Here is a 121,896-nt window from a genome sequence, read left to right as displayed (position 1 = left end):
ACTTTTTTCAAGACAGGGTTGGTTTAGTACACTACAAGGATTTCAAGGATTAATGGGAGCAAGGAATACACGGCCAAGTTTATCACCTCTACACTCGGAGGTAGAAGCCTTAATTTGGGCAATGGAATGCATGAGGAATCTACGTCAATATCAAGTCACTTTTGCAACAGATTGTTCTCAGCTGGTGAAGATGGTTTCAGCACCAAGGGAATGGCCGGCGTTCGCAAGTTATTTAGAAGATATCAAGATATTGAGAGAAAGTTTCACAAGCTCGGAGATCATTCATGTACCGAAGACGGAGAATACAAGAATGAATAGTCTTGCACGCGGTGCTAGTCAGCAAAACTCTTTCATCGTCCACATGGATGCAGAGCTACCACTTTGGTATACAGAGTCTGGATGAGTCTGTGTCTTTGATGTCAAAAAAAAAAGATTTGTTTATATAATATCCAATAAATATTGGTCATATTATTTAGTGTAGAACGCAAAAAATATTCGATGTAATTAAGCACATTGTTATTTTAAATATATTATATTAGTACACATATTACAAACCATGTATAATATTTAATATAAACAAAGAAAAAAATGAAAATTGATACCCGCTCGGTTGAGCGAGTCAAAATCTAGTAACTACGTTATGTAAGAGGCCAAAAGAAAACAAAAGGAACAGAAGAAAGGCAACTACGTAAACAAAAAAAATAGGACAGGTGGATGAAAAAATTAGAAAAAAACTCATAATTAAAAAAAAAAGTATGCCAAAAGGGTCAGATGGTGCTTCCAACAGAAGACCAGTGGGGGCAAACTAAAGGTTTTAACCACCTGACCAGCAGGATCGCTATTCATTACTGTATGCACAAATTTATCTGTACTTTTTTATGGGGCAGCTGCCCCCTCATTAGACACTGTAGATTCGTCCATGATCTTATTTACTTTTAATCTGCATATAAAATGAAAGAATATGATTGGTTGGTGAAATAACTCATATATATATATATATATATATATATATATATATATATTTTTGACATCAGTTTCTCTGAATCATATATTTGGAGAATTTAACACAATAAGAAGCAATAATAGGTTTCGATCAAAAATAAAGCAATAATAGGAAAGCGCGTCTTTGTGGCTAAGCAGACCTTATGGGCCATTAACATTTCTTAATCAATTATAAAAGCCCGTTTGCACAAAAAAAAGGAAAGCGCGTAACGTAAGTGCTAACGAGAGGAGCGTGGATAGTTTTGAGAGATTCCCTAAAGACAAGAATCTTTTCTTTTTTTTTAGAGAAAGTAAAAACAAGGATCTTGAGACGATTAAAGCTTGGATCTTACATTTAGTTGAAGATTATGCCTCACCACTCAAATGTTAGAGCCCACGAGTTAGGGAAAAGCCTGGTCACGCATTTTCAATTTAAACACACTTGTCTTTTTCCTTGAGAATTCATAGAAAAATTGGGGATTTTCTCCAAAAGTTAATTCATGAACAATAAATAAATAAATAAAATTCGAAGAGAGCTTTTATAAACAAACAGAGAGAGGGTCGAAAATATCAGAATTATTATTGGCACTCCCCCGCACCCCAAAAAAAAAGAATTATTAACTTTTTTTTTTGCTTGGTTTGGATTCACACAATAACTCGCTCTTCCAAAAGATTCTAAAAATTATATTCCCTGTTTCCTAGTAAAAAAGATTCAGTGAATGAATCTAATTTACGACCTTCCCATACAAGCCCTCTCTCTCAAAAGACTTTTATTTTCAAAATATATCTTTCCTAATTCAATATATATCTTTCCTATTTTCAATATATATCTTTCATATTTGACAAATATTCAAAATTCTGTTAAATATGTGATTGTATTACACGAGAACCACGGTTGGTGAGATACTTTATATGGTAACGTTACCGGGACATCAGGTGAAAGGTCAATAATTTTTGTTTTTCTTAAAAGATACTGTATGAATAGAATCTTATATAACCTCGTAATCAACTAGAATCTCCGGATTATTTGCATTTCTAATAATAGTCCGATATTTTCGTATTCTCCGGTTTTACCCAAATTATTTTGTTTTCCTTAACATAGTCAAGCACACACCAACCCCCTCTCCTCCTATATATATACACTTGCAGGAATCTAGTGTTATACAAAAAAAAAACTTAAGTATTCTTTTCAGATTCCTAGAAAAATGTCGGCTCTTGCAGATTTAATCAATCTCGATCTCTCTGACTCCACTGAGAAGATCATTGCCGAGTACATATGGTCCGTACAATTCTTCATCTATATCTGTTAAATATTTTATTATTTGCTTATGTGCTTGAGTAGGTGTTTCTGTGTATAGCTCTCATACTTGAGGTTTCTTATGACGAAACTTTAAAACTTTGCTTGGTATACTAAAAGTTGAAAGGTATTGGATTGGGATTGGTTTAAACGTTGTGATGAATATTTTTTGTGATTTTATGAATAGGATTGGTGGATCAGGCTTGGATATGAGAAGCAAAGCAAGGGTAATTAGTTTATATTGATTTTTTTCTTCTGTAGTTAACTTTAATCGTTAAAACAATATCAAGAATTTAAGAAACGATTATTAAAATTATTTCTGCAGACTTTGCCAGGACCAGTGAAGGATCCATCGGAGTTACCAAAATGGAACTATGACGGTTCAAGCACCGGCCAAGCTCCCGGCGATGACAGTGAAGTCATCATATAGTACGTTCCAAAATATACTCACTATAAGTTAATTAAATTTATAATTCGTGGATTAATGATATTGATGGTTTTCTATGTTTTTTTCAGCCCTCAAGCTATCTTCAAAGACCCCTTCAGAAGAGGCAACAACATCCTTGTAATAACTCAAACAAACAACTAGAACAATACTCTTGAAATTTGTTACATATTCATTTATACTGTTTCTGTGATTGATCTGGAATTAGGTGATGTGTGACGCATATACACCGGCTGGCGAACCGATCCCAACAAACAAAAGGCATGCGGCGGCCAAGATCTTTAGCGACCCAGCCGTTGCCGCCGAAGAAACTTGGTATAACATCTTCAGAATGATTTTTTTTGTTAAAGTTGACTTCAATTTTTGTTTGAAAACTTTAGGTTTGCATAGTTTTTAACTTTTTTTTTGTCAACATCAACATGCGTGTTTAATTGCGGATGGTAACGCAAGGAGACGTAACACTACCTAGTCAATTTTGTTGATATATAATTTTTTATAACGTAAAAGTATAATAAAGTAATTTGACCATAACACACATTTGTTATTCTAAATTTTCCGGCTACTAGCACGCCAGATTTACATTTCTCTAACTCTAAATTAATTACATACTTTCAAAAATATTAAAATTCAGGTATGGAATTGAGCAAGAGTATACTTTGCTACAAAAGGATATTAAGTGGCCGGTTGGTTGGCCCGTCGGTGGCTTCCCAGGTCCTCAGGTAAAGATTTTCCCCAGGCGAATCTTTTTCATTTTGTGGACTCAATCCAAACTCCAGTCTGTGCCAAATAAGTAAGAAATATTTATTAATAAAAACAGGGGCCATACTACTGTGGAGTTGGAGCAGACAAAGCCTTTGGAAGAGACATCGTAGATGCTCATTACAAAGCATGTCTTTACGCTGGAATCAATGTCAGTGGCACTAACGGAGAAGTCATGCCGGGACAGGTTTGATATGTTGCCTCCATTTCTTTTTTTTATTCCTCTGATTAAAATCGTATCGATGGATGGTCAGAACATTAATTAAACTGATATTGTGTGGGTTTTTAGTGGGAATTCCAAGTCGGTCCAACCGTTGGAATAGCGGCCGCTGATCAGGTCTGGGTCGCTCGTTTTATCCTCGAGGTAATATATAAACAATCTCATGAAAAAAATATATATACACCATGTGATATGTCTCTTCATTAACTCTGTTTCTTGGGTATGCTAAAAACAGAGGATTACAGAATTGGCTGGAGTTGTTTTGTCTCTTGACCCTAAACCAATTCCGGTTAGTTTTACCATAACTTTCAATTATTTGACAAAAATATAAACCTTCGATTCTTTCATATTCACTGAATTATTTTGTCTTCTATTCTAGGGAGATTGGAATGGTGCAGGAGCACACACAAACTACAGGTTTTTTTTTTTTGTTGAAGATTTGCTCTGTTTCCGTTGATATGGTTTTTGCTCTGAACTGTGGGTTTCTTGTTTTCTGCAGTACCAAGTCGATGAGAGAAGATGGAGGGTACGAGGTGATAAAGAAAGCGATAGAGAAGCTTGGGTTGCGTCACAAGGAACACATCGCTGCTTATGGTGAAGGCAACGAGCGTCGTCTCACTGGAAAACACGAGACTGCTGATATCAACACTTTCTTATGGGTAAGAAGAATTTTTCTTTAAATTGTATACATTTATCACGAATATTACTCCACGTTTACGTGTTACATAATGCCACAGTTTATTAGTATATCGCATGAGCATAAAGCATGATCTGACCTAACCGGTTTGTACAGGGTGTTGCCAACCGTGGGGCATCGATTAGGGTTGGTCGTGACACTGAGAAAGATGGAAAAGGATACTTTGAAGATCGTAGGCCAGCGTCTAACATGGATCCTTACACTGTGACTTCCATGGTTGCTGAAACCACAATCCTCTGGAAACCATGATTGAAGAAACCTCTTATATCATCAGTTCATGTTCATTTCTTCTACTTTCTCTTTCTCGTTATGAAAGAGTTCTCATGTTTTCTTTGTTTAAGAATGTTTGATTTAAACTCTTTCCAAGAAATAATGATAGTTCTTTTCTCCAGCTTTTACTTTGTTCTATTTCGGAATCTTTATTGTTATTACAAGATTTAAAGTCTCGGTTTAGTCAAGTTTTTGACATGAGCCGAAGTACAAAAAAATTTTTCCGTTACTAGCGGCCCAAACTAGACTCGACTCGACGGTAACCGAAGATGGATAGATAAAGGAAGGCCTCATAACATCTCTATTGAGCCCGTTTCAGCTTTACGGACTTTTATTAACTTTCTTTTATTAACTTAAAAAACAAAATATCAGTATGTTGATTAAAAAACTATTAATAAATCGAACTACACTAGTCTTGAAACCCTTTTATCAAAATGTATATATATACACACACACACATTAGTCTTATGATATTTTATACCTGGAAACATTTTCCTGAATCTTTTCATATATGGCTTTGAAGTATTATTATCGTCTTATTAATTTTATTTGTCACCAAACTTTTTGTTGTCAGATTAGATTTATTTCTTAATCAGTTTCATTTTGTACATTTGATTTGAGATGTACATTCCTAGTTCATTTAGAGTTTTAAAGCAGAATTAGACCAAACAATTTTTTTAAACTTTAAAGTATCCCAGATCCATGCAGAGATCTAGACTATTCTCTTAATGAGTGATGCAGTTCACGGATGAACCCTCATTTTGGATATTCAAATGGACCGTAAAATAAGTATATATCCGTGTAGCCACAAAGTGCAGTGGGGTGTCTTCGAACCCATGTTGTTTAACAATCCTAAAATTCGCCTACCACTAGACCACCACATTTTGGTTCTTAGACCAAACTTAATTTAACAGTTTAAAACTATTTTACAATGCGTTTATTCAACGAAACTTTTATGTTAAAAAATTAGTGGTTGAGAATTCGCATTGTTTCAAATGCATTGTTGGTCTATCTTTTAAATTGGAAATTATGCATTGTTGTTCTATCTTTTAAATCGGAAATTGGTTCTAGATATTGATTTGGAGTTTAACCAGATAAGTTAAAAACAAAAATCTACATTATAAGATTGACATGCATGGCATACATGTTCATGTGTAAAATAATATATGTACACACATCTACTTTGGAATTTAAAGAAGCATCACATAGTTTGGGAGAAGGTTTGTGAAGTGACAATAAAAGAAAAGGTTTGTGAAGTGAATATAAAGCCGAATAAATGCTTGAAGGTTGAAATAAGCGAGTCAGCAGAAGTTAGTAAAAAGTTACTTTGGTGTGTGCATATAGAGTAATAGGACAATGCAATGCAATGCATGCATGCATTCGATTATTATTTAGTCATTATACCTTCATTCTTGCAGCTTTTTTGTAACTTTTGCTTTTTCATCTCATGACTTTATCTTTTATATCTATTTTTATTTGTCAGCAATAAATAATACATTTATTTAAGTGAGAACACAGAGGGGAAAAAGCACTTTGTTTATTGAATACTCCCTCCGTTTCAAATTATATGTCGTTTTGGAGCAATATTTTCGTTTCAAAATAAGTGTCGTTTTATGATTTCAATGCAAAATTTATTGATTTTTTATTTTAATCTATTTTTCTATTGGATTAGGTGTATTGGTAATGATGTTTTTATCTAGTAAATATACAAAATTAAATGTTTTATTAATCTGTGTGTCAAAGTATAGAACGACAAATGAAATGAAACGGAGGGAGTATATACTTTTCTCTTCTACTTTTATCAGCTTTATAGAAAAAACATATTCCAACCCAGTGAAAACTTTTTCACTTGTTAATAAATGCTCTCTCTATAATTTAAGATGAAAAAAAAAATGAAAGAGCAATCATAAAGCAATCGATTACAAAATGATTTCATCACCTCTCACATCAGGCTATTTTTTCTGCAATGGCCACAAAAGTCTTGTGCCCTCCTGTCTCTCATTTATTACTCTTTTCATTTCTTTCTCTCTCCACCTTAAACTTACATCAATTAATTAAGCTTTTTGATCCGTTTATCAATTAAGCTGACTTTGCATATTCGAATTTGAGATTTTTTTTTTTGACTAAAGGCTTCGAATTTGAGATATTCCTACACTTATCTCAAAATTTTATTTAGTTCCCACTTTATGACATCTTGCGAGAAAAGCTCATATAGGTTTCACACCTACTCCTTCCGTTTCATTTTATTTGTCGTTCTAGACTTCGACATACAAATTAATAAAATATTTAAGTTTGTATATTTACTAGATAAAAATATCATTATCAATACCTCTAACAAGATTTCAACCAATAGAAAAATAATTTAGAATAAAAAATCAATTAATTTTGCATTAAAATCATAAAACGATATTTATTTTAAAACAAAAGTTTTGTTCTAAAATGACATCTAATTCGAAACGGAAGGAGTACTTATTAGAAAATCCATATCAATGTACCCATAAAAGTGACGGAGTTTATAGATAAGTTTGTTATAAAAGTTCTCATAAATACGATGTCTTTACATATATATACTGTGTTTTTTGTTGTTGTTGTTGTTGTTATCGCTATTAATCATTCACTAGATCATGATCCGCTCGACCGAGCGGAAATCAATTTTTTTATCTTTGTTTGTACTAAATGTTATACATGATTGCAAGTGTATTAATATAAAATTTTGATAAATAACAATGTGTACTAATGTGTTTAAATAAGCAATGTGTTTAATTACTAAATTTGATTTTTAAATTTTATGATAATGTAAAGTAGATTTTTTATATTATTTTAAATATATAGTCTATATATTTTGTATTTTCAATATTTATCATACAAAACCTATATTGGAGTATTATTTATATGAAAATATGTGTAACATAATATATTTATATATTATATAAACATATCTACGATTTTCGCAAAGGCCATGCGCACCCGCACGGGCTTTATTTTTAAAATGTATTTTATATTGTTTAGTTTTATGTAGTATCGAGTTTGTATAATTCAATTTTGTGTTTAAAGAACAATACCAAAACTGTCTTTCATATGTAAAAATAACACTTTGTAAGCGCGAGTTGTGTCTTTTTATTATAACACAAAATTTGATATAAAACTTATGTTTTTTGTACATTACAAAGTTTAATTTTTTAAAATAATTATTACATAATTTGAAAGTAAATTTTATCTCTGAGGTCTAATATATTTTTTGTGTAATGGTTCAAAGCATTTTTGATATATATTATATTTCAGTTTGGTTTGTTTTTAGTATTATTGTATAAGTATAATACTATACAATATTACTATATTCTATACAATATATAAAGCTATGTTATTTGTTTTAAAAAGTAGATTAGGCCCAACGTAGTTAAAAAATAGTAAAATCTTTATGTATGTATCTATGAGTTATCTACCTAATGTTATTCGTACTAATAAAATCAATATGGTCAATGAAAGTATACTGATCAATTTAAAATGAATTGTATAGGGTAATTCCAGTAAGATTAATATTTTTAGTATTATTAGTATTTATCTTATTTAAATTGACATGTAATAAATGTGAAAACCATATATGGAATATGGACAAAAAGAGAAATTGTATTTAAGGAAATACATCAATGCAAAGTTAGACTATGGTACATATTATATATAAAGAATGAGACATTTAATTTAAATATATGAGGTTCATCTTTAAAATTCACCTATAAAAAGTTGTAATGTTTCTGATTTAATAAGATAGATTCGCAAAACATGATTCAGTTTCACGATCGAATATTAGACGTATGATGAAAATCGCTCATCAAATTGATCAATATTTGTAACCAGTGATTAAAACAAAAAAGTTATTAATTTATTATCATGACTTAGCTTTGTCATTTTAATGAAATCAAGAACCTGGTAGAAACAATTGTTGATTAATAACTACTAAGCTGTTATTTGTCAGAAAAAGGCTATCAGTCGATGCCTAACGAGGAAATATTGTTCAAACCTAATAAATAAAAATCTGAGAAGAGGTTGCAACTTGCAAGAAAAATCAAAGAGACAAGAAGAAATGTTCAACCCGGTATGGATTGAAACCTTGTCGCTGTGGTAAGTACATATATGTATTATAGTTACGCGATGTTGGTGGGTGTCACAGTACATTCTTTGGTTTTGTGTGCTCTTTCACCCTCATAATATTCTAACTATTTATTAATCATAATAACAATATATAGACATAGAGAATTGACGTTACATGATATATTCACCCAAATTAAATATAACGACATGGACCCCCTCATGAACAATATACATCACATATCTCTCTATGACTGTTGTTGGTTAATGAGACAACTACAACACCTTCATGCCACATCTCATTCTTCCCAATTTTTGCTCTTGTCCATTGCATTTGAACTAGCCCATTGTACAATTTGCCCCCATCCTTCCTATACGTAGAAGGGAAAACAGTTGGTATAAAATAGCCAATTTTACGCGATACAAACACGTATTTCTATTCTTTTAGTATTGACGTTAGTTACGACCCTAAAACGTTGATCAAAGTCTTGTTTCAAATTCTTTTATAACAGAACCAGCACTAGTGATCAGGGGCGGATCTACTAGTATAGAAGGTGGGGCACGTGCCCCATACTAACTTTTAATTTTCTTTTGTTTGACATAATGTTTTTTTTTAACACAATTTTGAATATATTAATCTGGAATATTAAGTTAAATTAGGTCAGTGGTGCCACATACTCCAACGTTTGACCATATTTATCTTTTCGTTATTTAAATGGTCAAAATCAACCTATATAATTACTCTTTGTTCTCATATTTTATTTGTGTCATTTCTTGTTCCTTTAAACTTTATTGAATTAGTTATATTTGTCTAATTTTTCAGTTTTGTTGAGTAAATATCAATCTTGAAGATAAATATTTTATGTTTTAATATGTATTAGTTAAACTATATTAAGTCTGATAATAAATATATTATTTCATGTGGTTAACTAATAGTAATTCAGTAAACGGAATTATTATTTTAAGATTTTAACTAGATTATGACATGTCCTTCAAAACATATTTTTTAAATTTTTTTTTTTTTAATTTAATTTTCATATTTGTGTTTTTAGTCATATTTATGTTTTTAGTCATATTTGTGTTTTTTTGTAATCATATTGTGTAAATAATTAGTAAGAAGCTTTAATAATTGTATTAAAATAGCTGGACTAAACTTATATCAATATTTCATTGTTTCTAGTTTATTTGAATAGATTTGTGATTATCAGCTCATACAAAATGTATTGAAAATATAATATATGTTTTTAAAAAATTAAAACGATATTTTCAGAAATAGAAAGAATATTTATTTAGTTAAAAGATTTATCGTAATCATATAGTATTAATAATAATATAATAAAAACTTTTAAAAGTATATTTTATATATTCTTTATATAAAAAATTGTTTTATCCCATATATAATATTTTTCTGAATCCGCCCCTGTTAGTGATCAGGGACAGACCCATGTGAGGAGAGGCTGGTGTGGCACAGACCCCACAGTCATTTTCATTTTTCTTTAATAATTAACGCAAAATTATTTATATACCCCTAACTTATATATAAATTATACTATATGCCCTATACTAATTTATGTTTTCTGTCCCCCCTGCTAGTGATCTAGAAGTTTTACGAATATATCATTGAGTGATTAATATGTTATATATATACATGTGACTTTTAGTGATATTTGATAAATTATTTGTTGGAGTGTAGTCTAATGTTTTTTTTCTTTAGCTTTTTTCTATTTTTATTTTGTTTTATATTTATAACAAAATTGAAAGTAAAAACATACTTTTACTAAAATTAATTGATTACTAGCTAACGATCAAAAATTTATGCGCTAATAAATTTCGTCAAACTTTGATAGATACATTACAAAATGTTATGTCGTATTGGTGGTAGATTGATTATCTGATAGTGATCAAACTTTCTATTCTCCAATGAATTGTGAATAGTTTTTACTGTAGGGAAATTAGGTCTAATATACAAGAAAAAAATATAAACTCACTAACTAACCAAAATCACCCTCTCTCTCCTTATTTCTCTTCCTATCTCTCTCTACCTTCTTACTAAAAATCTAATTTCCCATTATTTTTTTGTTATTTCACAAATAACCCTGTAAATTATTTTGTAAGTACTTAAGTATTCTTATGTATTTCCGAAATAGTACAACTAGCTTCTTTTTAAGAAAAACTTTATAATATGAATTGCATTATATTTAAAAAGTCAACCACTTAACCGTACAACTTCATAATGTGATAGTAAATATAATATGCTATATCTTTACAAAATATAAAAGGGGATAATAATGTCAAACTTTTGTTTCATTATTGCTTTTGAGATAGGAAGAGAATGAAATAATGTAGTTCACAACTCTAAAAATTTTGCTATTAGCATATCATAAAGCGATGGGTCCACTGTAACCCTAAGATTATATTTCAAAACACGTAAAGCATAATCATATTTTTTGGTGTTAATCGGTGGTGGTGGCCTAGTGACGCTTGAGAGAATTGAGAAATCCAATAAGGCAAACCCGGGTTCAGACCCCACCGGCCACACGGATATGAGTTATTGTTTCGACTCATTTGAATGTCCAGGAGAGGGTCTATCCGTGGGCTGTACCTCTATCCGAGGGTTAGGCTTGTTTCATCGTTGATCCGGGTTTAATCCCACCGACCACACATATATGAGTTATTTTTTGGTGTTTTTTCTTTTTGGTGTAAATTTGGGTGTTTCTTTAAACAAAAATATGGAAGACTTTAAGCATTCCCTTTATTCTCTAACTAGAATGACACTTGAGACTCGCATGAGAAGGATAATTTTGCACGGTGAAAGTGAAAGGAATGGAAAAATGAAAATAAAGTGAGAAAGCATATAATATACATTGTTTATGAGATAATGATGAACGAATCCTATTGGGCTATTCGCATGCAAATACGAAAAACTAGTTAATGCCCAAGTTTGAATGATTTTTGTTGTTGCTGTAGGAGCTTGCCACATAAGACCAGAAAGCTATCACCATGTTCATCAAATTAGTGTAGTTACTAATTAATAGTTAAAATATTTGACCCATAAAAGAAACGAAAATTTATATACTCCATTCCATACATTGTCTAGGAGGTAACAACATTCTTCGCATTTCCCCTTTATATTCTTGTTTTTACGCATACATTGTTTGTAAGAAATACATTGTTTTAAGAATTTACTATATTCTAATCCATCTTTTCAAAGAACGGATATAATTTTTATATTCAATTTTTATAATAGTATTTTGTATTTAATATTTTATAGAATAATATTTTAAGTAAATGAAATACATAGCTGTTATATTTATCAATAAGTTATGTTATTGTTTTACTAAAATTTTGAGATGATACACAAGAGAACACAAAGGTGCGAAATTTATTTCTTTTATATTCCTTAATTGACCAACTTTATTTTTTCTCGTCTCGATAAGAAAGGTGTGCGAAATTTCTGGTGATTCATTAATATATATTTCTATGCCAGAAAATTTGGATTTTTAATATCTTTTTTTTTTTGAAAAGAGATTTTTAATATCTTTCTATGTGTTTCAATTCTATGTTGTTATTTAGTTTTATTTTCTTTTTATCAGTTACTAGTTTTCTATGTAATATCTGTCAAAAATTAAAACTGGCATAAAATTTAATATTTACTCCTAAAAATAGAGCTATCGCACGTAGATTTACGTAGTGTATTTTCAAAATGATACAGTAGATGTGAATCTTATGAAGTAAAATTAATGAATGTAAAACTATTTTACGTAATAATTTCTAATTTGTGAAAGCAAAAGTCGTGTATCACAATTTTTCCATAATGATGCCATAACGTACCCAAGAAACATTCACTTTTTTAGCAAAAAAAAAAAAAAAAAACATTCACTAGAAAAATTAAGTCAAAACTCCTTATTATTCAACATACATATAGACAAATCAAGACGTATTTTCTGCAAACAAACTTATTTATGTATTTACAAAAACAAAAACCTACATAAAAGTTAATTAATCCTACATGTACTATAGTAATACTTATTTGCAGACTAAAATAGATAAGAGAGTATGATTTAAGACAAGATACTGTTTTCTTTTAGAAAGACAAAATGAAGATTTATATGCACAACGTAGAAAGTTAAAAAAAAATACTTATAACTAAGTAAAAAGATTAAAAAAAAACAAATATGTGACAACTGACAAAGAGATATGAACGTCAACGAATTGGTAGAATCAACGGAGTCTTTCATTCTCCGATATATTCCAGAGAGATGTAGATTAATAATCTAGACAATACTATATAACTTCATGTTCTGTTGGATCCATTTAATGCGTGCAGTAATAATTTAATTTTAATAAACAAATACAAAAATACTCCTATACGTTGTGTCCATGCATTAATATTATTATACGTACATACCCATCTACGGAACGGTTTATATATTTTCTTATTATTATTATTGTTATTATTATTATTATTATTATTATTTATTATTATTATTATTAATATTAATAAGAGGTATCCCAGTCTATAGAAAAATTCAGATTAATCTTCCAATGTGTTAAAAAAATATTCCAATGTAATTCACAGATAAATCATTTTTTCAAAAATATTTAAATGAAGCCAAGACCATATAATTTGATTGGCAGAACATTAACATACACATTATATCCGTTATTATCCAATCAACATTAATATGTAGCATTTAGAAAAATATTTACAATATATTAATGTTCTCCAAATAATTTTTGCTCAATGTTTTTATACGAAGCTCTTGGTAGAGCATTTACAGTTTAAATATATAAAAATTTAAAATAATTATATATCCCTACATTTGGAAGGCAAAACACAAAGTATATAACATTAAAAAAAACAAAACATAAAGTATATATCATAAATCAAGTGGGAGAAATAATAATATTTCTTAGGCATAAACAATACAGAGTTTTTCTTTTTCAGATCAGACAACTATTTTATTATTCAGAAAGGAAAGTAGAACGAAACAGAACAACCAATATAATTTAAATCTCTATAATTTTTTTTTATTTTTGCGAATAAATTAGATGATACATTCTTAGAATGAAAAATAAAACCTATAGAAAACTCTATAAATATGTTCTTCAATTTCATTAACTCCTTCAGAACAAGACGAAGTTTATAATATAAAATAATCAAACAGTCTAAAGATTCGTAATATAAATCTGCTATATAAATATATCTAAAATTACGGTTTACTTTTAAGTGACAAATCAGATTGATTTGTCCTAATAGACTTCACAAATTGGTCAAGCAAGACAGGTTCGACATATCTAGGAACTAAAATGTCTATACGATATATTCATAAACTCAAGAAGGTACTGATATTTAATGCATAGTTAGTTATCTCTTTAGGTATAGTTGAACAATATACGGTCAGAACCATGAATTTGTTTGATCCCAAAATCTTTATAAAAGAAACTAAATAAATAAATATAACAAAAACGTAAATAGAGAGAGTGAAGTGAGAAGCGAAGAGAGTGGGGGGGGGGAGAAAATGGAAAAAGCAGGGAGAGAGGGGAGAGTTCTTTCTCTCTCTAAATGTATGTATCCCGTCGTCTCCGGGGTATCAAAATCAAAGCACACGATTTTTATTATTTATTTTAAAGTCACATTTTAAAGTTTTGCGTTTTTTTTTTTGGCTTTTGCTTTGATTATAGATTAGATAGGACAGACGAGAGCGATCCTTTATTCTCTCTCTTCTTGAACTACTCTCCAACGTTTTAAATTAATATTCATCATAATCTGTGAACATGTAATATTTTAAAGTTTTCCGTAAGGTTTTGAATTTCTTTTTTGGTAACTGAAGGTTTTGATTTATTACTCAGATTTTTAGGTTTAAACTAAGGTCAATTTGAAAGTTGTTCTATATGAATAGATTGATCTGTATATATATTTACAACCGTTTTAGATTATACATTTTTATACAGCAAAACTCTAGTTGTTCATATTAAAATAATATCTAAATCTGCATAATTCATATTGCTAAGTATACATTATTTTCAAAACTATGTTTTATCTATCAAAATGATCGGTATAACTCATTAATTTACATTCCAAAGTTTCATCTATTAAATCAAAAATATTGTTTGTTAATATATGTATCAGATATTTTAGCTGTAAACCTAAAATATCAAGTCAATAATAAAAAAAAAGTAGTTAAGTTAGTTCCTTGCTAATTACTGTAGCGATATCAATGACTGTAGCAGCAAAACATTTTGTATTGCTGCATGGGTTCCTTTGCGTGGTGTCTTTTTTTTTGGCTTGTCTTTTCCTTTAACAAAAGAAAACTTTGCGTGGTGCAAGAAATGCGAAAATGACAAATTTGAAATGTCATCCCAAAATAAATAAAAAGCTTATACTATCTGGAATATGCCGAGTTACGATTTTGCCCTTTCTCAACTATGGCTTTCCAAGATATACTACGAAGGAACAACATCTCATCATGCATACGCACATACATGATATACAGACATACGCACACATCTCTCTCTTAATTTTCCTGGATTTAGTTTTATTCCTTTTCAAAAAACGTTTTATTTTTTTTTCTCTCTTAGATCTGCCTTTGCTTCACAACACACATACCTATCTCTCTCTTTTCTCCTTCTTTCTCTCTCTGTGCGTCTTACTTTGAGCATGTTTGTTTCTTCAAGAAGATTATTATTACTCATATTTTATATATTCTCTTCCTTCTTATTTCTCATCAAAGCTGCTCTTTAGCTTCATCCCCTCACTTTCTCCTCTCTTTTTGAGATATAGAGAGAGAAACAGAGAAAAAAGAATCAAATCTTTCAGACACCCTTTTGACTTCTTTGCTGAAAGAATCTCTCTTTTATTTTACCCTTAGAGAAATCATTTAAAATTCCTAAGCAAACCCTCACGAGAAAGAAACAAAAGCAAAGTCATCATCACCACCATCAGGAGCAGCAGCTATATCAAGAGAGGTTTCTAAAAGGTTGTTTAATTATGTCCATGGAAGGAGTTTTTCTAGAGAAACCAAACACAACTACCACTCTACCTGATCTATCTCTCAACATCAGTCTCCCAGATAGTCATCATCATCTTCATCGCAATGAACTTTCAAGAAGATCATCCCAAACCGACAATAGATCATCAAACTTCGAAGTCTCCTTGTCTCATCACAATAACCCTAGTTCGAATCCAAGCACAAGAATCCTCCACTGTCCTGATCGAAGAAACCTTAATCTTTCTCATCATCAGCATTACAATAACAACCCTATTCTTAATGGTGGAAGTCTTCATCATAGGGTAGATGAATCCGAGATTAATAATACCCACCGTCCGATTAGAGGCATCCCGGTCTATCACAACCGTTCATTCCCATTTCATCAACAAACGTCTCATTCTTCTTCTCTTGGAGGAGGAGACTTGGATCAAAGCTCAATCTTAAACTCATCTTCCGGTTATAACAACGCTTACCGATCATTACAATCTTCCCCGAGGCTAAAAGGTGTTCCTGTGCATCATCATCATAATCACTATGGAGTCGTTAGATCTTCAGATTCTTCTTCTCCTCATCATCACCATCATGGGATGATCAGATCAAGATTCTTGCCTAAGATGCCGACAAAGCGGAGCATGAGAGCTCCGAGGATGCGTTGGACGAGTAGCCTCCACGCGCGGTTTGTTCACGCCGTTGAGCTACTAGGCGGCCATGAAAGTACGCACACATTTTGCATCGTAGTCTCATTCTTAAGATCTCTCGTTGTTTTATTCTAAGAGTTTGAATCTTTTCTTGTTCTTGTTGTTGTTGTGAAAATATATATAGGAGCAACTCCAAAGTCCGTTCTTGAGCTCATGGATGTAAAGGACTTAACTCTAGCTCATGTGAAGAGCCATCTGCAGGTGAATCTATAGTCCATTAGGAATTAAATTAAACAAAATAAAAGATGTTTTCCTGCACATAAAAGAGTAACATTGTGTACTAATTTTGTTTTTTTCTCTCATCTTCTTATTGGTTCCTTTCCTCTATTATGAGTCTAGTCAAGTTAGTTCTTTGCCAATTAAGACTATCTAATTAGGGATATTTCGTAGGTCTCATCACCATCATCTCTTTTTCTCTCTCTCGCTCTGCACAAGAAATTAGATCTTTGTATATATATATATATATATATATATATATCTTCAACGAATAGTGTTAAGAGTCTTCAAAGCTTGTCCTCCAACTCTAATGTCTTATTTTTATTTCTTGTTGTCTTTGCAAAGTGTACTCATTTTCTTGGAGAGATGGCACAGTTTGCAAGAAATTGAAGCAGTTGAAGAATTTATAGAGAATACCTATAGGTTTTTTTGGGTCAAAGAGTACCTATAGCTTAAAGAGACTGAAACCTTTCAGAGAATTGCTAAGCAAACTGAGAACTGAGATGATAGAATTTCTTTATTTTAAAACAAATTAGGAAGAGGGGACAAAAGTAGTCATCATTACTCCATGATAATAAGTACGATCATTCAATTACTCATCAGACATCTACCTCGTGGTTGTATAATTATAATTAAAGAATTAAATGTACAGCACTAGTTCCAAGACAACCCAGAAAACCACACATTTGTATTATTTTAATTATATAAAGCTCATACGTATCTGCATACATGTCTCCGGTTTCGTCGGCTGCTTTTTTTTTTCGTCGGCTGTTTCATATATTGAAAATAATCTATAGTTGTTTATCAGGATCACCTGTTCATTTATTTGTTTTGTATCCTTAATTAGATTTTATTGATTTATTCTTTTGTTTCTTTTTTTGCAAACTTTATTCTTTTGTTGTCGATATCTAATTATGCATTTTCCTCTTTTTTTTTACTTGCAGATGTACCGAACTGTTAAGACCACTAACAAGCCTGTTGCTTCATCAGGTACGTATTATTCCAAACAATTCTACCCGACTTTACCCACACACATATTTATATGCATGTTCACATTTCTTTATTATAGCCTTTTTCAGCTTTATATATGCTAAAGAGATGCATGTCACATGGTTTATAACAAACAAAAAACATACAATGAAGCTTATGATTAGCCACCAAAGCTTTATCTGATTTTTAGGTTCACTATATAATCACTATAAATATTTATTGCTTATAATAATAATAATCAATAAATTCAAGTTAGAATTTGAATATTTGATTTTTTTTGTATATATATATATATATATAATTTACTTTGACGTATACGCATTACCATTATTTTAACTCTTCGATTCTACAGTACTATTTAGTTCCATATACTATTCTATTTCCCCCGAAATAATTGAAAAACAAACCCTAAGAACTGGCGAAGCTCAAGGGTTTTATGTTTCTTTCTATTGAAACCCTAAGTCAAGTGGTCATATTTAACGCAAACCAAATGAGCATTCATCTCTGTTCTTCGACCAATACTATCAAATGACTACACACTATAAATACTCTCTCTTTTTAGAAATTGTCACTTTGACATTTTTTTCACATAGATTCAGAAAGCGATAAAAATATATGTAAATTGTTATTAATTATATTTCTCTAAACAATAATATTTAAGATAAATAAAATTAATTATAAAATCAATACAGTTTACAATATTTTCAGCTTAAGGTAAATATAATTTACATTGAAATTGTAAAATGATATTTTTGTGTAAGAAAAAAATGTTATGATGACACTTATTATGAAACAGAGAGATAAAATATTTTCCATAAAAGCCCCAAATCAAATCTGGATAAGTTATTCGTACACAGAAATGAAGATCAATTATTTTATATCCATATGGATTTTGTATTTTTGGTATACGCAAAAATTTCATTTTTACCTTGATATATTGCACAATTTCCAAGTTTTTGAAATCACTTTTAGGAGGTATTCCCTCCATTTCTAAATAAGTGTTAGTTTGATATTTTTCAGATATATTAAGAAAATGAATGAAATGTAATTAAGTTTTTATTAATTAAATGTGTTTGACCAATTGTATATGAGATAAATATAATTATCTTTAAGATTAATGCATTTTATAATTAATTTTAAGTCAAAAGTAATTAAAATTTGCATTAGAATTATAAAGTAACACTTTTAATTTTTATGGAACAATAAAAAAATTTTAGAATGACAATTAATATGAAACATATGGAATATATATTAGATTTTAGTCAAGCCAAAAGCTGGAAAATTATTTAAAGAAAAGCAATTTCGTAAACGCATTATCTTTTACCAAACAGTATATATTTTCTTTAATATTAAACAAGACCCTTAAAGGGTTAAAACAATTGAGATGAAACTTTGTTTATAACTTTAAAATTAATTTTCAGATGGGTCAGAAGAAGAAGAAATGGGCATAAATGAAAATGAAGCTCATCATCAATCATCGACAAATCAAAGGGCAAAATCTGATGATACTTCTCATCAAGAAATTGACTTTCCTTCCACAAAACCTCGTTGGGGCAACTCTTCACGGTGCGTTTATACATCTTATAATCTTGTTATACATATCCAGACATGTATCACACACACACACGATATGTATACATATATAAACATGAATTTCTACTAGTTTAAGTGAGATTGACGAATTAAATAATAGGGTTAGAGTTCTCGCACCTAATTGGTCCTACTTCCTACCAAATTCATATAACAATTATTTGGTTTATCCCAAAATCCATATCTTCATCTAATAATATAAATAGATCTTGGATACTATTTCTTTTTTTTTATTTAACCTTTAATTGGATTAATTGTTAATTAAAATGGTGGTTTTTGGTTACACCGAGATGAAATTGTTAGGGATTTTAAAATGATGTGATTTAGGTCATTATGGATCATATAAAATAAATAGACCTTTCGTCATATGTATGACATGGATTGTGGGATCAATCGTAACATGCAATATACGTTATGAATACCATTTTCTAGTAAAAATCAACAAGTATTGAGTCAAGCTGTTTACCATTATTTAACTGGTTAAAAACTTATCCATGCATTGATGGATAGAGAGACATGGCCATCAAGTAATAGTTGCTCAGGCGACATAGATACAATGGTCAGAACTTCATCAACATCAATGTTCTCTCACCATCAAAGATCCATCCTTCTAAATCAGGTTCTAATAACAATTCGTATGTAAATATAGTTCTCTCAGGTCATCATAAAAAGTATAATTGACGTTAACTCGCAGGAGCAAAGGTCGAACGATCAAGTAAAGAGGTGTGGAGATCTTAGTTGTAACAACCCAAGTTTGGAGTTCACGTTAGGAAGACCCGATTGGCACAATAAATGATTTCTTGATTTGAATATACATATATACACTACTTGGAACATGCATGTATGCAGTTATATAGACGATGAGTTTGAAAAGTTGAAGAACACGTAGAGAGAGAGAGAGAGAGAGAGAGAGAGAGAGAGAGAGAGAGCCAAAGAAGTGAATCACTACAAAGTGAGAAAATTTGGAGGTTCTTTCTCTCAAGTTCCATTGATGATTTGACTACAAAGTGGCTTATCAATATATGAGTTTTTTGTTTTGGTTTCTCGAGGATGATCTGGTGAGATCATATAACTCGAGGATCACCAAAAACTAGAGAACGTTTGGAATTCATTTTTTTGTTTGGAAAGAAAGCCTCTTGGTTGGTTAGAGGGTTTCTTTCTAGTTTATATTTGAATATCTACCGCTGAAATGCAGAGAAAGAGAGATCTGAGTTGAGTTTTCATAATGCATATTCATCATTCTTAAGTACATTAAAGACAAATGTATGCATACACAGATCCAAAGTCATAATCCAAACGTAGACATTGATTAAAAAAAAAACGACTCTCTTATGGTTCTCTGCTACTTCGCAACAAAGAAACGTTTGTATATAAAAATTCCACAAACAACACGCTCGACCAATCATCCTATCCTCAGCTGGATGATTCGATGCTAACCTCTCGACCTTTGTGTTGGTGATGACGACTGAAAGTGTTACCTCCCATCACTGAAAGCGATTGCTTCGCCAAGCGCAGGCTTCCTCTTGCTCCCAACCACACAGCATAGAAAAACCCTATCCAACCTGTTTATCCGTACCAAATCCGTTACCAATTCATCAAAATACATAACTAAAGGAAACAACTCGAGAGATTTCATTTTCAAGAATCCAAAAAAAAACAAAAAAAAACAGAGTATAAACCTGAAGCAATTAAAACGCAAACAACCGCTGATACTGTAACGGTGGAGATGACGAAAGCGGCAACGGATAAAGCTCCGATGTAAATACCAGCCAAGGAGAGAAAGAAGAGCGCCAAGAAGCCACCAGCAGCAGCGAGCGAAACCAAAAGAGAGATTATGATCGCATTGAATGTCGCAGCTACGAAGAAGAGCGTGAAGACAACCAAAGCCATCGTCGTAACGAGAACTATTGTTCCAATCTGCAACAAAGCAGAGATTTCGACTCAATCGGATTCAATAAAGTACCAAACTTTTTCATCAATGGCAAGAAGAGTTACAGAACTTGCTGAATCAAATTTAAAAAAAAAAAGAAAAACACTTACAGTGATGACAAGCAGTGCACGAAGCGGGCTGCCTCGACGAGTCCACTGGAGAACCTCGCGTGAAGTTTTGCGAGAAGCTTCTCGAAGCTTCGGTCCATTCTCGGCGAATGAGTTTCTTATTCGTTGAAGCAAAGACGAGGAGGAGGCATACCCGGTTTTGGAATCGGGAAACAGAATCGAACCGATCGTGATGCAGAGCAAGGAGTAGAGACTCTCCGAATCATCATCCTCCACAACCTCCACGTAGTCCGTTTTGAGGCGACCGTCCATCGTCTCTCCGTTGACGGTTTCTCCGGCATCATCGCCATCGCCACCGGCAACGTCTGCGTAGGATTTCTTCTCTGTTTCGTCGTGATCTTGCGACATTTTCTCCGACTGAGTTAGAAACTGATTGATTAGTTGTTTCGATCTGATTTTGGATTTGGAGTAATGTTTAAAAAAAAAAAAAACTTTGAACAGATAATGACGGACAAAAGATGGGAACAGCTAAGTTTTTTTTTTTGTCAGAAGAAGTTGGACATGTGTAATACCGACCGACATGGCATTTAACCCGTAATAACCGTACGAGATAGTATATCCTATTAAGCGCGTCTCCTCAACGCGCTGTAAATGCAAGTGGGCCCATTCTCTTTGCTTTATCTAGGCTTGTAAGGTTTCAGTTAAAAGGCCCTATGATTTGTAACCGGATAAACTCTTTTTTTTTTCTGGCATAATGAAAGATTTATATACTAGTTTTGAGCTTGATCTCTAACTGATTTAGCTATTTAGTTAACATTTGCAGGTTGCAGCCTAGGTCCTTTGTTGAAAAGTAAAACTACAACTTTCGGACATGGCTTGAATGTCTTGTATCGTAGAGTAAGCTTTTGTGCTACAAATCATTTTGATTGTTTCTTCAGCATTTAGCTGACATAATTCATCAATACGTCGCTTATAGTTACTGAAAAAGCAACATACTCATCCTCAAGTTCCTTATTTGTTGCACTGCCATTAGCATTGCCAGTGCTTCAGCTTCAAACCACATAAACTAAAGTAATAAAAACAAGTTTAGACTGTAGAAATGATTGTCCATATCTAGTTGAAGTTTCGGTTAAGGCTCATTTAGCTAAATTAATGGCCGTTACATCTCTGTGAACATGCCAAATTGCGAGTAGTAGCAAATTTGGTGTATTCTAAATTTTGAAGTGATTTTAATTTTAGATACTTTATATAAATTAAAATATTTCATATGATTTTTGTTAAACTATTTTAGATTCATGCAATTTAGATCTTATTTTTTTAACAAAGAAATTTTACTTAAACATTCTAGTGAATAGTAGTGAAATTGTCATTTTAACATATTCAAAATCTTAGTTAAATACTTCTTAAAGGAAAATCTTAGTTAAATACACCCTCTATGTTTATAATTCTACAAGACTGAAACCGCATAATCAGTCAAGAACCCGAAGAAAAAGATAAGCAATAGATATCATTGTCATCGAAGTTAACAAGATGGGTTTCACTTCTTCAGTCAAGGTTTAAATTATTGAAATCTCATAAAAACATGCTTATAACTAGATTTTTTTTTTTTTTAAAAGAGGGAAAATAAAGATGATGATAAATCCCTGAGATAACACTCATTGGGAAGATAACACGCATTGGTTTAAAGATGATGCTTATAAACGAACCTAACCTCGGGAAGATAACACTCATTGGTTCAACTTCTAACCGCTCGAATTAACCGAACTCCAGAGCTGGACCCACTTAACCATAGCATCAGCAGCCTGCGTGAAGGCATGATCATCTGAACCCAACTGCTCTCTCACCGCTTTAGCAAGCTCAACCACACAATCCTCAACGGTAACCGCACTCTCAGGCAACTTCAAAGACTCAAAAAACGGAACACTCTTCTCCATCAGCTTCATCCCTTCCCACTTCTTCTTCAAACTCTCCACCGCATCACCTCTCTCGTTCCTCCACACATAAGGCAGTCCAGTTTTCACACCATACCCCAAATGATCTACGATATGTTTCAGACACATCCCACACCAAACATCCTCAAGCGTCTCCCATCTCACTCTCCCTTCTCCAGCTATCCTAAGCGCAGGCACCAAAGCCGGACCCACCAACTCACGGTTAAAAGCGATGTTGATCCCGCTTATAGGCAGCATAGCCTTTAAAGGTACAGTCATAACCGCATCGACGTACGAAGTGTTCCTCTGCTCTGTCTTGAGAGCTTGCGTCGGAGCATCGAGATCAGCCAAGTTAAGCCAAAGCCCACAAGACGCAGCACAAGGGACACCGCTCCTAAGACTGAAAGGGTACCCACGCACGAAATCAGCTCCCTCGCGATAAGGATCGTACAGCGTATTAAAGAAGAGAGGCGTGGCGGGTCTCTCGAGGTTGTCCACGTGCTGAGACACAGCATCCACCAGGAACCCTTTGGGGTCTTTAGCCGGGACGCAATCGTCATCTATGGAGACGATGTACTTCTTTTTAGACACGAGGTAGCCGAAGTATCTGCAGGAATAGCCAGAGAACATGGCGGTGGTATCGGATGATCCCACGACTTTTTCCATGTCGGTCTTCGAATAGACGTCGACGTCGAAGCCTTGCGGGATGTTGAGTTCTTCTTCCTTGAGCTCGGGGTCTTTGACGATGATGAGATGGAAACCGGTGAAGAAGGGTCTCCAGGTGTCCAAGAAGGGTGTGAGGTCAGCGTTTGTAAGCTCAAGAAAAAGAGCTTGATCGTGTGAGGAACGGCACGAGGTGTTACGCATGAAGATTCGTGTGTGACACACTGTGACGAGTTTGTTATTGAGTAATGACGTGGCAGATACTCATTAACTCTAGGATATTGCTTGAAGATCAAGTAAAGAAGAATTGGAAAGATTTGGATTCATCGAGATATTAGGAAAGAGAATATTCGGTGGGGACTACTTAACTAGATTGCGTATGGGCAAGTTTAGGTTAAGCACGTCATTGTAAAAGCTAGAGCAAGAGAGTTGTTCTTGTCGGCTACAGAAATCAAGCAATAGGTTTTGGCGTTGAGTTTCTGTAACTTAGAGCTTAGGAACTGGTCCGTCGCTAGTCGTGTGTGACTGAGCTTAAATCGGATTAAACAGATCTAGGAAGATTGTTTAAAAGGTTTCTATAATACAAGAAGTGTTCTTGAAAGCTCTGTGTACGGTTCTTATTTACGTGTCTCTGAACTTTCATTTGGTATCAGAGCAGGAAACCTCTGTGGTATCAAATACTACTAACAGGTTGAGGTCTTGCGGATTTCATGGACACCATGAAAGAACTGTTACACATTCACAAGCCTATTATGCTTGACAGTACCAACTTCGGGCACTGGAAGGTTAGGATGCAACACATCATCAGAGGAGTTGATGAAGATGCTTGGACGTCTGTAGAAGATGGTTGGGTTGCGCCTACTGTCATCATGGAGGATAAGTCTGTTGGTCCAAAACCTAAAAATCAGTGGACTGATGGTGAGAAGAAAGCTTCGAAATTCAACTCCAAGGCTCTGACTGTCATATTCTCGTCGGTGGATGTTGAGCAATTCAAGATCATACAAGGATGTGAATCTGCAAAGCAAGCTTGGGATACACTCATCAACCACTTTGAGGGGAACACAAGTGTGAGAAGAACTCGTCTTGATCATCTTGCCTCCAAGTTTGAAAATCTGAGGATGAGTGATGATGAGCCGATTGAGGGGTTCATATGCAAGATCAGCGAGCTGGCAAGTGAAGCATCAGTCCTTGGTAAGAAGTATGAAGAAAAGGACTTGGTAAAAAAATTGTTGAGATGCTTACCGCCACGATTCGAGGCATACAAAGCAGTCCTTACACTTGCTGTAGACACAGATGAGATGAAGTTTGATCAACTCTCCGGAATCCTGAAGGTACATGACCTTGAGAAGAATGATAGGCAAGCTACAAATCAGAAGAGCATCGCCTTCAAAGCTGAGTCTCATGATAGCCGTGTCACCAAGATTGAAGAGAATCTCAGCTTAATAGCTCGAAACTTTAACAAGTACATCAAGCGCATGGAAAAGGGTAATGGAAGATCGAGTGGTCGGTATCAACGGAATGACAGTGAAAGAAGCAGTTCTCAGAGCTCAAGACAGGAGTCTAGCAAAAACACCAAGAAGTGTCATGAGTGTGATGGTTTCGGTCACTTTAGAAGCGAGTGTCCTCTAGCTAAGAGAAAGGAGCAAAAATGCATTGAATGCAAAGGCATTGGTCATAATCGCAGTGAGTGTCCTAGTATCCTTAAGAAGGAGAAGTCTCTTTTGAGTTTTAGTGATACTGAATCCGACAGCGACACTGAAGAAGGAGAGCTGCATCTAAATTTCATGGCATTGATTGGTGAAGAAACTGGAAAAGCAACTGATATTGACAGTGAGGATGATGAGGATTTCGAGCACGATCTTGAAGCTGAGTACAAGGATCTCTTTAACAAGTTCTCTGATCTTAGTCATGAGAATCTTTCGTTGCTCAAAGAAACTGCAATGTTAAAGGCTCAGATTAACATACTGGAACTTGATCAGCCCTCTGTCAAAACAAAGGAGTACTCTATTGACAGGGAATCTGACCAAGAAGTACTTGCACTTAAGAGAGCTATGACAGAGAAAGAACGAGTCTGCAAGGAAGCTGAAGCTCACGTGCAAAGGCTAAGTGATCTCTTGACTATGGAGACCGATCGAAGCAGATTACTTGAGAGTCAACTCACTGAGAATCACAAGAAAATTCGGATGTTATCAACGGGTACCGCATCTCTTGATCACATACTGACTTTGGGACAGTGTCCAAGTCACAGCACTGGACTGGGATACAAGGGATCTACCTCCACAACGACAGAAACAAAATTTGTGAAGGAAGCTCCTAGGGAAGAAAGGAAACCTGAAGGAAAGCCTACTCATGCTGAAAGGAACAATCCTGTTATTCCTATACCAAGAAGACGTGGAAACGGGTGTCACTTCTGTGGAAAACGAGGACACAATGTCAGGTTTTGTTACTTTCGAAGAAGTCAGTATGAGAGAGCTTGGAGGTTGAACTTGTGCTTCACAGAACCAACAGCCTATGGGTATGTGTGGATAGCTAAACGAGACTTATACCCAAACTACAAGGATCGCACTCCCTCAGTGTCACTCACCATCCGTGCTGAGTCACACACTGAAGTCAACCATGATCTTGTCTGTAACTTCGTGAGGATACAAGAAGAAACTGAAATTGTGAGTCATGTTGCGTACACCTCAGCTGAAGAAGCATCACAGACACAACTTCCTTGGTACTTTGACAGTGGTTGCTCGAAGCATATGACTGGAAACGAAGATTATCTTGAGAAACTTGAACTTATCAGAGGTGGAAAGGTTACGTTTGGAGATGGTGGACAAGGTAAGATTCGTGCTATTGGGATTACCTCCAGATCGGATGTACCTAAACTCTCAAACGTCTACTTTGTTGAGGGACTCAAGGCGAATCTCATCAGTGTAAGTCAATTGTGTGATGAAGGATTGGAAGTAATCTTCAACAGCAAGGAATGTCGTGCCATTGATGCAAGAAACAATGTTGTGTTGAGAGGCATTCGCTCAGGGAACAACTGCTATCTTTGGAGACCTTCAAACGTGTGTTTTGCAGCTTCGGAGTCTAAACTTGATCTATGGCACAAGAAGTTGGGACATATGAATACCAATGGGCTCAGCAGACTTGTAAGTGCTGAAGTGGTAAGAGGCGTTCCTGACTTGGAGAAACAAACGGATACTGTATGCGGAGGATGCTGTCAAGGAAAGCAAGTCAAAGTGCAACACAAACAAATTTCAGAGATCAGATCTACACGAATATTGGAGCTGGTTCATATGGATCTTATGGGTCCGATCACCCCTGCAAGCATTGCTGGTAAGCGATATATCTTTGTGATGGTTGATGATTTCTCCAGGTACACCTGGGTTGATTTCTTACGCCACAAGTCTGACGCCCTTGAGAGTTTTAAAATTATGGCTCTTCAACTCAAGCAAGACAAGGGTGGAATCATTCAGATTAAGAGCGATCATGGTGGTGAGTTTCAAAACGAAGAGTTTGATAAGTTCTGTCACAGTCAAGGTATTCGTCATCAGTATGCTGCACCTAGAACTCCTCAGCAGAATGGAGTTGTGGAAAGAAAGAATAGAACACTGCAAGAAATGGCGAGAGCTATGTTGTGTGGAAATAGTGTTCCATCAGGCTTCTGGGCAGAAGCAATTAGCACTGCATGCTATGTGATAAATCGAGTCTATGTCAAGCCTAAGACCAAGACTACGCCATATGAGATCTTCAAGGGCAAAACCCCAAATCTGAGTCACTTGCATGTATTTGGATGCTTATGCTACATTCTGAATGACAAAGGACATCTTGGAAAATTCGAGGCAAGAAGCGACATAGGTATGTTTTTGGGATACTCAGTAAACAGCTCTGCCTACCGTGTGTTCAACCAACGCACCAAGTTCATTGGTGACAATGTTAATGTTGTCTTTGATGACAATATTGGATTCTATGAGGCTCGGGTAACACAAACTATTGAGGGTGTCACACAAAGTCCGTCAAAAGAAGCTGAAAGCGAAGGGCAAGATGAGCCTGAAGACAATGATGACCCTGAGATGACTAAAGTCGATCTAGACCAGAGCAAAGTGCATAAGAATCATTCCTCAGCTGATGTCATTGGAGGACTATTTGATGAAAGGGTTACACGAAAGAAGCAAATTAACTTCAAAGAGATGGTTAAGATAGCATCCTTCATGGCCAAGATTAATACCTTGGAGTGTTTCGTCTCTCAGATAGAACCAAAGAATCTTCAAGAAGCCCTGGATGATGAATACTGGACAGATTCCATGCATCAGGAGCTTGAACAGTTTGAACGGTTAGATGTGTGGGCGCTAGTTCCTAGGCCAGATGGAGTAAACGTCATTGGAACTAAGTGGATTCACAAGAATAAGATAGATGAAGAAGGTAATGTGTTTCGCAACAAGTCAAGACTGGTTGGTCAGGGATACACTCAAATTGAGGGAGTGGACTTCGATGAAACTTTTGCTCCTGTAGCTCGTCTTGAATCAATCCGGCTGCTCTTTGGAATGGCTTGCAGCTTCAGGATCAAACTCTATCAGATGGATGTCAAGAGTGCGTTTCTGAATGGTATCTTAAAAGAAGAAGTTTATGTGACACAGCCTAAAGGATTTGAGGATCCACACTTCCCTGATCATGTCTACAAACTCAAGAAAGCCCTTTATGGACTGAAACAAGCTCCACGAGCTTGGTATGAAAGACTAACCAACTTCCTTATCAAAGCCGGTTTTCAGAGAGGAGGAGTTGATAAGACTCTGTTCATAGGGGAGAATGGAAAGGATGTCATTATTATTCAAGTGTATGTGGACGACATTATCTTTGGAAGTACGTCACAAGCTATGGTGGATGACTTCGTTCAAACTATGACAAAGGAGTTTGAGATGAGCATGGTTGGGGAGCTCAGTTACTTTCTCGGACTGCAAATCAAACAAATGGCGGATGGGATCACCGTATCACAGAGCACGTATGCAAAAAATCTCATCAAGAGGTTTGGGATGCAAACTAGCAAAGTGGCCAATACTCCAATGAGTACTACTACCAAGCTGTCTCGAGATGATGATGGTAAGCCAGTGGATGAGAAACTCTATAGAGCAATGATCGGCAGTCTTCTATACCTCACAGCTAGTCGACCTGATCTGTGTCTGAGTGTTGGAATTTGCGCTCGCTATCAAGCACGACCAAAGGAATCACACATGAAGGCTGTCAAGCGTATCATCAAATACGTGAAAGGAACTCTGAACTTTGGTCTTCATTATACCTTTGAAACTAATGAGAATCTTGCAGGTTTTTGTGATGCAGATTGGGCAGGGTGCTTAGATGACAGACATAGCACATCTGGAGGTTGTTTCTTCCTTGGGAACAACATGGTGGCGTGGCACAGCAAGAAGCAAAACTGTGTCTCCCTTTCCACTGCTGAGGCTGAATACATTGCATTGGGAAGCTGTTGCACACAATTGCTCTGGATGCGACAAATGCTTGTTGATTATGGTATCATATCTGATCCCATGCCTGTCTATTGTGATAATATGAGTGCAATAAATTTGTCTAAGAATCCAGTTCAGCATTCGCGTACCAAGCATGTGGACATACGACATCACTTTGTGAGAGAGCTAGTTGAGGTGAGAATTGTGATTCTGGAGCATGTATCAACAGAGAAACAACTTGCTGATCTCTTTACAAAACCATTGGACCACAATACCTTCCTAGGTCTTCGTAAGGCCTTAGGAATCGTTGATCTCTGAATAGGTCCTGTCAGAAGAGGAGAGTCACGAAACATACATTGTACAGGCTAAGTTATACTGCTGCACCATCAAAACCTTGAGTCATCAAGTTCACTCTCGAGAATCATCTTCCATGAGTTCAACACCCACACTCTTAGGTTCACTAAAGAAAGACACTCATCTTGGATCAGGATGCTATCACATTTTCGTTCTGAGTACTGATCACTGTCTGGATTGAACGAGGAAACACATGAGAAGCTGAGTGTATGAGAAAGGAGAAACAGGTGTGTTACACAAAGAAAAATCTGAGTCACTCAGCTACAAAAGCTTAAAGAAAATAAGGCCTGGAATGATAGATACTCGGGTTGGAGCTGGATGCCACAACATTTTGACTCTGACCACGATCACTGTCTTGACTGGGCAGAGAAGATCTCAATTCTTAGAGATGGCTCGACTTGGATTAGGGTGTTACCCCACTTTGTTTCTAAGCTCGAATACCATCTCATTGCACTGAGTTGTTGATCGTACTCTTGAAGAAAAGTTAGTCAAAGTTATATGTCGAGTAGAAGTGACAGGCACAAGAGGTTTACAATGTGTTTCCAGACATGACTAATAAGTGTTGGTGTGGACTTGAGGATGGATGATTAACGGGAGTGAATCTCGTATGTGACAGCTACTCGGCTGAGAAAAAGCTACAGACTTGGGAGGACTCATTGATTTCACTAAAGTTTTTTTTGTGGTAGTTGACTAAGCTTGTGCAGCGTATTTTGGGTCTCTCCTCTGGACAAAAAGGCATCATGAGTATGTCTAAAATGGTTACTGTTATGTAAAGATCGTTTTTGATACTTTGCTCCTTGAATTTCGGATCTCTCTCTCGGGCTCTCACATGGTGGTAAGTGGTGTCAAGTTCACTTGGTTAAAAGTTGATGATGAGTTACAACTTGTTTCATTCTTGATAATTTTGTTTGTCATCTCTGTGATTATTGGGTCTCTCTGCAATTGGCTAATATTCATTGTGTTACTGATGTTTTTACCTGTATGTGCACCTAAGCAGGGGGAGAAGTTCTCTGGCAAGGATGATTATGTTTCGTCTATGTTGTTGCTCGTGTTATTTGTCTTTGTCTGTACAGGTGGCTTAGGTTGTCACATTCAGATAAAAAGGGGGAGAATGTAAGCTCAAGAAAAAGAGCTTGATCGTGTGAGGAACGGCACGAGGTGTTACGCATGAAGATTCGTGTGTGACACACTGTGACGAGTTTGTTATTGAGTAATGACGTGGCAGATACTCATTAACTCTAGGATATTGCTTGAAGATCAAGTAAAGAAGAATTGGAAAGATTTGGATTCATCGAGATATTAGGAAAGAGAATATTCGGTGGGGACTACTTAACTAGATTGCGTATGGGCAAGTTTAGGTTAAGCACGTCATTGTAAAAGCTAGAGCAAGAGAGTTGTTCTTGTCGGCTACAGAAATCAAGCAATAGGTTTTGGCGTTGAGTTTCTGTAACTTAGAGCTTAGGAACTGGTCCGTCGCTAGTCGTGTGTGACTGAGCTTAAATCGGATTAAACAGATCTAGGAAGATTGTTTAAAAGGTTTCTATAATACAAGAAGTGTTCTTGAAAGCTCTGTGTACGGTTCTTATTTACGTGTCTCTGAACTTTCAGTCAGCGTTAAGAGCGCCAATGACGATGTCAACCTCGTTCTTGTTTATCTCATGATCCAAAGACATGTTTGATCTTTTAAGCAATAATATGAGATGAGGTAATAATCTTCAAAAGCTTTCTGCTGCAGACACATCAAAAAACTTTGTCAGAAAAAAACACCAATAGCATCAAAAGAAAAGTACAATCTATCCATAAGCAAAGCTAGAAAACAGAAGTACTGTATGAAAGCTGAGTTGTACAAATATTACATAAACAGAATCTAGACTAAAACACGATAAAACATAATAGCCTATATATAAACTAATCAAGATATAATTCTCATTCTCAGCCAATTCATGATCACATGATCAAACAAAGCAATACGCAGAAGTTTAATAATATAGATACGGAAAAGGAAAAAGGGTTTGGCTTGGGAGAGAAGGAACCTGACTCGAGTTTGGGAGAGAATGCAGCCAGGTAGGTCCCAGGTTTTTTCTTCGTTCAGAGGGATAAACACGAATCAGTGGGGGTATATTATGCATTTGATTATTTATCACGTTTCTGTTGAATTGGTCCAATCACGTCTCGCGCATTTGCTGCTTCCTCCCGCAGTTTCCTCTTCGATCGTGCTTTTAAGGTGCGTCAAAGTGTCAATAAACCCAAAACCCGAGTCTAACCGATTGGTATGATGTTGGTGATTAGTTTTATACTTTTATGATTTTACCCGGTTTTGGGTTTGGTCTAAACCGGTGCTAGTTTTAGTTTTATGACTATCAAATTCTAAACCTCCATTTTTAAACCACTGTAATGGTCTTAACATAAAGCTATAAAAAATTGTAGTCAATTATTGTGATGGCTAGCTCTCTAAACTTGTACTATGCTACAATATACATAGAGAAACAAAAAACTATAGAAAAGAAGGCCTTGTATCATAACATTTGGTCAGAATAGTCTTCAAAAGAAAATGTTACATATTTTTATAATAGTTTGCTTTGATTCCAAGTGGATGTAACATTTAATGGACATTTTAATCATTTTTGTCATCATTATACACACATTATAGAGTTCTTGAGTATTCATTATAAACTCCATCTAAAGTTAAACTATTTCTCTATAGGATTTTGTAAAAAAAAACATAATGAGAAGTGAACTTTTGCTTTTGCGATGGAAAACTTTTTAAAGATTGTGCAATAGTCAACTAAAATTAGAATAAAATTTGATCTATGGGAGGCATGTGCAACCTACATAGTTATCAAATTGTTATAATTGATTTATGATACCATAATTTTTTATAAAAATTGTTTGAAATACCAAAAGTTAGATACTTATTCAAAAATACACTCACTATTTTAATATTTGAGCTAAGGATGATATAATTATTGTTTATGGTTTAATATTTAGGAGATGGAGTTGAATTTAAAAACTTCTATAAATAATTCTTCAACATTTATAAATAATTTAAAAGAGCTAGTTTAATCTTTTTCGTCACATATTTAAGCATTTATAAAAACGATTATCAGGAATGTAAATTTTAAAAGTGTTATCTAATACTATGTTATAAAATTAGAATTCCTCTAATTTTTATCATTTATAATTTACAAACGCGTATTTTGGATTTTATTATAAAAATGTGTAGATGAAGAGATGTTAAAGGAGCTTCTTACTTCTTAAACAGATTCTATATCTTATATATAAAAGTTGGTTTATCAAAAATACACAAGAAAAAACTTTTCGAATTGTTGATTCAGCGTCAAAAATGGTTTAGAACCAATGATTTATTATCTAATGGATTTTTCCGTTCTAATATTCTATGAGAGAGTTATCAGTATTTATCAAATTTGTTTCTATTTAACGGAACACTATTGGATTGAGTGATTAAGATATTATTGAAAAAAAAATAGTTTTTCTCGAATAAAATGAAAATATGATTCATGTAATGTAAGGAGAAAGATTTCCAGATTCGGGAAGATATATGGCTATGAAATAGGGACTAAGTGGATATATACGAGAAACTTAATAATAAACGAAATTTTAGTCATTCTCACAGTCACGTTGTAATTCTTACATAATGCATATATATCATGATTTAGAATTTGCCATAAACTAGCTTTCAAACTGTCATATATAGTGCAAGTGCTACGTCACCAGATAAAACAGTCTACCAAACAGTAGTTGAGCTCAGTGCAAAAAAAGAACTACCATAACTAAAGCTATCACTTTCTTCTCTGGCGAAATACAATTTCATATGCACACGTAAACATCATTGTGACTTCACAACAAAGTCGGAAGAATAGATAACACGACCACTACCAAATTATATTCTAACAAAGCTTACAACAAAACAAAAGGCTAATTAGTTACGCTAAAACATTTGGTGGGTTGTCATTTTCATAGTACATACGTTACACTCATATACTTGTATATAAATATAAGTATAGTAAAAGGAAATGCTTGGCAGAAAATGAATAGGATGGAGAGACTTGTGGTGCTTCCTTTCTCCGTCGGATGTATATCCGACTCAAGTGTTGCCGTTTTATCTCCTCTCTCTAAGCCTCATCATCATCATCATCACTCTCCTCAAGGTTCGATACATATATACATATGTTTATATGTACATATTGAATTGAAATCTCATGTATCTTCTGTGTGATCTCTTGATGTGTTTTCAAAAGGGATTATTCGTGATCAGGAAGAGGAAGAAAACATGACTGCATTCAAATTCCTTGCGGTTTCTAAACCGGAGATTTCTACCGGTATTAACCGGCTTTTCAAGAGCTTCAAGACCATTTCTCAAATCTTTGGTAATCTAATCTAAAATTTTCCATTTAACGATACTTTACGCAAGAAAATAGCAATAGAATCAGAAGGATACGTGTAGTGTCAACACTAATAGTCTAACACTTCATAGATCCATTTTTGTAAGCTTTTGCTTCATATGACTTATATAGTTTCCTTAAGGCTTTTTCTTCTTCTGAAACACAGTTTCCTTAAGGCTTTATTTTGCCAAATTCATATAATATTTGTCTTAGGTGGTATAAATTAACAATATATTTTTCGATGATTATCTCTAATAATATTATATATTATATATATACACTTTGAATATCAATATTGTAGCTTACAAGGAAGAAGAGAGTGAAGATGGAGAGACGTCAGGGATGGAGATAGGCGTTCCAACAAACGTAAAACATGTTTCGCACATTGGTTGGGAAAGCGGTTTTGCAGGTCCCGGTAAAGGATGGGAAGATCTCATACCTCCGGAGTTGCTTGCAGCTGCCGTCGCTACAAAAGAAGACATCATTAATCCTCATCTTCATCAAACTTCATAATTTATCACTCCCTTTATTTATTTTAGGTTATGTTTTGTACACGAATCTAGACATATTTTGATACATATGGGGAATATCTGATCTATGACACATTTTATGATTTGCCGTGCATATAGATCTTTTTAATACTAAAGTAGATATATATATATATATATATAGTGATTATATATTTTGTGGATGTGCAGGGTCTTCATTTTGTATATACTAAATAATATGAATATTTAAATATACTTAAGTAGAATACCTTATAAGATAAAATCACAAAGATCATCATATTATTTATGTTTTGCAATTTTATTATATTAGTATTATAACACTAATTAGTTGATTTTAAATTCATTAAATCAACTATTTTTTAGAGGAAATTATAATTTAAACAACTTTTTAAATTTACTTTAAAAAGATAACCATTTTCATAGATATCATAGATTTGGGATAAAAAATTAACCCTCTTAAATTATTTATAGATGTTTAAATTGTTATTTATAAAAGTTTTACTAAACTCTAGACAATAATCATCCAATCATAAACCTTAATATTTATGTATTTTTGAAAATGATAATCAATTGATAGTATTTCAAACAATTTTTTTTCAGATTCTACCAAATTCCTCTTGTATAACAAACCGTTGATTCCTAAACCAACAATGACCTGTGGGACCTTAATCGAATCTGCGGGGGAAAAAGTTAACAGAAAAAAAAAAACTAAAAATTGACTTTAGCAGTCAAAATAAATTCGTAGGAGGAATTTGCCAATCAAGGACTACAGAAACAGCATAGGATGTGACACGTGTCATAATCTGGGAGATAACAGAGAAGAAACAAACATTCCCTGATTAATAAAATCCAAAACCTCAGAGGGTCCATCCAACGTAGAACAGCAAATCTAAACAAATGGCGGCGGTTTTTCTCTTTGCTTGCTTTCTCGTATTGTCTCTGTCTCCCAATTAACGAGATTGTTGTTTTTGGTTTTTGTCGAATCGGGAGACTGTGTAATTGAGAGAGATTGATTGATGGGTTCGCATTTACTAATGGATGAGGATGATGACAACGGCGAGGTTTTGATTGCGCCGCCGAAGAATTTCTGGAAGGTGGAAGACGGAATATACCGTTCTGGGTTTCCTCATCTCGAGAATTTCGGTTTCTTATCGACCCTCAATCTCAAATCCATCATGTAATTAGATTCTGAATCTCTTTGGGCATTAAAAATAAGAATCTTTGACTTCCCCCACCCCCCCCCCCATCCTTGTCCTTTGTTTATTTTCCTTATTTAACTTTCACTCTCATACCCTTTTTCAAACATTTTGATTACAAAACATGTTTTCTGTGTTGTGTTTTTTTTTTTTGTAATTCTGGAAAACAGCTACTTGTGTCCTGAACCATACCCTGAGGAGAATCTCAAGTCTCTTGAGTCCAACAACATCAAGCTTTTCCATTTCGGTATCCATGGCAAAACGGTATGATTTAACCGTTTTATTCATTGGATTGAATCTTATGAGCTCGTCATTGACATTTAAGAAGACCCTTTTCTTGTTCCTATCTCTTTTTTTTTTCTTGTTCCTATCTCTCTGTACTCTGTTTGTTGGCTTATATAAAAGCTTAGTTGGATCATTATTATCATCTGGATTTGCATAAGCAAGAGCACTTAAACAATTGCTTGTTTCTGTTTTTATATTATGCCTCTGTTTTCTGAGTTTTGGATTGTTTTTACCGCCCACATAGGATCCTCCAACTCCTATGCCAAAGGATACAGTCTTGAGTGCTCTTAGAGTACTTGTTGGTAAGGAATCAGAAAGAGAGCCCCTTTTATGTTTTGTATTATCTTCTCCTTTTAGATGTCTCATTAGCTCCTTCTGTTTGTTTGCTTACAGATGTTAGAAATCATCCAATTCTCATCCACTGTAAGCAAGGAAAGGTAACAACAACTAAAACCCCAAACCCCCTTCTCCAAGTTTCATAAGCTTTTTTGGGTTGAGGTCTAATGGCGTTTCTGTGGGGTTTGTTGGCTAAATTTCAGCATAGGACAGGTTGTCTTGTGGGGTGCTTGAGGAAAGTTCAAAACTGGTGCTTATCATCTGTTCTCGAGGAATACCAGAACTGTGCCGGTTTGAAATGGAGACAGAGAGATTTGAGGTTCATAGAAGAGTTCGATGTGCTCGGATTAAGACAGTGCCTATACAGCATAATCTATCAGTACAATGGCTATGGTCTCAAGAGGAGAAAGCTTCTGTATCAAGAAGAGAATGTTGTCCAAGAACAGCAGAAACCACAAGCCACCAAAGGGTGAAAACAAGCTTGAAATCGGATTGATATTGTTTTTTCTTCTCTTTATTAGATAATGATTCTTTACATTTGTCGTTCTTAATGATGATGATGATGATGATCATTCTTTTGAGTTTAGGGTAGTTGTTAAAACCTCGAGAAAACAGAGGATTTGATTTGTTTCTTAAGAAACTAACAAACACATGTGGCGTTTGCTTTGTTAAGTATATTCTACAAATCAATAGAAAACTCAGAGATACTCTTTTCCCCGTGGCCTTGTTTCACTTGGCATAAAGTTATATAAACTAGAAAGATGTTATTTTTACAAGGTGGTTGCTCTTGTTTCTCCATCGTCATTATCTAATGCTAGCCTAAACTTAAGAATCTTGTGGAGCTTAGCAACAGGTTCAACGGTCTTGTGTGGTGTCTGGTTTTCAGCTGCTGGAACTTCTGAAAACCAAAAATGGGTTAAGGAATTTATTTGAAACAAATGTTCAATAGTGTACATGTTTCTTTTAGAGCCAAGTTTGTGAACATTACCCTTATCTGAGAAAGCAAGACATGTACCAATTGTCTCCAAGTATTCTCCAACCTTATTTTTTGGGAAGCAAACGAAAAGAGAAGAAAAAGAGATCAATTCTAAAAGCGAATTAAGAAGAAGAAGAAATGTTTTTTAATAGTTGGAAGTTAAGACTAACCAGCTTGATTTTCCCATCAATGGTCAATATGGGATTCAAAGTATCCAAACCCTGAGTGAGCATTATTGAAAACAAATTAGATATATGATATTAAATCCCCAATAGACAAAAGAAGTAAATAAGAGAAATGGAATGGTAACTGAGAGAGTAAAAGGAGCGTCTGAAGGGATGTCAATGTGCCTCGAAACATCGTCAAGATCCATCAGAACATATTCTTCTTCCTCTTCTTTACTCACCTTCCCCGATTCATCACTCATCTCTCTCACTCTGATAAATCCCTAAAATTAGAAAACAGAAAACTTTTAAAAGCTAATTTTTATAATTTCTGCATCTTTCATTTTCTAATCGCGTTTAGACTCTTCCTTATTCTCCAAATCTCTCACTAGAAACAGAAAATTATGTTGAGAATGGGCTCACCTTTCCCCTTAAATCGATAAAGCTATGTTGATTCGTGCTATGTCGCGTCAATTGGCTCTGCTCTCTTTCTTCGTGTAAAATTGGCGACACTGTGACCAAAAAAAAAAATGACGACACACACACGACGAATAAAGACATACAATATAGCCCAAAAAGCCCATCATACCGGGCTGCTTTGAAGCTATAATGGGCTTATAATTCTGGTAACAATCATACTGGGCTTCTAGGTTTTAATATCGTTAAACTTGAAAGGTGTGAATCCAAGTACTGCAAGAGCAAACAACTGATCGGGCAGAGCAGAGCAGAGCAAAGAAAGAAACCCTAACTGAAGCTTCGAACGATGAAGACAATACTCGATCTTCCAGAGAATCTGGTAGAGGACGAGATCTTCTCTAGGCTGTCGATTTCATCTCTGAACTCAGTGAGAACTACCTGCAAAAAATGGAACATTTTACTTAAAAACCAGATCCTTTTGGGTGAAGCAGCAGAAAGAAGAAAGAAGCACTTCCTGATGCTGGACTCGAAGTCAAAGAGGATCTGTTTGATGAACTTCGACCTCCTCTGTAACACCCGGTTCATCCTCACTCGATACCGGCATGTTACCAAACCACAATTGTGTCTCAAAATCCGAAAAAAAATCTCAAAGTCGAATTTCATATAAATAACGAAATAAATCCATAAATCCAATAACTCATATACTGAAATTATCGCTGAAAATAATAAAATATAAGTCTGAGAATAAAACAAATGAAAACGCCTAGAAACACCAGCTGTCCGATCAGTCTCCTATTCGTCCATCTCACCTGAAAGGGAGGAAAAATGAGGGATGAGTAACAGGGGAGTCACTCAGTGAGGTATGGGATGCTAAGCCCGAATTTCATTGACTTAGACAGAACACTCTGAATAAATATAATTTAATCCAAACATGTGACAAGCACGGCACCTAAAGTACCCATAAATCAAACAATGGTCCTAGCGGGATACACACCCGCTGCCCAATAAAAGGCCAAAAACCCCGCCGACAAAGTGCTCGGTAACACACGCCCGTAGACGATTTATCGATCTCGAAGCCTTGGCACAACAGGTCGACTAAGCTGTGCCGCAGCATCTCCACATCACATCATCAAATCATCAAATCCACTGGTCTCCGGCCGGCACACAGAATTACGTCTCCGTGGTCGGCTAACATCCAAATCATCTTAATATACTATTTAAATAATTAATAATCAATTACAAAAGACAAGCATTGTTGAACCATCTAGCACCCTAGTTCCGGTTTAAGCAGAGAACCTACATAGCTAAACAAGGAAAGACTGACTCAATTCACACAGACTGAACACATCAAAACTAAACTATACTTATTCAAAGTCCTAGGTCGTGTACGAGAAATTACGAGAATAGCCCTCACCTTAGCAACTGGCTGGAAGGAACAACGGAAGATGGTCAACCGAGATCAACTGCAACACGAAGGTTAACGACTTTTCAGGATCTCAGGAAATAAAGTTTCCAGAAATGGAAACTTTCCTTAAATAGAAACTTTCTTAAAATGGAAACTTTCCTAAAATAACGGGTTTCCTAAAATAGAATTCTCTAAATAGATTCCTATAACTAGGAAATATGGAGGCGACAAACTTACTAGAAAAACCGCTGGAAACTCGATCGGAAATCTCGCCGAAAGCTTGCCTGGAAATCCCACCGGAAAAAAAAATTCACTAGTGACTGATCGTTGAATAGTTCAACAACTTGTCACGCGCAAAGAATATTTTAACTTGATGAGAAAAAAGAGAAGGGATGGAGCCTCTTATATAGGGCAAGGGAAGAGAGGTAAGTTTCATCAACTTCCAATGTGGGACAAGGTAAAAAAAAAAAAAAGGGTTTTGGGTTTTTAATTGTAAAATGAGAAACAAATGGGCTTTGCCCTAGATTAGGGTCGTTACAATTATTCCCCACTAATAAGGAATTCGTCCCCGAATTCAAATACTGAGCTGAGAAAGGAAACAAATGTCTTCAACATGACTTACCTTTTTTTTTAGAAAAGATTCTCTACTAGTTACACTCCAAACTATGCGGTCCTCCATATCAAATAAGGTGAATGCTCTCACACTAAACTGTCAGTGATCTTAAACACTTTTCTTTTCTTCTAAAAACACATGATAAACACAAAGGACATCATCCAAAAGCATTAATTATCAAATTGAAAAGATGCGTACCATCAGTCGGCTTAACTCTCTCGCAGCCTCCTACTGGAAATACTCATGGATCGGTGGCTTGACGCTTAGGCGGTGGTGGAAGTGTGGCATGTCCCCTCGTCGGACACTCTCTCGAAATATGGCCCGGCTGATTACAGTTGTAACAATTCATGTTTGTTGCTGCTGGTGCTGCAATATGTCCAGCGGAAGTCGCATCAACTGGTCTAACCCGACAAAATTTCGCAATGTGGCCAAACCTCCCACACTCAAAACACTTGGCACATTCTCCCCTATGATGACGATGACAACGAGAACAATACGGTGCCTCTGACTGATCCCCGGTCCTCCTCTGAGACTCTGTAGTCCTCTCAGGTTTAGGTTGAGCAGATTTGAGAAGTTTCTGCTCCTCTATCCAACCTGCTTCCTGTTCAGCTGCTTTCTCCACCAAGTCTCCCAATCTGTAGTAAGTGACGACATTACACCTGTTGCGAATCTCCAAACGCATCCCATCCAAAAACTTCCTGATCAACTCATCTTCAGGAATACCACTTCCAACAAACCTGCGAAGGTGGTTGAACTTAACCTCATACTGCTTGATCGACAAGTCACCCTGGCTCACATGCTCGAAATCCCTCTTCTTTCTATCCATAGCTTGTTTCGGAAAGTACTTCTTATCAAACTCCTCGATGAAATCTTCAAAAGTGAGAATGTCAGGCCCATGGTTCAATCGCACTCCCTCCCACCATACCAATGCATCTCCACGCAAGTACTGCATAGCCAGTCTAAGCTTAAATTCTGGGGGACAATCAATATTCTCCAGCTTCCGTTGCAGACTCAGTTTCCAATCATAAGCAGTTGTAGGATCCACTGTTCCTACAAAATGCTCCATACCCATGTTCTTCATCATACTGGTGAGTCGGTAATACCTCTCATCATGAGCTGGATAAACCTGTGGTAATGGCGGTGGAGGTGGCAGAATCTGCTGGCCTGGAACCTGTTGCAATTGTACCTGAGGAATCTGCGCTGCTGGAACCTGCTGCAATGGTATCTGAGGAATCTGCACTGCTGGAACCTGTTGCGCTGGGACCTGCTGCGCTGGGACCTGCTGCACTGGGATCTGCTGTGGTGGAACCTGAGCGGCAGCCAACTGGCGAGCAACTTCCTGTGCGGCTACTCGGGCAGCTTCCTGTGCAGCAACCCGAGCTGCTTCCTGGGTAACCTGCTGAATGGCAGCCTGAGCAGCTTGCGTAGCTGCTGCCTGAACCATCTGCATGAGTGCAGCCTGATCAATCTGTGGGGCTACTGGCGGCACACCTTCTGTCTGAACATCCACTGGGGGAGCCTGGTCATCTACAACCTCGCGAGCATCGACTCTGGCTCTAACGGTGCGAGTACGCTTAGCTCCTCTCTTTGGCGGCATCTGAAAGGGAGGGGAAATGACAAGAACAGTCAATAACGGAACATTATCGAACAGAAAGGTGTTTCTAAGTTTTAAAAACCGTTGAAAACTTTTTATATCTTTGAAAATCAGGTCCCTTAACCGGCGTCCCGGGTCAGGGCCGAGACACATCCCCGCTCTGATACCAAATTGTAACACCCGGTTCATCCTCACTCGATACCGGCATGTTACCAAACCACAATTGTGTCTCAAAATCCGAAAAAAATCTCAAAGTCGAATTTCATATAAATAACGAAATAAATCCATAAATCCAATAACTCATATACTGAAATTATCGCTGAAAATAATAAAATATAAGTCTGAGAATAAAACAAATGAAAACGCCTAGAAACACCAGCTGTCCGATCAGTCTCCTACTCGTCCGTCTCACCTGAAAGGGAGGAAAAATGAGGGATGAGTAACAGGGGAGTCACTCAGTGAGGTATGGGATGCTAAGCCCGAATTTCATTGACTTAGACAGAACACTCTGAATAAATATAATTTAATCCAAACATGTGACAAGCACGGCACCTAAAGTACCCATAAATCAAACAATGGTCCTAGCGGGATACACACCCGCTGCCCAATAAAAGGCCAAAAACTCCGCCGACAAAGTGCTCGGTAACACACGCCCGTAGACGATTTATCGACCTCGAAGCCTTGGCACAACAGGTCGACTAAGCTGTGCCGCAGCATCTCCACATCACATCATCAAATCATCAAATCCACTGGTCTCCGGCCGGCACACAGAATTACGTCTCCGTGGTCGGCTAACATCCAAATCATCTCAATATACTATTTAAATAATTAATAATCAATTACAAAAGACAAGCATTGTTGAACCATCTAGCACCCTAGTTCCGGTTTAAGCAGAGAACCTACATAGCTAAACAAGGAAAGACTGACTCAATTCACACAGACTGAACACATCAAAACTAAACTATACTTATTCAAAGTCCTAGGTCGTGTACGAGAAATTACGAGAATAGCCCTCACCTTAGCAACTGGCTGGAAGGAACAACGGAAGATGGTCAACCGAGATCAACTGCAACACGAAGGTTAACGACTTTTCAGGATCTCAGGAAATAAAGTTTCCAGAAATGGAAACTTTCCTTAAATAGAAACTTTCTTAAAATGGAAACTTTCCTAAAATAACGGGTTTCCTAAAATAGAATTCTCTAAATAGATTCCTATAACTAGAAAATATGGAGGCGACAAACTTACTAGAAAAACCGCTGGAAACTCGATCGGAAATCTCGCCGAAAGCTTGCCCGGAAATCCCACCGGAAAAAAAAATTCACTAGTGACTGATCGTTGAATAGTTCAACAACTTGTCACGCGCAAAGAATATTTTAACTTGATGAGAAAAAAGAGAAGGGATGGAGTTTCTTATATAGGGCAAGGGAAGAGAGGTAAGTTTCATCAACTTCTAATGTGGAACAAGGTAAAAAAAAAAGGGTTTTGGGTCTTTAATTGTAAAATGAGAAACAAATGGGCTTTGCCCTAGATTAGGGTCGTTACATCCTCCGCAAAGACAAAGACGATGGCGAACCATCTATAAAACAAGTAAGCGTACTTGCTCAAATCCAGATCTCCAATGTGTTTCAGTGCGATGGTTTGTTGCTATGCGTCCTTGAGGATGATAGCTCTAGGCTCTTGGTATGGAATCCTTACTTAGGACAAACCACGTGGATCGAACCCAGACACAGTAGTTTCCATAGTTCAGACAGGTTTGCTCTCGGATACGACAACAACAACAACAACCACAAGATCCTGAGGATCTCTACCAACGAAGAACACGTTTTAGGGTTCGAACTCTACGAGTTTAGCTCGAGTTCTTGGAAGGTTCTTGATGATGTCACAAGCGAACACGTTTTATGGTCTCATGCACACGGCGGCGTCTCTTTGAAGGGAAACACTTATTTTCGTGCGAGTCCTGTAGCTTCCTTCCTCTGTTTCGATTTCACAGCAGAGAGCTTTGGACCGCTTCTCCCTCTCCCCCCGTCTCATTCTTACGATGGATTGCATTTTCTGTCTTTCTCTTGCGTTAGAGAGGAGCAGCAGCTCGCTGTGCTGTATCAGCACTGGCAGACACGTCAGACGATCGAGATCAGCGTCACGGATAAGATTGGTCCTGACGTTGTGTCTTGGACAAAGTTTTTGAGAGTGGTCACTGACTATTGGGTTGACCCTTCTGCTGGGAGTTTTCTCGTTGACGAGGAGAAGAAAATTGCTGTGGTTTTCGTTCTAGAAAGGGTCGGTGCCAGTGGATGTCTCTACCAAACTGCTCACGTCTTCGGACAAGATGGATACTTCACATCTGTGAGAATCCGAGAAGCTCATGAACTCGAAAACAAGGTTTCTTCTCCGAATACGATTACGAGACGTTTTGCCCCAGTGGTGTGCTCTTCGTATCTTCCAAGCTTACTGCAACTCAACCAACCAGGCTAATGTGGAAAGAATGCGATTGTAGTACATTTTCATCATCTTCTCTCGGATAAATTGTTAATTATGTGCGTTTATATTTTGAATGTTTTGGCCTCTCTTTTGAGACTGTTCATGTCTCTCGTGATATGTAATCAGATTCATCCTCTACTCACCTTTAAAACTGATTAGTATATATATGATTATATGTTTGGTTCCTGTGAAAAAAAGAAAAAAAAGCAGACAACTGATCAAAAATGAAAACAGAATTATCCTTATCACCAACAAGAGCAAACACTCCCAAGTCGTCGAAATGTAAGATAATAGTATTATGTAATCTGGTCCATTTTTCAATTGGATTCGTTTAGAATAAAATAGAGCACTTATGGATCGTGAAGCTGCACAAAGCACAATGAGAACTAGATTCTTTCTTCGCGTTTTTTAATGAAAAGAAAACAAAAAAGCATCTAACAAGTGGAGATGCTTTGAAAGCTTAAAAAGGAAGCAAAAGCAAGTCCCGGCATTTAAAGACAACACAAGCTAAATGTTTCTATCCAAACTTTTCAGACATCATTCAAATCAATTAACTAATCTTCTGTTTTGTTTTTTTTTTTTACACGAATTGCAGAAACACAAACAGATTGACACTAAAGAACCAAACCCATAAGTATAATGAAAATAAGTATCGATAAGTTAGACACGCGTGATTTATAAGAGATAATCATCATCAGAGATATCAGTTAATTTCATATGATATTAGCATCATCGCTATATTCTCACATCAACAACTTTAAGACTGACATCTTTTTATTACATAACTTCAAATACAAACTCCACGACAACACAATCACAACCAATCACTTCTTGAGGCTTCCTCTGATTCCAGGTTTAGGTTTGGAAGATTCAGGAGCAGCAAGCGCCTCGTGGAGATTCTTCGGCTCCTCGTAAGGCAGCTTAGGATGCTTCGACTCGTGATGGATCTGCATCGTCTTCAGATCCGGCGCCGTGATCTTGCAGTGCGGACACTCGTACTTCGCGTGACCTCCCTTCTCCTTCCCCGTCCTGTCCGCAAGCCCCGCCTTTCCTCCGCCTCTGTTGGTCAACGCTGCGTCGGCTTTCGCCTGGAGCTCCTTCGCCGTGTGCTTCTTCGGCTTCGCCTTGCCGGTCATCGTCGATTGGGCGGATACGAGAGGATCCGAAAGGGGGGGAGGGGTGAGAAGATGAAAACCCTAATTTCTTTGATTTGGGGGTGGTGACGAACGAGAGAGATGGATGCGAGATTATTTATCCTTGTTTAGAGTCTGAGAAATAATAGAAAAAAATATGAGAATAATGATCCTTTGTTTTGTCAAAGGTCTTTGTCGAGTGCAGTGGGGTCCACATATTAAGACTTTTGTTCGTATCCTTTATCCTTTTTTTTCGTCTCCTTTATCCTTTACTCTTTTTAGTTTTTACTACTTAAAAAAGTTATAAATGGTAATATATTTTGTTACAAAAGAATATAACACAAAAGTATTACATTTCTGATAAATTATTTAGTAAAAGTTACTAGACTCTTATAAAGTGTTATATTTCTGATAAATTATTTAGTAAAAGTTACTAGAATCTTGTAATTAACTATCTAGTACTCTCTCCATTCTATAAAATTAAGATTTTTTAGAATTTTCGTATTTATTAAGAATATAATAAATATTTATATCTTAAATTATTATTTATTTTTTTATATACTTTTTTCAATAACTATTCACTGGTAAAATTTAATCAATTCAAATATTTACAATTAATGTTTTTTTAAAAATATACAAAATATCTTAAAAGTATAAAAAAATATCTTTGTGAAATAAGAATAAAATCTATAAAATCTTACTTTAAAAAATCGGAGAAAGTATCAATCTGAATGGTCTAATTTATTTTTAGTTACCCGTATATATGATGAACTACATTTAAACAACAGTAGTATTTGATTAGATCATCCACAACAATAAATCATTACCAAATCTTTAACAACAAATTATTATAATAATATGTAGGGCCTAAATATTTAAGAATCTGTGCCACAATTACTTCTTAAAATTCTAATTTAAGTTGTCAAAAAGAAAAATCCTAATTTACGGATCTCTTTTCTGACAACCTCTTCACTGTGTGCGGATTCTACCGCCGCATGAAAACCTGCAATCGAACAAATTTTTTTTTTAAATTCGGAAAAAAAAAAGAAAAAAAAATATTCCAATGTTAAGTATTTGTTGTTGTGGGTGCTCTTACAAAATATCACTATACATTGCCTATAAAAAGTAGTCTACTATATAACTATATACTTTCTATAACAGTTATCAGCATATGTTTTTGCTTATACATATACGAAATTAATATCGGTTATTAAATGAAAGCAAAGTTGCTGAAATTAAATCTTGACAAAAAAAAATCCAACCAAAATCCAGATCCAACACTTCTGGAAATAAAGTAATTTACCCATGTGATCTTCTTTTCTTTAATAAATCGAGCGCAGCTCTTTTGGTACATTCAGCATGATCTCATTCAAGCAACGTACGTGGCACTACTCAAGAACACGAGCCAACACGTTTCACTATTATCATGCAGATAATATTTTTGTAGACAGCGACATTTATCTAGTTTCATGTCATAAAACAAACCGTGAGAATCTTGATTTCTTGAAATCCCTCAAAACAAAACTTTGTGAGGAAACCAAACAATGGAAGAACTAGACACAGACCTCAAAATTCCTGACCCTTTACGAGCCGATTGGTTCCTGACCATCGTCGACATCCAAGCCGATCTCATCTACAACGCACTGGTGGTCTTAACCTCGCCCCTCTTCCTCCTCTACCGCTCATACCGCCGCGCAACAGCTACGATCTCCGCTGCGGAAAGGGTTGTTAAACGTGCTCCATCGCAGATAAAGGGCGGTGCGGGGCGGATTGTTAGGAGGACATGGTTTGGTGTAATGGGCGCATGCCATGTGTCGGCGATAATGGTGGTGGCACTAATTTTGGCGGGTGTGATCGGTGTTGGTATTGTCAGTTTATATGTAGAAAAGCCTGTGGTTGTGAGAGAAAAATTGTTTTTCGATTACACTGAAGATAACCCAAGTGCGGTTTTTAGCTTCGACAAGAAGAAGAGACCATTTGGTGTCCCACTTGGACATAAAGTTCATGTCTCTTTAGTTCTCTGGATGCCTGAATCTGATCTCAATAGAAGAATTGGGTTATTTCAGGTAACTATCTTACTAATAAAATAAATGTTACATCGACTCATAGCCGGTAATGAACAAGTCAAGTAAAACATTGTTGGATTCTCATTTTTGAATTAATATTGAATATAATACCAACTTTAAAAATAAAAATCTTACTAGTCTTTACTGCTCCCAAATTTGAACTGTTTATTGGTGTTGCATGCACAGTTGAAGGTAGAGCTTCTATCATTAAAAGGAGAAATAATCGCGAGATCAAGCCAACCTTGTATGTTACGGTTCAGAAGCCAACCCATAAGACTAGCAAGAACATTCGTAATGAGTGTTCCACTTGTTACTGGAATCGCAAACGAAGCACAAACAATGAGAATAGATGCGTTAATACACCAAGAGAAATGGCCAAGAACAAGAGCCGTGAGGACGACTTTGATTCCACGTGCACAGACTCGGTTACTGCCTCAGTTATATGAAGCTGAGATTGTCATAAACTCGAAACCGCCATGGACTAAACGAATGGCTTATAATTGGAAATGGACTCTTTGCGTCTGGACTTCAATGTATCTTTATGTCCCTATTCTAATTGCCCTTCTTTGGTGTTTTAGACCGTTCTTGTTCCCTTACGTTGCTTCAAGAACCGTTGTGGAAAGCCAAAACTCAGAGACCGAAGTGGTCGAAGAGGAAGTAGGGGAAAGAAGACTGAGGGACGGAAGAAACAAGCCTCGTCGACGAACTTTCACTACCACACAAGAAACTTATATTTAGTAATAAAATTCTACCCTTTTTTGTGTTCTATGCAGAATCAACTTCTGCTCTGTAATAAACCGGCAGTAACAAGAAATGAAGAGTAAATGGACCAAAACGTTTGAGAAAAAATGTTAAGACTAGTTCGCAAAAAAAAAAACAAGATAATTGTTAGAATTTAGTAATTTCAAGTTAATTTCTAATATAAAAATATTTTAAAATCGTTCAAATGACTAATCTAATTTAAACCTTTCCAAAACCCAATCAGAATTTCTTTTATATAAAATGTGGATAATCTAATACTATTAAAGTATAAATACTTTAAGATTTTGTTTGGTAATAGGGATATGAGTTCTTAAAAAAAAAATTAAATTTTGTTTGGTAACAAAGATAGTAGATAATTTTGTCTTTTCCTTATTTAAATGATAAATTTAAGTATTTAATGTATTTTACTAATTTAAATAATAGATCTTTAATAGAATTAATTTTAACCAAAATAAATTTCCTTATAGATTTTTTGTTGACATTAAATATTTTTCAATATTTATTAATAAAAATAATAAAATAAAAATCACACATCAAAATCAATTTATATATCATATAAATAAAATATAAAATATTTTATTTATAAATTTTTAGTATAACACTTTTATAGTATAAGTCCAATTAGTTATAAATATTAGATTTTTATATGATACATTGTGATATAATAAACGATTAAAATCACATAATATAATTATTTAAAGTAATAAATATTTTTTTTGTTTAAAATGTTATACTAACAATTATGTAATACATATTAATTTACATATATATATATATATATATATATATAGATATTATCATTAGAACAAAGAAAAAAATTGAAGTGAAAGCAAATATTTATACGGCCATAGGTCAAACTATAGAAATAAACAATAATGGCGTAAGATTTTTTTTTAAAAAATTTATTTTAATTTCAAATATCTTTATATATTTTATTTATTTATAAATTATTTTATTTTTATTAATAATGCTAAGATTTTGGAATTGGAAAAAATTATGACCCATCTCTATATTATTTTAATTAAGAATTTAAAATTTATATCAAAATTTTTTTAAACTTTTAATTTTTATTATAACTACAGATGTTAATTTTCAATCTAAATTTATGTTTAAATATTACAAATATATCATTTATAAATAAAAAATTAAAAACATAAAATAAATACCCGTACGGTTGGGCGGGTTAAGATTTAGTTGGTATTAAATGAGATGAACATTTTAAAAGAACTTTAGAAAAGAAGATTTCAACAATTATTTCTTACTTGTTTAGCGTTGACTTTTAAAAATTACATAAAACTTCATGATTGGTAATTTCTGTGTGTTATAGATAAAAAATAAATTTAAAGACACTTAATATACCCCAACCAATCATTCCCTATATAAAAATACATCTCAAACATATAACTATAAATGAAACAAGTTTAATATATGTAAAAACTTAATATAACATAAAAACTTAAAAACTCTATAAAAGTAAAGGATTGATTTCATACGTAAATTATGCATTGTTTAAAAGTTAAGAGTTCAAAACATATATTTACAGATCAATTAGAGCTTAATTGCCATCAATGCAAATCTAGTTTCCTTTTTTTTTGTTTTATCTTGAGTAGAAGAACTGAGATATTCTTTCTAATAAATCTTAAATAACAAATCATTTCCGTATATATCTTGAAGATTCTTGTTATCTTTTTCCTTGCGAGACAAGAGAATACTTGTATATATATTTCATCCGCAACTTGCAGTTTTTCTAAATCGTCGAGAAGATAAAAACATGGTCGACACAAAATTCCTTCTTTTGGCTTTCATAGCTCTGTCACTTTTCCTTTCCGGTTAGTACTTCATAAACTCCATTTTAATTAAATAAAGCCACCATTTTAAAACCATCTTCTTAAAAACGCAAATCGATAGATGGTTAACACTTAAAGGAACTGTGTGTGTAGGTGCTGAATCAAGGGAGATTGCGTGGCCTAGCATTGAATTAAATTCATTGTGTTGTATCAATCAGGAACAGTTTGGAGCATGTGATTCAAAACAAGCTAATGATAGATGTGAGAAGCTGTGCCTTCATGGTTGTAGGCAAAACAAAGGCGGTGGCTGTCAACCTACTTCCACTGGTTCAGTTTGCTCATGTTACTGTTAAATTAAACATAGCATGTAATCTTTTGTTTTGAAATGATTCTTAGTAGCATGTAATCTTATGCTCTTTTTTTTGATTATCGATTAATAAAACTTTTCTTTTCTTTTATTTATTTATTAATTATTATTTTTTGAACAACACGTCTTCTTTTATTTTGGTCTGTTTTCATATAATAGTAATACTATGCTCTGTTTGTTCATGCAAAAGTTTTTTTTGGTTCTATGTCAAATATATAAATATATTACAGAAAAAGTTCCATAAAGTAAAAGACTGTTTTGCTTTATAAACCATACAATGTCTTTTGGATTAGAGTTTGATTTGTAAATATACCGAGAGCTTAAATAATTTCTATGGTCAACATCGCTAAAGTTTAGGTTCTCGATCTTCCACCTTAAGGATACGATACTTTCCTAGAAAATTGGATTCTTTATTTTCCTTTATTGATATATAAATATAGAAGCTTAGATTTTCTTGTTTACATTTTCAGTAAGTAATCATTTCGTGTACATTGAAGATTCTCGTTATATCTTTCCCTTTCACATGAATCAAGTGAATACTTGCCTATATAGCATTCGCAGAGTGCAGTTTTTCTAAAGAGTTGAGAAGATAAAAAACGATGGTCGATTCAAAACTCGTTATTTTGGCTTTCATAGCTTTGTCTCTTTTCCTCTCAGGTTAGTATTTCGTAAACTCCATCTCGTACCATTTTACAGAAACATCTTTCCGAAAAGATTTTCATCAACAAAAAAAGACATTTTCATCAGCAAGAAATTTATAAATGGTGAAACACTTAACTTAAGGAACTATGTGTATGTGTTTTCGGTAGGTGCTGAATCAAGAGATATCGCGTGGCGTGGCTTCTGTTGCATTAATCAGCAACAATTTGGAGCATGTGATACAAAACAAGATAATGATAGATGTGAGAAGCTGTGCCTCCATGGTTGTAGTAAGCACAACAAAGGTGGCGGCTGTCAAGCTGTACCTACTGGTTCTGTTTGTTCATGTTACTGTTAAACTACTATCATGTAAAAAAAAAAAAAATTAGTTACATGCTCTTATTTCTTTGATTATTGATTAATAAAACGTCGTCTTTTGTTATGCTCACTTTTTCTGGAACACAAATTTTGTTCATGTTACTTAACAATCTTGTGGTCTTCAATTTTATTTTCTCCAACTTTTTCTATTTCTTTTTCTGTATTTTTCCATTTATGTTTTTCTGTTTCAACATATTGTGTTTCTTACTTTTGTGAATTGTAATTCAAGAAGTAAATCTTGCTTGAATGCAAACAATTTACTTCATAGTTCACATCTCTCCAAATGAAAAATACAAAAAAATCCCATGAATAAATCTTGTTGCTAGTTATATCTGGAATCAAGAGAGTCTTAAATTTTATTAGAGCTTGTGAATGGTTTTCATGTCTGCAGCTTGAATGAGAGTTCCTTTCTCAACATGATCCCACCACTTTATCGAGAAATTGTCCACCACCAATCTAAACCATGGAGATGGGTTCACAGATTCATCACCAGCATCTGCTTTCTTCACCAGCTCCTTAAGCTCTTCACTGCTCACATACTTAATACATTAGCCACTTCATCTGAGTTTATCTGGAGAGCGAGGTCGTGTTCTCCTGTTGGGTGATCATGGAGACTAATCGATTCTTCAGCCATGGTGTGATTGCATGGTGGGTTATCCGTGTAGTATTGATGTAGAGGAGGGACGGAGGACAGGGGGCGAGAGGCGACGAGTGGTTGGAAGCGTGTGATGTTTAAGGTAGTTGACGAGGATGCATCTCATTAGGACGTAAAGACGGTATGATACTAAAGTTGCTGGTGACTTTCAAATAACCTGTTAACCGGTTCGTCTTAACCGGTTTGGCTATTTCCGGTCTCTTATGGTGATACAAGACTGATAGAATAGTCATTTTGTTATAGACCAGAAGCAACAGATGAACAAAGATGTTCATTCTTGTGTGAAACACCATTGCTGACCAAGAGTTGTCAAAATTCACGAGTGGGGACTCTCGAGATCAAAGAGTGTTTGAAAAGTCAGCTAATAGATTAAAACCAAGACGTTTTGACAATTATAAAATGCTGACTTTATGTCCAGTAACAATTATAATTCACTTTCCTTGTCCCCCCGGTTTGAAGCTAGTAAACAGAGTTAGATCTCACAGCCGCTTGATGACCGCATCCGAAGCACGCGGTTTCCACGTGACCACCACGAGGAAGGAGATCGTTGCACCGGCCTCTGCTCCTCTTCTTCCCTTGCCGGAAAACAGGATCATCAGTCTCTCTAATCTCGACCTTCTTCTCCCTCCTGTCGACATAAACGTTTGCTTCTTCTACAAGAAACCACTTTATAACACTACAAATGATGTCCTCAAGACTTCACTGGCGGAGGCCCTCGTCTCTTACTACGTCCTTGCCGGCGAGGTCGTGGCCAATCCCATCACCGGAGAGCCAGAGATTTTCTGCAGCGGCGCCGGCGTTGAAGTGGTAGAAGCCGCTGCTGACGTGGAGCCCCGAGAGCTTAACCTGCATGATCCATATCAAAGTATTGCCAAGTTTGTTCCAATTAAAACGCATGGAGTCTTTGCTATTCAGGTAACAATCGGGAAAGCCTATATAACTACTTCATATAAGGAGAAAATTTTAAAGATCATTATGAATCTACAGAAATAACTTATAAATTTAGTTAAATCTAAATACAGAACTATACATAACTTACTATTTGTTGATTTAGATAAATATCTAACATCAGTGAGTGATAAAAAAGATTGATATGTCTATTTTGCATTATTCAACATTTTTTTCCAATTTATGACGTGGGATAGTCAATAATACATCTCTTCAAAATGATGGCATTTTAGCTATCAATCTCGATAATGTTTGGAAAAAAAATGATTGACCGACTTTATTATGAATAGATTTGGAATGTATAAATCGGATTTTGATACCATATTAAATTATTTATAAGTAGAGTGAACCATCTATTATATATGTTATTTAAATTATTTTTACTTTCAATTTATGAAATTGTCCATAATACTATTTTTTATTATAATTTGTCTGTATAGGTTACTGAACTGAAATGTGGGAGCCTAGTTGTCGGATGCACCTTTGATCACCGTATAGCTGATGCATATTCAATGAACATGTTCCTCCTGTCATGGGCCGAGATCTCTCGCTCCGATGCACCAACCTCTTATGTACATCCGTTCAAGAGGTCTCTCCTGAACCCACGACGACCCTTGGTCATCGACTCATCACTAGACCAAATGTACATGCCTGTAACGTCGTTGCCCCCTCCACAAGAAATCACTAACCCAGACAATATCCTCACAAGCCATATCTATTACATCAAAGCAGATGTCGTACAACAGCTCCAAACTCTGGCTGGTAACCGTAATAGGACGAAACTCGAGTCTTTCTGCGCGTTCTTGTGGAAACTCGTGGCTAAACACGCTGCAACAACAGATTCAAAACTCTTGAACTCTAAACTTGGCATAGTTGTTGACGGAAGGAAGAAACTTATGGATCAAGAAACCAACACTTACTTTGGTAACGTCCTCTCTGTCCCATATGGCGAGCAAAGTATCGATGACTTGAACCACAAGCCATTGTCTTGGGTGGCCGACGAAGTTCACAAGGTGTTGGAGAGTTCAGTGACCAAAGACCACTTCTTGAATTTGATTGATTGGATCGAGACTCGCCGTCCGGTCCCGGTTTTATCAAGAATCTACGGTGCAGGATACGATGATGGACCTGCTTTCGTGGTTTCCTCGGGGAAGAGTTTTCCGGTGAAACGGATTGATTTCGGGTGGGGCTCGCCGGTTTTTGGATCGTACCATCTCCCACGAGGAAGCAGAACTGGATACGTGATGACAATGCCAAGTCCGGTGGTGGATAACAGCGCGGGAGATTGGATAGTTTACTTACATCTTGCGAAAGGACAGTTGAAGTTTATCGAGCAAGAGGCTCCTCATGTGTTTAAGCCAATAGACAATGATTATCTCAAGATTTGAAGCCAAACATAATATTATTTTATATACCTATCATTCTTAAGCTCGTTTTTTTCTCAAGTTATAATATAAACCTTTACTGTGACAAATTAAACAATGTTTGATTATGAGTTCAATCAAATAATTTTGTTTTGTGACTTTGTCCGATTAACACCTACAAAAAAACGAATGTTGAGAAATATTTGCTTCCAAGTAACATTTTTGGACAAACATATTTTTGGGACCATTGTGTATTATAAGCCAGCAGTTATAGTTCACAATAAAATTGGTGTGTTTAGAGAAGTAGTAAATGGTCAATTGTTATGGTAATGGATATAAGATTATGCGATTTTGTATATAGTTTTCATCTAAAATTTTAACCACATTGTTATTATAGTATTTTATAATATTTCCCATATAAGTAGATTTTTTTTCTTTATTGAAAATTTCATATATGATATTATATCCAATTTTTGACCCAAAAAAAAATTGACCAAAAAAATATATATTATATCCAATTTAATTTTCCCCGACGATTCTGCACCTCGCAATCCATCGAACACCAACACTGAAAGTACATAAATACTCCCAAGTGTCACTTTCCTTATTCTTTTATTTGAGGGTACTATTGACTTTCTATACGTAATAAAGAGAAACTGACAGTGATACACAAATAAGTTCAAAGTCTCAGGTTCCTTTGAAGATCACCTTCTAAACCCAAATCATTTGCAAGCTTTTGGATTCGAGCTTTCCTCCACAATGACTCTCTCTCTCCGAATCGCTCCGTCACCGTTATCTTTCCGTTACTCTCCGGTTCCGGCAACCGCCTCCGGCGGAGGATTACGTTCCGTGAAGCAGCGCTGCCGGATCCCGAACTCAGGCGTCGCGGCGGCGAAAACAGGATTCTGTTCCGGCGGTGGTGGTGTGTTAGATTTAAGGAAGAAGATCGGTTCCTGTGTGGTGGTGAGGTGTAGCTTAGAGACACTGAATGTCAGTGTCGGCGAGGTGACGGAGGTTGACAAGGACACGTTCTGGCCAATCGTTAAAGCCGCCGGTGATAAGCTTGTTGTCCTCGACATGTACACTCAGTGGTATTGTTTCGAATCACTTCTTCTGTTGCTTTTGTTCGAATTTCACTTTTACCTTTTAATTGCAATCTCTCTACTGCTTCTCATGCCCATCAAGAAAAATGCTGTCTTTTACCTCTTTTGTTTTTTTTGGGTCTCTGTCTTTATATTTATACTTGTCACTATTGAGTAACTTCAAATGGATTAGATTAGAGCTAATCTTCTGATCTCCTGAGTTTACATTATCGGACTTTTTCTCTGGACAGTTATGTTTCGTTTGTTTGGTTTATGCTGGATACAAAAAGGATATGAAAGTATGAATCTTTACCGAGAGTTGGGAGTATGAATGTTTAAGATAAGGTTCCTTAGTAAATGCTTTTTTTTTTTTTTTTCTGGTGTTGAGAAATAGTATCAAAGTTTGCATTTTTTTTTACTTTCCAATGCTCATTGGGCTGTCTGCAGGTGTGGACCGTGCAAAGTTATGGCTCCTAAATACAAAGAGCTATCAGAGAAGTACCAGGACATGGTGTTTCTTAAGCTTGACTGCAACGAAGACAACAAGGTCTCTTCTTCTTTTTTTTTGTGTGTTGAATGCGTCTTTAATCTTATTTCACTTAAGTCTTGGAAACAAAAAAAGAAAAAAAAACTTTTGATTGCAGCCAGTGGCAAAGGAGCTAGGAATTAGAGTGGTTCCAACCTTTAAGATCTTGAAGGACAGCAAGGTGATAACGGAAGTGGTCGGGGCAAAATTTGATGAGTTACTTGCAGCTATTGATGCAGCGAGGTCAGGCTGAGCCTCATCTCTATATACATATAATATCACTCCCTGCTGTAGAGTATTAGGACAAATTCTCTATCAACATGTAATTGGTTTGGTTCTATGTAAACTCTCTCTCTCTCTCTGTGCTGTTCCTTAACCGGATTCAGTTGTAATGTAACAGTGTATGTATAAACGCTGGAGGGCTAAAATGCTTTATATATCAAAAGTTTCATGAACAAGTGGTTTGGCTAGTTTTGATTGAGGTTAAGAATGTCTTTCCATTGCACAAGGTTTGATGACTTCAAATCTGGAGAGTAACATGGATTGTTGAAAGTTGAAACAAAGATATTATGGTGTATGTGCTTGTTTTCAATGGATGTTCCAACTAGATTGTTAACAAGTCAGTAACTTCGTTTTAGTTGTTCACCAAATCCAACTTGGCTTAGTATTATAACTTTAATCTATTTGTCATATGTATACTAGGCCAATGTATTTGGATTTGTTCATATATTCATAATTTTTTGGATTTATAATTCTAATTAATTTTGTTTACAAAGAAATCTTATAATTTTTCCATAGTAGTTATCGCTGAAAAAATATACTCCCTCTGTTTCAAGATAGATGAAGTTTTAGGATTGTTCACGATTATTAAAAAACTTGTTTTTTAATCTAAAAAGTATCATTAAAATATAAATTAAAAAGTGTTCAACCAATCACAAAATAAATTACATTTTATTATTGGTTACACAGTTTTTGATAAAGTTAAAAAGTACATTGATATACTAAAACATCAACTATTTTGAAACATCAAAAACTCCCTAAAACATCATCTATTTAGAAACAGAGGGAGTATTAATTAAATTTCTCTATGAAAAATGGGAATTAAAAAAAAATGTATGAAAAAATCGGACAAAAAGAAAATAGACAAAGCTACAGATCAGAGGTGACACGTGGCAAGATCTGGAAGAGAGTTATAATGGGGAGAAACGAGATCCGAGTCTCTCTCTCAGACACATCTGGTATCTATCTCTCTCTCTCTTTCTAAAGCTGGAGTGAACTGTTGAGCCCTTTGGTTTCATCGAGAGACCCCTAAAACCCGATCTAGGTGAAGAATGGCGTCTTCTTCTTCCTTCTCCCTCACCTCTCCGGCTGCTTCCGTCTATGGAGGAGCCACTCAAACCTCCTCGCAGTTACCTCTCCCAACCACTCGCTCTCGCCTCCCTCGCAGAGTTTCCTTCCGTCTCTCCTCCGCCAAGCCTAAGCTTCGCTTTCTCTCCAAGGTACTCCCATTCTCTCCCATAAAGGCTTGCCCTTTTTTTGTGTGTTATCTATTTGTATCTGTTCTTGATAAGTTAGTTTAATACTCCCCATTCATCTGCAAGGTCTTAATCCTGTTTGGTCTCTCATGTCTGAATCCTCTTAAAATGCGTTAAAGCAATACACATGCCTTTAAAAGATATCATATAAGTTTTTTGGCACTTTAAAAAAAATTGCAGCCTAGTTGAAGTAGCTAACCCTGTAGATCCTTCCCAATCTCTCTTCAAAATGGATTTGTTTTGTGTGTTATTTATTTGGATTTAATTTTGTTCCTCATGATTCTCTACGTAGTTTTATGCTAAGGCATTATAGAAGTGAATTTTTTATACATCATATATGTCTTGACACACAATTTGATGAAAATTGCAGCCTACTCGCAGTAGCTACCCTGTGGTGAAAGCCCTATCTAACCAGGTAAGCTCTGATCTCTTTTGAAATTTATTGTTTCTTCAAAAAGAAAAAAATTAATTCATTTCTGGACTCTCCTCCTGTGTTTAAAGGTTGGTGGAGGTGCATCATCAAATGCTTCAGCTCCTGCAGGACCCTCAGCTGAAGGAAAGGATACAAACTCATCAAAAGACTCTTCTTCACCTGATTTAGCTACAGAGGAGTCTATCTCTGAGTTCCTGACCCAAGTCACAACTCTTGTCAAGTAAGTACACTCACCCAACTTGTAAACCAGGATCACTATAACCATGACTGAATGCTCTTACCTCTACCATGCAGGCTTGTGGATTCTAGAGACATCGTCGAGTTGCAGCTGAAACAACTCGACTGTGAACTTCTCATCCGGAAAAAGGAAGCCTTACCTCAGGCCCAAGCCCCTGCGCCTTATGTTATGATGCAGCAACCAAACCAACCATCTTATGTGCAAGCAACGGCTCCTGCTGCCTCACCTCCACCTTCTTCTACTCCAGCCTCTTTGCCCGCACCATCCTCACCCAGTCCAGCGAAATCATCGCTTCCAACTGTTAAAAGTCCCATGGCAGGCACATTCTACCGCAGTCCAGGACCTGGTGAACCACCTTTTATCAAGGTTAGGATACTTGTTTCATTTTTTTTAGCCCATAACTCTACAAATACTTTTTAAGTGCCTGTTAGCTCAGAGCTATACAGAGACTTTAAGTACCTGTTCATATGTATTAGCCTGAACCCTGCTTGCAAAACAGCAATATAGTTAAGACAGAACCCTTTTTATCTCGTCACTTGGGTAAGAAAACCCCAGGTGTAGGTTATGTGCTTTAGTACATTTGAAAGAAGAAGAAGGAATACGATAAATAGGATAATCCCACCAAATGGGTTTTCTCCATAAGTAGCAATTCTCTATTTTTGTATTTCGCTGTCTGGATTCGTACTAATATGACTTTCTTGGTGCTTCAGGTTGGCGATAAAGTGCAGAAGGGACAAGTTCTATGCATCGTCGAAGCCATGAAGTTAATGAATGAAATAGAGGTATGTGTTTCTTAAATCATCTCTTACCAAATAGTAATCCAGTACTATCACTTCTCTTTTCAATCCCACTTGACCATCCATTTCATGCTCTCTAGATAACTTTACTTTACTATATCCAAACTCTGTTATTCACTTGTGAGTTTTACTAGGAGGAATAAGTTGTGCTTCCATTTTATAATGATTCCAAAATCCTACCTTTGAGTTTTAAGAACTGGAGAATGGTTTGTCTGTTTGTTTTTTGATTAAACTCTGAAACTTACAACTTCTTATCCGCAGTCTGATCAAACGGGAACCGTAGTGGATATCGTTGCAGAAGACGGCAAGCCTGTTAGCCTCGACACTGTAAGCTGTCTCAGTTCTCTATCTTTACTATATTCAAGAACCACATTTTTGTGTGTTTAAACGGCATCATCACTGAAAGAGGTCTCTACTGATATCTTTGTTTCCTCTTTCCTCCTGGTTTTATTACAGCCTCTGTTTGTGGTTCAACCGTAGAAGCGGCACCATGAGAAACGGAGAAAAAGGGCTACAATTAATTCGATCTATGTGCTTTGGTAATACTGTTTTCTTGAGTCTTTAAGAATGTGTCGTCCTCATTGTTACTGTCAGACTCTGTTAGGTCTTTTTAGTTGGTGAGGAGGAAGAAAAGAGTTTTTTTTTAGTTTCTATTTAAAGATAGAAGTTGAGAGCTCTGTCTTATTCATTTCCTCTTATACTATACACGCATTCTTGGTTCTGTTCTGTTATATTACAATTTTCCTATTTCAAAAGTATCACCCGTACGTTGGCTTGTTATTTCTTTGAGCTCGGTCCGCCCATTTAAAGTAACACCATCCGTGGAGTACAAATCCGTCTGTGGTACCTTGTAAATACTATAAACTATGAAGCTTCAATGAACAAATTAGGATGCATTACTAATAGTACCTTTTGGGGCTTTTTAACAGATTAGGGGGTTAAGACATAATATTCTTGTGGATTTTTATTAGATTGGCATGTTTTTGTTATAACACTCTTTTTAGATTTACATAGTAAACGAAAGTAAGCTGATGATGTTAATGAGACATGAGTCGTTTTGTTAATGGTGAATCATGAGTTGAATTCACCAATTAAAATTTATTGTGGGATGTCACCTGATATCTAGGCTTATGGAAAGATGACTAGAGAAATGAGATTTTGATTGTAGAACAGAGACAAAGAGCAAGATCGATCGGTGAATGATGTACACTAGGCTCGTTACGTATGACTTTTTTTTTAATCAAAAATGAATATCTATAGTCTATACTCCAAAACAGGGGCTATATATCTATAATGATCTGATCTAAAGTAAATTAATCTAATCATATTAAAGCCAACAAATTTCAAATTAAGCGTGGTTTTACTATCATAGCATAATTCCCACAGATACAAATGAAGAATGTTGAGCGTTTTTGGTACGTGACAGAATTAAACAAAATTAAAAAAAAACGTGAACGGCAGGATTCGAACCTGCACGTATCTAATCATATTAAAGCCAACAAATTTCAAATTAAGGGTGGTTTTACTATCATAGCATAATTCCCACAGATACAAATGAAGAATGTTGAGCGTTTTTGGTACGTGACAAAATTAAACAAAATTAAAAAAAAAAACGTGAACGGCAGGATTCAAACCTGCGCGGGCAAAGCCCACATGATTTCTAGTCATGCCCGATAACCACTCCGGCACGCCCACTTCTTGTAATCTGATCAGCTACAAAAATTAATTACTACAGGGTAATATTAATATTTGGATTCAAATAAAATTCGTTTCATATCTTCCATAATTTAAATAATAATTTTCATAAACATATGTTAATCTGTAAAAGAAAGTTTTATCAAAACTTTTATTAAAATATTTATAGCACCCAAAATCTTGACATGCAATTTCTTAGTCTAGGACATGGTTATGGTTATGTATTGTTTGTAAGAGCATGTGCAATGGTGGATTTGCACATGGAATCCTTAGCAATTGTTTAATCATTTTTTTTTTTAGAATAGTTAAGGATTTGAGTGAAATTAGTGTGTACAATGGTGATATCTAATTTGGAATCCTTAAGAATAAAAAATTAATATTTTTTCAAATTTGAAAATTAATTTTTATTTATTGCATTATAAAAATTAAAAAAACAATAATAAAAGTCATAGATACATAAATTATTAATTATCATTGACCAAATTTGTTCCAAATATGCTTAACTAAATCTTTTTTCAATTGTTCATGTATATGCGCATCCCGAACCTCTTTCTGGTTCTGATCGGAAAACATGTTATTGAGATTTGTAGGCATCTCGGTTTCGGTTTCCACCACTGAACTCCTGGTCACGCTTCCATCTTCAAATTCCAAAATGTCGATACGCCCGTAGCCATTGCGTTCATTTTCGACTATCATATTGTGTAATATGATACATGCTCGCATAATCTTTCCTATCTTTTTTTTGTCCCATGTAAGAGCCGGGTTTTTAACAATCGCAAATCGAGCTTGCAAAACGCCAAATGCCCGCTCGATATCTTTTCGGGCTGATTCTTGTCTTTTAGCAAATAACCGCGTTTTTCACATTGAGGCCGTGTGATAGATTGAATAAATGTTGACCATTTTGGATATATACCGTCTGTGAGGTAGTAAGCGAACTTATACTTGTGTCCGTTGACCACGTACTCTAACCTTGGAGCTCGACCTTCTATAATGTCATAAAAAACAGGAGACCGATCAAGGACATTAAGATCGTTTAAGGTACCTGGAGGACCAAAAAAGGCGTGCCATATCCAAAGATCTTGTGAAGCTACAGCCTCTAAGACAATTGTCGGTTTGTTTGATCCCCGGGCGTACTGTCCTTTCCAAGAGGTTGGGCAATTTTTCCACTCCCAATGCATACAATCAATGCTCCCGACCATCCCAGGAAACCCGCGTTTCTCTCCAATATCGAGTAGTCGTTGAAGATCCTCTGCTGTGGGTCTTCGTAGATAGTCATCTCCAAATAAATGTACTACTCCGTGAGTGAAATGATGTAAACATGAAAGTGCCGTCGTCTCACCAAGTCGGAGATATTCGTCAACCGCGTCAGCCGCAGAACCATAAGCAAGCATACGAAGGGCTGCCGTACATTTTTGTAGTGCAGAAAGACCAAACCTCCCGGTAGCATCTCTTCTTTGTTGAAAGAATGGGACGTTCTCTGAGAGGGCATAGACAATACGCATGAATAATTCCTTGTTCATACGGAAACGGCGTCTGAATAAATGTTCCTCGTAAGTCGGATGTTCGGTGAAGTAGTCATTCCACAAACGATTGTGTCCAGCTTCACGGTTTCGTTCTATATAAGCACGTTTCTTTTGCTTCTTGGTTTGGGCCTCGATGATGTTGTCGATTGTATCGTCACAGATATCGTCGAAAATCTCGTCCAATCTTTCATCCAATCCATCCTCTGAAGATGATGACATTTTGCCTGAGAAAGATTTATACACAATTTTTTATAAATTTATACATACATTATAAATTTATACAAACATATTTTTATAAATTTATACATACATATTTTTATAAATTTATACAAACATATTTTTATAAATTTATACATACATAATCTACGTTTGTTTCTTTACGGATTTTAAATCATTTGATCATATTGCAATGTGATCTAAGCTATCAATGTGTATGTATTAAAAATATATAATACAAGGAGAAGAAGTGATCATGTAAGCCAGGAGAAGAATATGATCATGTAATACAAAAGACATTATAATACGAGGAGAAGAAGTGATAATGTAAGATGCAAGCAATAAAGAAGACATTATAATACAAGGACAAAACAAGGAGAAGAAGTGATAATGTCAAACCGTTATACAAGCCGTGGGATCGATACACTTCGTAGCAAAATATTACAAGCATTCAAACTTATCATATAAAGTTTTGATAATGAGAAAACAAGGAGAAGGAGATAGTACTTATAATACACAAAGTGAAAAACATTAACCCCGTGACTTCTTCACATGGGCTACAAAAAAGGACCACCCGTGACTGCTTTCACCCCCGTGACTTCTTCTCCTCTTCTCCCGTGACTTCTTCTCCGCTTCTCCCGTGACTTCTTGACCTGAAACAAAACACATTACACAACAGTTAGTTCTCAAAACAAAACAAAACACAACACTACGCAAGCAACTAGCAAACTTAATTAGCCAACTACACAATACTACGCAAGCAACTAGCAAACTGACCTAAGGAACTACTTCACGCAACCTCAAACAACACATCATAACATTTCAGATAGTAGTTTCGACACTAGCTTCTCCTGGATCTCAGACAGTGGCTTTTTCTTCGCAAGCAAGCATTCAAGGACTTTATTCCTAGACACTTTTTCCTTCAGTTCTAACACGCCTTGTAGCTTTGACAACTCCACTTCTCTAGGATTCTTCTTCTTCAAACTGGCAGCTTTGGCAGCCTTTATACCGATAGGTCTAGCCTCAGGTTCTCTATCAACCTCCAACACTTGTTTCCGCTTTTCCTTTCCACCCTCCTTAGGCACATAGTTGGATGACCATTTCTGGTCATACCTCAGCTCCCTCCAGCAGTGATCCATGACGAACTTGTTGTTGTACCTGACGAAGAATAGGTCTAAGGCGGCTTTCATCACATCATCATCGTTTTGGCCACTTCTCTGCGCCCTCAGAGCCGCATCATAACATCCAGTAAACCTGCCTACTTGCTCGTTGATCCTAGACCACCTCTGCTTGCACGAAGGTATCTCTCTCGGTATTTGCCCAACGAGGTGAGGGTTTGCGTTGTAGTAGTCTACAATACGCCTCCAGAAAGCACCAGCTTTCTGGTCATTGCCGACGATAGGGTCCTTGCTCGTGTTAAGCCAAGCACCAATTAGGATCTTATCCTCTATGGGAGAAAATTTCCTCCTCTCCTTATTAACACTAGACTCTTCAGGGACTTCATGGACTTCAGGGACTTCAGGGACTGGGATAGGAGACTCATCAGGAAGTTCGGACCCGAACCAAAAGGGTTCGGGTGAATCAAGGTCTACAGGAAGTTGGCTACGTAGGAGGTTTGAAAAACCAGAGGAGCTAGCCATGGTTACTCTGTGTTACTCTACTAGTTACACAGAGCCTTAAGTTTAAAGCCATCTATATATTAATTTTTCAATTAAACCCATCAAATCTAAGCAGTTAGGAAGATAGGAAGTAAACTACAAGCATTTATCGTATAACTACTATACTAGAACATTTAAACCAATCAAATCAGAAGATATAAAGCAATTCAGTAGCATTTATTCACCGATATTAAATTACTAAATTCATCCTTTTAATTTTCAGAGAAGAAACAATACCTTAGTTAAGGAAGTCAAGTGTTAAAACACTCCCGTTTGAACCCTTTGAAGCTACTCCTGCAAACACATAAGATAAACAAGTCAAATGTTTAATTATACCATTGTATTATCAATCATGAAAACCAGATAAGTGTTTAACTTACCACGAAGAACGAAGAAGACCAATTATATTAAAACTAATAGGCACACCATTAGCTTAACTCGTGAATTCTCCCTTCCTAGCTCACCTACACTCTTCTCTAGCAGTAGCAGCTTCTCCTCACTCTTCTCACCTTCTTCCTTAAGCCGCCTTAGCAGTGACTGAAACTCCCTCATCTCCTCCATGACCGCAACATCCCACCACTTCCAGATGTGACAGTCTCCATCATCCGCATTGACGCAGCAGAAGTACCTTCGGCCTCGATCTTTGTCAGTGTAGGCGGTTGCTATAACCGGCTCAGCCCCACAGTAGCAAATCGTCGGGATTCCATCATCGGCCTCAGGTTGAGGTTCGTACTGAACCGCCTCAGGTTGAGGTTCGTACTGAACCGCCTCTGAGCTACTCTGACCTTCATCCGCGTACAGCTGAGCTTCAGCATCGAGAAGTGACGTTATGTCCAAGTCCTCTGATGATGAGGACGGCTGGCTGTAGCTATATTGTCCCATTCTAGTAAACCTGCAACAAAGAATACACAGCATTAATCGACAAACACTGAGACTTTGTCAAACATATAGACAAAGTAACTAATCATATACATATAGAATTAATCGACAAACACTGAGACTTTGTCAAACATATAGACAAAGTAACTAATCATATACATATAGAAATAGACTGAGACTTTGTCAAAACCGTAACTAACAAAAATATGGAACCAAAGAACCAAATCGTTAATAAAACCGTAACTAACAATTTGAATCGGTAATAAAAATGAGACCCAAATCGTTAATCTAAATGCTCTGTAAATACTAGGGGATTGAGAAACCTAAATCGAATGAAAAAAATTTTAATTTTCAAACCGTAAAAAAACAAACAAGATGAACCCTAATCGTAAATCAAATGGAACAAACAAGAAGAACCCTAATCGAAAAGTTCTTCGAACAAACTAGGGTTTTCAAATCCATTGAATAAAAAAAACCAAACCCTAGATTGAGAGGAAAACAAACAAGAAGAACCGTAAACAAGATGCAAACTAATCTACATCGATTAATCTACAAGAATCGCCATCTATTTACCTTCACGATCCGAGAGAGAGCAGTCGCTGAATCGCCGTCGAGAGAGGAAACGAATTTTTTTTTCTTTGCTTCGGTCGAAATGACCAAATCACTTTACCCCATACGAAACACAAAACCGGCCCGGTCCACTCACAATCGGACACGTGCATATTTAGCGAGTCCATAAACCGCAAGGATCGAGTCCGTAAACCACCTAATTACGGACCAATCTTTAAGTTTGCTAAGCTTTATATTATTATTATACTAAAACGGTGGGGACCATTACGCTCTAAGGACTCGGGGTGATCCCCCGTTGCGGCTGGTCTAAGAGCATAAAACAACGTTGGCCACTTTTTTTTCTTCTTATCACATTAACCATGTCACCACTTGTGAAAACAAACGTTGGCTAAAAACTGTTAATTACAGAAATGATTAAATTATAATTTTTGTTAATTTATGGAATTTATACAAGCTCCCGAAGTTTCGTCTCTCTCTTTTATCTTCTTCGCCTTGTATACTTCTAGCTGAAGATGCACGCCTTTATGGCATTTTCTGAGCTCTCAGCAGACTAACTTACCTAGTTAAAAGTCAGATAACCCAAATTATTAAAAAAATACTTTTCAAAATAACATCCAATTGGGGGTAGGATGATAAAGTTCTCAAAGACTGAGTGTGATTCCCATTGGCAGCGGTGGTATAAATAAACATAAGGGTAAACACGTTATAAATCTGTTGTGTGGTTTGTCATATCCTCGTATGACACGTGATGTGTTTCCCACGTGTGTGAGTATATCCGTTACCGCGTTACAATTTAAGAAAGGGCTTTTTATGGAAAAATAATAGGGTTTGTGTTGCTTGCTCAAGAAGGACACACGGTTTGATACTAAAGAAAAAATAAAATAAAGCAACACACGTCCGTTTCTTTAGTAAATACTCCATCTGTTTCAAATTAGATGATGTTTTGAAGAGTTTTGATGTTTTAAAATACATGATGTTTTGATATTTTTATATTAGTTTTACTTTATTGAAGATTGTGTAGCCAATGATGTTTTTATAGTTCTTTTGATGATTGGTTGAATTAGTTTTTAATTATATTTTAAATGATACATTCTAGGTAAAAATGTATTTTTTAGTTCTTGTGCATTAACCAAAACATCAACTATTTTGAAACAGAGGGAAGTAATAAATTGAAAGGAAAAAGACAGAGAAAAGCCAACTCATTAAAGCAAAATCGGATCTCGTCTTTGACCGTAGAAGAAGAAAAGAAGATGGGATTGTTATCGAACAAGATCTCCAGAGACGAACTCAAAGCAGGAGATCACATCTATTCATGGCGTTCTTACATCTACACCCATCACGGTTCCATCTCCTCTCCCTCTCTCTTAACTTTAATCAATATCTGAGAAGATGATGAATAACGTTTGATATTGTTTTTTTTTTCTCAATTTCAAAGGAATCTATGTAGGAGATGGGAAAGTCATCCATTTCACACGTGGAGGTGGTTTAGAGATCGGAACGGGGACTATCCAAAGAAAATAAAATTAGCATCTCTCAAATGTAAACTACTGATGATATCAATGATCACCAATATATATATATATATATATAAACAACTCATATATATAAAGATAAAATAAATGACATCCTCCAGCTACTTGGATGGTTAAAGCTACAACAACACCAGGAAAACCTATAACTTTAGAGAATAACAATCATTTTAGATGATTCGAACCAAACTACCTATCTGCAACTTCGAGACTCTCTGATCATCATCTTCTCCATTTAGAAGATGGATTTGGTGAGTTTTGGTCGCGGTTTTATGATAATGCCTTTCATAAGGCTTAGCTTGTTCAACTTGGATGTAATCTCTTGTTCTCAAAACCTGCAAAATTTTGGCAAAAGAATGAACAAAGGTTGATCAAGTGTATGAAGAAAATGACCAAACTTGTCTTCTGTCTTTTCAAAGACAACTTCTGATTGATGCAGTCAAGTCGAGAGTATTCACACACGCTTACACCTAAAAGCAAGATCAGAGCTTATTTTGTGTAGGGTTGTATTGTGGACATACCAGGGTCTCAAAGAACATTCTCGATTATTCTTTACGGGTTTTCCCAGCTAAAAGTTTGTCTGTTACAACAACAACATTTTTCCCATTCCCAGCTTCTTTTTCAAATACCGTCTGGAGATACTTCGCCACAGCCCTATAAGGTAAAAAGAGAATTAGTTTGATAGTTTGTGGAAGCTTTAGCTTATTATAGAATATGGAAAAGAACTATTCTGTACAGACCTAGTACGAGAAGACCATCCACTGTTCTCCAGAAGACGTGTTTCATCACCATCTTGCATACCATCGTCCTCCCAATGATCTTCATCAACTTCGTCATCATCCACGTTCAAAATTCCTAAATAGACACAGTGAAATAAACTATAAGTAAGCATAAAGCATGTTTAGTCTATTGATCAAACTGAGCATACAGAAGAATTGGATTCATTAAATTCAAATTCGAAAATAGGTTAGAACCTGTGTCATGTGCAACTTCCATGGTTTCCATTTCCTCCAAAAGACCAACGCCGGAAGAAGGTTCTGCATCTGCTGCACTTTGCATGTAAGCCTCCTCACTGAACATCTTATTATGCGGTTCGTATTTGTTAGCAGACTCTATCTGGATTCACTCCATCATTGTTTGCTTCTGCAAGTGGTTCATCGTTGCAAGTTCCCACTGCCGGATTACTAAAATCACCAGCTGCTGCGCATCCAGTTTCAACAGAACCAACTGTGTTACGGCATGGAGTTTGGTCGTCTATGCCAGTCTCGCTGACTTCAGCTGATGCATCCGTCTTCTTATCTTCACGTGGAAGCTCATCTTCAACTTTCAAGTCTGTTTCGTTGAAAGTGGCGTTGTTATCTACATCGCCTTCAGCAATTTCTATAACATCACAAACATCTCGACTCCCTAGCCCTCCATCATGGTTTTCATGGCATCCTTCCACCTCTACATGATCGAGTTTGTCCTCATATGGTTGACTGATCTCGTCATTCACTGCAAGATTTACTTCGACAGCAGCTTGAGCTCCATTGTTTTCTTTTGAAACTTCCAAATCACATGTTCCACCATGCTCATTATCATCTTTCACTTCTTCCTGTTGGTCTATGGTTTGTTGGTCCTGTGCGTGAGTAGTATGAGCCTCAGCAGTTTGTTCCTCAGAGTCATTAGGGAGAACTTGAGGATCAGAGCTTTCTTCAGTTGCGGTTTCTTCCACATCCCTAACAGAACATTCATTACCTTCCTCCACCACTCCAACAGAATGATGACGCTCATCATTCTCGATTATCATGATTCCTCTAAGATCATACGGCTCATTGTGTAGAGATACTAATTCCACTGACATACCTGAAAAACATTACCAGTGAGACTGCAGTTTATACAAGAACAATTGGGAGAGCTTGAATACAACGGTCTAAATTCTAGCGTAGTGACTTACCAATATTGGCTCCTTCAAGAGTCTATCCTCCAAAGCCTGCCTTTGAAGCATTACGATTTCAGCAACGGTGCAAGGTGCCTTCTTTCGCAGATGGCGTATACCTTCAATGTTTTCGTTGGTCCCGTATAACGCTAATTAGAAAAGTAGACAATCAGAATAAAATGATAAAACAAGTTAAAAAAACCGATATTAACTGCTGCAAGGTAATTTACAAGTGTGAGACCTAAAAGAAGAAAGTTAACACTATTTAAGTACTCAATTTAAGTGTCTTGCGCCTAATTGCAAAGCAAGGTTCAGCTAAAACAATAACTTTTATAAAAAGAAATCAAAGATATAAAAGGTAAACATACTCGCCATGCAAGACCATAGGGTCATCCATTAGAACCTTACTCTTTGTGGCGCAGTAGAACGAGGAGCAGCTCTTAACCGTTTTGTAGATGCTTTTTCAAGTACAGGGGTAGCCCTCATCTTCAGAAAAGATGACTTCCCCACTGTTAAATGAGAAATGAACATTGATTCAGAAAGCTAGCTCAAAGGAGTGAACTTAAATAAAACCTCAGAATCCTTATATAGGAAAGAGCAATAGATGTATAAAATAACAGAATCTGTTACCTAATATGGAAGACAACAAGTCATCGTCATCGTCTGCAGTTCTCTTTGACTGGATCAATCCAACTGACTCAACAGAGTTCAGACTTTCTGCAGTCAGGGTGCTCTCCGTAAAAGTGCGTTTTTTCCCCAGTAATGTTATTGTTTCCTGCATCCTCGTTACATGTGCCAGTGTCTTCTTTATCTGGTGTAGATTCAACCATGAAACCATTCTCATCTCCCAGTCTGTTAGGTGCAGCTAATACCTTTTCTGGTGCAGGTAAATCAGAATCAGTAGATCCAGTCAGATTTCCCAAGTGCTCAGCATCAGTTGCGTGTGCGTTATTCAGCTGCTCCTCTTGCCCATCTCCTTGTAAACTAGAATCTGTTCCCTGATTGACCTCAGTGGCAACGGCAAAATGACCTGGCAGAAACAATAAACATTATAATAATAGTGTTACATACATAACTCTAGTGATTGCAGTTTCTTTGACAAACCTTGGTTCTCTGCTTCAGGATCTTTTGGGTCTTGAGTTAAACAATGCTCAGCATCTGACTTATCCGCCACAACATTCTTAACACTGGTTCCTGCCTCAGTGATTGCTTGACCAGGACCCTCCTCCATCTCGGTGATGATGTGAGAACAACATGGCGATGTAACATGAACATGCTCTGCCTTCTCCTCCTCCGGCTTGTTCTGTGCGTTGAGATTTTCATCAATCAGCGATTTATCCACCTCCATGGGAGTAACTGCTGATTCTCCTTCATTATATTCAGAGGGCAAGTCATTCTCATGTCTATGCATCTCACTAGCAACCGGCTCTCAAGAGGCATTCCCACCTTCATCTGCATTCAGATCCTCTACCTCCATGTGATCATCGCATGCCAGCTGCGACGAGTTTGGCACTTCAACCAATCCAGGGGTTTGAGGAGCTTGAGCATCTCCAATGACCTCATCACGCAAAGCTAGATCTTCAACCTATTAAAGAAATACATTCATAAGATCTAAGAATAACAATAAATACCAATTTTCTGATAGTCCTACCATTATTTTCTCTGTTGGTACGCACCTTCTCTTGATTGACATATCTGGGAATGGCATCAGAAACTCCTACCATGTCATCCTTAATCTCTGGTGTTGCCGCATCCATCTATGCATTGTGATCAGTGCTATTAACAAATAAAATAATCCACTATGATAATAAAATCAAGAGAAGCCATAGGGAAGCAAATATGCAATAGTGGTACAAAGTATACAGCAAATTTAATGATAAAAAAACTGACCCTTGAACTCCCTCGTCGTCTGATCCAATAACTTCCTTATCCTGGAATACTTCCTGAAGAAAAAATAAATGAATGAGAAGAGATCATATGCAAAATTAAAATAATAAGAAAGGAGCTCATTCATGCAAGTAAAGATCTGAATATGTTCCATGCCAAAATACCTCGTCAAGCTCCAAAGCAGCTTGAGAAAGGAGCTCATCCATGCAAGTATACAACACCATCCATGGTATCCTGAAGAGTGATCTGTTCTCTTGTACTAACATGATGATCAACGTAATTAGTACTACACAACAAAACGAGGAGCAATGGATAAATAGAGATTCTAAAAATCAGAGTAAAGATTTATAAATCATAATGACTTAGAGCAGCACTGGAGGGAATATCAAGAAAGAAACTAACCCTTGAAAGATCTCATTGTCAGGGAGCTCCAAAATCATCAAGATCAAAAGTCTCAGGTCACGTAATCGAGTGATACGGCGCAGCGGATTCTTCTGGAGGTAAGTCAACAGCAGCAGAGCGAAAAGCTTGTTTGACCTTAAGCAACGCCTCGCTGCAATCATCAAAGAGGTTGTTCACCTTTTTGGAGTATATACGAACCACACCAAGCAGAAGATGACTAGACAATCGCAATGCAATTGGAGCTTCCGGAATGAGAATGGAATCTGCTCGGAAAAAGCAATTAGTCACATTAGGAAAGTAAAAAACTAAAACCTAAAGTAACAAGACAGGGCACTCACTAACGGAGACACCGATGTCAGTATCGGCGACCTGATTCCTTCGAATCTTCCTCTCCAAATGGGCAGCGATCCATATAGTCCCAAGTGGTCCTTTCTTTGCTCATAAAAACTGTGAATAAAACATTCCTCTTCCTCCTCCACACCCCAACCTTGAATTTCAACCAAGAAGAGGAGCCAGACTTGTTAGACCCAAAGATAAGATATGAAAGAGAAACATTGAAAATGAGCTCAACCCGACAAAAAACCCTCGAAATTGCCACAGAGCAGCAGAGGGCTCTCCTCAAAGCCCATAAGACTACTCGCTAACCGTATAATTCACCAATTCCAAGCTCGATTCAACGGAGATTTCAAAAGAGTATCTCATTTCTGGAGAAGTAGAATTTTTGTAGACAAAATACTCAAGAGATCAGGCATAATAACAGCGAAAGTAGTAGTAATTGCAATATGCAAAGTTTCAAATTTTTGATCTTTTGGTTTTGATTTGATTTTCTGATTAGACGGAGGGATTTGGTGCGGAAAAAGGAACACGAGTTCCGCTCCGTGAAATATGTCATGCTTCCATTGGTTAAGACACGCGTGGGCCGGACATTGTTTTAGTTCATTTATCTCAAACTAACTTATCAGCTTCGACTAGAATAAATAGTCGTTTTTTTTTAACGTCTGGATCGATTATTTTATCGATTAATTATGCTATTACAACTATGAGAATATTACAAAGACGATTTTACGGCCGACAATTCTACCACCTTATGAGAATACACGTCTGACTGCACCACTCTGAGCCGTCCTATGAAATCCATGTTCGATGGTACGCCATGCATCAAGCTGAAGATCTCCTATAACCTGTTTCTCCATAATCTGCATAATTTGGTATTTTCTGGGGTTTGAACCCCAGACCCCCGAGTGTAAAAGCAATTGAACCCTTGGTCAAACCACTGGACCAAGGGGCTTCCACAGAATAAATAGTCGTCACCCCAATTATTTTTAATAGGATAAGAAAAATCAAATTAAAATTTTATGTATTTAAACCTCCAACTATTAAACCGTTAATATCGTGAATCTTTCATTAATAAAATAGTTTTTTAATGGAGACCCGTTAAATTAAAATAATGTGTTATATAATAACGAAAACAACATGAGATTCTTATAATCAATTGATATTTAAGTGATTTAAAATCTCAACTATTTTTAAATCAAATAAAAAACCTTCAACTAAAACTATACGTTTTTAAACTATCAACTATTAAACCTTCAATGCCTTTAACCCTCTATAAAAGAGAACCATCAAGTTGAAACACAGAGTTTCATGTAATCTCATAAACGAGAGAAAGATTAAAACTCTCTAAATCAATGGCAATAACAGTGACAATTCATCCTTAAATATAGAAAACTAGAGTTTTTCTTTTCCTCTTCAAGAACCATCGAAGGTGAGATAAGTAAATAAAATTGTGGTGTTTCTAAATCTATTCTTTCTCTCCTAGAGACTAGACATCAACAGACGTTTTTCTAGATGTGATGGTCCAATGTAGTCTATTTTTTTTAATACCACAGCCTACAGGTTTGAGTTCTATTGGACTATGTACCCCTTATGTATGACTTTCCAAATAAGTTTATATACTAAAACATAAAATTTATGTATTGGAAAAGAAAAAAGGTGGTTACACTCGAACCACAATTCGGTAGTTTCTTTTAGATCTGTTGGTACATTTGGAAGGTAAAGAATGTCAAACTCTTTCCGCCAAAACTATAAAATAATGTCTTTTGTCAAAACGATTAATCTATTAAAACCGCAAAATCAAGTTTTTCCATAAATAAAAAATAAAATCACACTTTCGGTAAAAACTACAAAATTACGTGTTTTTAGCCAAACAGTAAAATTGCATTTTTTCACCGAAATGATAAAAGTTCATTTTCCGTCTAGAATACATTTTTTTGCCAAAATCCATAAAAAGAATACTTTTTCAATAAAATCATAAAATTATGATTTCCGTCTAAATTGTAAAATTATGTTTTCTTCAACATTGTAAAATCATGGTTTCTCACAAAATTATAAAATTTTGTTTTCTCATCAAATACATAAATTTTATTTTCCCGATAAACCCGTAATTAATATCCTGTTTCCAGGTCAATTCCGTAAAATATAGTTTTATTTTTCGATAATTTCAATCATTTCTTTATTTTTTAATAAAACCTCTATAAGTAATTTGATAATTTGTGTGATATATAAATTTTTAACTATAAAGCTTATTTGATGCCAATTTATTAACTCTAACATTTTATTTATATATAATATTTAACTCAATGTAAGTGTATATGAAGGTAATTTCTTGTTTATGAAAATATAAATAAAATAATTCCTCAGTGACAAAAAAATAAATAATAATAAAATAATTCCTTAATTAAATTGATTTCATAATTAATGGTTTTTTGTAGTATCTAAACCTGAAAGTAGTTATGTTTTTTTGTTGTTTTCATAAATTATTTGAGTTTTTTAGTTAATTATTTAATTCATCATATATTATTAAAAATAAAATAAAATTATTAAATATATGAGACATAATATTTATATTGTTCGGACACAAGACTATATTGTTTTGTTTGGAGACACAGATAATATTATAATGTTATTTTCATGATTATTTTATTGTTGTTCTAGTGTCTTCATTAATCATTAGTGACATTTTATGCAATATAATCCATAGTTAAAGGATAGATCTTGGGTCGATAGATAGATTATTTTCAATCATTTTTGGTAAAACTTTATTTATTTATTTATTTATTTGCAATAGTCCATTATTAAAAAGGTTGTTAATTTTCATTAACAACATTACATTATTTATTCGACCAAAATAATATTCTCTTCCCCCAAACCACGGGTTGTATTGAAATGAGTCATGGAACCAATTAAAATCCGTCTCATATAAAACTGCAATCTCTGTTTGCGTTTTCCACGTTAACCATTCAATTCATATATATAAAAAATGCAATCTCTGTTTATGGATCAAAAACATTGTAGCCATATAGTAATTATGTTTCTTCCAGTTGAGCTGCAAACTGATCTCACCATTCTGCTTCCAAAACAAAATCCCTAACCTCATCGTGGTCCACTAATCCATCGTCAAGACTCGCATGTATCTGTCTCTGTGCATACCTGCATTCACACAGTATTAACATATCAGACCTAATACAAGACAACACTTCTAATGGTGATAAGCAAAGCATAAAGGATTCTAGGAGGAGAATCTGTACCAACGACCATTATTTGCATCTATACACTTCTGCGCATCTTTGCTATCCTTGAATTTTATGAGGACAACACCCTGTGGATGAAACTGACAGACCTGTGAAAAGAAAAATGTATATTGGAAATAGTCTCCACTTACAACAGAGACGACATAAGAGAACAACAAACTTGAGCAAAAGAAGACACAAAATGTTACCTTCACTGAGAGAAGCGGCCCATGCTTTACACTCTCTTCCTTCACGTTATACTCAACCTCGGCACACAGATTCCTATCAGCCTGCAAACCGAGTCAAAAACGTTCAAGCTATAGGAGTTCACCTTTTTCAATTGAACTTATTTTAAAACTGGGCAAGACCCTACCCTCATCTGGGTTTGAGTGAACATGTATCGTAGAACAACAGTTGCTGGTACTGAGGTCTGAGCATCATCACTGCGAGCTATGTAGTAAAAAGAGAGACCAAGCGAAAGTCAATGAAAAGTTTACTTCCAACAAAAAAACATTTATGGGATTGAGTTATGCGCATCATCCTTACCATCTCTGGCAAGAAACGTCTTCTTCATGGCTTCATATATACGAGGCGGCTGCAACAATTTGTAATTATTGAAGTCAATCTTGTGCCATGAGGGCACAACTGATGAGAATATCAGTTAAATAAAAAACTGAGAAAATGAAAAAGGACGAAACATTTACCACGAAATTCGCAGATACAAGATTTTCACCATAACATCTCAAGTGCATCACTCTCTGCATCGCTAGAGCCTCTTGCACCGTTTCAAAACACATGTAGACAGCCCCTTTATTCCTGCATGTTAACCAAATTCAGACATATAATCACATATAAAGGCAATGGCAATGAAAATTTTTGACTGAAGAATTATTCTTACTTGTCTAAGTATAGATGGACGAGCACACCGTACTTGTTAGCCAATGTTTTCACATCTTCTCTGAACTTTTTAAGCAACTCCTGCAGCCAAACCAAGAAACAGTTTCATTTATTTGTAAACACATAAATAAGCATTTGACACAGTTTCAAATTATCAACTGATGCAACCAAACCAAGAAACAGTTTCATTTATGTCAATACTTACCTCAGTTTTGAACATAAACATGTTCTTCAGCTGGAGACACTCAGTTGGATTGGAGACAACCCCTTTTTGGTTGAGAAGAGTGAAAACAAGATTGGTCTTATTAATAAGACTGTCCAGCACGCAAGGTTTGTCCTCGTCACTCTCCCTTGCAATAGAAAGGCACTTCGCTGCAACATGCGTCATATCCGCCTCTTCGTTTGACAAGGCCTTTGATTGAGCGCCTAACATAGCTTCGCTGAGATGATCCAAGACAAATGAAACCTGCAAGAAGAAAAACAGCATATCAGTGATAAGATATTACTTTCAGATATTAGCTTCTAGGAAGCTATCAAAACTCTGTCCAAAAAGAGGAAAATTAAATATTCACCTTGATTCCTTCAACCTCTTTCGTGGAAGTTTTTGCTTTTTGAGCATCACAGAGTTGAGCAAACTAAGACGCAACACAAGAAATTGATTTGAGAAAATGAGGAAGAACAACAAGTCGAATTAAATATGTCTGTTCACATACCTGTACAAATGCAAAGCATTTGCATTGACCAGTTTTGTGAAGTGGTAACTCAACCAACTCAACAATACCATAAGGTCTGAACATCTGTAAATCGAAAAGAAAAATCTGTAAGAAATTCTATACACATAAATAAGCATTTGACTATAGAAAATACATACCTTTCTAAGCTTCAAAATTGTCATATTAGTTGGCAGGTTATTCACATACAGTCTTCGATATATAGGGCCAGACAGCTCTGGATTCCTCTCAGAAGCAGAGGTAACCACCATATCAGGTTCTCCGAGCCTCTCCCTCTCCCTCGTCACTCTCCTGTCTGTGTCTCTAGAGCTCTCCCTCACCCTCGTCACTCTCCTGTCTGTGTCTCTAGAGCTCTCCCTCTCCCTCGTCACTCTCCTATCAGTGTCCCTCGATCTCTCCCTCTCCCTCGTCAATCTCCTCTCCATGTCTCTAGAGCTCTCCCTCTCCCCCGTCACTCTCCTATCAGTGTCCCTCGATCTCTCCCTCTCCATGTCTCTAGAGCTCTCCCTCTCCCTCGTCACTCTCCTATCAGTGTCCCTCGATCTCTCCCTCTCCCTCGTCAATCTCCTCTCCATGTCTCTAGAGCTCTCCCTCTCCCTCTCCATGTCGCTGTCCCTATCAAGTACCACACGGCGTAAGCTCAATATGTAGAAACGAATAACCAGAGAAATAAGTCTTGTTCATGTCAGAATCAACAAAGAGAAGCGGCCAAGTGAAACACACTTAAACAAATGAAACACTCTTAAGGAAACCCATCAAGTACCACATTACAAAACTCACTCTAATTTTAAAACAAATAGAAACAAAAACCCTAAAGCTTCGAGATTCTGGAAAAAGACAACATTATAGAGAGAGGAATCGGAGAGAGAGATATAACGCCGTACCTCGCAACGCTAGACCGGCCGTGAAGTCGATTGGAAACGAGCAACGACCAACTTTGAGATCTAAAGCTTCGAGATCTACAACACAACTTTGAGATCGTATGAACCAAACCTTAGGGATTAAATGGGAATTCTATTTGAGACCGAAGTTCGTCAGTTGGGCCTTTTACTTATTGGGCCTATTAATTTTCTATTATTGCAGGTTGATGTCCGAAGCTCAAGTTTCAGCGGACAAAATAACGACCTATACAAATATTAAATGGGAATTCATCCAAAAAAATACCGAACGCAATAATGGCCAAAAGAAACCTGGACTCGAGCCTGGCCATTAAAACACTGAACATTTGTTGACTTTTTCAGTTTATTAAGAAACTGTCGATTGACTTACCAGATTAATTTACCGTTAATTGATAGTTAAGACATTGTTTACTAAACGTTAAATACTGCTGTTAAGTAAAAACAACGTCGTTTTATCACGTCGTTATGTTTAATTAAAATTGTTGTGGTTGGATTCGAACTCGTGCACTCGTGGTTCTTGGGAGGTCTTTGCCACTGAGCTAGTGGACTTTTCGTTAGATTACCATATACATTTCTTTTTATTGATCAAAATATGTTGATGTTTAATTAAAATTGGGGTTGGTTGGATTCGAACTCGGCACTCGTGTTCAATGGGAAGGGTCTTTGCCACTGAGCTAGTGGACTTTACGGTTTATTACCACACACAGTTTGCTTTATTGATGGAACGATGTGAGTCCTTCAACAAGACCATCAGGGAGGCTAGGAAAAAGCCTCTGCTCGACTTGTTAGAGGAGATAAGGCGCCAATGTATGACTAGGAACTTCACCCGGTCCAAGATGGCTACAGACAGGAAGACTAGGTTTACCATGAAGACGCAGCAAGAGTTAGACAGGGTTGAGAAGAAGTGCCACAAGTGTATATTGCGTTGGGCAATTGGGCCAGAGACTGAGGTGGAGTATCAAGACCAGTGCTATGTTGTGAGTTTGGAGAAGGAGACTTGTGCATGTCGAGGCTGCAAATGAATGGTATTCCGTGCATCCATGCTGGTAAGGTCATCCTTCGTGCGAAGAGAAAGCTTTCTGAATTTGTTGCTGAGTGCTACACAATTTCTAAGTGGCGTGAGACTTACAGTTATGGGATCAGACCTGTAAATGGGATGATAGAGTGGCCTCAGACCAATAGATTAGGTGTGATTCCACCAGCTAATCGAACTGGTAATCCTGGTAGGCCTAAAAACCATGACAGAAAGAAGGGAGCCAATGAGACAAAGTCTACTACCAAGATGAGCTGTGCGAACAGAGTAATGACATGCTCTAACTGCAAAGAAGAAGGCCACTACAAGAACAAATGTAATAAAGGTTCTGTTCCGAGTCCACCTAAGAAACCAAGAGGCAGACCAAGGAAATATCAGGTAAGGGTTTTAGTTTTTTAGCTATTGGTAATGTGTATGAGTTTGTTGAGGTTATTGACCATTCTTTTATATGATACATGGACTACATATTGAAGCGTCTCAAGCTCAATCCTCACAAGCTCAATCCTCACAAGCTCAAGCATCACGATGGGAAGTTCCCCAATCTTCACAAGCATCACAGATAGGAACATGGGGAAGATGGTTCTCTTAGATGATGATGTTGTCCCTTTTGTTTTGTTGTGTAATGATGATGTTGTTTCTCTCGGATGCTCTTGTTTTTCTTTTAGGATGATGATGTTGTTTCTCTCGGATGCTCTAGTTTTTCTTTTAGGATGATGATGTTGTTTCTCTCAGATGCTCTTATTTTTCTTTTAGGATGATGCTATCTTATGTACTTCTTTTAAGATGCTGATGATGTTGTGTTAAACAATGAAAATCGTTTATGTTTTATTCTTTGGGTTTCTGTTTTGTTATTTTTTGTCTCTCTAATCGATTAGAATGAAGAAGAAGAAGCAAACAAAGTCTAACATCATCATCCATAACATAAAAGAGTCTTACAACATGAGTCTTAAACCATTACAAAATTACACAAACATAGTCTCCTAGATGGAAATAACCATTAGAGAATCAAGAAAAGACATCACAATTCAAAGACAACCCATTCCTACTGCCTCTTTCTCATGAAGAACACAATACAAGAAACTGATGCCACCAGAAAACCCACTTTCATGATCACATTCAGCTTCTTAACTTCATTGCTAGCTTTCCTGAGATCTTCTTTCAACTCTTCCTCCACATTTTTGAGGCTGTCTATCTCCATTTTGAGCTTCCTCAAATCCGATGCAAAGCCATCAACTTTAGGCAATGCATCTTGAACCTCTTTGTAGACAGCTTCATCTGCCCATTTATACAAGTGATCCTGGACACAAATCATGAACAAAGTCTATGTTCAAACCATTTCACACTACCTAGCCATTGAAGCTTTATGTTATAAGGTTACATAAACACAATCAACAAGACCCATAATCAATTTAAACACGGAAAACACTTACATTTCGAAACGTTGGGCATCTAAAGAAAGTTCTTCCTGGATTTTCCTTTGTTTTTGATGTGTAAATTCCAGTTCTTCGACCACAGCCGCATTGCTCCGGGATACCACGAATACCCATCGTAGTCACAGACGAATCCTCACAACCCGAACTCATCATGTGACAATCGAAGAAGGAAAGGTGAGAATCGATCTTCTAAAGGAAGAAATTGAAGAGAATCGAGCTCTGTTCGTCGTCCTCGTTTTGATTTGAGAATTTAGGGTTTGGAGAAAACGTCGTCTTTCTTTTTGATTCATTTAACTGGGATTCGAAGATAATATAATAAACTTTGTTCGTCAATCTATTGTAAAGTCCATTAGCTCAGTGGCAATAAACCCGCACAATGATACACGAGAGCACGGGTTCAATCCTGATAGAGCACATATTTTTAGTTTCAAAAATAAATAAACTACGTCGTTTCATTCATTTGTCTTTAATCAGACAAAGAGATGAAACGACGTCGTATTCTTTAACAGAGAAAATTAACGTCATCTAATTTATCTGTTAACTCTGATAACGGTGGGATAATCTGGTAAGTCAATCGTAACGTTCTTAATAAACTGAAAAAGTCAATGAAAGTTTGTGCTTTTTTGACCACCCAGTAAGTCCAGGTTTCTTTTGGCCATTCTTGCCATGTTCAGTATTTTTTTGGACGAATTCTCAATATTAAATACAGACAGAATACATTTTCAGAAAATATATGTTTTTGAAAGCGTCTCCTTAAATTGGCTATTCATGTCTCTACAGCCAATACATTTTCAGAAAATATATGTTTTTACAAGCAAAAAACATTATTCTTAACTCTCTCTCTCTTGCACCAAAACCCCACTGGATCAGCCGAATCGTTGGAGATGATCTACAAACTCACCTAAAGCTAATTATGCCAAGTTGGATGAGAAATTGGTTTTCTCATTACCAAACCAAGATTTGGCGACAAAATCCATTATATACAAACCAAGAAAACCAGAGAGAGAATTGGAAAAATGATACACTTTGAACTTTTGTTTGTCAAAATAGAATTTTTCATACTTTTGATATTTTCTGGACATATTTGTCATTCTTTAATGGAAAAAAATAGTAAACTGGATTTTAAAAATGTAAAAAATATAAAAACTGTTGTAAACTTAAGTGTGACAATATATATGTTTGAATATTTTTAGAAAAAAAATTAGAATCATATTTTATTTAATCTCCTAACTACTGTTAGAATACTCATTCTGGTAATCTACGTAGTTTATAAATCGTATTCTGAGTTTTAAACATAAATATATCAAAGATATATACCATAATATAACATTTCTTGTATATTCTGACAAAGATAGAGTTAGTTACGTTATAATCAAGAAAAATATTTTCGGTCTACCTACAACTTGAAAACGATATATAGCCACAACTCTATGAGGTAGCTCGGCTACATTACGTGCAATAACATTTATGTCTTTTACCTTATATGACACCTAAAAGAAGAAAATGTTTCTTAGCTACTATACTGTGTTTTGCGTAGAAAATATATATTTTCTAGGTAAATCCGGAAAATATGGAAACTTCTATATTCAGTTAACGATGTTTCCATATTTTGGTTAATATATTTTCTAAATCTACCCAAAATCTATCTCGAATCTCACATATTCTCTCCCATGTTTTTTTTTTTTTGAACACATTTCTCTCCCATGTTTTAGTTTGATTTAAGACTAGAACCGGGGACTAAGGGCCTGACTGGTTCAAACGCAGCGGTTGCGGTTGCGGGTGCGAGAGTTTGCGGGTGCGGATGGTTGCGGTTTCAAGTGTTACATGGCGTTTTGTATGACTGGCGCAACGTTTAAAAATTGTTGCGTTTGCGGGATGTTTGTGACTGGTTGATTATGAGACATTGCAGCGGTTTAATAATAAATTATCAATATAAACATATTATAATATTATAAAATATAAAAAACATACTATTGTGATAAAATATAATAACTGTTAATATAATATGATTAATAATAATATTAAGTTTATTTTTTAATTTTTTTAAGTAGTTGAAAGTTATAGTTTTAATATATTTTATGAAGATTTATATTAAAACTTTTAAAGAATATTTTGTTTCTTTTTTATATATGTGTATATCTTTATATATGTATGTATATTAACTTTTAAAAATTATGATGAATAGCTACTTTAAAGTTTTTATAAAAAGAAAATACTATATTGTTTGTGAATTTAAATTAATATATAAAATGTATATATATTTTTATTTATAATATTCTAAATTTTAAATTTTTAAGTTTAAAATATTTAGAAAAAAAAGTTTAATATTTTTTTATCCAACCGCAATCGCCCGCAACCGCAAACGTTAGCTGGAACCAGCTTTTGGTTTTAAGAGGTTTAGAGCGGTTTAAAGCGATTTGTAGCGGTTTGTATGATTGTTTTGAAACGCTGTCAACCGCTACCAACCGCAAAAGCTGCGTTTGCGGGTGGTAGCGGGAAAACCAGTCAACCCCTAAGCGACGGGTTTTAGGTTTATACTTTTAACTATAGTTATTCATTAGCGCATATGGTTAGTAAATGTAGAGACGTCGAAGTCCAGTGGCGCGTGGTGTGGATGCTGTTGTAAAAGGTGTTGGGTTCGATTCTTGCATGCTGGAACTTTATCTTTTTCTTTTAATGATGGGTATTATTGTAATTTCCAATTTGTCTTCTCCTATTTCTTTTTAGGGTTTTCGACTCTACAATTTTTTTTTCCATGGCAGCCAAACACTTTTTTCACAGAAACCACCATATTTTGGTGTGTTTCGTGTTATTGTTACCTCACATATACAGAGATCTGCTATGAATCATCGTTGTCGCTGTTGATTTATTGGCCGACTGTGGTGAAAACGTCTGGCCAATGCAATTCTCCGACACAGAAAAAAATACGAGGAAGAAGAAACAGAGAATGAAGATGACGGATCTTAACCGTCGAAGAAGAAAAATAAATCTCCATTAACGAAGAAGCTTTCGGGGGACAAAACATAGGTCATAGATGATAGAAAATGGTAAAAATTAGGTTAACCGTGGTTTGTTTTCTTTTTCTATTTTTCCTTTTAGTTTTAATTATTAGATTGTATTAATAAAACAATAAACAAATATTATAAATTTTAATTAAGGTTAACATTGATTAATCAAAGAGTATAATCGTATTAACAATAATTAAAATCCTAAAGAGACAAAAATCTTAGACAAAATCCTATTGAGACAAGTTCAAGTTCTAAATGTCATATTTTTCTAATTTTTCCTATAGACAGACGACCACATATCATCATTTGGAGCCTCGTATAGACTAACCTTCCATATATACCTTTATTCAAAAGCAGTTGAAATAACTTATTTCACTCTTTTTGCAGAAAACACACAATGAAGACTATATGAAGAAAAAAAAAAGAAACAAACCCGGTCTAAAGCTAGAAAGGAAGAGGACCTTCAAAACCAGGAAGAAACTTGACAATAGAGCCAAAACAAGCATGTAGGCTTAAGGTAATAAGTAAAAGAAGCAGAAGCAACTTCTTAGCCATAATGTGTATTTTTTTACAGAACGATAAGAAAGTGGAGGGAAAGCACTGTTTTGTTTTAACGAGATGGTTCGTAAATGTTATTTTAAATGGAGGGTAGGTAGAGATAATATTACCATTATCACTCTTCAATACCTTACCTATCAATTCCCCAATAATATCGTCTCACATTTCTTTCACACGTGACATTTTTTATCATCCACACCAAATATGTTGGCTAGCTCTGTCCACGTATTTCATTTCTAAAACGAAATTTTGGTAGCTACCCGTCTTTCTTGTCATTGTTATGAAACAGTACCACTTAAGATTACCAACCACTACTCCCAGTAACGTTTTTAATGTGTAGATGAAATTAAATGTATAATAAGTACAAGAACAATAATGTGAAACTTTAATCAAAGCTAATAAGTGTAAAACTTCAAAACCCCACAAATCACTTTTCAGATTTTTTTATAACCGAGTTTCTGATAAAGAATTCTTGTTGTCCCAAATACATTTTCAAGCATCGACATTAGTCTATCTACCAAAAGCAAGCGTCTACATTTGTTCAACTTGGACAGAAAAGCCACATTTGCAGCGTTTGGTTTTTACAGCGTCTTGCTCGTCAAAAATGACATGCTCATGTTCATCTCCATCTCCATCTCCACGTTCACGGTCTCCATCTTCACTATGACACTTTCTTCCTCTCTTAACCCCTCCTTTCTTTTTAGGTGTTTTTACATTCTCCTGATCTCCTCCCTAACAACCGTCTCTGGTCTCGTTTCCAAACTCCTCGTTTTCACAACATCATCCTCTGAGTTATTGGCGTAACGGTTTTTCAACCTCTCACGGGTTAAGATGGAGGAAAGAAGCTGATACCATCTCGAAGCTGCTTGTGCTTCGTTTCGTTTTCTCTCCTCCTCTTCTCTCATTTCTCGTTCTTCTGCATATGCCTAAACACAAAACCAAAAAGGGAAGATAAATCCAAAGATCCCCATCCATATTCAAACCATAAAAAAATATGTGATTTTTACTTACCTCGAGGATTGCATCTTTGAACTCGGAGCAGACCACAATACCTACGAAAACAGAAGTAGCACGTCCACTTTTGTACTCGAAACCAACCATTGCAGGTGCATAATCTATTCCAAATCTCTTAGCAATTGAAAATATTCGAGGAAACCTTAAGTGGACTGTTTCAGGTGGGAGACATTTCTCAGACCAGACATCAACTTGACCCCGCTCGTTCTGTAACACACACATAATCTTTTTACAGTAGATTCCATTGAAGCAAATAAACAAGACCGAGATGAAGGTGATTTTTACCTTGGGGACAATTCCATTAACAGCATGAGGGAGACACAAGGGTTCCATTTGCCACCTTCCGTATAGTTCCATGCACCGAGAACCATCTTCACTGTCCTTGTTCCCATCTCCAAAATCGTTTCCTTTTCTGATCTTTGCGTTGCGCTTAAGAATCTATAAGGTGATAGTGGATATCAAGAGTTGATTATCAAACCGGAATGAATAAAGATAAAACATCAGGGAGAAAAAAGAACAGTGATATACCTTAAAGGGAACTTCATTGGCCTTAAGTTGAAGCCCATCACGTAGCCAACTTTCTTTGGTTCTAAGAGTCTGCACACAGGTTCGAGGATAAACGGAATGACCAGCGCAGAACCCCAGAACCGGACCTTTTGGGTGAAGTATCTGGTTCTTGTGAAGCCATTTCTCAATAGCAAATGATTGAAATAAAGGTCTCAGAAGTTTCAAGTGAAACATGAGCCATGAGCTATAATTAAACTCTTACCTGCTGGTTAGTGGGAAGAGCCTCAGTAAGTGCTCGAGTAGCCAACACAATATCTTCAACAGCACTCTTCATACCAAAGGACGAGCTACTACTTGCTAGAGGGGTTAAGCTCGCGGCGGCTGCCTCTAGCTCTCTTAACGGTTCTAATACCACATCCCACCACAGTGAACTCACCCGTTTTGATGAAACCGTGTGCCACTTTGTACAGTACCTGCGAGTGACGTCTTTAGCTCCACCACCAGCGAAGGCGACAACATATCTGAGTAACATTTTGCAAGCAGCGGCTGCAGCTTCCACCGTTTGTTCAGCATCTATCGTTCCGTTAACAGCATCTACATGAACCCATCTCCCATCCATGTTTTCCCCATTGCAATACACCTCAGCCCAATAAAGAGGAGAATCCACTTTCTTAGAACCGATAGCTGTGGACATTATTACTTGGTCAGAAACTGATAAGCCATTAGCACTTCTTTTTGTTGTTTATGGACTTTTCTTTTTCTCGGTTACTTTAGAACTCTGTTGGTTGTTTACAGTCGCAGTTGCAGCCATAGCCATGGCTAACTGCATCTCGAACTCTACATCTCCTTTCCTCCTTGTTCCGTCAGATTTGCTGGACGTTCCTGCTTCACAGGATGAGTTGACCTTATTGTCTTGCAGCTGAGCAGAACCCTCCTGCTGAGGCTCAGGCTCAGAGGTTTCACAGAGACTTTTATCCTCGACATGGGAAGAGGATTTGTTTGGGTGTGACGAGATGGCTTGATGCTTTGGAACCATAAGAGTGAAGTTCCTGAATGCCCCACGCTTCGTTTTACCTCTGTTCTGACCTGAAGATTCATCCTTGTCGGCACCAGGTTTTAAGGAGGCAACATCAAGAATAGACACAAACCTGTGAAACTCAAATTAGTGCAAGAACTCAAAACAAGCTTGGCATTACTGCCATAGGTACCTTAGATAACTATCTGACAGATTAAATATTGAAAAGCAAAACATCAAATGACACCGAACAATATCTTGTGGCAAAAAGAACAAGTATCACATGCCGAGCTGTAAGCTCTAATGCTCTAAGCAAAGCAACGGCCAATGCTCCAAGCTGCAAAAAATGATCCCATGAGTTTCCTATAGAACATTACTTTTCTAAAAGGAGGACAAATTTGAATAAAATTAATAGTGAAAAATTGATGTTTCAACTACACATGTAAAGAACTAAATTAATAAGTTGAAGTATGACCAATCTATCTATCTATCTTCTATTTATATAAAGTAGCATTTTCATCCCTCCTGAAGTGTCCACGTAGGCATCCATGTCATAAATCCATTTTTTGGTATTGCAACACGTGTCCCTTTCACCAGTACTCTGCGTTTCATTTATTCCTTTTGTTATTTCGTTTGGGTTTTGGGTTACACGGATTTTAAAATGGAGCTTTGAAAAGCCCAACTTGATAATAACTTAAATCACTCAAAACGCGTCGTCTTTCTTCAATGGTTCGACATTGTTTTCTCCGGCGATGTAGTCTCCAACACGAGGGTTCGATTCGGGAAATCGGCCAAAAAAACACTGAACTTTTCAAAAATTGCCAAAAGAAACCTGTACACTTGTCTGGCCAATAAAACCCTTAACTTTTATCGACTTATTTAGATTATTAAGAAACTTACGATTGACTGACCAAATTAGCACACCGTTAAACGAGAGTTAAGACAGCGTTAACCCAACGTTAACTGTTGGCGTTAAGTGAAACGACGTCGTTTCATTTTACACGATTTGAAAATAAAAATTGATAGACACCGGGGTTCGAACCCAGGTTGTTTGGATCAAATAGCAAGGTATTTTACCATTAGGCTAGTGGCTCATTCAATGTATGAACAAACACATTTAGTTTTATTTGGTATTAATTTTGAATATAAAAAACTCTCTAAAAATTTAAAAGGTCTTTAAAATTCCAAAATTTGAAAAATAAAGAATTTTTTAATAAAATTAATTTTGAAACTGAAATTAAAAATAAAATTTTATTTTCCTTTAAAAATCAAAAATCTTCCAAAATTTTCATTTTTAAAAATAAAAATTCATTTTAGGATTAAAAATTTTAAAAATAAATAAAAAAATCGAAAATAGCAAAAAAAAATTTAAAAATAAATTCGAATCTGAAAATAATCCGAATCTATAAAAAATATTTTTTTTATTTTATTATTTTTTTAAAAAATGGCCAAAAAGAAAATTTTCATTTTTGAAATTATTAAAAGAAAAATTGAAAAAACAAAATAATTCGAAACAAAATTCAAAAAAGTGATAAAAAATTTCAAATCTGAAAACATATAATTAGAAACTATAAAAAAATAAATAATAATAATGATAATAATAATGATAATAAATTATTTATTATTTATTTTTTTTATAGTTTCTGATTATATGTTTTCAGATTCGAAATATTTATAACTTTTTGGAATTTTTTTCGATTTTTTTTCAATTTTTTTTATAATCCAAAATATGAAAATTTTCTTTTTTTAGAATTACTTTTTCAGTTTTTAGAAATTTTAAAAATCTTTTAAAGTTTTTAGATAATTTTTTTATATTCAATCAGTACCAAATATAATTAAATATGTTAGTAACTTCATTGATTGAGCCACTAGCCCAGTGGTAAAGTACCTTGTTATTTGGATCAAATAACATGGGTTCGAACCCCGTGGGCGACTTGATTTTATTTTCAAATCATGTAAAACGACATCGTTTCATCTCATTTCAAAACGACGTCGTTTCACTTAACACCAACATTTAACGATGTCATTTTTTTCTGTTAAATTTGCTGACGGCGTGCTAAATTGGCAAGTCAACGAAAACATCTATCTTATTAAAGCTGAAGTATAATTTCATATTAAGTTTTTAAAATATAATATATGTAATTATTTATATGATGATACGTATTAAATACTATTAATTATATGATTACTTATATGATGGTACATACAAAATACGATTAATTATATGATGAAATCATATGATATATAATAATGACTAAGGATGGGTTTTCAGACATCCATACGGGTTTGGTTCTGATTGGTTTGCGTTTAGGGTTTTCGAGGTCAAAGATTTCAGTCCTATTAGGATGTTTCTAAATTTTTGTTTGAGTTTGATTCGGATCTTTGCGGGTTTAGTTTGGGTTTGGATAACCTATTTAAATTATTTTTAAAGTTTTAAATCACTATATATTTTAAATTTCTCAAAATCTTTAAATAAAGTAATATATTACCTATAAATTTAAATAACATATGTCAGAATACCTAAGCTTAACATATCAATTGGGTTGATTTAAAATTTTGGATACGGAATCAATAATTATTTTAAGTATTTTTGGTGATTTGAGTATACTTTAACTATTTTAGATATTTGTTTTTGACTATCTATATATATTTTCAAGTATTTTAAACCAATTTAAAATTATCATTCTTGATGTTTTATATACGCTAAATATAAAAACAATTAATATATAAGTATATAAATCTATTTTTAGATAAATTCAGGTACACGAATATTTCGGTTCGGATCCGATTCGGTTCTCTAACTAACAAAATTTTGAATAATTCGAATATTTAATCAATTTATGTTCAGGTTTGGTACTATATTTACAGATTGGTATCAGTTCTGTTCCTCAGATTCATTTTGCCAAACCCTAATAATTACATGAAAAACAAATATCATCATATTTTTAAAAATATACATCCGCGGAGGTGCAGAGATCAAAGTTTATAATCATTTATTTTAACAATAAGCCAAATAAATATGTTGATTGAAGAGCGAATAAAACAAAACTAGAGAACTACATAGTTTATCAGAGACACTCTATGTGTCGAATTTATTAAAAAAATATTAAAATAAATAAATTCAATAATTACAAACAAATAATATATTTTATAAAAATAAAAAATAATACTCGCGCTTTTGGAAGCGCGGATCAAAATCTAGTTGTTGATTAATTTTAAAGTCAACGAAAAGTTTGTGTTTTTTTGGCCGATTTCTCGTTTCGATTCATCTTCTTCCCCCGACCCTTATTTTTACCAGTTACGCATTCATCTTCTTAGAATCTCGATTCCATCATCCCTGATCTTCATAAACAGAGTCTTTCACAAATCAATTTTTTTTTTGAAAGTTCAGTTGTTCAATTCAACTTTAGATATTCCTTTTTCTAAAGTTTTCAGTTCAATTGTGGTTTAAGAGATATGTTTAAATGTTCTCTTGGAGTATATATATGTTTGAAAAAGGTTAGTGGAGGAGACGGTGGTGGTGGTAGCCAACATCATGACGGCACTAAAACTGATAGGAAGAAGAAACGTTACCATCGTCACACCTCTCAACAAATTCAACGACTTGAATCGTATTTTCTTCTCTCTCTCACTCTCTCTCTTTTTTTTTATTGATTCAGACACTCTTATAATGGGTTGAATCTATTGCAGGAGTTTCAAGGAGTGTCCTCATCCAGATGATAAGCAGAGGAACCAACTTAGCAGAGAATTGGGTTTGGCTCCAAGACGAATCAAGTTCTGGTTCCAGAACAGAATAACTCAGCTTTAGGTCATGTCTTAATCTCTCTCGCTTTTGTGTTTAAATTTTTTTCTGAATAAGATTTGTTGATACTGTTTCTGTATTGTTTCTGTAGACGCAACATGAGAGAGCAGGTAACAATGCACTAAAGGCAGAGAACTACAAGATTCGATGTGAGAACATAGCCATTAGAGAAGCACTCAAGAACGCTATGGGGCTGTTCGTTTCTCCATCTGAATGAGTCATTTGGATGGAGATGAGAGTTTTGTTTGTTTAGACAATAAAAGTACAAGTCATTTGAATGGTTCATTTAAATGAGTTTTAAAAATCTAGGCTTAATTTTTAGAAGGAAGATGGTTCATTCAAATGATCCAAATTGGACCATTTGAATGGAGATGGTCCATTCAAAATAGTATAATGTCTATTATACCCCTTATATAATTTATAAAATTAAAATTTAACCTAATATTGTTTTATCACTCACGAAAAATGACAAAATCACAAGACGTATTTTCTCACCAAAACTACGAATAATTTTTTCCGCCAAAACCCAAAAAAATGCATTTTCTCGTCAAAACCACAAAATGTGTGTTTTCCACCAAAACGTATTTTCTCGACAAAACCGCAAAAATATGTTTTCTCACCAAAACCAAAAACGTATTTTTCCGCCAAAATTGCAAAAATGTGTTTTCCCGCCAAAACGCGTTTTCCTGCCAAAACCACAAAAATGTGTTTTCCGCAAAAACCAAAAATATGGTTTTCCGCCAAAACCGCAAAAACACGGTTTCCCGCCAAAACCGCAAAAACACGGTTTTCCGCCAAAACCGCAAAAACGCGGTTTCCCGCCAAAACCGCAAAAACACGATTTCCCGTCAAAACCGCAAAAACGCGGTTTCCCGCCAAAACCGCAAAAAACGCGTTTTTCCGCCAAAACCGCAAAAACGCATTTTTCCGCCAAAACCGCAAAACGTGTTTTTCTGCCAAAACCACAAAAATGCAGTTTCCCGCCAAAACCGCAAACCCGTGATTTTTCGTAAAAACCGCAAAAACGCGTTTTCCCGCCAAAACCGCAAAATGCGGTTTCCCGCAAAAACCGCAAAATGCGGTTTCCCGCAAAAACCGCAAAACAGCGGTTTCCCGCCAAAACCCCAAAACGTGGTTTCCCTCAAAAACCGCAAAACGCGGTTTTCCGCAAAATTTAAGTATATTTTATGAAATAAAAATTTATAAATGTCAAAATGTTAATTTTAAAATAATTTTAGTGTAAATATATTTTATAATGAATAATAAAATTTTGTGTAGTTAAAATTGATATCAATTGATATCAAATATATGATTAAACCAAAACAAGGGTATATATGTAATTTGGTTATTAAACTCATTTGAATGATTCATCTAAATGGAAAAACAAACATAAAATACATTCAAATGATTCATTCATATGACTCATCCAAATGGAGAAACAAACATGGCCAAAAATTTGAATGGATCATTTAGATAGAGCACACAAATGGATCATCTAAATGGATTCATCTAAATGGAGAAACAAACAGGGCCTATATGCCCTAACTGTGGAGGTCCTCCCGTTACTGAAGATCCTTACTTCAATGAGCATAAGCTCCGGATCGAGAATGCACATCTTAGAGACGAGGTTTGTTTATTGATTATGGTTTAATCATTCAATCCCCCTCCTCTTTTCTAAATCCGATCTTTATTGCACAGCTTGAAAGAATGTCAACATTGCATCAAAGTACATGGGATGACCAATGTCCTCCCACCTCTCAACGCTACACCCAATGCACATCTCACCGTGGGATCTGTCCATGACTGGTCCTTCACTGGATTTTGATCTTCTTCCACGGAGTTCTATGCATTCTCAGCCTAATAACCTGGCTACTATATCAGACATGGACAAGCCTCTTATGAACGACATTACTTTGACTGTAATGGAAGAATTGCTTAGGCTTTTTAACACAAACGAACCTCTCTGGACTAGAGCTGATGGTGCCGGCGGCAGAAACGTACTCAGTTTGATGCTCAGGTTTATATTTTTGCATAGTTTGACTATGAAACCGGTGCTGGTCAATGCTTCCTCAGTAAGTGTATTTAGACAACAGAGGGATGGGCAAAGTGTATTTAGATGATATGGGTGATATAGCAGACGACCCAATCTCCTTTCCTGATGTGTCAATAAGAATGGTAGTTCAAAGAGTAAGCAATATTGGAGGGGATATTTGTCTTAAACACTCATCATGAGAGATGCTTAGATGCTTTGGGATGATGGTATACTTGAAGTTGTCTTTAGACCAGAAGTGTTGAGTTTTGTTTATTGCTCAAAGGGAAGAGAGAACTACTTCGGAAATGTTTTTGGAAGCTTGACTTGATTTGATTGCTTGAACAAATTAGAGATCAAGCAATCTTACACATAACGTCTGAAGGATCGCAAGTTCAATTATGGTGGGAAAGATCTATTCTCCTAACTAAGTAGAGTTAATTTAACATGGTTTGTGCTTCGTTATAAGGAATGTACGGGGCTTCGGCCTAGAATTTCCTATTCTTAAAAAGAAAGATACATATCGTCATGATGTTGTTGTTTTATGCTTCGGCTCTATTGATATATTTGTGTGAGCTTCACCATCTATTACGATCATGAAAAGCAGCAAAATTGTGTCTTTAGATTCTCAATGGTGCATGTATAATAATAGTATTTAACTTCAGAAGATACTGTCTCAGATTTTTGAAGAATGATACAATCAGTTTATTGTTACACGGTTTGAACTTCTCGCACTAATTATATATACATTTGTCCATCAGGCTCACTTACAAGAAAATCTCTAATCCCCTTTGTCGCCATTATTTGTTGTATGAATGTAAAGATAAAGGTCATGGTTATTTTCATGAGCTTTAAATGAATTCAGTCATGAGAGCTTTTGACCATTAAGTATATGGAATAGATTTACTAGATTTGCCTCAAGGTTGTTTTGAAAATTAACCTTTAGTTACCCATTTTTTATTTACAAAACCCATGCTACAATATCATAACTTTCATGTTAAAATAGTTTTCCTCATCTATATATATAAATTATTAAAATATTATAAATATTGAAACTCTTCAAAAAACTTATGTTAATATAATATTAAATACATGTATAATGAAGTAATTTATATATATATATATATATATATATATATATATAAATTACTAAACTAAATCACTTAAACTTAGCACAAACAAACTAACATAATTTTGTTCATTTACAAAGAACTACAAAATATTCAATTTAAACTATTAAAATTCAGAAACTAATAGAAAGAAAAATATATATTTATGTAATAGTAAACAACGTAATAGTAAACAAAAATGTAGATTACATATGTATCAAAGATAGCTACTTTACACCTAAACAACGACTTTAAACGAATTAAAATATTTGAAACATAATTTTATAGTTTGATATTTAAGTGTTAATTTAGAATATAAACAGTTAGATTTATACTTTCACTATTTTACTAAAGAAATATTATTTCTAGCCTAATGTATACCATAACGAAATGCAATCATGTTGACCCCAATCTATTCATATAAATGATAATTATGAGAGCCACAAACTTATTCTTAAGAACTTAAAATATAGTAAACCACATTTAAGCAACCAATTTTAGATTCAAAATTATCAAAAACCATACAAGGAGAACACTACATACACCTCATTCACTCAATATAATATGTTATATGTCGTAATCTATTAATATAGACACAAATATCGAATTCAACTATAATTAATCTTAACATATATAATCCTTCGACATCCTAACATTCTCAAAAACCATAAACATTATTATATACTTCGCTTATCAAAAGTTTACAAAACACACACACAAAGAAAATATACAATTACATAACATGTAAAACACAAAGGAAATCCATATAAAGACATGAATTACTTTAGGGATAATTTGAAGTTTTAAGTCATATTTGCAAAAGAACCTTTAATAAGTTAGTTTAATGAAACTAAAATAAATATTAAAAGTATAATGCTATTTATCAAATATAATGCTATAACAAAAATATTTATTAGGATGATCTCATAATTCTTTTATTATTTTTTGTTTAAAATATTTTTTAAATCTATAATAGTTTTTAAATATTTCATAACTTAATATAAATTAACTTTTATTATAATTCCCGCCCGTCGGGCGGGCCGACCCTAATATATATATCTACTAGGTGTTTTTCTGCACCATGTGCAGTGATAAATTTTTATAAAAATTAAATTATAATTAAATTTCAGTTTATTAATATTATATATTTTATTATTTTGACCAATAATTAATATAAATATCATTTAATTAAGCATAAAATTAAGATAAAATAATTATGTTTATTTTAAATTATATTTAAGAATATATATGTATATATTTAAATAGAATCTTAGATAATTTTTATTATTTATTTTGGTTAAATGTATTAAATAACTTGTAAAAAAATACTAAAAATCATATAAAAATTGTATAGTTATCAAAAATTAAAACTAAACAACATTTATAAAATTTGTAGAAATCTAAAAGAAACTAATGATATTACGATTAAAAATTTATAATTTTTTTAAAAAATGCACAAAATTTTGAAAGTTTTAGATAACAAAAAATTTATAATTATAAAAGTAAAATTAATTATATTTCGAAATTCAAAATGTCATATTTGAATATATTTATTTTAGTGATGATTTATGAGTTATTAACATATTCTAAAAAAATTCCAAAATATATATCAGCATTAAATGTAATTATCCATCTCATATTTGACATGTCATCAATCTTAATAGCCATGTACTATTATTTAAGAATATATATATATATATATAAAATTAGAATCTTAGATAATTTATTTATCTATTTCTTTTGGTTAAATGTATTAAATCAACTTGTACAAAATTACTAAAAATCATATAAAAATTGTATAGTTATCAAAAATTAAAACTAAACAACACTAATAAAATCTGTAGATATCTAAAAGAAACTAATGATATTACAATTAGAAATTTATAATTTTTTTTAAAATGCAGAAAATTTTGAAAATTTTAGATAACAAAAATTGTATAACTATAAAAGCAAAATTAATTAATATTTCGAAATTCAAAATATCATATTTGAATATAATTATTTCAGTGATGATTTATGAGTTATTAACATTTTCTAAAGAGTTTTCCAAAAATATAAATGAACATTAAATATAATATATGATTATTGCCATATTCTAAAAAGTTTTCCAAAAATATATATCAACATTAAATGTAATTGTCAATGTCATATTTACCATATGACATGTCATCAATCTTGATAGTCATGTCATATTTTTTTTTGCAAAAACGATTGTAAAGAGGACATGTGGCAAATCACTTCGTAAATAATGTCTAGGGGATACTAATAAAATAGGCTTTTTTATTTCCTTGGGGGAAATTTTGCCACCTGTCATATGTTTTATTTCCGGGTCTGGCACAACGCGTGGAGAATGGGCTGTTTGTTCAGTAATTAGGCCAACATTTGTTATGGACTGCCCGTTTATGTTTAGGGTTTCCCTCTCACATCTGCCGTGTCTTTCTTCGTGTTCATTGCGATAGACTGTAACGTTTTCTCTTCTTCTTAATATCGAGCTTTAATTCCATGCCCACCTTTATATCCACTCCGTCGCATTTATTTTCATAAACGAGCATCTTCGTAACAGTTCCAAGTTCTACCTATAAATAGGTGTATGCGGTGAGCGATGAAGATCTGCACTCGATAATTTATTTTTGCTTAAACAATCCGACACACTCCTTCAAACATGTCGTCTTCCTATGTTCTTCTCTCCAACTTGAGAGCCGGTCTTCCAACACGACGGAGGTGCGTCTTCTGAGGTTCTTGGAAGCTCGCAATGGCAGGAAAGATGGAGACATGCTTCTCCTTGATGAGCAGGTAGCTTCACCAACTTTCTTTTCTTATTTGTGTCGATTGCTTATTTTACATACAATGATGTCTGATGTTTGGTTTATTCTTGACTCCTCCCAGTTTACCCTAATCCACAGGACCATCAACTCAAGTCGCGGCCATACTTTCCGAAAGCGGCTCAGTGAAGGCTCCGTGTTCTCTCTCAGTAAGGCTATTGTGTTACGAATCACTTAGGAAGCTCATAGCTGAACATATTTAATTTATCAAATACTTTTGAATCTGTTGTTTTTTGTTGCGATTAACTTCATCAATCTTATGGTATGATATATAGTTTTCAGTTGCTGCTAAAAACAGAATGAGCCTTCTGAGACAAAGCCCCTAACGGTACACAATCTTTCACACCACTTCTCTTTCGGTAAGAATCTCCAATAAAAAATATTTTTTTCCTCAGTTGGGTTTTGTGCGTGTGCTCTGTGAGGAGGAATTGAATTTGATGTTCTTGGATTCATCAAAGATGATGTCTTCGTAGAAAACAGGAAGAAAAACACATTATATAAGAAAAAAACGGAATTGAAAAGAATCCATGTCGAAGAAGTCAAGAGTCTTTTGAGGAACGAGTTTCTGCCGATCTTGCTTTAGCAGAGGACCACAACAGAGGCTCTTTTCTCAGGCTTTTCTTCTGGTACCTCGGATTTTGCTGCCCTTATTTTGTTTGGAAAGGTATGTTTGTTAGCTTCGACCAAACCCATCTTCAGAATTTCTAAGTTTCAATTTTAAGTGTAGGTTTGTTTGCTCATGATTGTTGTTCTGTTTCTGCGCCAGACACTTGATGGTTGCAAAAGCAGGAGATGACAGAGTGAAGCCATAAACATGTCTCAAGACCACAAACCAATCTACTTACCGTAAAGAAGAAAGTCGAAGGAAGTGGCGGCTTACTTAGATGTCATAGCGGGAAATGTAAGAGGGTCACGATCTCCACTCATAGCAGAGCCAGGAGATCAAAAAGATACATTTAACAGACGAAGACAAGTTTCTAATAATGGGATGGGACGAGATTTGGGACGTTTTGACAAAAAGGTTTTTGTATCAGAGATTGAGGGCCTTTTTGACGGTTGAATGAAAAGATAATGACATTCCCTTTTGTGTTCTTGGCTGAGCTATTCTTGCTTTTGTATGTTTTGGTGTTTGTATCTAACCTCGAGTGTCTACGTGCCCCAATTTTGTCTAAGCGGTTATTTGTTCGCGCATGGATTGAAAGTTTTTATACGTACGTGTTCCATATGTACGTGCACTGTAGTTTATATAATTACTAGTGATTTTCCGGAGCTACGCGCCGGGTTCGTATGTTATAATTTTACATAAATTTATAAATTATTATATGGTTTTAAAATAAAATATGTTAAATATGAAAATAAAAATATATTAAAATGATATTTTTTGATTTTTTTTAGTGGTTAGTGACCGTAGTACATTACTTTGTTTGAAGTTGCTTAGTTCAAAGTGTAATAGCATAAGTGGTTGTTACTATATATGAACTATAATAATTATATTATTAATTATTAAAATAACTATATATAAACTATAAAACTTTTACTAATATATTTAGTTCAAATAATAGAAAGATGAAATACATTTCAAATTTTATAAATTTTATAAAAAATAAGGGTGAAGTGTCAATTTTTGGTAAAATAATTGGTGAGTATCTGGAGGGTTTCTCCCAAAATGGAGGATCATCACTTTGCTTGGATATTATGGTACATTTGGAAAGGAAGGAATAATAAGGTTTTCAGCAATTTGGATATTGATCCTAGAGATACACTAAAAATCGCAGTAACTGAAACAAAGAGTTGGGAAGACGCCCAGGTGGTATCCGCACAGGTAATAGATCGACCAAATCCGAGCTTACCGATCATCCCAGGACGTTGGTGTTTCACGGATGGCTCTTGGAAAGACAAAGATGTATTTTCTGGTCAAGGGTGGTATAGCACCCTAGAAGGTTTTGCGGGATTAATGGGGGCAAGGAATGTACGGGCTTCTCTATCTCCTCTTCATTCTGAGATAGAAGCATTAATTTGGGCAATGGAGTGCATGAGGAATTTGCATCAATTTACGGTCACGTTTGCAACAGACTGTTCTCAATTGGTAAAGATGGTGTCTGAACCAGAAGAATGGCCTGCTTTCGATAGCTATCTGGCAGATATCAAGAACTTGCGGGAGAACTTCCACAGCTCAGAGATCATTTATGTACCACGCACACAAAACAAGAAGGCCGATGGACTAGCACGAGGGGCTAGAACTCAAGCGTCTTTTGTTGTGCACATGGATGACGAGCCACCAACATGGTTTACAGAGTCTATATGAGTTTGTAAAAGTCGACGACAAAAAAAAAAAATTGGTGAGTATCTAATATTATATTTTTAAAATTACCATGTTGACTTTTAAAATATAGAGATGGAGTTGTGTGTGTTACTTTAGTTTCAAGGTCTCTCAAAAAGATGTATCTTCAAATAATAAACATATAATTATCTTCTATATTAGGTTTGTTATAATGGAAGATTTTGTGTGTGTTCATAACGAAATTCTTGTTTGTCCACCCTTATTTAGAAATATCAACGAATCTTAATATGAATATAAATATGTTTTTTATCTAAAAACTATAAATGGTTCCTAAACTCCTCTATTTAATGGACAACTTCTATTATAACCGGAATAGAACAATTTCACCAAATATTCCTCGTAAAAAATCAATTTGTTAATTAGTAAATGAGATGTTAGCATCTATAACGATCATGAGAAATACAATTTCTAACTATCTGTGATATTCGGGCTTGCTGACTTGTTGCATTTAGTATTGATTTTCACAATAAATGGTTAGTGTATTTCAAAGGATTAATGGTGAGGGTGGTGTGTGGTTTACATTAATTTTAAATAAGTTTAGCAACCAGGCAACGTTTTTAAATTTCTCTCAGATTGGAAGTAGATTCTTTTTTTAAGTTAAATGTTAAGAGTATATTAATCATGTTCACGGTTTTTAAAATGTAAACACGAATAGCATGCATCAGAGAAGTTATTGGTTTTCTTGCACAGTGTAACATGAGAAGATACCATAGAGTTTATGTATAATACCAATAGACCAAATGTTAGTCTTTTGGACTTGAATCGCCATCAATTACTAAACATTATTAGAGTGGGATGAGTGAAATTTCTAGATTGACTATATGACGGTTACGTCGATTGCGTTAAAGAAGGAGAATTTTAAAGGCTTCATTCTCCATCGTCAACATCAAATACAAAAAAACTCTATAAACCAGTGTTTTGACACCCGATTCGGACATTGAACCGGACGATTTACTGGGTCTCTGGATCATTGAGTCAACCGTGGGTGAACTGTGGTTTAGTAAATGAATTAGTTTTATTATATAGTAATATATTAGCTATGAAAATAAATATATAAAAACTAAAGTTAATATTTTAAATGTTTTCAAACATAAAGTAATAGTTTGGATATGTATCTATTTTATGTTTAATTTTTTTGAAAATACTCAACTTTAGTTTCTATTTTTGTATTTTTTATTTGACATACAAAATATTAAGAAATAGTCTAAAGTATTTAAAAAATATGTAACATAAGAGTTTATGAAATTAAAAAAAATCAAGACATAAAATTCATAATAAATTAAACTTCCAATCCAAAATTAAAACATCATTGTAATAAATTGCCAATATTTAAAATAAACTAACACCTAATCACAATTAAGACCCAAACACATTAAATAAAATTGAGAAGAAAATTTTAATTATTACCTAATCACAATTAAGACCAAAACACATTAAATAAAATTGAGAAAGAAATTTTAGTTATTAAAAAGAGAATGCCACATGGCATTAATCCTCCCAAGAAGAAAAAAAAACCAACTTTATTAGTTAAGATAGTGCTCCACTTTTTTTTTTTTAATAGAATGCTCCACTTTTTCTTGCTTGGTCGCTAACTTATACATATCCAGTTTGTATGTTTGGTCGGTCGCTATTTTGTCCACTTTCGTAAGCAAGCAACTAGATTTGTAATATGGAACATTAACATGTGTAATATATTTTGTGACAAAAAAAAAAGAACATTAACAATATAGAATATTAAACACTTACGGTGGATTAGAAACCAACATGTGTCCAACATGAAAATAATTTTACAGTTTTTTTGTTGGCAAACGAAAATAATTTTACATATTTGTTCACTTTTTAGAAGATCATATCTACTGCACTAGAAATTAACATTATATAAATTAATAACATTATTAATTAATAAATATGATTTTCAGTTTGGCCAATTCAAAATATGAAACAAATTGATAAAATAATAAGATCTCATGTAAATGTATAGTCTCACTAGAATCATAATTTAATAATTTCTATATATAGATTTTCTATAAGTAAAAATAATATAATGTATTGTTTGATTTAGATTTACAATGAATTTTTATTATTGTTTTATAATATCTAAAATTTTGTATCTGAAACACATGTAAATTATATGATACATATTCTCATATACATCAAATATTATAATAAAAAGGATATGCAGGTCGAATTATAAACTGTAATGAATATTTTCAAAAATAATATATATATATATATATATATATATATATATATATATTTATTTTTTTTTAAAATGAAACTTTTATGAATTGATAAATCTGTAAATTAATAAATTTATATAGTACAACATTATTAATAGAGTTTTATTTTCTTATTATTTGTCCATTTTCTCACTTCAATCTGTATGGCATACTAATGTTTTGCCGAGACAATTTTGAAGAGGTAAAGAGTTTTTGCATAAGATGTCCAGGAAAATTAATCAATTCAAATTCGATCAATGTTGGAGCATCATTAAAAATTCACTCACTAGACTCAGGATCCCTTTGAAAACAAATTATTTAATCAATACAACCACAATGAAGCCTCCAACAAATTGCCACATCTTTAACGTAGATAAAATATGTGAAAATTATTAGTACTTTAAGAGGATAAAATAATTTATTATATTCTTTCAAACAAAATAATCACAAAAACAAACACAAACATTTACATTTTCCTTATAAAACACCAACTTATTCTATGTTTATATTTCAAATGAATTTACTTTGTTACGACTAACAATTTTTTATTATATTTTTATTTAATCAATCAGTCACAACCATTTATACTAATCTATATTGACTTAACCAAATTTAAAAAAAAATAATACACTACTCAGAAAATATCATTCTCTTTTAACATATATTCATTTTCATGTTTTTAAACATATTTTCTTTACTAAAATCATAAATAAATTATTAATTCATTTAAAAATAAAATATATAAACCCGGCGCATAACGGCGGAATACTACTAGTATATATATATTGTCTAGTTTAAAATATAACCGTATAACTACTCAAAGGGATCCACGTCCTTCTCTATTTATTTCAATAAACATACATTTTTTTTTGAAGATTTCAATAAACATACATGCATTAATGTTTCCAATAAAACATTCATTGGATACGTACGTTTTTTTTTTTTTTTTTTGAGGTGTTGGCTCCTTCGAGACCCACCACCTAGACCCGGCACCAACCTGTGTCTGTACCGATTAAGGTCCTGGACACGCTTCCCCACCCGAGTTTCGAATCCGCGTTCCCTCAGCCGAAGCTTCGGGGTACCACTGGACTAACTCGTCCGGGTCACGTTTCTTTTTTTTGTTTGGAAAAAGCACTGGATACAAATGTTGACAAAACAAAACGCATATATACATATACATATATACATAACATTGGTTTATTTAATTTAGCTAAACTGTTACCTTATACTTTGATCTTTATTTAATAAATGTTTGTTGCACTTAAAACACAAAATAATAGGTTAGAATATATATATATATATATATATATATATATATATATATATATATATTTATGTTTAAAAAATATTAAGAAAATATTTAACTTTTGTTTTAATATTTTTTTTTATTTCAATTGACATATAAAATATCAAAAAAGCTTAAATTATTTAAATATTTTTTATAACAGATTATGATTTATGACATCTAACAAAAAATATCAAGATTTTAAAAATTCGTAAACATTTATTTATGTAATGTGAATAATAAAATTAATCTTCAAATCCAAAGTAAACGAAAAGTAAAACATTATAAATATGGATAACAAAACTGTAAAACCTAACTTCTTTATCAAAAATATACAAAATAGTTTTTTAAAAATAACTAAAAACTAAAAAGAAAAGTTTATCTATTAATTCAATCAATGGTTTAACCCGTAACCGGGTTTTAGTTATTTTGCGGGTTTTATTATTTTTTTAATAACAAGACTTAAAAATTCATAAATGTTATATGTGTTATGTGAATAATAAAATTAAACTATCCAAAGTAAACCAAAATTAAAACATTATTAATAAATTAGCGGTAACAAAACTGGAAAACTTAAATTCTGTATAAAAATAATACAAAAATATTTTAAAACATAAAAAAATTAAAAAAAAAGTAAAATTTATCTATTGATTCAACCAGTGGTTTAACCAGTAACTAAGTTTTAGTGATTTTGCGGTTTTTATTGGATTTTTAAATAAGAAGACATAAAAATTCATAAATATTATATGTGTTATGTGAACAATAAAATTAAACTTCAAATCCAAAGTAAACCAAAAGTAAAATATTATTAATAAATTATCGATAACAAAACTGAAAAATCTAACTTCTTTATCAAAAGTTATACAAAATAGATTTTAAAAACATAATTAAAATCTAAAAAAACATAAAATTTATCTATTTATCAACCAGTGGTTTAACCGGTAGCTGTGTTTTAGTATTTTTTGCGGGTTTAACGGGTTTTTAAATAACAAGACTTAAAAAATTCATAAATATTATATGTGAATAATAAAATTAAATTTCAAATTCAAAGTAAACAATTATTAATAAATTATTGATAACAAAACTGAAAAACCTTACTTCTTTATCAAATATTATACAAAAATAGATTTTAAAAACATAATTAAAACTAAAAAAGTAAAATTTATGGGGAAATTTCACTTATACACTTTTTGTGTACCATAAATCAACTTTACCGCTAATGAATGGACATTTTCACAAATATCACATTCATTAATTAATGTGTAAAAGACTACAATATACTCATCTACTTCATCTACTTCTCCTCGCTCTCTCCCGTTAATATCTATTTTCTCTCTCTCTCTCTCTCAGGCCAAGATACTCTCTCTCTCTGTGTCACGTTCCTCATCAAATCCAGAAACTTTCGTTCTTGAGGCGATTGAAGGTTCTTACCACTGTTCCTCTTCCGCCAGAACCATCGGTATGGAAGAAGGGTATTCATTTTGTTACTAGAAGCTTTGATTGAGATCAGTCCCAATCTCACAAACGATTTGAATGAGTAATTGAGTTGTTTCCAGGGTAAACGGGTAAACACTGATCTAATTCTTATCTTTTATCTCAGTTCCAGTTTGGCACTTGCATGAATTAAAAAAAAAATCAAACTTTACTTGTTTTGCTGTTTACTTGTGGTTCATCGGGAGAAGGAGAAAGTTAAGGTTTTTTGTGTGTGTGTGTCTGCAGTGATCGATGGATTATGACTCAGGTCGTGGTTATGATGATGACTCTCACCATCGTCACCTACAACAAGAACAGTTACCATCGTCGGATTATGTAGTGGAGACTGTTGATGATGACAGGAAGAACGGTGGTTCAGCAGCTGTAGATACTGGTGGGTTGCAGATGAAGAAATCCATTGACCATCACCATTCTTCTCCGTCCATGTGTTCTCCTGGGTTAGTGTTATCTTAGGTTTTATTCTTGTTTTCTTTTTTTGTTGTTTTGTATGATTTTCATGTGAAGCTAAAGATTTTGATGGAACGTTTTGTTGTGTTAGGAAACTATTTGTAGATGGAGTTTCTTGGGAAACAACTGAAGGTAACATGTTTTTCTTGTGTCTTTTTCTTTGTCTGAAATTGAGCTTGTTGGAACTTAACATGGATGGTGTTATCTTAGATTCTTTACACGTTGGAAGATTCAAAGTCATTGTGATTCTCTCTTGTTCTGTTGGTTTATTTTTTCTTTGCATTTTAATTCCATTTTTGATATTCAGAAAATTTTGCAAAGTACTTTGAGAAGTTTGGAGAAGTCGTAGACTCTGTAATCATGAGAGATAGAATGACTGGAAAGCCAAGAAGGTTTGGGTTTGTGACTTATGCTGATTCAGCTGTTGCTGAGAAAGTTTTGGAGGAAGAACATGTAATAGATGACCGCAAGGTAGCTATCACCTAAAGTTTCTCATTTCTCAACTTTTTTGATGCTTTAGTTAATCTAATCTATTAAAAATGAAGTACAAATTTGAATTAAACCTGAATTTTTCTAAATAATTACAATTGAATGCCATTGATTTAAACACAATAGTTTTAGTAATAATTAAAAGCCCTTTCGTCAATTAACCAGCCCATTAGGATTGACTTTCCCATTATTAACATGATTTATCTCATAACAAACAAAAATACTTCGGTTTACTATTTACTAGCCGGCAAAATTTTCCAATCTTTGTATAAATTGGTTTACAACTATTAATAAGCCAAGATTCTAAAATCAAGTGCACATAAAATTAATATTATTATTGTACATCATATTCCACTATCACCACTATCAAAGATTGGTTTTCATGCAATACACGTAATTCATACCAACCCTCATTTTATGTGTTTAGATATAAAAACATCAAACTATGAAATTTTACCAAAAGAAAAACATCAAATTGTGAAAGTGGACGTCCAATCAATGTATGGGTTCACAACTTTTAATAAACCAAAAGTGTAAAATGAAGTGCATCAAATTTACGGATCCAAATTTTATAATATACAAAAAATCATTAAAAATTCTCAAGCTGATATCATTAGACATATATATTATGAATGTTTGAAGTGTAATCAACATACTACATATAATCTTAATTAGCTCCACAAAATAATCATAAAATCAAGCACATTCCATCTACACTTAGCTAAATCATTAACCAAAAAGATGTCATACTTGAGGAAGACAATATTTAAATGAAAAAACGATTTATAATATTCTTTCCTATATATCTATCACATAAATAGAAATTTCATGATTGATATTTTCTTTGAAGTTCTATTTCCTTAAAAACTTTATATGAAGTACCTATTTATTAGGGCGTAAATCGTTTGTAAGATTCTTTTTTTGTTTGTAACACCGTTTGTAAGATTCTCAAACAACTAATATAATATGTATTAAACCACCTTATAGTCGAATTTGGAAAGTTGTTATTTTATTTCCTTTTAAAAAAAAAAAAATATTGATTATGAAATACTTGATTTCTATTAGTGAACTCAAGAATAACTCTAATCTAACTATTTAAAAAGGGAACTAACCAAATCTAAATAATTTTTAAAATATCATTATCAGTTTCAAGCAAAAAAAAATCATTATCGGTTACTAATTATTCAATCTAAGTGCATTTCACGCAAAACTAAATATTTAGTATAGATCTCCTTCTGTATCTTCACACCCACACTAACAATATATATAGAATTCTCTCTTTTTTTAACACAAAATATATAGAATTCCTATATAGTTTAATTTTTACTCATATTCAGAAAAAAACAAAACTTACTTAGTAAAACAAGTATTACTCTTATGACTGGTCGTTTAGGCCCATCGAATTTGGTTCGGTTCATACAGATTTTCAAATTTTTGGTGTAATACTCATAAGTTCAATTCGGGTTTTACTAATTATTAGATCGAGTTTGGTTCAGTTCCTTCTGTGTTCGATTCGGATCGATTATAACCAATGTTTGAAATCGTCTTAAAATATTTTTAAAAACCTAAATTTTTTGAAAAAAGCTCAAAATATATATTTTCACTAATCTAATTAAAAATTAGTTAAATTACCTAAAATAACTAAAACTATTCAAAATAACAAATAAAAAACTAAAAAATAAATTTAGAATACAAATACATTTGTCCCGACGCACAAATCATACTCTTGAAATGTGGCTAAAACGATTGACGGTTCAAAAAAAAATATAAACTATAAAATTATTGTGTTTAGAGATTTAATATTAAACAGTTAGTTAATATAGATAAATTTTAAAATATATATTATACCATTTTTGTAAAATAAAATATTTATTTATAAAAATAAAAATAAACACCTGCACGGGTGTGCGGGTCAAACACTAGTTCTTACTTGTATGTTAGGTTGACCTGAAACGGACAGTTCCTAGAGGAGACAGGGACACTAACATCATGGTAATGCTTCTGTGCGAAATCCTTGGAAGGAACAATGACCTTGATACCAAGAAGCTTGAATCCTTGCGTTCGAATCGAGAAATGATCTCTGATATCTGTTGGTTCATGAGAGACAGGATTTGCACACATATGAATAAACAAACTATACATATACACATGATGAGACCACTTTTAAATGATAATAAATAATATAGATGTTTGTAAGAAGTCTACAAATCATTATAAATATTTAAAAATCATTTATAAATAATTTATAACGGTTTATAAACCATATATAGGGTTTATAAATCTTTTATAAAATATTATAAATCATCTATATAACATTTATAAAGGATTTATATATCTTTATAAGAATCTATATATCATTTATAAAACACATATAAATATTTATATAACTATTTATAAAGGCTTATAAAACCATTTATGAAACATTTATAAATTTTATAAGAGCTTATAAAATTTTGTATCAACCATCTATAAAATTTATAAAATGCAAATAAATATTTATATAACTATTTATAAAGGCTTATAAAACTATTTATGAACCATTTATAAAATTTATAAGAGCTTATAAAACCTTGTATCAACAATCTATAAAGATTATAAAACACATATAAATATGTATATAACTATTTATAAAGGTTTGTAAAACCATTTATAAAATTTATAAGAGCTTATAAAACCTTGTATCAACAATCTATAAAGTTTATAAAACACATATAAATATTTATATAACTATTTATAAAGGTTTGTAAAATCATTTATGAGCCATTTGTAAAATTTATAAGAGCTTATAAAACCTTGTATCAACCATCTATAAAATTTATAAAACACATATAAATATTTATATAACTATTTATGAAGGTTTGTAAAACTATTTACAAGAACATATAAGCTATTTATCTAATCTATTAAAACTGAAGTACAAATATTATTTAACCCTAAGTTTTCCACAAAAATTACCATTCAATGCCATTAAACTTATACACTGTCGTTTTATTACTACCAATCCTGCGTAATAAATTTTACAAAATGTTGTGCACCTAGAATCACGTGGTTTGTTATCCTAATATGCCTTGGTTTAATTATTTCTGCAGAAATCAAAACAAACTTTGTTGGGCTTCATTATTCCAGGCAACCCATTCGTTATCTTTCTCTGAATCTCAATTAAGTTGCCACTTTGTTGGGCCTTGCCTCAATAATCAACTATGAGCCAATCACTTTTCTTTTCATCTTCCAGAAGTCTTTAAAAGCACATTTGTGCTCCATTGTAACTCTTGCCACTTTTAATATTTAGTGCACAAAAGCTTAGGTAAAAAAGAAAAAGAAACAAGACCAATTGTTAGGTAGGTATATTCGTAGATTTCTCCCCGGAATAATATGTTACAATAAATCAATTATGGGCTAAATATAATATTTACTATTATTTATGCCCATTTATGATCAAATCCATCTTTTTAGGTATATGTTAATGTAGATTAGTGTCTCAAGAAAATGTTAATGTAGATTTAATCAATTTAAATCCCAATACTGCTTTAATTATAAAATATTAAAGATTAAATAAAATAAAATTTCAAAAGTAAATATTATATATAATTTAGTGTATATGTAGTTCATTTTAAATTACTTTTAAATTCATATTCTAAGTTTTATTTGATTTTTAAAACTAAAGATAAATGTTTCCATATAAATTATGTGATTTTATTTGATATCAGTCCAACTAATATTCAAATCCAATAAAAATATATAGACTAACAGACTTATGTAATTCATGACAAGAAACAAATGAATGTATTATAAACAAAGATTATATAAACTACTATATGTTTTCTCAACTTTTTAAAATATATTTTACTAAAAATATAAAAATACTGAATTAAAAGGAAAGACGAAAATCGGCGCGGGGACGCGGATCAAAAACATCCATTAGATATTTACATTTGACTATTTATATATATTTTTAATTATTTAAACCAACTTATAAGTACCATGTATATTCTGAATGTTTTTGCATACATTAAGTCTAAAAAATAATATATATCAGTATATAAATCTATTTCGAATACATTCAGATATCTGAAATACTTTGGTTTGGATCGGATTCAGTTTCAGTTCTCTAAATACCTAAACTTTGATATTTAATCATTTTCGGTTCGGATTTTATACTTTTTTTTGGATTGGATCAACTTTTTAGATTCAGAATTTTTATCCAGCTCTAATATTGAAATGAAAAAACATATATTATAAAAATATACACCGCATGGGTGTGCGGATCAAAAATCTAGTATATCATTATAAATCATTTCTAATAATATATGTATATAATATTTATAAAAATAATTTATAAGTGTAAAATCATTTATAAGAATTTATATAGTCATCTTAAGGTGTTATAAATATTCATAAAATCATTTATAAGTAGTTTATAAATTATTTATAATAGTTTATAAATTATTTATAAAGGTGTACAGATAATTTATAAATATTTATAAAATCACTATAAATGATTCTTAGTCTTTTATAAGGCTTTATATATTACAAATGTTATTTTAAAAAGTACATTAAGTTTTTCAAAAGGTTCCAACAGAACCAATCCAAGCTAAGTATCACAAATATCTTAACAAGAGCATTATACTGAACATGTTGTTAAGGTTCATGCGAATGCTGAGCAGGATCAACATTCACTTCTGGTGCTGGAGCTGACCGAGCAGGTGTGAAAATAGGTGCCAAGCTCTCGTTGTCTCGTCCAGGGAAACGGATACCTCTCGCTTTGAAGCTCTACAAAAGGACAAAAACACCAAGACTTGTTTTGTGATCGATCAAAGCCAAACTAGTCAGAAACAATAGTCATGATCTTGTAACACATTCGCTTGACCTGAATTTTCTAAAGGCAAGTACGTCATATGTTTACTAGATAAGCAAAGCCAATAAAGTCGTAATACACATCAACACAATTAAGAAATGTAAATGGAACGTTCATGGTAGAACTCAGCAGCAATTTGTAATGTACCAGGTCATAGTTTACCTTGTAAGTTTCTGTGAAAACTGGTAGGTAGCGGAGTTCACTGGTCGATTCTCCCCAAGCTTCTATCAGTATCAAAGCTTTGTTTCGATTATTCACAACTATCTGTGGATCATCAATTAGCTTCACCATTTCATCAAGGATTCTCTCAGCTGCCTCCGAGAACGCTTTCTCACAGTTATTAACACACGTCTCAAGCAAAACCAAGGCGAGGTACTGAATCCTAGGCTGATTCATCATTATCCTTTTTTTATCCCACGGATCAGATCAACGCTGTTAATAGTCTCCTGATTAATCATGTCACATATCTCCAAGTTCATATCCCAGTCAGGCTCCTCTAGATTCTCCGAAGTAGCATCCTCAACTATTTTATCAGTTGGGTTCGGACCTTGGAAAAGTTCCTTGACTTTGAAGCTCATCGAGCTCATACCGGCAGTGATTTTGTTGCTTACTTCAGAACCTCCAATCTTGAGGTGCTCACCGAATGCGGTAACTTTGTCCATAATATTGTCACTCATCTTCGCTGATCCTTAAGCCTGTAAATGGAACACATCAGCTTACTCTGCCCAAGAGATCAAGAAGCAGGAATTGTACATACAAAACAAGAGAGCAAAAAGCTGAAACATCAATATACTAAAAGTAACAAGCAATACAGTATCTGCTTATTTTTCACTCGTACAAAAGAGCCCTTAAAGTCTAAACATGAATCAGCACATCTCTCTCCAATGTGCATTTAGAACTAACAGTCTGAAAAGAGATACGAGTTCTGAGGAGATTCACCCCATAACCAAATACACAAGAACAAATATAGCCAAAGCTTTTAGCTACTGATGTCTAAGTAAGCACGAGATGCCCACGCGTGTGTATAACAGTGATTCTTCTCAGATCTCCTAAAATATAACATTCCTTCCGTTGAACAGCTCTTACACCAGTATAAATTCCAATAAAACATTTTTACAAAATGCAATATATTACTTGCTACATCGAAAGCTTCTTTTGTCTGTTCCTCTCCTCCACCTAGAATCACATTGTAATTACTCGGCATCTTCGTCTTCCTCTCTTCCCTAAAGTACTCCAGCTCCTTCTGATTCATAACACGCGCGTTCCCTATAGGATACAATCAACAAAGAGATAAGCTTTTAAATTGATTGAGTTATATGAAGCATTAAAACGTACCGAACCATCTCCGATAGGGTTGGATTCGAGTGTTGGGTAGTTCTTTTGATTGGTACTCGTTGCTGAGGATTTTGCCGCCGGGGTTCTCTTGGGACGGGTCTTGTACATTTTGCCGCCAGGGGTTCATCGAGAGCTCGTCGGAGAGCTCATCGGAGCGGTCATCGGAGAACTCATCGCGGAGGTCATCGGAGAGCTCGTTCGGTCTCGTCGGAGAAAGTTTGTCGATTGAATTTAGAGATTTGTGGGAGAAAATAAACTAAGGGTATAATAGTCCTTTTTCTATTTAGATTTTAAAGGTAAAACTAGATTTTGACCCGCCCTTTAAAAGGTCGGGTATATTTTTGGTTTTAATTTTTTGAAAATTTTATACTTATGTTTTTTATAATTATATTTACGTTTAATATTAATTTAATTTAATATAATTTTTGATACATTTATTAAATATATCAAGTTGCATAACTATAAACTTGTGCCATATGTATTTCGAGAAATTATTTTTAAATTTCATTCTTAAAGTTTGCAACATATTATATTTTTTTATTACTTACCTAACATAATTAGTCATGAATATCCGTATACAAAAAAAAACTTACTCAGAATCGACTCTTGCAACATATTATGTTTTCTTAGTAGTTATCTAACATAAAAGTCATAAATATTTGTATCCAAAAAACCCGGCTCGAAAACGATCCGAAAATCAAAGTCTCATATTTTATTAGATTTGACCTATATGCTCGAACGTTTTTTACAGTGTTATATCCGAAAATATTTTTAATATAGAAGAGTACATTAAAAAATATAATTTTTCAAATATATTTTTAAAAATTGGTCAGTTTTCATTGTAGGTTGAGTTTGATATTGTTTTCGGATATAACACTGTAAAATCGCATTTAATAAATATTTTTATTTAAACAACCTATTTAAAACCCGTTAAACTAAATAAGTTTATATGAATATTTATTTCTATTAAAAGTCCAATTAAACGATGTTAAACATGTGTTTTGTTAATTGATAAACTTAATGTATGTGAAAGATATTTAAAATTTGAATGAATTAATGTCTGGTTAAATAAAAATTGAATTTTAATTTCTAAAATATATATATATATATTTATTTGTACATAAAATGGATGAATTTGATTTGTGATTTTTAAATTTTGATGAAACTTTTATCATATAACTCGAAAGAGTGCTGATTTAGAGAACCAATAAATATATTTATTATTTGATATATTAAGTTATTTATATTTGAAGAAAATATTATATTTTTGATATTTTGTTAAAATTTAAGAATTGTTTGTATTGTAATTTCTGGTTGTTTATTATAATTGACCAAAAAATAAAATATTATTTATAATAATTGACCAAAAAGTAAATATTATTCAACATATGTCTACTTTACAGTTTCAAATTATATATATATATATATATATATATATATATATTGTAAATATTATACTGTCTAGATTTCTTTGACTATTCAGAGAAAATATTTTTTTCATATGTTTGATTCACTGTTTTTTTTTTTCTGTCAATGTTTGATTCATTGCTTTTTTTCTGTCAATGTTTGATTCATTGCTTAAGCCCAAAAAGCTTTACAAAGTGGGTTTAGAAGTATCTAATAAAACAATACATGCTGAAATTAGGTTACAATGGTTGAGTATTAAGTGACGTCATAACCACCGCACCACCACTTTAGGTTTCAAAACCATGTTTTCTTCTTGCAGAAACCTTGACCATATTTTCAAAAACCACCATCACAAGTCACGCTCTTTTTGGAACAGTTTAACTCATGGCAGTGAACTAACCTATTAATAATACACCACCGATTGTCATTAACACATGGCTACATCAGAAACCACCATCACATTATTGATTCTTCATTAACCAATCATCGAAAATATACTCTGCTTCTGTTTTCCAATTTTATGTTTCATAGATCTTGAAATATTATGTGTAAAAGGTAAATCAACTAAGGTAAATCAATTAAAGTTCAAAAAAAAAAACGAAGGTAAATCAACGAATCATTGTTAACAAAGTTGCGTAAAGTAACTGTTGCATTCGAAAAAGAAGTTACGTAACTGTTGCATTCAAAAAAGAATGTAACTGTTTTGGTTAGACACATATAGCACGTGATTAGTATATATAATTATAATTAAATATTTGGACTCAACTAATATCAGTTGGACATGTTGAAGAATTAATAGTATTGATTGATAGGTACTAGATATAAACCCGGTAATTGAGTGATCAAAAATTTTTTTTTTAAAAAAAACATAAAGTAATAATAATTTTATTATAATTTTATGATTGATTTGCATATGTTTGTGAAATTTATTTTATAATTAAAATTTTTACATAAGTTCAAGTTAAAATTTTAATTTATAATCATGATACATAGATGAATTTTATTTATTTATTTAATAGATAGTTTTTGTTCATGATTTTTATTAAATAATTTATTATATTGTTGAATTTTATAATTTAATTTGTTAATAAATTTTTAAATTGCTTGGTTCTTCAAAGTTGATAATTAATATGAAGACAATTATATATTTAAAATGTGTCTTGTTCTAATATATATCATAATTAAAATAATATATACTAAGATAATAACCAAAACTAAATTTTTAGAAAGTAATTATTAATATTATTTAATAGTAATTTTCCATTTTTGAAATCCTAACCAAAATATAATTGCAAAAGATTATTTGAAAACAATTTGTTTCTTGTGACATGTGTTTTAAATATGTAATGATTAAAAAATATATGTACCATGAAAATAAAATAAACTAAGTTTGAAACAAATAATTTTTAAAATAATTTAATGTTAAAAAACAAATTTAAAATTATTTAATAGTAACTTGAAAATTTTTTCCTTTTTCAATTAACAGAAAAAAACAGATTTGAAAAATAATTGATTTAATACTAATTTTCTTTTTCTCAAATTTAATGAAATCTTATCATAAAATACTATATTGAGCCTAGTTTTTCAAAATTAATAGGTAACATGATTTTGACACATGACAATTATCTATTTTAAAATGTGATATGAGCTAAACTATCTCATAAATAAATAAATATATACTAAAATAACAAAAATGATTTCTGTTAATAGTTTATCATAAATATTATTTAATAGTAATTTCTATTTTTAAAATTTTAAACAAAATCTAATTGCAAAATAATATTCGATGATATTTTTATTTTAAATATTGTGAAATTTGTTAGAATATTTTATGATTAAAAATAGATAAAAGATCTGCGCTAAATCAAGAGTGTGTACTTGAATAACACATATATTACATAACTAGAGAGAAGGAAACGTTGCAAGTTGAGGCCCCAAATCCAAAATAAATAAGAGTTGATAAAAAGCGGTTGTGCTTCCCCCTGTTTGTTTTGGATCACCCAGCTACTTTCACTTCACCGACGTTTGGAACAAATACCGTGATTGAAGTAGACCAACCCTGAAAAATGTATAATTGCTAGTCAGATACAAAAACTCAGACGAATTAAAACAAAACAAAACACACCAAAAGCATGAAAAAAAAATTTACCGGATGTTTAGCATGAGAATGGTCTTCTTCTGGACCAAGACCTGACTCTAGTCTGTTTGTCTTTTTGGCTCTCTTCCTATTTGGCTCTGGTTCCTCAAATGGTGCAGGTCGCTTCATCCCCCTCCTTGAAGGCTGACCATGAGCACGAAGATGAACTTGGCATCCCGGTGGAATGAGGCATTGTGGCACCACATGATCCATGGAAGCAAAACAATCCACAACATCCACAAAACCATGCAACCCGATGCCCACTGCCTCCTCATGCTCACGATCCAGAAAACAGAACAAACCCTCAAGAACTGTGTCCATACAATCAACACGTTTTTTGCAAGGCTCTAATACTTGTGCAAACCCCTCAACACAACTTGCATACAAACGGAACTTTCTACCAGTCGGCTTCATAAACTCAAACTTAGGTGTCTCAGCCACTCTCCTCCTCAAAGCTCGCTCAAAACTCGTCCCATACCGCACCACAAACTGCGCCGTCACCTTAATAATATACTCTTCCCGGAGTGTGGACCGCCCAGCAGGAGATGCAAGATGGTCATGTCTTCTTTGAGCAGGATCATGAGTAACTGAAGGTTTCATTGGAGGCAGCAAAAGCGTATTAGGCAGCCTGAGTGTTGGTGGGATCATATTCATCAAAACGTGTACAGGTGCTGGCACCACAACAGAATAATATTCCTCCTCCACGTGAGCAAACCAGTCAACAAGACCCACAAAATCATGCAAACCAATTCTCTCCCCCTCCTGCGATTGGAGAATCTCGAAAAACATGTCAAGAACGGTATCTGTATACGCAGCGCTCCTCTTCATCCTTTTGCAGGGCCTTAATACACTTCTATACGCACAAAGAAGGCCGCAATAGAAATAGTGCCTCCTGTCACCAAAGACCATAAACCCAAACTGAGTGTTCATAACAACTCTCCTCCTCAAACCCAGCCGGAACTTCTCCCCGTACCGCTGCACGAACTGTGCTGTGAGCATAATAACACCAAGCTCCCTGACTGTGATCCCCTTTTCAGGGAACTTAAAACTACTTTTGAAACGGTAAGGCCGAGCTACTCCATCAGGTTGATCAGTTCCATCTAGATTCTCATCATCAGCCTTATGGAATTCAGTAAGAAGCTGACATCCCCGTCGTTTCACCATAGTCGAAAGGTGTTCAGGTTGTGGAGCGAAAGCAAGAAAGAGGCTTTCACTCATGTGACTAAAACAGTCAACTCCACCCACAAGCGCATGCAAATCAATAGCAGCCGTCTCATCTCCGTTTTCGAGCTTCTCCAGCTGGAGAGTGCGGGAGAAAAACTCAAGGGCGAAAGCCGTAGAATCGTCACCGTACCACAACTTGTCGGAAGGCATTATAACAGTGGAATACACTCTAACAAGCGAGCTGAAGAACTTTGAACACTTGCAATCACTTGGCTGCAGAAACTCAAACAGAGGGTTCATCAAGACTACCTCCATCAAATCCCGCCGAAATTCTGAGCCATACCGAGCCACAAACATCGCTGTCAGCTTAATAATACCCAGCTCCTTGAGCGTGAGCTGCTTCTCCAGGATTTCATATGAACGAGGTGCATCTATTAGCTCTGGTTCTGTATCATCATCACTAACAAGCTTCGATGGCTGCATTTGAGGCCATTCGTACATCATCTTCGAAAGGTGTGGAGTTGTTGACATGACAGTAGCAAAGGCGTCATTATCCCTCTGGGCAAAAAAGTCGACACCACTCACGAAAGCATGCAAGTCGATCAGAGCCATCTCATCCCCAGCCTCCAGCTTCTCCAATTGAAGACGGTCGAAGAAAAACTGAAGACAGAGCGGCATATCGTCATAATCATCATATCTCGTCCAACACTCACCGGGTGGCAGCACTAACGGCATAATGCCACCACCATCTCTCATCAGAGATTCTATGTATGGCCTTATTACACTGGCGTAACCACGAACAAGCCCACCACAGAACTTAAACCTGCTACTAGTCGGCTTCAAAAAATCAAACTGAGGTTTCGGATTCTGAGCCACATGCTCCTTCAAAGCTCGCAGAAAGTGCATGTCATACCGCGCTATAAACTGAGCAGTGAGCTTCATGATATATAAATCCTTGAGTGAGATACCAGGAGGACGACTGAACGAACTACTCCACAGAGTACTATAAGTAGGCAACAGACAAAAGGCTTCTTCTTCACCATCATCAGCTACAGAGCAATTATGACTAGCAGTAGCCGGAGGAGCATGAGGCCTGCTGGTAACCTGAGCCACCTCCTTACGGTAATAATTAAGCTTATCCTGGTAGTATGCGTGATAAGGGTCTGACCTCAACAAAAAGCTAAATTTTTCACCATTATCCTTATTAAGGGCCACCAGCGTCTTCTCAGTCTCCAAACCCTTTTGGGAAACCAACCGAGCAACATCCTTGATAAAACTTGTCTTCTCTTGTCGCTTTGTAGCCATTTTTTTTTTCTCTACAAATCAATCTGCATAAAATATGAAGGCAACCCAGGCTTAAATAGAGGAGGCACTCTTAAATAAAAAAGGAAAGTCAGTTACAAAAATAAAGGAAATAAAAAAAAACACACTACAACATGATAGAGACCTACAAGAGGAATCGGGGAGAGAGAGAGATATATAACGCCGTACCTCGCAACGCTAGACCGGCCGTGAAGTCGATTGGAAACAAGTAACGACCAACTTTGAGATCTAAAGCTTCGAGATCTACAACACAACTTTGAGATCGTATGAACCAAACCTTAGGGATTAAATTGGACAGTTGGGCCTTTTACTTATTGGGCTTATTATTACATAGCTTTATGACATACACTTTTTTTATGTCATAAAGTCATTAGTTGATGTTTCTTGGTCGCATCTTAATCTTAAATCTTAATACTATTTATGCACGAAGATGAGACAAACAAACCCCTCAACATTCATTTAGAAGGAAAAGCACCGAATGTTTGAGCCCCTTTCAGCATAAAAAAAAAAAAAATATGACACGCGTACCTGATAGTGGTCAACTAGATGAAATCCATACTCGTTTAGGCAGAAAAGGAAGCTTTGCTCTAACAATGACGACGACTGCTGCAAAAAGTGATCCAAAGTTAGCAATTGCATAAAGTGAAAATGTTCTCAAGACCATAAAAAGGAATGCAAAACATAAGCAGCGTACAGTCAACATGATTTACATACCACTGCTCTCATTTGTTGTACAGCCATTCGCTTTGTTTCTTCTTCTTCTTCTAATGCCGAATTTATAGATGAGGATCCTTCTTTGCTACCTACAGACCATCCAATACCATGAGCCTCCTTTCTGCTTTCGCCTGAAAGTTGGATCTGTTAATTGTCCTCTTTTAGAAGCTCTACAGAAGAAAAGAACATTCAGTCAACGGCTACCTCTCTGCTGCTGCATCTTGATTACCATTAAATAACGAAGGTGATCTACTTATAGCTTTGCAACCTAGAAATGGAGTAAAGATAATCAAGTTTGAGCACAAACACCAACGAGGAGCCTCTAATACTAACGTACGTCTAACACACCCATCCTCTATCACGTTGCGTTATAATGGTGATCAAGAACTAGTTATCAAGAACTGGCTGTCTAATATCGGAGGCATCATCAGAAATAGTAATCAAATTAGAGCTCACCATCCATATCAGAATGGCTTGGGCAGTTTCCACAAACGTTAGTCCAGGTCCTGAGGAAAGTATCTGCAACAAGGAGCGTCTTTCGCCTAATTCAATTCAATTTCTCACTGTACATCAAACTTATTATGTCAGGTGGGACAAATATTGGAGGCGGATCGAAGCAATACCTAGATCTCCTCTTTTGAGCCAAACAGATCTACGACGCCGTCGTCGGAAGCCGCCAAACTTGATGGAGATAGAGTTAAAGATCTCGGTATAAGGTTGGGTATATACAAAACACGGATAGAGAAACGTGCACGGCGAAAATCTCCGGAGAACAGAGGGATGATCGAAGATCGCCGTAGAGGGAAAAGAGCTCCAAGTGTTATGGGAGGGAGATTCGAGCGACGTTTGAAGGAAAAAAAATATCTTTTCATTTATTTATTTTGTGCGATGACTACCCCTTATTTACTAAACATTACAATTTTTGCCCAGATTATCTAGCTGAAATTCAATGTCAATTTGATCCTATTTCTTAAACTGTATATCAATTATACATGTAACAATATGTATATCTTTTAATTTGAATGAAAACTGCAATTAATGATTGTCTTTTGTTATGTATTGTTATATATAAAATATTCAACTTTAAAATGTATACTTTTTAATGCAAAATTATTAAATATATTTTATCACATATCTTATAAACTATCATTTTTTTTATTAAATATACTATATATATATATATATATATATATATATCAAAAAAATTACAAATAATATTTGCATTATTTATATTGTATAAATCTATATTTTTCATGTAGTCTCTACACTATAAATATATTTTTAGTTAGAGTGAATTGACTAGATATACAAAAGAAACATAGAAATTAGGTAACTATTCAAAGCAGTAAAACTTTGAGACAATTAGTAATGATGGAGTGAGCAAAACTTTGAGGCAAAAACAGTGCCAACCGTGTGTTTAGGTAGATCACTAAACATGGTAAATTGTATAGGTAGAGAGTGCAAATTCTCTTTTATTTATTCCAATTTCAAAGAAGAGAGTGGCAAAGAGTACCTCATAATACCTAAGAGACATATGACACTACAAAAGAATAAGTGAATTAAATCACTTACATTGTATCAGAAAATTAAATGATTATATTTTAAGTTACTTGTTAACAAATGAGACAAATATAACTAGTTCAGCATCAATTATAAAGAAGTAATGTTATTATCGATTAATTTTGCATCAGCTCAATAAAATGATTTGCTTTTTATTCATTTGTATCAATTTAACATAACTGATATTCTTATATATATATATATATATATATATATTTATCACTTAAATAATTGATGTATTTACTTTTTTTTGTTAACATCATTTATTAATTTGATACAAAACTTACATCAATAAGAATAATGACACTAATACAAATTATGTAATTATAAATTATTTTGACATCAGTTTAATTAATAAAAATGATGTTATTTTATGCTATTTTATCATTTATTTATTTTGTTCTGATATGAAATATTAATTAAAAAAAAAAGAGATTACAATGCAGTTAAGGTTTTGTGGCTCTCATTTAATTGTGTTTTATTCTTAACAGTTTTTTCTTATCTAAAAGCATATTCTTTTCTCATGATCTCAATCTCCACTTCGTCTCTCTAGTGCTTAGGCTGAGTTAACCGTGTTCTTGTTATTAGAAAAAGATATTCTACAGGCAATCAATCTTTTTTTAAAAAAATGAGTAAGATGACGTCTCATTAGCAACCCATTGGTGGCATGAAGAATTGTTCCTTATATGATGATGGTGATGATTATGTTTCTTCGTTTGCATGATCCAAAAGAAGGTTTGCTAATCCAACGAACTTAATGAAAAAAAAACTATAAAGGTATTATTATTATTATTTCTTTTTCTGTTATTTTTTCTGCAAAGATTACAGTTTCTTGTATTTTATTTATGGCTTAAAGATCTTTATTTTTAAAATTCATTCTCTTATAGTCTTTTCTAACCATTACAAATTACACTAGAAACACATAGTTATCAAACTTTTCGTATATCTCTGAAAAGAAAGGGTTAAGATGGTTTGATTATGTAGTATGCCATTGATTTCAGCAGAAGCAAGAGGTGTTGGAGGAGGAAACTAATTCTGCTCAGGTGTAAATGTATTCTACTGGAAAATTGGCTGATCACCAATGTCCAGAAGTACAGAAGATGGAAAGTCTACACGAGAGGAAAAAAAAAGAAGAAGCCAAATCTTGGTTGAATAACTCTTATCATAATTATATTAATTGTTTTTTTTAAGAGAAAAGAAAAGTTTGAGCATACATAGTGTCTCCAAAGACAATAAGAAATAGATTGATTGCTTGTAGAATATCTTTTTCTAATTTAAAAAAAAAGATTGATTGCTTGTAGAATATCTTTTTTTACAAAAAGAAAAAAAAGAAGAAAAAAAGATTGATTGCTTGTAGAATATCTTAATCTTTTTTTTTACAAAAAGATTGCTTGTAGAATATATTTTTCTAATTTAAAAAAAAAAGACTGTACAACAATTAATATAATTATGATAAGAGTTATTCAACCAAGATTGATTGCTTGGTGTAGAGTCTTTTTTTAAAACGAGTAAGGATATTCTACAAGCAATCAATCTTATTTTCTTCTTCTTTTGTTTTGGTGTAGAGTCTTTTTTTTTTCTTTCAATTCATATCTTTCGTTTTATTAGGGCTTCTATGTAATTATAAATTATTTTGACATCAGTTTAATTAATAAAAATGATGTTATTTTATGATCCAAAGTTAGCAATTGCATAAAGTGAAAATGTTCTCAAGACCATAAAAAGGAATGCAAAACATAAGCAGCGTACAGTCAACATGATTTACATACCACTGCTCTCATTTGTTGTACAGCCATTCGCTTTGTTTCTTCTTCTTCTTCTAATGCCGAATTTATAGATGAGGATCCTTCTTTGCTACCTACAGACCATCCAATACCATGAGCCTCCTTTCTGCCTTCGCCTGAAAGTTGGATCTGTTAATTGTCCTATTTGCTACGTACAGACCATCCAATACTCAGTAGTTGCAAGTAAATTCATTATAGCAAAAGACTTTCTTCACAACTCAATTGTTTTGTTTGTCTGTAATGGTAAAATTCTCCAACAAAGCTTGAAGCAAAATTTTGCAAAATTGACTTAAGCAGAAAAGGATAAAGATCGTGTTTAGTTACCCTCAAAGGAGTTGTAGAAGACAATCCATCATCAGTCCTAAGATCACGCAAGAGAATAGCTGAAAGCTCATCTGGTATCCACAATGTAAGAGACTTAATGCACAGATTTAGCATAGTTGTATGAAGCTCTTCAAATTTTGGACTTGTCTTCTCTTCTGCCTTAAGTAGTGGTGCTGGCAACAGCTAACGAACTTTGCTTCCTAAGCCCAGTTAGTATGCAACTGCTTTCCAGGACTGTCAGCAGTGACTGCAGTGATGGAGCTAAACCTTGGTTTCCTCAGCAAAGGATGATAACTTATCAGAAATTGCAGTCGTTGTTTTCCTTACACCACAGTCTTGGAGAACCGAGACTCAAGGGGACGGTATTTCGTGTGGTTCAGCAATGCAAACAAAAGACGTCCCATAAAAAGAGATTTCCACAAGGTGGAAGTGCTTCACAGAGAAATTCGAGTTCTTTATCTACATCTGCAAGAAGTGCTGAGACACTGTGGAGAAAGATCCTATAACCTTCGGACCTGAAGCTTAGGAGGTCTTCCAAAACACTTTGGCAGTGCCTATCAACGGCATCTCTTATTAGGCTAACTTCAGGACCAAAGTACACCGTTAGACAACTGTGGAAGTCGCTTTCTTCAGGTGATGATTTATTTCCGGACCAAGTTTCTTTGCGTTAGGCTCAATGAACCAGACACCACACCACCACCTGTAGAATGTCTGTTTTAAGTATGCTTGGAAGTTTTGACCTGCACTGACTCTGCCACACTGACAGCTTTAGCCAAATCCTCAAATCTGGAGTCCATAATGGATTTCATTCTTTCCACAAACGCCTTGTTAAATATTTCATCCCATAGGTACAAATCGTCTGGCAGAACAAGCTCCCGGATTCTATTCCAAGGCAGCTCATTCTCAGACCCAAAAAACACTATTAAGCCAAATGTAAACTACCACTCAAGACATCTTTACTATCCATGGTCTCTCTGATCAACTTACCTGGCTGACTCTGCACCAGTAACCATAGCTTCAATCAAATTCTTCCCTTAACCGACTCAGGCAAGCTTTAGAAATGTCAGTTTGATAAAAAATAAATGACCATGACGGATTCCAAATCGACTCCGAATGAATTCCACAACACAACCTCCTCTGAATTCCACCAAACAGCTGAGAAGAGCTGGAGGGGTACTCAAGAAAAAAAAGAGGCATAGGCTTGCAAAAAGAGTTCACCAACTTGTCCAACAGTAACCTGAATCACACTCAACACATCACAAAGCACTGAAACCCACATTCCCCGCAGAATCCAACTCTTGCTTTGAATCTATAAACAATTCAAGCACTCAAGCTCATCAACCACCGCGATGGCAGTCAAGGCGTCCCAGTCCTAAACCCGAATCCAGAAGCCCGCTCAAGGCTCCCTCTGCGCCTTGAAACCCTCTACTATCTACCACGGATGGATGCTCCAGTAGTGGAAAATTAGCCAACAGCGTACACTTAATCTTGTTCTCTTATAACCGTGCAGAACTTTGACTTGCGGGTATTGTCATGTGGAGCAGGTAAACATTTCAGTCTCGTATGTATGCAATTCCTCAACTTTTTTTTTA

General features: G+C 34.4%; 19 protein-coding genes, 2 long non-coding RNA genes, 1 other non-coding gene and 7 pseudogenes across 31 annotated transcripts; 15 read left to right on the top strand and 14 right to left on the bottom strand.

The window, feature by feature from the left end:
• The first annotated feature begins 2,096 nt into the window (after positions 1-2,096).
• Positions 2,097-4,790, top strand: LOC108842667 (glutamine synthetase cytosolic isozyme 1-4). Its single transcript, XM_018615648.2, has 12 exons — positions 2,097-2,260; positions 2,466-2,505; positions 2,604-2,707; positions 2,795-2,843; positions 2,932-3,038; positions 3,355-3,442; positions 3,541-3,669; positions 3,772-3,846; positions 3,938-3,991; positions 4,082-4,119; positions 4,202-4,361; positions 4,496-4,790. Exons 1-12 carry the CDS (start codon positions 2,187-2,189, stop codon positions 4,646-4,648), a joined length of 1,071 nt encoding a protein of 356 aa, XP_018471150.1. The 5' UTR covers positions 2,097-2,186; the 3' UTR covers positions 4,649-4,790.
• Positions 4,791-15,250: 10,460 nt separating this feature from the next.
• LOC108842668 (transcription repressor KAN1-like) lies at positions 15,251-20,114 on the top strand. The gene is made up of 6 exons (XM_057002940.1): positions 15,251-16,461; positions 16,570-16,646; positions 17,606-17,651; positions 19,073-19,217; positions 19,752-19,860; positions 19,936-20,114. The coding sequence occupies exons 1-6, from the start codon at positions 15,747-15,749 to the stop codon at positions 20,035-20,037; spliced, it is 1,194 nt and encodes a 397-aa protein (XP_056858920.1). The 5' UTR covers positions 15,251-15,746; the 3' UTR covers positions 20,038-20,114.
• A 339-nt stretch (positions 20,115-20,453) lies between these two features.
• On the bottom strand, positions 20,454-21,778 carry LOC108829649 (uncharacterized). The gene is made up of 3 exons (XM_018603270.2): positions 21,282-21,778; positions 20,921-21,158; positions 20,454-20,803 (listed from the first exon to the last, which is right to left on the bottom strand). The coding sequence occupies exons 1-3, from the start codon at positions 21,645-21,647 to the stop codon at positions 20,655-20,657; spliced, it is 753 nt and encodes a 250-aa protein (XP_018458772.2). The 5' UTR covers positions 21,648-21,778; the 3' UTR covers positions 20,454-20,654.
• Positions 21,779-22,893: 1,115 nt separating this feature from the next.
• On the bottom strand, positions 22,894-31,601 carry LOC108839368 (probable UDP-arabinopyranose mutase 5). The gene is made up of 2 exons (XM_018612141.2): positions 31,254-31,601; positions 22,894-23,980 (listed from the first exon to the last, which is right to left on the bottom strand). Exons 1-2 carry the CDS (start codon positions 31,308-31,310, stop codon positions 22,982-22,984), a joined length of 1,056 nt encoding a protein of 351 aa, XP_018467643.2. The 5' UTR covers positions 31,311-31,601; the 3' UTR covers positions 22,894-22,981.
• A 2,047-nt stretch (positions 31,602-33,648) lies between these two features.
• LOC108840980 (CRIB domain-containing protein RIC4) lies at positions 33,649-34,653 on the top strand. The gene is made up of 3 exons (XM_018613773.2): positions 33,649-33,806; positions 33,897-34,025; positions 34,342-34,653. Exons 1-3 carry the CDS (start codon positions 33,686-33,688, stop codon positions 34,551-34,553), a joined length of 462 nt encoding a protein of 153 aa, XP_018469275.2. The 5' UTR covers positions 33,649-33,685; the 3' UTR covers positions 34,554-34,653.
• Positions 34,654-35,270: 617 nt separating this feature from the next.
• LOC108842779 (tyrosine-protein phosphatase DSP5) lies at positions 35,271-37,065 on the top strand. The gene is made up of 5 exons (XM_018615802.2): positions 35,271-35,726; positions 35,916-36,009; positions 36,275-36,332; positions 36,424-36,467; positions 36,570-37,065. Exons 1-5 carry the CDS (start codon positions 35,566-35,568, stop codon positions 36,837-36,839), a joined length of 627 nt encoding a protein of 208 aa, XP_018471304.2. The 5' UTR covers positions 35,271-35,565; the 3' UTR covers positions 36,840-37,065.
• Positions 37,053-38,018, bottom strand: LOC108842780 (uncharacterized). Its single transcript, XM_018615803.2, has 5 exons — positions 37,930-38,018; positions 37,653-37,790; positions 37,513-37,563; positions 37,355-37,406; positions 37,053-37,264 (listed from the first exon to the last, which is right to left on the bottom strand). Exons 2-5 carry the CDS (start codon positions 37,767-37,769, stop codon positions 37,137-37,139), a joined length of 348 nt encoding a protein of 115 aa, XP_018471305.2. The 5' UTR covers positions 37,770-37,790; positions 37,930-38,018; the 3' UTR covers positions 37,053-37,136.
• Positions 38,019-38,204: 186 nt separating this feature from the next.
• Positions 38,205-44,147, top strand: LOC108842778 (F-box/kelch-repeat protein At3g13680-like). Its single transcript, XM_057002938.1, has 2 exons — positions 38,205-38,485; positions 43,078-44,147. The coding sequence occupies exons 1-2, from the start codon at positions 38,270-38,272 to the stop codon at positions 44,005-44,007; spliced, it is 1,146 nt and encodes a 381-aa protein (XP_056858918.1). The 5' UTR covers positions 38,205-38,269; the 3' UTR covers positions 44,008-44,147.
• Positions 44,148-44,704: 557 nt separating this feature from the next.
• LOC108842781 (protein METHYLENE BLUE SENSITIVITY 2) lies at positions 44,705-45,291 on the bottom strand. Its single transcript, XM_018615805.2, has one exon. It carries the CDS (start codon positions 45,147-45,149, stop codon positions 44,838-44,840), a length of 312 nt encoding a protein of 103 aa, XP_018471307.1. The 5' UTR covers positions 45,150-45,291; the 3' UTR covers positions 44,705-44,837.
• Positions 45,292-46,644: 1,353 nt separating this feature from the next.
• LOC108839367 (seipin-1-like) lies at positions 46,645-48,073 on the top strand. The gene is made up of 2 exons (XM_018612140.2): positions 46,645-47,212; positions 47,399-48,073. Exons 1-2 carry the CDS (start codon positions 46,691-46,693, stop codon positions 47,948-47,950), a joined length of 1,074 nt encoding a protein of 357 aa, XP_018467642.1. The 5' UTR covers positions 46,645-46,690; the 3' UTR covers positions 47,951-48,073.
• A 1,610-nt stretch (positions 48,074-49,683) lies between these two features.
• LOC108841575 (defensin-like protein 24) lies at positions 49,684-50,219 on the top strand. Its single transcript, XM_018614325.2, has 2 exons — positions 49,684-49,803; positions 49,915-50,219. The coding sequence occupies exons 1-2, from the start codon at positions 49,746-49,748 to the stop codon at positions 50,112-50,114; spliced, it is 258 nt and encodes an 85-aa protein (XP_018469827.1). The 5' UTR covers positions 49,684-49,745; the 3' UTR covers positions 50,115-50,219.
• Positions 50,220-52,245: 2,026 nt separating this feature from the next.
• LOC108841506 (coniferyl alcohol acyltransferase) lies at positions 52,246-54,213 on the top strand. Its single transcript, XM_018614265.2, has 2 exons — positions 52,246-52,715; positions 53,189-54,213. Exons 1-2 carry the CDS (start codon positions 52,293-52,295, stop codon positions 54,134-54,136), a joined length of 1,371 nt encoding a protein of 456 aa, XP_018469767.2. The 5' UTR covers positions 52,246-52,292; the 3' UTR covers positions 54,137-54,213.
• Positions 54,214-54,792: 579 nt separating this feature from the next.
• LOC108824803 (thioredoxin F2, chloroplastic) lies at positions 54,793-56,178 on the top strand. The gene is made up of 3 exons (XM_018598189.1): positions 54,793-55,203; positions 55,642-55,741; positions 55,839-56,178. The coding sequence occupies exons 1-3, from the start codon at positions 54,872-54,874 to the stop codon at positions 55,971-55,973; spliced, it is 567 nt and encodes a 188-aa protein (XP_018453691.1). The 5' UTR covers positions 54,793-54,871; the 3' UTR covers positions 55,974-56,178.
• A 758-nt stretch (positions 56,179-56,936) lies between these two features.
• On the top strand, positions 56,937-59,503 carry LOC108818946 (biotin carboxyl carrier protein of acetyl-CoA carboxylase 1, chloroplastic). The gene is made up of 7 exons (XM_018591911.2): positions 56,937-57,219; positions 57,626-57,670; positions 57,757-57,908; positions 57,983-58,292; positions 58,637-58,708; positions 58,985-59,050; positions 59,180-59,503. The coding sequence occupies exons 1-7, from the start codon at positions 57,052-57,054 to the stop codon at positions 59,201-59,203; spliced, it is 837 nt and encodes a 278-aa protein (XP_018447413.1). The 5' UTR covers positions 56,937-57,051; the 3' UTR covers positions 59,204-59,503.
• An 833-nt stretch (positions 59,504-60,336) lies between these two features.
• Positions 60,337-60,418, bottom strand: TRNAS-AGA (transfer RNA serine (anticodon AGA)). The gene has a single exon. It is a non-coding gene; the product is annotated as a tRNA-Ser (tRNA).
• Positions 60,419-60,807: 389 nt separating this feature from the next.
• LOC108841641 (uncharacterized protein At1g43920, Chloroplastic-like) lies at positions 60,808-65,905 on the bottom strand. Of its 2 annotated transcripts, XM_018614396.2 has the most exons (5): positions 65,268-65,905; positions 64,196-64,707; positions 64,053-64,109; positions 62,557-62,810; positions 60,808-62,165 (listed from the first exon to the last, which is right to left on the bottom strand). In XM_018614396.2, the coding sequence occupies exon 2, from the start codon at positions 64,695-64,697 to the stop codon at positions 64,218-64,220; it is 480 nt and encodes a 159-aa protein (XP_018469898.1). In that variant the 5' UTR covers positions 64,698-64,707; positions 65,268-65,905; the 3' UTR covers positions 60,808-62,165; positions 62,557-62,810; positions 64,053-64,109; positions 64,196-64,217. The 2 variants fall into 2 exon arrangements, with proteins under 2 accessions (XP_018469898.1, XP_056859966.1); XM_057003986.1 differs by lacking the exons at positions 64,196-64,707; positions 65,268-65,905 and having other exon boundaries at positions 64,053-64,188.
• Positions 62,744-63,797, bottom strand: LOC108839364 (glutathione S-transferase T3-like). The gene is made up of 2 exons (XM_018612138.1): positions 62,977-63,797; positions 62,744-62,810 (listed from the first exon to the last, which is right to left on the bottom strand). Exons 1-2 carry the CDS (start codon positions 63,795-63,797, stop codon positions 62,744-62,746), a joined length of 888 nt encoding a protein of 295 aa, XP_018467640.1.
• Positions 65,906-66,769: 864 nt separating the features above from the next.
• LOC108843202 (sister chromatid cohesion 1 protein 4-like) lies at positions 66,770-71,915 on the bottom strand (annotated as a pseudogene).
• A 2,320-nt stretch (positions 71,916-74,235) lies between these two features.
• Positions 74,236-77,238, bottom strand: LOC108818139 (uncharacterized). Of its 2 annotated transcripts, none has more exons than XM_018591023.2 (12): positions 77,082-77,238; positions 76,338-76,812; positions 76,180-76,263; positions 76,039-76,101; positions 75,672-75,932; positions 75,468-75,547; positions 75,274-75,385; positions 75,116-75,164; positions 74,943-75,019; positions 74,779-74,859; positions 74,588-74,679; positions 74,236-74,489 (listed from the first exon to the last, which is right to left on the bottom strand). In XM_018591023.2, the coding sequence occupies exons 2-12, from the start codon at positions 76,800-76,802 to the stop codon at positions 74,399-74,401; spliced, it is 1,455 nt and encodes a 484-aa protein (XP_018446525.2). In that variant the 5' UTR covers positions 76,803-76,812; positions 77,082-77,238; the 3' UTR covers positions 74,236-74,398. The 2 variants fall into 2 exon arrangements, with proteins under 2 accessions (XP_018446525.2, XP_018446533.2); XM_018591031.2 differs by having other exon boundaries at positions 76,338-76,806; positions 77,082-77,205.
• Positions 77,239-79,026: 1,788 nt separating this feature from the next.
• On the bottom strand, positions 79,027-80,230 carry LOC108818156 (uncharacterized protein At1g43920, Chloroplastic-like; annotated as a pseudogene).
• A 3,308-nt stretch (positions 80,231-83,538) lies between these two features.
• LOC108839363 (DNA repair protein RAD4-like) lies at positions 83,539-85,811 on the bottom strand (annotated as a pseudogene).
• Positions 85,812-88,905: 3,094 nt separating this feature from the next.
• LOC108840588 (homeobox-leucine zipper protein HDG11-like) lies at positions 88,906-92,162 on the top strand (annotated as a pseudogene).
• A 2,815-nt stretch (positions 92,163-94,977) lies between these two features.
• Positions 94,978-96,649, top strand: LOC108840340 (uncharacterized). 4 transcript variants are annotated; one of them, XR_008942688.1, is made up of 5 exons: positions 94,978-95,066; positions 95,191-95,397; positions 95,491-95,575; positions 95,702-96,090; positions 96,193-96,649. It is a non-coding gene; the product is annotated as an uncharacterized LOC108840340 (long non-coding RNA). The 4 variants fall into 4 exon arrangements; XR_001947860.2 differs by having other exon boundaries at positions 95,004-95,397; positions 95,702-95,754; positions 95,822-96,090; XR_008942687.1 differs by having other exon boundaries at positions 95,004-95,397; positions 95,702-95,785; positions 95,885-96,090.
• A 5,904-nt stretch (positions 96,650-102,553) lies between these two features.
• On the top strand, positions 102,554-105,900 carry LOC108840220 (uncharacterized RNA-binding protein C660.15). Its single transcript, XM_057002936.1, has 5 exons — positions 102,554-102,836; positions 102,991-103,202; positions 103,304-103,344; positions 103,520-103,683; positions 105,643-105,900. Exons 2-5 carry the CDS (start codon positions 102,997-102,999, stop codon positions 105,880-105,882), a joined length of 651 nt encoding a protein of 216 aa, XP_056858916.1. The 5' UTR covers positions 102,554-102,836; positions 102,991-102,996; the 3' UTR covers positions 105,883-105,900.
• A 2,287-nt stretch (positions 105,901-108,187) lies between these two features.
• Positions 108,188-110,160, bottom strand: LOC108840300 (TOM1-like protein 1; annotated as a pseudogene).
• Positions 110,161-113,113: 2,953 nt separating this feature from the next.
• On the bottom strand, positions 113,114-117,450 carry LOC108839021 (uncharacterized). Of its 5 annotated transcripts, XM_057002932.1 has the most exons (8): positions 117,260-117,450; positions 117,093-117,178; positions 116,841-116,904; positions 116,637-116,767; positions 116,451-116,528; positions 116,091-116,165; positions 113,448-115,927; positions 113,114-113,357 (listed from the first exon to the last, which is right to left on the bottom strand). In XM_057002932.1, the coding sequence occupies exons 7-8, from the start codon at positions 115,902-115,904 to the stop codon at positions 113,295-113,297; spliced, it is 2,520 nt and encodes an 839-aa protein (XP_056858912.1). In that variant the 5' UTR covers positions 115,905-115,927; positions 116,091-116,165; positions 116,451-116,528; positions 116,637-116,767; positions 116,841-116,904; positions 117,093-117,178; positions 117,260-117,450; the 3' UTR covers positions 113,114-113,294. The 5 variants fall into 5 exon arrangements, with proteins under 5 accessions (XP_056858912.1, XP_056858911.1, XP_056858913.1 ...); XM_057002931.1 differs by lacking the exon at positions 116,841-116,904 and having other exon boundaries at positions 116,637-116,806; XM_057002933.1 differs by lacking the exon at positions 116,841-116,904 and having other exon boundaries at positions 116,451-116,525; positions 116,637-116,806.
• Positions 117,451-118,718: 1,268 nt separating this feature from the next.
• On the top strand, positions 118,719-119,499 carry LOC108839628 (uncharacterized). The gene is made up of 2 exons (XR_001947695.2): positions 118,719-118,973; positions 119,201-119,499. It is a non-coding gene; the product is annotated as an uncharacterized LOC108839628 (long non-coding RNA).
• Positions 119,500-120,050: 551 nt separating this feature from the next.
• On the bottom strand, positions 120,051-121,734 carry LOC130508672 (conserved oligomeric Golgi complex subunit 1-like; annotated as a pseudogene).
• Positions 121,735-121,749: 15 nt separating this feature from the next.
• Positions 121,750-121,896, top strand: part of LOC130508671 (protein S-acyltransferase 10-like) — a 1,090-nt pseudogene continuing 943 nt past the window's right edge.

This window comes from Raphanus sativus, chromosome 2 (genome assembly GCF_000801105.2).
Source record: "Raphanus sativus cultivar WK10039 chromosome 2, ASM80110v3, whole genome shotgun sequence".
NCBI classification, from domain to species: domain Eukaryota; kingdom Viridiplantae; phylum Streptophyta; class Magnoliopsida; order Brassicales; family Brassicaceae; genus Raphanus; species Raphanus sativus.
This window is presented reverse-complemented; position numbering and strand designations above follow the sequence as displayed.

What these genes read in the sequence shown, in the direction of transcription:
- LOC108842667 (XM_018615648.2), top strand. Translation starts at nt 2,187, where the DNA reads ATGTCGGCTCTTGCAGATTTAATCAATCTCGATCTCTCTGACTCCACT. An exon ending in ATCATTGCCGAGTACATATG is followed by an intron (nt 2,261 to 2,465) that starts GTCCGTACAATT and finishes TTTTATGAATAG; the next exon opens with GATTGGTGGATCAGGCTTGG. An exon ending in GTTGCCGCCGAAGAAACTTG is followed by an intron (nt 3,039 to 3,354) that starts GTATAACATCTT and finishes ATTAAAATTCAG; the next exon opens with GTATGGAATTGAGCAAGAGT.
- LOC108842668 (XM_057002940.1), top strand. Translation starts at nt 15,747, where the DNA reads ATGTCCATGGAAGGAGTTTTTCTAGAGAAACCAAACACAACTACCACT. An exon ending in CAAGCCTGTTGCTTCATCAG is followed by an intron (nt 17,652 to 19,072) that starts GTACGTATTATT and finishes ATTAATTTTCAG; the next exon opens with ATGGGTCAGAAGAAGAAGAA. An exon ending in CGTTGGGGCAACTCTTCACG is followed by an intron (nt 19,218 to 19,751) that starts GTGCGTTTATAC and finishes ATTGATGGATAG; the next exon opens with AGAGACATGGCCATCAAGTA.
- LOC108829649 (XM_018603270.2), bottom strand. Translation starts at nt 21,647, where the DNA reads ATGTCGCAAGATCACGACGAAACAGAGAAGAAATCCTACGCAGACGTT. An exon ending in GTGCACTGCTTGTCATCACT is followed by an intron (nt 21,159 to 21,281) that starts GTAAGTGTTTTT and finishes GCTTTGTTGCAG; the next exon opens with ATTGGAACAATAGTTCTCGT. An exon ending in TTGCGTTTTAATTGCTTCAG is followed by an intron (nt 20,804 to 20,920) that starts GTTTATACTCTG and finishes ACGGATAAACAG; the next exon opens with GTTGGATAGGGTTTTTCTAT.
- LOC108839368 (XM_018612141.2), bottom strand. Translation starts at nt 31,310, where the DNA reads ATGTCTTTGGATCATGAGATAAACAAGAACGAGGTTGACATCGTCATT. An exon ending in ACATCGTCATTGGCGCTCTT is followed by an intron (nt 23,981 to 31,253) that starts AACGCTGACTGA and finishes CTTGAGCTTACA; the next exon opens with AACGCTGACCTCACACCCTT.
- LOC108840980 (XM_018613773.2), top strand. Translation starts at nt 33,686, where the DNA reads ATGAATAGGATGGAGAGACTTGTGGTGCTTCCTTTCTCCGTCGGATGT. An exon ending in TCATCATCACTCTCCTCAAG is followed by an intron (nt 33,807 to 33,896) that starts GTTCGATACATA and finishes TGTTTTCAAAAG; the next exon opens with GGATTATTCGTGATCAGGAA. An exon ending in GACCATTTCTCAAATCTTTG is followed by an intron (nt 34,026 to 34,341) that starts GTAATCTAATCT and finishes TCAATATTGTAG; the next exon opens with CTTACAAGGAAGAAGAGAGT.
- LOC108842779 (XM_018615802.2), top strand. Translation starts at nt 35,566, where the DNA reads ATGGGTTCGCATTTACTAATGGATGAGGATGATGACAACGGCGAGGTT. An exon ending in TCGGTATCCATGGCAAAACG is followed by an intron (nt 36,010 to 36,274) that starts GTATGATTTAAC and finishes CCGCCCACATAG; the next exon opens with GATCCTCCAACTCCTATGCC. An exon ending in TGCTCTTAGAGTACTTGTTG is followed by an intron (nt 36,333 to 36,423) that starts GTAAGGAATCAG and finishes GTTTGCTTACAG; the next exon opens with ATGTTAGAAATCATCCAATT.
- LOC108842780 (XM_018615803.2), bottom strand. Translation starts at nt 37,769, where the DNA reads ATGAGTGATGAATCGGGGAAGGTGAGTAAAGAAGAGGAAGAAGAATAT. An exon ending in TTGATGGGAAAATCAAGCTG is followed by an intron (nt 37,407 to 37,512) that starts GTTAGTCTTAAC and finishes CCAAAAAATAAG; the next exon opens with GTTGGAGAATACTTGGAGAC. An exon ending in TCTTGCTTTCTCAGATAAGG is followed by an intron (nt 37,265 to 37,354) that starts GTAATGTTCACA and finishes TTTGGTTTTCAG; the next exon opens with AAGTTCCAGCAGCTGAAAAC.
- LOC108842778 (XM_057002938.1), top strand. Translation starts at nt 38,270, where the DNA reads ATGAAGACAATACTCGATCTTCCAGAGAATCTGGTAGAGGACGAGATC. An exon ending in TCTGTTTGATGAACTTCGAC is followed by an intron (nt 38,486 to 43,077) that starts CTCCTCTGTAAC and finishes TAGGGTCGTTAC; the next exon opens with ATCCTCCGCAAAGACAAAGA.
- LOC108842781 (XM_018615805.2), bottom strand. Translation starts at nt 45,149, where the DNA reads ATGACCGGCAAGGCGAAGCCGAAGAAGCACACGGCGAAGGAGCTCCAG.
- LOC108839367 (XM_018612140.2), top strand. Translation starts at nt 46,691, where the DNA reads ATGGAAGAACTAGACACAGACCTCAAAATTCCTGACCCTTTACGAGCC. An exon ending in GAAGAATTGGGTTATTTCAG is followed by an intron (nt 47,213 to 47,398) that starts GTAACTATCTTA and finishes TTGCATGCACAG; the next exon opens with TTGAAGGTAGAGCTTCTATC.
- LOC108841575 (XM_018614325.2), top strand. Translation starts at nt 49,746, where the DNA reads ATGGTCGACACAAAATTCCTTCTTTTGGCTTTCATAGCTCTGTCACTT. An exon ending in TCTGTCACTTTTCCTTTCCG is followed by an intron (nt 49,804 to 49,914) that starts GTTAGTACTTCA and finishes CTGTGTGTGTAG; the next exon opens with GTGCTGAATCAAGGGAGATT.
- LOC108841506 (XM_018614265.2), top strand. Translation starts at nt 52,293, where the DNA reads ATGACCGCATCCGAAGCACGCGGTTTCCACGTGACCACCACGAGGAAG. An exon ending in ATGGAGTCTTTGCTATTCAG is followed by an intron (nt 52,716 to 53,188) that starts GTAACAATCGGG and finishes TTGTCTGTATAG; the next exon opens with GTTACTGAACTGAAATGTGG.
- LOC108824803 (XM_018598189.1), top strand. Translation starts at nt 54,872, where the DNA reads ATGACTCTCTCTCTCCGAATCGCTCCGTCACCGTTATCTTTCCGTTAC. An exon ending in CTCGACATGTACACTCAGTG is followed by an intron (nt 55,204 to 55,641) that starts GTATTGTTTCGA and finishes GGCTGTCTGCAG; the next exon opens with GTGTGGACCGTGCAAAGTTA. An exon ending in ACTGCAACGAAGACAACAAG is followed by an intron (nt 55,742 to 55,838) that starts GTCTCTTCTTCT and finishes TTTTGATTGCAG; the next exon opens with CCAGTGGCAAAGGAGCTAGG.
- LOC108818946 (XM_018591911.2), top strand. Translation starts at nt 57,052, where the DNA reads ATGGCGTCTTCTTCTTCCTTCTCCCTCACCTCTCCGGCTGCTTCCGTC. An exon ending in AGCTTCGCTTTCTCTCCAAG is followed by an intron (nt 57,220 to 57,625) that starts GTACTCCCATTC and finishes TGAAAATTGCAG; the next exon opens with CCTACTCGCAGTAGCTACCC. An exon ending in GTGAACCACCTTTTATCAAG is followed by an intron (nt 58,293 to 58,636) that starts GTTAGGATACTT and finishes TTGGTGCTTCAG; the next exon opens with GTTGGCGATAAAGTGCAGAA.
- LOC108841641 (XM_057003986.1), bottom strand. Translation starts at nt 62,608, where the DNA reads ATGCTTGTAATATTTTGCTACGAAGTGTATCGATCCCACGGCTTGTAT. An exon ending in ATCCCACGGCTTGTATAACG is followed by an intron (nt 62,166 to 62,556) that starts GTTTGACATTAT and finishes AATCTTTCTCAG; the next exon opens with GCAAAATGTCATCATCTTCA.
- LOC108839364 (XM_018612138.1), bottom strand. Translation starts at nt 63,797, where the DNA reads ATGGCTAGCTCCTCTGGTTTTTCAAACCTCCTACGTAGCCAACTTCCT. An exon ending in TCGAAACTACTATCTGAAAT is followed by an intron (nt 62,811 to 62,976) that starts GTTATGATGTGT and finishes GTTTTGTTTCAG; the next exon opens with GTCAAGAAGTCACGGGAGAA.
- LOC108818139 (XM_018591023.2), bottom strand. Translation starts at nt 76,802, where the DNA reads ATGGAGAGGGAGAGGGAGAGCTCTAGAGACATGGAGAGGAGATTGACG. An exon ending in GTCCATCTATACTTAGACAA is followed by an intron (nt 75,386 to 75,467) that starts GTAAGAATAATT and finishes GTTAACATGCAG; the next exon opens with GAATAAAGGGGCTGTCTACA. An exon ending in TCACTCAAACCCAGATGAGG is followed by an intron (nt 74,860 to 74,942) that starts GTAGGGTCTTGC and finishes CTCGGTTTGCAG; the next exon opens with GCTGATAGGAATCTGTGTGC.
- LOC108840220 (XM_057002936.1), top strand. Translation starts at nt 102,997, where the DNA reads ATGGATTATGACTCAGGTCGTGGTTATGATGATGACTCTCACCATCGT. An exon ending in CCGTCCATGTGTTCTCCTGG is followed by an intron (nt 103,203 to 103,303) that starts GTTAGTGTTATC and finishes TTGTTGTGTTAG; the next exon opens with GAAACTATTTGTAGATGGAG. An exon ending in TTCTTGGGAAACAACTGAAG is followed by an intron (nt 103,345 to 103,519) that starts GTAACATGTTTT and finishes TTTGATATTCAG; the next exon opens with AAAATTTTGCAAAGTACTTT.
- LOC108839021 (XM_057002932.1), bottom strand. Translation starts at nt 115,904, where the DNA reads ATGGCTACAAAGCGACAAGAGAAGACAAGTTTTATCAAGGATGTTGCT. An exon ending in ATTCTCATGCTAAACATCCG is followed by an intron (nt 113,358 to 113,447) that starts GTAAATTTTTTT and finishes TACATTTTTCAG; the next exon opens with GGTTGGTCTACTTCAATCAC.